This window comes from Gopherus flavomarginatus, chromosome 7, assembly GCF_025201925.1.
Source record: "Gopherus flavomarginatus isolate rGopFla2 chromosome 7, rGopFla2.mat.asm, whole genome shotgun sequence".
NCBI classification, from domain to species: Eukaryota; Metazoa; Chordata; order Testudines; family Testudinidae; genus Gopherus; species Gopherus flavomarginatus.
This window is the reverse complement of record NC_066623.1, coordinates 75,655,832-75,800,010: the sequence shown is the minus strand read 5'-3', so window position 1 is coordinate 75,800,010 and position 144,179 is coordinate 75,655,832.

The following is a 144,179-nucleotide window of genomic DNA, read 5'->3' as shown; positions in this document are numbered from 1 at the left end:
CTTATGTGAGGAGTCCCATTGAAATCTAAGACCCTTATTTTGTTAGCAAAAACACTTTACTAATATTATTGTTGACACCCTTCTCCCTGCCTCTTCTCACTCCCAAACACACAAAGCCTGTATTGTATATCCCAAAGTACTTTGCCAAGCAGCGCTAGCATGAATAATTGTATTCAACCAGCATGTGTACCATCCCTTGCAGAAAAGTGAATGTAATGGGCTACAAATAATGGTGAAAAGGAAAAGCAATTCAGAATAAGTTTGCAAGTAAATATTCACCCAGCTGTACTCTTACCTTAATAAACTTATTCTTTGTACTATCGTTTCTAATATGTAGAAATAGCCAACAGTTTTTCTTGAAAGTCAAGCTGAGGTCGACCAGCAAAAAATATTAAAAACCTTTGTCCTAAATGTCTGAAAATAAAGCAAGTCAATGAGAATTAGTCATAATCAGAAACAGCCATTCTAAAAATAGCATAAAGTTCTGAAGAAGAAAAAAGTTAGGAAAATAGTATATTGTGATCCTTTAATTAATATTGGGTTAAATCTGGGATGTAAGAAATGGCAATTTCCATTCATTATATCAAGCCTGGGTTTTAGGTCACAGATTGGTACAGTCCAGCAAAAAGACTTCAAAGGAAAAAATACAATGTCTAGGGTAAGTTTCCATTAAAAAAAAATATCAATGTTAGCTCTGAGATATCTACTGCCCTTCAGGACTGGAGAAGACATTCTTTGAGGTATGATTGTAAATTTTTCATCACCGTGTAAAGTACTTGACATATGTTATGTATATTCATATACTGTATAGTCCTTTATTATAGGTAAAGTTGGAAGAACCATTTATAGTTGAGGTTGCCTGACATGTTCTATAAGATCCTGTTTTCAGTTGCTTGTGATTTGTGAAACTTTAATTGTCTGGAAAGAATTTTTTTTTGGTTGGCATTTATCTCAGGCTAAACTATTTTGGAACGTTTCAGCAAACTGTCAAGATCCATTTCTCAGAACAAGATTTTGGAAAAAAAATATTTTATTTTGTCCATGTTAAAGCCTTATAACTATTTTGCTGAGAAGCTTTGGCCCTGAAAGTTGGCAAGATGGCCACCCTGTTGACAGAGTTGTGCTGTGCCTGTAAAAAAAAACAAAAAACAAAAAAAAACTATACAAACTTGGCCAAATTATAAATCTTTGAAAAATCTCAGTTCATACACATGCAGAAGAAACTTCATAGAGATTGGCAACTATACTCTCCAAAGATTTCATTTGCACTGAGCATGCTCCATCCCAGGGCTGCAAGGTCTAAGTAGACCTTTCCCTAAAATTGCTGCTCCCTGCCAATGTGGTGCCAGTCACCAGAATGGAGAGCAAAGGTGACTGTCTTTGCTGTGCTTTCAGCAATCCCTTTGAATGTGCCTAGGGAGAAAAGAGAAGAAAGCACCCTGACACAAATGAAGAGAGGACAAGAGCCCTATCTCCAGGAGGCAGAGGGGGTAGACTAAGACAAAAGATCCAGAGGCTGGTGGCTGAATGTGGGGCAGTAACTGGTGGGGCACTGGGAGCCAGTGGAAGGTGTGGGACTGAGATTGGACAAGGAACCAGAGTGAGATTGGGAGAAGACTGGGACCGGCTAGGCAAGGAGGCTGGAACTGGGAGCCAGTGGGGATGCAGGAGGTTGGAAGGGGGAGTGATTGGCTGGTCAACTGAATGTGGAAAATATGATGTGTGACTATGCATTTAAAGACTATATAATAATGCATATGGAGAAGCAGGCCAAGTTAAGGTTCCATAAGGAAGCTTAATTTTGGCATTCCATAACATCTGAGAACTGAACTTTACACAACCGTGATGTTCTTTCAACATACTTTTGTGTGTAATTCTATACAGCTACACAGACACATTCTTTCCCCTCTGATCTCTTTCTAAGATGATTTCTAAAGGTCAGATTTTCAAGTGCATGGCACACACATTTGGGACCAGATTTTCCAGAAAGCTCACCTCTCCTTTAGGCATCTAAATGAAGTGGCCAGATTTTCAGAAGGGCTCAGCACCCTGAAGCTCCCATGGTTTTCATGAAGAATTGGTTGTCCTAAATGGACAGTTCCATACTGGTGTCAAGCAGCTTCTGAATATGCTCACTAATCTACCAACCCCTGTTCTAATGCATTTTACTGGGCATTTGTAGCTGGGCTTCATGATCTGCTCAGGTTCAGTAACACAGATGATCCCAAAACACTTCCTATTCCTGCCTTGCTTTTTGCCAGTCTTGGAAAATAAAATGCAGCTAAAAGCAAGTGGGTTACCAATATTCTTGTGAAATAGTTATCTGTACAAGTATTTATGGCACACTTGCTTTCCACAACTATTCTTGTGAATAAAAACTATCATCCATATATCTTGCAAATATGGTGGGGAAAATGAGATCTATGAATACTAGTGAAATAAACTGATGCATTTTAGTCACAAGAATATCCACAATATTTTCCCCCTAGCTCTATCAGAGTCCATGATTCTTTAATGCTGACAGTTGTTGGATGGATACAGTTGTATGGTGTCTCAAAAGACCCTAAATTTTCCCATCACACTTCTTCACACAGGTTTCAGCCATTTCCTTCAGTTTCCCATCTCTAGGGATATTTCTAAACTCTACCCATAACCTTGAAAATGAAGCAGAAACTGCCCTCATTAAAAGAGCTTTTTACAGTGTGTTTTGATAATATTTCTGTTAGTCTAAAGAAAATTACATCAAATGATGAACTGATATGCAATTTGAATCCAAAATTGCACCTCTCTCCTCATTTGGCTTGGTACATAAACTAAACAAACACTGACAGTTTCTAGTAGGAGAGAAAATTCAAACATGTACTATTTGTTTATGCATGGAAAAGGCAACATGTAAAGTTTTTACCCTGTTCGTGCCCTTGTCGTCAAGGCATCACTATCTCACAATTAAGCATGCCATATATACAGCATATCCAACATGATCATCACCTTTCAGCTTAAGCCACTTTGCTGTTGCATTAAGAATGGAAATTACTCTCTGGGCTGATACACAGCCCTAGATCCTTCAAATTCCACTTGTCCTGCTAGACGAGAATAAAAATTCAATGTTTTTGATGGAATTTACCCCTCAGGGCAAGCAGCTCAGGGGCCCAGTTCATCAAGGTACTTAAGCATTTGTCTAACAATGAAGCCAATAGGAGCACTCTCATGTGTTTAAATATCCTGCTGAATTTGGGTCCTGAAGTGCTGCCACTTACTTAAAAGCCCTGGAACACAATTCAGAGCTACCATTTGTATTTGCTCTGGGCAAACACTTGTTTTCAAAAGATTATTTTTCCACTTTAAAAGGCCTCTGTGAGCACTGTCCCTATCAGACCGGGTTTAAAATGGGAGAACATTTTCAATGTTTCAAAAACAGCTGCAGACTTATAGATATACAGTCCCTCAGACAAGCCCATTTCAGCTTCACAGAGAAACAAACCATTTGTTTTAAAATGGGGTGATAAAGAGGAGAAAAAAGAAACTTCTGTTGATCCACAGCAATCACACACGGCCCTGATCCTGTAATTTATTGTTCCTGAGCAGAACCCCACTATTGTGAGCCTGCCCATGCACAGTGAATTGCAGAATTGAGGCCTTAGACTGTTCTGGCAGGGACCATCTTTTCATTAAGTGTATGCATCATGGCTTGCATAAAGGGTTCTGAACCCTGACGTTGAGCCAATTTTTGGAAAATACATTTCATCTTTAATGTTGTCCTATATGCTAAAGTGACACTAACTAAGAATGGGCTTGTTGTTTTGAATATATTTTGAAACCTAAGAAATGAAGAACTCAAGTGCCAGATTGTGCTCTATTATCAGCTTACAGCAAACAAAACCTGTTAAAAATAATTCAGAGGATTTTGTGCTACAAGGAATTTCAATAAAACAACCATCCAAATAACTATCCTGGAAGGAAATGGCAAAAAGAAAAAAAACCCAAGGAATAAATAATACACTTACATAAAAGAAGGCACAGAGTCAGATCCTTTAAGCCCAAACGTTTAATTGAATTACACGCTGGTCACAATAAAGATCAGAGCTCTCTCAGAGTGAAGTTCTAGCTGTCATGCACTTTAAATAAAGGCAGTGGGAAATGCCTGTCTCAGTGTATCCAGAGCTAGATGGCTTTCACAGAGCTTTGGGAAACTTTTCAACAGTGATTTTTATAATTGTTTTTCCATTAAAACTCAGTCTCTCATCACAGTTACTGTATCACTCCCTTCAGGTGTTTCTCTAGACACAATATGTGAGAGATGACTGCAGATCACAGGGAGTAGCTTTCTTAGCAAAAGTCATGCTCATTTCAAGACACACGAATGACGCTTTGGGGTACTGAATTTTCTAAGCAAATTTATTTTTTAAATTGTCCAATAATATATTTCTGCTAATAACATGCCCTCCTTTAAGTCTTTGACTGGCATCAAAAGAAAAAAATATGGGTTTTGCAGTATTTGTTCCTTTGCAAATTGAGGATCGTATACATTTTTTATATTTAAAGTACAAGATTTAGTTTTCCCTCACTGTAGCAAAGTAAAATAATCAGCTGGAATTAAACATTGATCCTTTATCATTCTGCACATGTGATACACTGTCAACTATCATGTTTATATAATAGGGTGAAGAACACCAAATGATTTTGAAATCAGTTTAAAAAAAAAATTTTCTGCAAATAAACTATATTTATTTAGTGAAAAAAGGAAGAAAAAAGAAAGAAATGGATTTTCACAATGAGGCAAATTAAACAAGCAGCACTTAGAAAAAATACAGAAATCCTACTAACAACTAAAGGTTGTGTGCTTACTTCTGGACCCTACATTTCTCTTTGAAAGGGTACCCCAGTGAGTTGCAATAGCTGAAAGGCAGCAGTAACCTTTGCAGGAAGCTTTATGTGCCTATTTATTCTGCTATTCAATAAAAAAAAACACCCATTAGTTACTAGCATTTGCCACTTCACATGGTGTGTGCGCTAGTGATGAGATACAGAAGAACCTGTAAAAGGAGCCTGTGCAGCTATGCTATATGTAGAATGTTTGATCTTACTGATATTTAATGTTGTTTTTGTGTGCTATTTTGCTATGGGCAAATTAATTGCTCCATAAATTATCCAACCCAAGTCAAAGGTGAGGGTGCATTACAGCAAGTTAGGAGGTGACTGTGCTAATCTCTACCCCCCCTGAGCAGCCCTTTCTCTCATGTCTAACCTCACTGAAGTCACTGGGAGTAGCCAAGTGAGTAAGGATTACTTCTGTGAATAGCAGCTTTCTTAATGCAGATCCTTCACCTTCTCCAGTTAAAGGGGCAACAAAGTAACATTTTTGAAGATCAGCATTAGGGTCTATATCTTGCAACCACTGAAGACAATGGCAAAACTCCCAGGGTGAAATCCTGGCTCTATTGAAGTCAATGGGAGTTTTCCATTGAACTTCAATAGAGCCAATGGAAGTTTTCCATTGAACTTCAATGGAGCCAGGATTTCACCCTCATTGTTTTTAATATGAAGGAGATAAGACCCCTGTCTTTTACTGTATGGCAGCCTTTTCGATTTCCCAACTGCTATCCCTCAACACAGACATGTTTCACTCAGGGAAATAGCTAATGCCAGAAGATTTAATACAATCCAAATTAGGGCCGTATCCAGCCAATCTTCATCCTGAGAAATATTTAATTCTAGAAGCTTTAATACATCATCTCTAACATGTTCTATCCAGAAAAAAAATCATGCAGTCCGACTATGTAGTCTGTTGAACAAATGGACCTATTCCTGGATAGTAGCAGTCTGTGTTGTAGGAGCAGGAAATTCTGGGCTCTATATCTGCTGTCACCATGAAGGCAGTGGTCATGTTGTTCAAAATAATGACACCCATGAAGTTCTGCATGGTTATGGATTCATTACAATATCACAAAAGACAAGAGAAGGACAAGAAGTTTTATCAATGCAAAGTTGCTCTTTACAATATATTCTGTCCAATATGTGTGTTGGTAAGACTCAACTTATTTGTGTGTGTGTGGGGGGGGGCGAGGGTACTGTTAAACACTTTTAAAGGTATTTAAGGTACATATTGTATTCATTACTGTACATATAGTAGAGGAGATATTTACAAAGGGCTATGAGATGGAGCAACTAATTTGGTGAGGTGCACTCCATAGGACTAGAAGTGTTCTTACAACATTCTATGCTGAGAAACATATTATGATTTCCAATTACAGTAGTTTCCAATCCAGACACGGTCTCACTTTGCCATTACGATTTCATTCAGAATTGTGGCCATTAAGCTAAAAATCAGTCTGAGTGCTGAGCTGTTGACATGCTAGATGTTAGGCGAGGGGTCTCTCTGCCCATAGTCACCCAAAGCAGTTTGAGTTCTCTGGAAAGGCCAAATACAGTAAAGGAAGTGTGATGTACATCAGAAATTCATACTAAGTGATTTACACTCCAGCAGTAAACCCTCTAAACTTGCTTGAAGTTGCTCACACACTATTGGAATATCATCTGCTGAGTTCACAATGAAGAGCAATTCAAAATTCCATTTCTGAACATCAGAATATTTACACTGCAGCAAAAGAAGCTGTAGAAACCCTAAGGGAATGACAGGAATTAGATAACGGCACCATAATCTCATTCTGAGCAGCTTTCCAAAGCCTGTGCAGTTTAGCTGAGTTGTACTTCTGATAAGGAGAGGGTCCATATGTAGATAATATAACTTCTGAATATGTAGCTTTCAAGAAAACTCTCTCTGAAATGTCATTTCTGGAATATATGTTATAACCTGAAGACTGTGTGTTTCAAAACAACTGTTCTGTGTGCTTTAAGAATAGCTCAGTTTAGAATAGATAGGCAGAAAGTCAAGTAAAAAATAACTTTGATAAATACTAAAGAAAACACACAGTTTATTGGAAGAGAGTGAGAAAAAAGGACAAATCCTGGAATGCCAGGTGATATTTTTAATCTCAGTTTTGACAAAGAAATTTAGTTCTTTGCTTTAAATGTGCTACAACATATGTGTTTTACTCATTAGCATAAGTGAAGGTTACATATGTAACTATTTGCCCACTGGGGGAATTCTGTATTATGGTAATACAAGAAAACCTTATTTTGTATAGCATTTTCCTAAAAGCATATTTCTTTTCCACTTTCCCTATTTAAGGGTCCAATAATGCTGCTGTTGAAATCCAGTGGACTTTTCCAATGACTTTAGTGAGATCAGGCCCTTAGATACTAAGCAAAAACAGAGGATGAAAGAAATAAAGTAGTATTAACTATGGATAAGACTTGTATAAGATTTTTCAAAGGGATGGTTAGTTGATGAGGCAGAAAAATACAAGGAGAATATAGGAAGAAAAAATTCTTCCAAAGGCAGGATACTGTGCAGACATGCAGAGGACGACACTACAGAGAGGAGGGCCCCAATTAGAAAGAAAACTACATCCTCTTAATTTACAGAGAAATCACACATTGAGAGCCTGATTCACCAAAGATAGACAGACAGACAGATCAATCTGGCCAGCTTTCATGCTATAAATGAACCCTGACCTAACAAATATGTTTACATGGGGTTAGAAGAATCTGCATAGCAAGGGTTGCCTTTTTAATTGCGCAAAACCAAACACCTTGCCCCTCCCCCTGCCTCGCTCTTTCCCCGAGGCACCACACTCACTCACTCCTGCCCCCTCCCTTCATCGCTCACTTTCCCCCAACCTCATTTATTTTCACTGGGCTGAGGCAGGGGGTTGGGGTGTGGGAGGAGATGAGGGCTCTGGCTGGGGGTGCAGGCTCTGGGGTGGGTCCTGAAATGAGGGGTTCGGGATGCGGGATAGGGCTCTGGACTGGGGCAAGGGGTTGGGGTGTGGGAGGATGTGATGGCTCCAGCTGGGGGTATGGGCTCTGTGGTGGGGCAGGGGATGAGGAATTTGAAATGCAGGAGAGGGCTTTGGGCAGGGGCTGAGGGGTTTGGAGTGCAGGAGAGGGTTCTGACCTGCGGCAGGGGGTTGGGGTGCAGGGTCTTGGAAGGAGTTAGGGTGTAGGAGGGTGTTCTGATATGGGGCAGAAGATTTGGGGCCTGGAAGGGGTTAGGGTGTAGGAGGGGGTTCTGACCTGAGGCAGGGGGTTCAGAGTGCGGGCTCCGGCCAGGTGGCGCTTATCCAGGGGAGGCTCTAGGCATTTTGCTGCCCCCCAAGCACGGCAGGCAGGCTGCCTTTCACGGCTTGCCTGCGGGAGGTCCCCGGTCCCCTGGATTCGGCGGCAGCCTGCTGGAGGTCCACCAAAGCCGTGGGACCAGCGGACCCTCCGCAGGCATGCCGCCGAAGGCAACCTGGCAGAGCGCCCCCCCGTGGCTTGCCGCCCAAGGCACGCGCTTGGTGTGCTGGTGCCTGGAGCCGCCCCTGCGCTTATCTCAGGTGGCTCCCAGTTGGCGGCGCAGCGGGGCTAGGGCAGGCTCCCTGCCTGCCCTGGCTCTGCACTGCTCCCAGAAGTGGCCACCATGCTAGGCGGAGGTGCTGCCAGGCCTCTCTGCGCAGTGCATGCATCTGCAGGCACCACCCCTGCAGCTCCCATTGGCCGGAGTTTCCGACCAGTGGGAGCTGTGGAGATTATGCTGAGGATGGGGGAAGTGCACAAAGCCCCTCTGATCAACCTTGTGCCTAGGGTCTGGATATGCCAGCCGTTTCCTGGGAGCCACACAGAGCCAGGGCAAGCAGGGAGTCTCCCTTAGCCCTGCTGCACCACTGACCAGACTTTTATTGGCCGATGCTGACTGGAGCCACCAGGGTCCCTTTGAAAACCGGATGCCTGGCAACCCTATGCATAGTTTGGACATTAGAAGCAATGTGGTATTACTGAACATAGTACCAAATGCTTAATATTTTTAGGTGACCATTTGTTTCCTATCCAAAGAAAAAAAGGAAATTTTATTAGCCTAAAACAAATAATGACAGAACAGCTTCAACTAAGTGCATATTGGTTCATAATGATTTCAGTTATTTAAATTTTTCTTTTCAGGACAGAGTCATTGTAAGCCTCGGACAATAAATAGAGCACATCTAAGTATAATTTTCTCTACATACCGTAACGGTAATTTGAGTTTTAGTACCCAGTATTTGATTATGTTCTATTACCCTCATTATTTCTCATTTTAAAATTTCTTTATTGAATTTTCTTCTGTTTACTAAAGGCTCCAAAGCCTGAAGAATTTCTCTTTCAGGGATGAAAAAGAAAGAAAATCTTACTAACTGAATGGGTTTTCCCCCCAGCTCTTGCTTTCATGAACTTTTAATCCTCATAAAACTATGTGTGTGTGTATGTTCCTTTAACATCGTAGCAGATTCAGTGCTTTACTTTATATTGTCTTAGGAAGATGCCACTTCCTTCTCAATTATATAGTCTCAGTACGAAACATTTGCTTTAACGATCCCTAAGAGCAAGATTTCTCATTTGGCTAATTTTTCTCTCTGAAATCACTTTCTTTTGTTAGCTGAGGCTTTTCTTTTAATATCTTGCAGTATATATCTCCATTTAGAGTTGAAAGGACTAGATGAGTCTCTTTACTTTTCATCTAGCCCATTCCCACAACAAGAAAAGCTTGCTAGTTCTTTCCTCTTTCCTTCCCCCCATCTCATCCCCATTCCTTTACCATTTCTCATTTCTTGTTCTTTGAAATACATGCGTTTAAGACTTTTTAAGAGTCCACTAGCAGTATGAAAATCAGGCTATAACTTAAATGTTAAGTAAGCATAATAAGACCACTCTGAGGTTTCTGATAAAAAGAAAAGACAAGAGAAACTTAATTTTAAATATTTGAGTCAGAAAAACTTACCAGTTACTTTAATACAGTACTAAAATGGATTCATTCAAAAACAAATTATTCAGTTCTTTAATTACTATGAAAATTTGGAAACAAGGACACTTTAAAAATGTTTAGATGAAATTGTACTGTGTGAAATAATAGAATAACCCCCTTGCCAAATCAAAGGACTTTTGAAATGAGTTTAAAGCACTATCTGCATCTTTAGGTATTTAAACCCCTTTAAAAATTGGCCACTGGCATTCAAGTCATTTTTGAAAATGGGACTTCTGAAAACACACCATTCAAGATCCATGAGTTGTAACATAACTATCACAACATGTGGTGTATCTCATCCATTGCAATAATCACCCCCAATAACAACTGCGTGAGTGAGAAACAAGACATTCACTATGCTCTCAAATGAACTCACATAGAAAACTGATAAAAGACAAAAACACCATATGATCCATGGGTGTATACATCTCACAAAACAATCAATCTGTATCTTTGTCCATCTTAGTCCTCATCCTCAAGGGAAACTTGCACATCACCTTCAAAAGACAAGCTTTTGTTAGGCCTTGGCTACACTGACACTTTACAGCACTGCAACTGAGGTGTGAAAAAACACCCCCCTGAGCGCTGCAAGATACAGCGCTGTAAAGTGTCAGTGTAATCAGGGCAGCAGCGCTGGGAGCACGGCTCCCAGCGCTCCACACTACACCCGTAAGGGATGTGGTTTACATGCAGCGCTGGGAGAGCTCTCTCCAAGCGCTGCCGCTCTGACTACACTCACACTTCAAAGCGCTGCCGCGGCAGCGCTCCCGCAGCACTGCTGGGGCAGCGCTTTGAAATTCCAAATGTAGCCATACCCTTAGACACTAAAAATCATGGACTTGATAAAGTCACTGGATTTACGGTTCATTAAAACAATCTATAACCCACTAGCCCTCCTCCTTTGTCCTATGACTCCCAAGATATTAATTGTCCACTTTGCCTTGAATGGTCTCTTACAGCATCTTAACACCTTATGCTAAACAATCTGTTCCACTTTGTATTTAACTGTGACACTCCTGAGTACCTTTCCCAGCCATGAAGAAGAGCTCTCTTTAAACTCGAAAACTTGTCTTTTTCAGCAACATAGCTGGTCCAATAAAAGATATTACCTCACCCACCTTGTCTCCCTTATACTGTCACATAATATACTGAGAGTAAGATATTCCATTTGAAGAGGGAATGCCAAGGTTATTTCTCTTGTAGTGTCAGAGACTGAAACAGAGGATTAAAGCCACAGATTACCTCATCATCTCAACGTACCTTAGCTAAAGTAATTTAGAAGGTGGATTTTTGAAGGCATTTGCTAAATATTTCATGTGTTTATTTTGATTTATATAAAATTAAAAGAACCTATCCCAAACACTAGACTCCATGTTAATTAAAAGAAAATCAGTCAATTCATGTCACAAAAGTAACTCCAGAAGATAACACAGTCCCCACAAAGCGCTCCTTGAATAAATCAATACTTGGAAAAAAATATTCCAACATATGCTCTCAAAACCTACCACTCCAATAAAAAGTTGTCCACCAACTCTCCCCAAAGACCCTGAACAAATGGGTAGGATTTGCAATGTACCCTGAAGGACAACAATTACAGGCATGCCCCATGGCAGCAAGATCAACCCTGGAGAGGTAGATGAGTCCCACCCCCCGAACATTGAAATCGATGGAGTTGCCCATGCAGATGACCTTGCTGGATTGGTTTCCTATACTGCAAAGCAGAGTAACAAATTGTGGACAAACACCTTCAGATGAGTTGACCCAGTTCCTCTGATTACTTCCCCAAAACTACCTTCATAACCTTAATCTTACCTGGATTGAGCCAAAGTCAGCTCACTTTCATCCCCATTCAAGAGATGATATAGAGTAGCTTGCTCTGCTGTCACTTACGCTGTACCTGTTCTTTACACAACTAGACATATCAATATGTCTTGTCAGTCACCTTTTGTGAACATTCCATTCCTTGAACTATAGTTTCAGCAAGGTCCACGAGACCAGAGATGTTTTCAAACATTTTTTGATGTGGCAATTTTTTTTTTACTCAATTCTCCCAGCTTTGCCTTTTAGCTATGCCATAGCTTGGAACATTAAGTTTTGTAAAAAAGCACAAAGTCCCAGGTTAGTTAATTACTCTTGGAAAGATTTTTTGTATGCATCGTCATATTTACACATCAAAAATACAATCTAATTTGCTAAAAGAACTCTCATAAATTGCATTTTGCAACATTGCAGCCAGCAGAATTAATTAACTCATTTTAAATTCCTCAGAGTCTTTTCTTTCACACCTTTTTGAAGAAAGTAATGCTTTTTAGTTTCTTGTCTTCCACAGGGATGAGGATAATGCCTCAGTGTCTAAGAATAATTTTATTAAATATAAATTAGCAATAGGTGTTGAACAATTAATTGAATATTTATGATGATGTAGAAAGAGCATTTTAGGGCATTTACATTGCAAATATTTGAAAAAATAAGTTAAAATATAAATGATGCCATCTAATTAGACAGGTTGTGTTAATTCAGCCAAGCAGTCTGGGAATCCTTTTTCAAGGTACCTTGATCAGGTTAATTGGGCACTGAAGAACTTGCCAGAACTTGTTGGTAAAAACAGGTTTTTTAACTTTAAAAAAAGGCTTCTCACTGTTACAGAGTTAAACAGCAATTATTACAATTTAAAAGATGCTGCTGGGGACCAAAAACTTTGAAAGCACTTTGCTTCACCAAACCACTAGTCTCTCTCATAAATATGAATGTGGTTTTTTGTCTGTTTGCTTGTTAATTAGTTAATGGATATCCTGTCTATTTTGTGTTTACGATAAGCATTTGAAATTCATATTCCAAACAACAGATATATTGTTACCAGTCTGGCTTTTGTTGTTATGCAATATTAAGGTGCACCAAAATGGGATATCTCAAGGCTTGTCTACATTAGAAATAGTAGAATTAATTTAACTAACTCAGTCCAGCTAAACTGATGCAAACTCTTAGTGCAGAGGTACCTACAGTGGTTTAAATCGTTGCTTAAATTATTTGAGCCTCCACGGGTATGTTACAGTATTAAGTGACATCCATTTAAGAGAAGGTTAAATGAGTTTAAATGAATCTACAGTGTGGGTTTGTACCAATTTAACAAGACTGATTTAATTAAATGGTGTAACTTTTTATTGTAGACCAGGCATCAGCGAGTAAAAGGCAGGAATGCACTACAATAAACGAAGCATAACCAGACATGGTACATAGCTCCCTAAACATAATTGGTTCCAAATGTCTCAACTGCATAATCACAGACAGTTATTTCTCAACTTGGACCTTGATCCTGAAATGTGCACCTCTCCACACTTTTGCTGCTTTTTACAGTACGTAAATTCCTTTATTGTGACTGGTTAGTATTGCTGGTCATAGTATTGGAATTTGCATAATCACTGTGTGGTTATTCCTCAGTAATCATATATTGTTAATATGCAAATCTCTCTACTGCTTGCAGCTCAACTCAGACTAGATCACGTATTTGAAATTTTCAACTAACACGGATGCTGCCTCAGTTCTTCACTAACAGCTGAAATAAAAACTTCAAAATGCATATATATAAAACGCTTGAACAGACACTGCAACTTCCTGTGTGTAAGAGCAATGCTTAGTACAATGTGTGCATTGCTGAAAGAGAAATCATATAATTAATCACGATAAAATGGAGTGGTGCGACTGTCAATGGGGAATTATAAAAATAATGTTTAATAGCCCTCATGACTAATTTTCCTTTTTTTCAGGCCCAATCGTTCTTTCATTTCAATCAATGAGACATTTGCCAAAACTTCACTGGGAGCCATTCCTTCACATTCCCACAGGCTATCAGAATGTTGTCCCACAGTAACTGACATATATTTGTGTATATATTGGGAGGATCCTGGCCTCTCCCTCTGGCTAGCTGCTCCTGTATTATAGGTGGAGCTGGTAGCACTGTCTACTTCTAATGTGCCTGACAATTCTCATTAAAACTTTGCCAAACTAATGGTTTGGGTGAAATTTTCAATGGTGGGTGTCTGCCTCAAACTGAGGGGCATTTTGGAAAATGTCAGGCAAAGCGGTTCAGACATTTTTGAGAGCAAGGAAAATATAGATGTTTTCAATGTTAAAAAAATGCTGGTGACCTATCTTTGGAAATCAACCCAATGCTCTGGAACAGCAACTTTAAATTTGGCAAGGGGGTAGCCTTTCTGTCTGGGATGTGCTTTTTGACATCTTCGTGAAAATTCACCCAAATTAGGCCAAATTATAGGGCTTTGAAAAATTGCAGTTCACACATGCTCAGTAGAGACTTGCTAGAGGTTAACAGCTAAAATCTCCAAAATATCTACCCTCACTGAGCTTGCTCCATGACCTCACAGCTCCTGCCTGTGACCCAGTTGCAAACGTACCATCCCCACAGAGCAACCGAGCATGCTCCAAGCCTTCACATCTCCTACTTGTGACTGAATAGCACATGTGCCATCCTCAGAGATGGATTAAGCATGTTCTCTCTAGTCCTGGGCTGCAGGGGCAAAGTCAGATTTTCACTGCAATGACTGCTCCCATGTACTCTGGGCTCAGCTGGTGGTGGGCACAGGTATTGGGCACATGTGCTCTCAATAACCCACTTGCTGGCACCCAGTCAGGGTAGAGAAGGAAGACATCTGATTCAAATGCAGAGGGGACAGAAGCTGGACCAAAAGCATGGTGGAGGAGGGCTAGCAGGGCTGGATTTCCAATTAGGCACAGTAGGCATGTGCCTATGGGCATCTTACTTCTCTAAAACTGTGTGCAACACAAAGGTCAGCTGTAGATAGCGGGGAGAGATGGGGAAGGCACTGAAGATGCTGTGCCTCTGCTTCAGTCAGTGCACAGGATGGACAGTGCTCACTAAATGAGCAACTAACCAACAGTTTTTTATCCTTGATTGTTGTGTGGCCCTGTGCTTTTCAAACCATGCTTTGGAGAAAGAATTATTAATTTCCTCACATAGTGCTCTTCACTAGAGTATTTGGATGTTTCACAAACATTAATGCATTAATATCGTCATGACACACTTGTGAGATAAATGTGTAATATCATGGCCATTTTACAGATGGAGAACTGAGGCTGAGAAAGATTAAGGTCAGAAGTGTCCACTAATTTTGAGTGCTCAATTTGAGATACGTAGGACCTGATTTTTCAGAGTACTTACCATTTCATAGGTTCAAAGCAGAGTGCCTACTGAGTTCATTTCCAGCGGTTGAGTGCTCTGCACTTGAAATCAAACCCTGGCTCTCCAGTTATGCATCCAGAAAGCGAGGAACACACAATTAGTGATCACTTGCAAAACATCTGGTTTAAGTGACTTGACTGGAATCACAGAGGCGACTGGGATAGAATCCAATTCTGAGGCCTGGTCTACACTACGCGTTTAAACTGATTTTAGCAGCATTAAATCGATTTAACGTGGCACCCATCCACACTATGAGGCCCTTTATATCGATATAAAGGGCTCTCTAAATCTGTTTCTGTACTCCTCTCCAATGAGAGGAGTAGCGCTAAAATTGGTATTACCAAAGCGGATTAGGGTTAGTGTGGCCGCAAATTGACTGTATTGGCCTCTGGGTGGTATCCCACAGTGCACCACTGTCACCACTCTGGACAGCAATCCGAACTCGGATGCACCGGCCAGGTAAACAAGAACAGCTCCGCGAACTTTTGAATTGCATTTCCTGTTTGCCCAGCGTAGAGCGCTGATCAGCATGGGTGGCGATGCAGTCCCAAATCCAAAAAGAGCTCCAGCATGGACTGTACGGGAGTTACTGGATCTGATCGCTGTATGGAGAGACAAATCTGTTCTATCAGAGCTCCGTTACAGAAGATGAAATGCCAAAGCATTTGAAAAAAATCTCCAGGCTACACAGTGCTGCGTGACAAGCATAACGGAAAGCCAAAGAATCAAATGGACGCTCATGGAGGGAGGGAGGGGGTACTGAGGACTCCAGCTATCCCACAGTCCACAGCAGTCTCTGAAAAGTATTTGCATTCTTGGCTGAGCTCCCAATGCCTGTAGGTTCAAACACATTGTCTGGCGTGGTTCAGGGTATAGCTCATCAGTTTACTCCCTCCCCCCTCCCACATGAAAGAAAAGGGAAAAAAATCATTTCTTGACTTTTATTAATGTTACCCTATGTGTACTGAATGCTGCTGGCAGACGCGATGCTGCAGCAGTAAAGAGCAGTATCTGCTCCTCTTCCCTCCCCGGTGGCAGACAGTACAATATGCTTGATTGCTGCAGTACCATCATCTGCCCGTGAGTGCTCCTGGCTGGCCTCAGGTGAGGCCGGCTGGGAGGGGCGCCTGGGTAAAAATAGGAATGACTCCCTGTCATTCCCAATAGATGGTACAGAACGGCTGGTAACCGTCCTCATCATAGCAACTGGGGGCTGAGCTTCAATCAGCCCCCTCCCTTTCATGTGTAAATAAAAGATTCTGTACTGCCTGGACTATCATAGCAGCAGGAGGCTGGGCTCCTCTCCCCTGCCACCGTTTAATGTCCTGCCTGGACTATCATAGCAACTGGAGGCTGCCTCCCCCTCATTTTATTCTCACTAACAAGTCACTGTTTCTTATTCCTGCATTCTTTATAACTTCATGACACAAATGGGGGGAACACTGCCACAGTAGCCCAGGAAGGTTGGGGAGGAGGGAAGAAACGGGTGGAGTTGTTGCAGGGGCACCCCCCGTGAATGCCATGCAGCTCATCATTTCTGCAGGATCTGACACGGAGCGGCTGTGCTCTCTGGTACACTGGTTCTCTAGTACACTTGCCCCATATTCTAGGCAGGACTGACTCTATTTGTAGATACCATAAAGGGAGGATTGACTCGGGAAGTCATTCTCATTTTTGCCTTTGCGCCCCCAGGCGACCTCAGCCAGGGGCACCCATGATAGCAGCAGACGGTACAGAACGACAGATAACCATCATCTCATTGCCAATTTACAATGGCAGCAGATGGTACAGAACGACTGATAACCATCTCTGCTATCATACAAAAGTAAATGAATGCTGCTATGTAGTGCTGCAGTATCGCCTCTGTCAGCGGCATCCAGTACACATATCGTGACAGTAAAAAAAAAGCTGAACGGGCTCCATGGTTGCCATGCTATGACGTCTGCCAGACCAATCCAGGGAAAAAGGGCGCGAAATGATTGTCTGCTGTTGCTTTCCCAGAGGAAGGAATGACTGACAACACTTACCCAGAACCACCGTGACAATGATTTTTGCCCCATCAGGCACTGGGATCTCAACCCAGAATTCCAAGGGGCGGGGGAGACTGCGGGAACTATGGGATAGCTACGGAATAGCTACCCACAGTGCAACGCTCCAGAAATCGATGCTAGCCTCAGACCATGGATGCACACCACCTAGATTAATGTGCTTAGTGTGGCCGCGTGCACTCGACTTTATACAATCTGTTTTACAAAACCGGTTTATGTAAAATCGGAATAATTCCGTAGTGTAGACATAACCTCAGATGCACCTGCCTTAACCACAAAACTATCTTTTCTCATCCTGCAATTCCCCCTGCCTCGTTCACTACATACTGTCCAAGGTCTTCAACAAATAAGGCAGGGGTCCCAGACAGATAGCAGATTTTTTCATTGCACAACTCTGATTCATCCCCAGAGGAAGTCCAGCCTCGGCACTAAAAGAGGTAGGGATCCTGTAGAAAAAAAGTCTATGATCATGAAACTAAAGACTGTATGATAATGCATGCACACAAGGAAGCAAAATTAAGATTGAACAGGAAATCTTAGTTCTGGCATTTCCTAACTTCTGAATGCTTGACTTTGCAACCTTTATAATGTAGTTTTAGTATAGATTTGTGTGTGTAAAAGGGCAGATTTAGTATTGTTGAACCTGGAGTTTGCTTTTTATATTTCATTTTTCAACTCTACGTTGGAAGAAGCTGAATAATTATATGCAAGGGAAAATAAGTTTATTTTAGCTGACTAGTGCCCCAAACTACCTATATTCTTTCTTTTGTTACTGGAAAGGAAAACATAACATTTGCCAAAACCTAAAGACAGTCACTTAAATCCATCTCTATAACTATACTTTTCTGAACAGAAAGTCAGACACACACTTATAAACTTTTTAAGGTAATTCAAATGTTTTATTCTTTTCACAGTGTTAGCCACAGTTAAATACTGCATTAAATAATTACATGGTTTAGGCAAAAAGGAATTTGACATAATCACCAATGAATATATTGATATTCTAATTTTACAATTTTGTTTAGGGTATATGTGGTATTACATTTGTAAATTAATTATGCAACGGTTCATCTGTTGAGTGTTAACCACCTTCACAAGCAATCAACAAAGAAAACAGAAAAAAAAATTCACATTATCCGAAAAATTCATTTCACCACACTATTTTTTGATCCATTTAATGTGTGTTGCACATTCATTAACTCTTCATTATATTTTCATGATTATAATGTGTGTGTAGCTGAAAACAAATCTGACTTCCTTCAGGCAAACATTTGCAATCTAAGAAAGTCAATTTCTATAAACACAATCAATCTTATGTATGAAATTTTAATAGCAAAAAAAAATTCTAGAGCAACATAAATTTTAGTCTGTTTCACTGCAAATAGCCACACCATGCTAATTCAGAACACAACATAATTAAAGGCTACTGATGGACAGCAGGATACCTAAAATTTCATTTTATATCATGTCACACCATGAATTATGGATAATTTGGGTTAAATTCTTCTCCAGTGCAACATCAGGGATGAATGTCTCTCTTTCAGCCTATGAAGATGTCAGAGTAGATTCTCTATGGGTGTAATTCAAGTGAATCCAACAGTTATGCCAGTAGTAAATTTTGACAAAATTTGTAGTTGTGGAATTTTCCCATATGATGTTGGAGTAAAATAATTGGACATGCTTGGTTTAAGTATCTTTATATTTCCAGAGATAGTCAATAGTTAGAAATCACTTTAGAAAGATTTTTTTTCAATGCATCTATGGATTTTTTTTTTTAAAAGAGGCGAAGCCAGCTTGCTCTGGACTACTGAGTGATTGTTTATACAGTAACATATTTTGCAGGTTGTTTCTTCCATTCAAAGCAGTATACTCCCATATTACAAAAATCCTCCTCTTACTCTGAAATTTGTCTCATAATATTGGCATGTGAATGCATCTGCAAATTAAGTTAAGGATATTTTTAATCTAGAGAGAGTAACCAGGATAGAGATTTTGTGTAGAGAAAGCACAGTAGCTCCAACACAAGTACAAAGCCTGTTCTTGGAGGCCATCATTATGGAGGTATGGAAGTTGTTCCAGAGATTGTAGCTAGTTTTCCATGATAAACTTGTCTGTTGGCCACTCTCTAACTCCCTCATAAAAGGAAATTTCCATCTGAAGCTTTTCATACATATTCTCAAGCCCCAGGGAGAAATTTGTGGAAATATGTGTACAAAGCTGGAGGTTTTTCAGACAAGGGGATTGTCGTAGTATAATTCCCAATTCTGGACCTTAGTGTCCAAAATATGGTTACTTGCATAAGTTTCCCTAAGCTTAATTACCAGCTTAGATCTGATATGCTGCCACCAATCAGGAATTTTCCAGGGCCTGATACCCTCTGGTCCCCCCAAAACCTTCCCTGGGGACCCCAAGACCCAGATTCCCTGAGTCTCACAACAAAGGGGAATAAACCATTCCCTTCCCCCTCTCTTCTTCCTCCCAGCTCCTTCCCGCCCTGGGAACACTAGGAGATCACCTGATTCAACTTCTTGAATCACCACACCGAGAGGAGTGTTACCTTCCCCCTCACCCAGAGGCAATACAAGCTGCGTGAATATAACACAAAGAGAAAATTTATCCTTCCCTTCTCCCCACCAATTCCCTTGAACCTTAACTAGGAGAAAAAAATTTAACAGGTCTTAAAAGCAAAACTTTTAATAAGAAAGAAAGAAAAAAGTAAAAGGTTTATCTCTGCACTCTAGATGGTAAACAGTTACAGGGTCTTTCAACTTATAAACAATAGAAAGAAACTTTCTCCAGCAGAAACACAACTTAAGCTACTTCCAGCAAGTACACATATTTAAATGAAAAAAAAAAACAAATTAAAAGACTATGACCGCCTTTTCTTACTCACAATTCTGAATAGATAAGAGACTGTAGCAGGGAGATTAGCAGAAACCTGGTTGCACCTCTAGCCCCATCCAGGACCCAGAGAGAACAAAGCCAAACCCCAAACCCACAAACAAAGGCTTCCCTCCCATGAGATTTGAAAGTATCTTGTCTTCTGATTGGTCCTCTGGTCAGGTGTTTGGGGTCCCTGTTTGTTAACCCTTTACAGGTAAGAGAGACATTAACCCTTAACTATCTGTTTATGACAAGGATAAACTGGAGTTTGAAACAGGAGACATTTTTGTCTTTGGAAGTCATAACATCTTTTGGGGGAACATATGAGTAAAGTTTTTACTTCAATGAGACAACTCACAGAGTAAGTTTACAGATACTTTTCTGGGGCGTGGGGCTGTGCAAAGACAGTCTTGAAAATGAAAATCTATTGGTGGGACAGAAGGGGCCATAGATATTTCAGAGATTAGCCTTTCTTTGAAAAATGAGTGGGATAAATTCTCATGCTACAAGGTAAAAACCAACCATTGAATGATGAGGGCAAACAATTTCCACCATGGGGTTTCTAGTACCTGCATCTGAAGCATCTGATACTAGCTATTGTCAGAGACATAAAACTGAAGTAACGGACCTCTGGTCTGACCTAACATACCAATTCTTATGGTCCCTTTTCCTTCTCAGGGAATGTGTTTATTATCCAGAAGGAGATTGCTAACAGCACCATATTCAGTAACCAATGCTTGCTATTCAAGGACCCTATTTAGGTCCACCTGAAATTGGCAAGGAACTCTTTATCTGTTCTCACATTTGCCAGCTCCGTGGCTCATGCTCTGGTGTCGCTTACTAGAAATGAAAATAAAAGGAAAATGCAGAGTTGTAACATGGACTATAAACGTCCCCACAATATAACAACTGTTAACAGAAACAGTGTGTAAATTGCCTCAGACAGCACTGATTATGCAATCTTACTGTATTTCAATAAGTTAAAATATCATTTTCTTAAAGTATTGAGTCAAAATTATGTTTTGCAGGTGATTGACAATTAATAGCCATTATCTACCCTGAACATTGTTTTACCTAAATATAAGGATTTTGAAAATAATTGGACAAAATGCAGATTCCACAATCCGTACTATTCACCTCATTAGTGTTTAATCCTTTCCCAATCCTCTGATTTAATTGCAAATATTTGGTTCAGTGAAGCTAATATCTTTTTCATCATTATTGTTGAATTAAAATCAACATGATGCTGCAAAAGATATAGATTACCAATAAAGGTTTATCCTTTTGTAATTACTCTAAAGCTCAGAGCAGGCAAACAAAAGTCATTATTATGCAGATTAAATAAGATAAAGGATTTTGTAAAGCAGAACTACATGATAAATCAATTCCGATGACTTATCTTTATAAATACATTACTGCAGTTCCCAATTTAAAAGTATATTTGGAGCAACATTTAGATTTTCCTGATGTTAATAATATTGCAATGGTGTAAATTTAACTGACTTTGAAAACCTTACAGTACAGTACATTTTTTCTATCTTCTCCAAAGCCAGTGTTTTCACAGTTTTCACAGACACTAAGCCAAAATTAAAATTTTAACTTCTGAACCCATGACACATTTTGATTGCTATTTATGACCTTAATAAAACCTGTAATAGTCTTAGACATACAATATTTAATACTTTCACTTTTTAATCTGATTTGTGCTAGTCTGAACAAGTAAAATCACAGAATTAACTCAACTGGTCAACTAATCCATTAGAAAAGCTACTATGATTAGGTGAACTACACTGGGAAGAAGAGATTGCTCTAGTAGTAAAATTAATCACCTACAGATAATAATCTTTTCAAAATGTTATAACTATTTAACTAGATAACTCCATTCTAATAAGATTTTAAATGAATACAAAGTAAAGAAGATTTTATTCAATGTTATGTCATGCTGTTATATCTATCCCATGCACTTCAGGCACGAAAGTGAAGACACATTAATACGTGGGATAGAATAACATTATTAATTTCCACATGATGCTTACAGGTTTTACAATATCACCTTATGGCCCCCAATTTCATCTGAAGCTAGAGATTTTTTTCTACAGTCAGCACCCTCTGTGATGTAGGTGATCAAAGCCAAAACATAACTTCTGACCAGAAATACTATTGAAACATGGTCCCAAAACCTCAGTGCTTTATCTTTAAAACTTGCAGGTTCCAAAACTCTACAGGCAGATGGTAATATGACCTTTGCTGATTTTTACCAATGTTTTGAAGGAAAAGTTCTTGATTTGTGTGTTTTGCAAGTTTGTTTCTGTCATTGCTTTCCTACTGCTTTTCCAAATATTGAGACAGCAGCCAACATTAAAGCAGTCAACATTAAAGCAACAGCAGTTTGCCCCACTAACTTAGTTTTAGATAAACTTGTCAAGTGCATATGGCCCACTAACACTTCTTTCATGCTAGTATTTCTGTGGCTGTGTTTACTTTACTCTGTGTTAAGACCTGGCTGCACAGTAATAATATGATGCAAGCAACTGCATCTTTATTCTCATGTGCAGCTCAACATCCAGAATACTCTTTCAACCTCTTGCCAACCCATAGCACAATAAAAGTCTGAGCTCTCAGAACTAACTGGAAATCTGGGTGTGTTCCCTGATTTATTTTAATCTTGCCTGAACATCCGTACTAAATTAAGGAATTTCAACTTAATCACTGGTAAAGTTAGCAAGTTCTACTAATATTTTCATAGCACAGAAGGAAGTGAAAAGTAATATCCAAAATAAAACACATTTTATCTAGAGATGAAGAAAATAATAATTCTATTTTTAGCATCAACATTATTATTGTACATTTTAACACTTAGAGAAAATGACATAGCAGAAAAAATGAAAAGAAACCACAGTGCTGTCTTCAGAATTATGTGTCAAGATATATACTCTTTAAGAGGATAGCTACCATCTTTTGGAACATATTAAGTTATGATCCAGCACAGTGGAAACATAGGCCTTAATTCTCTTGACGTGCTTGGACAGAATGGCAATGTGTGAGTGTAGGGAGCCAGTTACATCACCCATATTCAAGGTTATCCAGCCTCAGGGCAAGCTAGGACTACAGAGGCGGAACACTAATTTAGGCCACTGGCATCAGTCTCCTCAGAACCAAAGCCAGATGGAGATTGGTGCAACAGAGCTCCGTTTGTTATACAACTTTCCTCTCCCCATCCCACCCACATCCCCAAATGGGTGCTCTCCTTCCCTTTACCCTGAGGTTTGTGGGATCAGCTGGAACAGGAGGCAGTGGAACTGCTTCTCCCAGCTTCCACACAAGGCCAATTCCCTACCAGCAATCTCTGGCCCTTTTGTATAGCTTACTTAGTGAAAATTGGCCATAGCATACTGGAGAATCTGGCCCATTGTTTTCTGAGTCATGCAAGGTCTTCTAGAAGACTGTGCATACTGGCTTCATGGTAGGTATCCTCTCCCTGGTAAAGAGTGGCCTGCTGCATAAGTTCCAACATTAAGAAATTCCAAAACTATTCCTGACTCCAATAATATCCATGAAATTCCTGTGACCTGTGGAGCATCTAGGGGAAAAGATTGCATGGAAGTTTACTCTATACTGCCAGTTACCGAACCTTTGGGGCTTTGGACTTTGCTTTAACTTGGCCTGTAAACTATATCTTTGGGAGTGAAAATGGTGAGATATAACAGCTACTAATCACTGCTTCCCAGGTATCCACTCCCTTCAAATTTACCAGATCCCTGGTGCATGGTACAGGAGTAAGCTTATGGGTGTACACAGAGTCAACAGATTGCCTTTTGTGGGCTAGCAATCAGGAAAAAGGTTATCAATCAATTTAGAATAATATAGCAACTAAATAGTCACTTCAGGCCTTACAAGGTGAGAGGGGAGGGAAGTGGTATATTCCAGCAATCATCCTTATAACTATCAGGTGTGACTCATATCATGGCAGAAAGTGGTTTGCGAAGGAGGACTGGCAGCACAGAGCTTTTTGGCCTTTCTTTGGGACAGAGATAGGGTAATAAGCAGGAGAGAGTTTCCTCAGGCAAATATTTTGCCGATAACACTGAAAAGCTAGCTGCCTAGTTGGTAAAGCTAATTTTGAGGTTTGACTGTATTTTCATCATGATTATAATGATAATAGTATCACCTAGCTATTGTTAGGTTTAATAAATACATTCATAGGCATTTTAAAAACAAACTACAAACATATGTCCAGAACCAATTATTAAGAATGCACCTGGTCTCCTGTATGTTGTACCTGGAGCTTTTCCCCCGCTCCCAAACTTCAAGCTGGTCAGGAATTTTTCAAAACATTTTTTCCCCTGAAAATGCCTGTTCATCCAAATACAAATTTTTGCAGGAATGTATCAGTTTCACAGAACTTATCCTCAAGAAATTTTCTCAGGTCCAGAATAAATGGAGTGCAAGCTATGCAAGTGTCCAAAAGAACCTGCTGATTAGGACTCTCATCCCCAATCTGCCTAATTTAGGGCAGTGACTTGAAGCCAACTCTCCTACCTTGTATCCTAACCACCAGGCTATTAGTTATTCTGAGATGGGCCTTGCTCAGTCCACCAGTTGAAGCTTGTTCCACTTTGTATAAATACATAACTATTAGTCAGAGCAGACACTTGAATCTGGGTCTCCCATGTCCCAGGTGAGTGCCATAATCACTAGCCTACAAAGTCAGTCGCTCTTACGCCCAATGAGTATTTAATTATTTATAAAGCATGAAACAACTGCAACAAGAGAGACTGAAAAAAGCAACCAACTGACTTTATAGCCAAGTATTTAGGGCAAGAATTTGTGATGTGAGGCATATGGGTTCAAGTCAGGCAGAGGAAGGACATTTAAATCTGGCAAAAGCAGCAAAGAGTCCTGTGGCACCTTATAGACTAACAGATGTATTGGAGCATGAACGTTCGTGGGTGATTACCCACTTCATCAGATGCATGTAGTGGAAAAGTTTAAATCTAGGTCTCCCATATACCAGATGAGTGCGCTAAGCACTGGACCATTGGTTGTTCCAGGGTACTCCTCAAAAGTATTTGAGGGGTCTGTTTTGTCCCAAGGCAGAACAGAAATTTATTTTGAAATCTTAAAAATGTGTGTGATGGGAAATCCATTTTCTGTCCAGCTGTTTCCAGAATCCAGAATGAAAAAAGGTACTCCCCTCTCATTTGATGATTGATGTGTTCAGGGTGGTTTCCTGCTCCCTGTGCACACTTTATTCATGAAAGGAAAGGATTCCTTTGCTTCTTCCAGTCCTGTATATTTAAGCTACAGTGGACTAGGTTTCCAAAAGAGCTCAGGCTAAATGAAGTTGCCAGATTATTGGAAGTGTGCTGCACCCAGCATTTTCCATTGTTCATAGGGCAGTAAAGTAACACAGAGAATAAGAGAAACCACGTAACAAGAAACGAGAAAAGCATTTGTTTTGATTTTCATTGTCATTAGGAGCTGTTGGGTGTTCAGCACCCACCTCATTTAAGTGCCTAAATGAGAGTTCTTTTGAAATCCATCCTGTGATCTCCTTGCTACTTCTACCTGACTGGCCTCCAGAATAAAACTACTTGCAGCAGAAAGTCTTCCATTTTCAGACTTTCCCCTCCAACTAAAAGATATCTATTCAACAGGGGGAGAACCTGATCCATAAAAAATCTAGATTCCAGCCCTCAAAGTATTCTCTCCTCCCTTTCATCCCAGTGATACTATGTTTTTTTAACACTGAAGTCTGGACTATATTTTATGTAGAAAAGGTTCTATACTGGTTGGAGAAAGTTTCTAATATAGATTAATCAAACCATTAACGCTTCTTTTGAAACAGACTTTTGATTACTTTTTATGTGACAGCGGATGGCCAAGAATTTGTTTAATTAAAATAGGAAAGAGCCTTGAGTTTATGTTACAATATCTAATTATTGCTCATTAAAGTGACATCTTGATACCTTGCATCTGTTTGTTTGACAAGACAACATGAATTATGAAGCACTGGGCTTTTGGGCATGATGCAGACATCAATATTTGTAACTTTCAAATAAGTCTCAAGAGCTTTAATACTCTTCTGCTAAGGTCAAAGTAACTGGCACTGTTTTGTAAGTACAATGTAAATACATGGCTGTGTTTTCATTAGAAGTCCTTTAGTAAGTGTTATTTTCTAGAGGTGGTTAGAAAACCTATTTTTCCTGGTGAATAATTCCATAGGGAAAAAAACTGTTTTGAAATGTTTGATTGAAAATTTTCAGGTTTTTCTTAAAAAAAAATGAAAAAAATCATTTCATTTTATTTTGAAATGAATTTTAAAAATGAAAAAAAGTTTTGTTTCAAAGGATTGAAATGAATATTTTTATTTCATTTAGACTTGTGACAACATAGGATATGTTTATCACATTATTTCCATTTTTGTATCCCATCTTTCATTTTCTGTGCTGATTACCTGTGTAATCAATTCTGCATTGAAAAATAATGTCAATCTATTATGCTGCATTGCAGACAGGTTCCTGTCCAGGGAAAGTGCTTGACACCTAGCTGAATGACTATGACTGAGAAACCATCATCTTTGATAGTCTCTTGACCAATGGCCCAACCCCATGGATCAATGAACTCTCTTCACAGAAGTCTGATTGGAGGACAAGGCTGTAATTTTTCAGACTGAAGAATTTTTCAGACATGGCAAAAGGAGGCAGATTGTATTTTAAAAGATGTGCTTCTTTGTAGAGCCATGGACAGGTACCCACTGCCACATACAAGAAGAACTGGTTGAAGAACTAGCCTGAAATGCTGGCAAGACCTTTAGACACAGAGAAGAAGCCAAACAGACTAGAGAGAGGTGAACTTATGTGACACTTCACATAACAGGACACTCACATAACTTTCATTATTTGCAAAGATCTGTAACTCTCTTTTTAAGAGTAAAGTGTCTGTGGTTAAGAAATTCCTTTGCTAAACCTGTATTCATGGCCTGCTTGTCATGATGTTCCCGGGGAGATTTAAACTAGAAGGCCAGATTCACTACAGCCTAGGTGGAACTCTGAGGGAGGATATGTAAGCAACCAGGAGGCTTAGAAGGTTGGAGATACTGATTCCAGGGACCAGGGGCAGTAGGACAGTAGAGTCCCATGCCCGTAAGAAAGGCTGAGACAAGAGGTCTGATCCTAGGAGCATCCATTAGAGCATGCAGCTGGTTTAGAATCATGTAGGATACAGCAGTTGGGTCCACTCACAATAGACTGGGATCCACCCAGAAGAGGACTGGGCCAAGTTGTGACAGGACTTAATGTAATTTTGTTTCTGGAAACCAAATATTTTTGTTTTTCATCTTTGGCTTCATAATATTTGGGTCCCTCTCCCTCTTTTATTCTCCACTGGAAATAGAAGAGAAAAGTAAAATAAATGTGTCAAAGACAGAGGAACCCCTCTTTTCATGCATTTTTTCAAGAAACTTTTATTTTGTGAAGCACACAGCACATTTGTGGGCACTATAAAATAATACTACTAATCTCCACACTTATTTAGTTTGAAAGAAATTCACTACACTTTACTACTACACGTTATATTATTCTTAGTCATGTCTAAGCAATGAGATGTAGAACTCTGTAATAGCTAGTTATATCTTTCCTACAAATCTGGTGTTGTAGGGAAGCGACGACTCACGGGCATGGAGCCTCCTGCTGGTTGTCCAGGGAATTAGCTTTTCCAGCCTTGGAGCGCCCTCTGCTGGCCGATGTCCCACTTGCTGCTGGGCCTCATGTCCCTCCCAGACCCTGGTGCCCCTTTACCTTGGGTGCTGCCCCTTGCCAGTATCCCCACAGATCTGGGTCTCCCCTCCCCAGGGAACCCCCAACCCTCTATCCCCACCTTGCCTCAGTGGCTACTGCCAGTCACCATCTAGCCCATCTTCACTGGGGCAGACTGCAGTCTGTAAAGGCCACTCATCATTGGCAAGGGGGGTTTGGACCTGCTGCCTCTGCCTACCCTGGGCTGCGCCTCTGCAACCCCAGTACCCTTCTCAGCTTTTAACAAGGCCTGCAGCCCAGGGAGTTTCCAGGCTGGAACTCCCCAGCTCCTTTGGCCTTCCCCCAGCCCTGCTCCACTCTAGGTACCCTATTCTAAGCTCCCCAGCAGCCAGACCCATCTCCCTCCACAGCTAGAGAGAGACTTCCTGATCTCCTGGCTCACAGCCTCTTATAGGGGCCAGCTGGGCCTGACTGGGGCATGGCCCCAGTTGTTACTGCCTTCCCCAATCAGCCTAGGAATTGGTTCCCTGGGGCTGATTTAAGCCTTTCAGGGGTGAAGCAGGTGACCACCCCACTACAAGTGTCATGACTGGATCCATGACTAAAGAACCATGCTGCTGAAATGGGATTCAGGACTTCAGAGACTGGAACACCATACTGAGCACTGATCCTGAAGGCCTGACTACTTTGAATTCCAAATGGTACGCAGTATAAATGCAAGCACAGTCAAGCATGGCCTAGCTTTTTATCTTAATTTGAAAATTACCAAACATGGTATTTGCCCCCTGACATTTCATGCAATGAATAAAAAGACCTATATTCTGTTCCAAATGCAAATCAAATATGCAAAACAAAGCATGAATCTATTGTTTCTTCCTTGTAGGTTTTGCAGTCCTGAATGTCTCTAAAATCAAACACACTTCCTTTCTCCACATCCTACCCCATCCCTTTGGGGGAAAAAAAAACTCCTGGGGGGAATAGTGAGTTTTCATGCCACCCTTTGCTTCATCTGCCAGCCAGAAGTCTCCAGAGCCTCTAGAAGTTCCTTGACAGTGATAAATGATGGGGAAAATACCAATAAAAACACCAAACAAAACCCTGTGCAACCTTTTCCCTCCCCAACTAGCTCCACAACTGCCTCTTCCCAGCAAGTAGATGCTCTCCCTACCTTATACAGTGTTCTTGAATTACAGGCTAAATGCCCTACTACCCCCATGGGTTCCTACAAGGGATGGCTGAAAGAGCCTCTCTATACCATTCCCTTCTTAGCTGGAGGCTCCTCACTGCTTTGGGATAACAGGGCCCAGAAATGCCTCATTAAACATGGGGAAATAGTTTTACTTTGTGTAATGACCCATCCACTCCCAGTCTTTATTCAAGCCTAATTTAATGGTGTCCATTTTGCAAATTAATTCCAATTCAACAGTTTCTCGTTGGAGTCTGTTTTGGAAGTTTTTTTGTTGTAATGTTGTGACTTTTACATCTGTAATGGAGTGACCAGGGAGATTGAAGTGTTCTCAGACTGGTTTTTGAATGTTATAATTCTTGACATCTGATTTCTGTCCATTTATCCTTTTACATAGAGACTGTCCGCTTTGTACAATGTGCCAGTAGAGGATTAGGTACAGTAGGTGGGAGGCTTCCAACTGTGACCATACTTGGTATAACTATAAAAACAATTTTGGCTTCTAAAAAGAGAGGGATGTGTTGTTTTGGGGAGGAGAAAAGATAGCAGTCATAAACATGGATAGGGGAAGTAGAAGATGTGAACAGAAATATTCTTTACTGAAGGAGCTGTTTTTGTAATAGTTATCCTACATGATTTGTTCTCCGCATATTTAACTATTAAATAGAGGAATGGCTCTTTCCCTACTGCAGAGATAGCTGCCATGTTGTGTTTAGATGCAGCCTGCTATAAAAGGGAAACTGTTGACCTGATTCTTCACTGCCTTGTACTTTGTTCAGTCATTTATATCTGTGCAAAAGTGGGTGCAAAACACTACCAGATCAGGGCCCTGATGTTAATGGCACAGCGTGAGTGCTCAGTGTGGAGGAGCACCAGCTAGAGAGTCCAGTATAAACTTAAAACAAGAGGGAGAGCTTTAAAATAGATAATAGTGATACTAAGGCCATAAAAGGCCACTCTGGTCACCCAGACTGATCAACCTGTTTTTCAGTCTATTTTGCTGTTTGTTCTTACTGTAAAGAACTTAACGAGACCCAGACTAAAAACTTTTATTTCATTCGCTTCAGACTACAATCTACAGAGGTGGTGAATAATTTCTTTCCTTCATATATGTTTTACCTTGAGGTATTTAGTTTTATTTATTTATTAATTAATTTATTGGTAAAAGGTATCCTGTTCTCAATCTTCTTGTCTATAGAACTGTAGCTCCCTCAGTCTCATTTCATCCATGTTATCCTCTAATTCTGAATGAATTTTGTTAACATTCTTTGTATTTTCACAGGTTTTCCTATATCTTTCCTAAAGCATGAAGACTAGAACTGCACCCACTTTTAGAGGAAAAGTCATAACAAAAATATTTTGCAGACTGGAAGAATTTTCACCATAATTGTACATATATATAGTATACCCCCAAATGTATTTGCTCTTTCTGCAATACGCATCACACTGGAAGATGAAAGGAGTTCTTCCACTAATAACAAATTCTTACATTTACTATTTCCTAGGTAGTTGTCTCCCAATTTGTGTCTATGCTGTTCATTTGCATTCCTCAGGTATGTGACTTTACATTTAGGGTATGTCTGCACTACGGGATTATTCTGATTTTACATAAACCGGTTTTGTAAAACAGATTGTATAAAGTCGAGTGCACGCGACCACACTAAGCACATTAATTCGGCGGTGTGCGTCCATGTACCGAGGCTAGCGTTGATTTCCAGAGCATTGCACTGTGGGTAGCTATCCCGTAGCTATCCCATAGTTCTCGCAGTTTCCCCACCCACTGGGATTCTGGGTTGAGATCCAAATACAAAAACAGTGTTGCGAGTGATTCTGGGTAAATGTCATCACTCAATCCTTCCTCCATGAAAGCAACGGCAGACAATCATTTCGTGCCCTTTTTCCCTGGATTGCCCTGGCAGACGCCATAGCATGGCAACCATGGAGCCCATTTTGCCTTTTGTCACTGTCACCGTATGTGTACTGGATGCTGCTGACAGACGCAGTACTGCAGTGCTACACAGCAGCATTCATTTGCCTTTGCAAGGTAGCAGAGATGGTTACCATCCCTATTGCACTGTCTGCCATGCCATTGTAAATTGGTGATGAGATGACGGTTATCAGTCATTCTGTACTGTCTGCTGCTGTCATGGGTGCTCCTGGCTGGCCTCGCTGAGGTCGGCCAGGGGCGCATGGACAAAAATGGGAACGACTCCCCGGGTCATTCCCTTCTTTATGTTTTGTCTAAAAATAGAGTCAGTCCTGCCTAGAATATGGGGCAATCTACTAGAGAACCAGAGAGCACAGTCGCTCCATGTCAGAGCCCCGAGACATCCCCCAGAAATGAAGAGCTGCATGCCATTCTATGGGGTGCCCCTGCAACAACCCCACCCGTTGCTTCCCTCCTCCCCCAACCCTCCTGGGCTACCATGGCAGTGTCCCCCCATTTGTGTGATGAAGTAATAAAGAATGCAGGAATAAAAAAAACACTGACTTTTTAGTGAGATAAAATGAGGGGGAGGAAGCCTCCCGCTGCTATGATAGTCCAGGCAGTACAGAATATTTTCTTTACACATGAAAGGGGGGGGGCTGATAGAGCTCAGCCTCCAGTTGCTATGATGAAGATGGTTACCAGTCGTTCTGTACCATCTGCCAAGAATAACCGGGAATCATTCCCATTTTTACCCAGGCGCCTCCAACCGACCTCACCGAGGCCAGCCAGGAGCACTCACAGGTTGATGATGATGATGGATAGCAGTCATATCATACCGTCTGCCACTGGGAAGGAGATGCTGGTGTTCAGTGCTGCAGCACCCCGTCTACCAGTAGCATGCAGTAGACATAGGATGACATTGAAAAAAGGTGAGAAACATTTTTTTTTCCTTTTCTTTCGGGGGGCGGGGGAAGGGTGTAAATTGACGACATATACCCTGAAACACCTGGGAAAATGTTTTTGAGCCTTCAGGCATTGGGAGCTCAGCCAAGAATGCAAATGCTTTTCGGAAACTGCAGGGACTGTGGGATAGCTGGAGTCCTCAGTAGCCCCTCTCTCCCTCCATGAGTGTCCATTTGATTCTTTGGCTTTCCGTTACGCTTGTCACACAGCACTGTGCTGTGGCCTCTGTTTATCATAGCCTGGAGATTTTTTCATATGCTTTGTCATTTCGTCTTCTGTAATGGAGCTTTGATAGAACAGATTTGTCTCCCCATACAGCAATCAGATCCAGTATCTCCCGTATGGTCCATGCTGGAGCTCTTTTTGGATTTGGGACTGCATGGCCACCCGTGCTGATCAGAGCTCCATGCTGGGCAAACAGGAAATGAAATTCAAACGTTCGCACGGCTTTTCCTGTCTCCCTGGCCAGTGCATCCAAGTTCAGATTGCTTTCCAGAGCGGTCACAATGGTGCACTGTGGGATACTGCCCGGAGGCCAATACCGTTGATTTGCAGCCACACTAACCCTAATCCGACATGGCAATACCGATTTCAGTGCTACTTCTCTCATTGAGAAGTACAGAAATCGGTTTAAAGAGCCATTTATATCGATATAAAGGGCCTTGTTGTGTGGACGGGTGCAGGGTTAATTCAGTTTATTGTTGCTAAATTCAGTTTAAACACGTAGTGTAGACCAGGCCTTAGTCTGACGCCTTATGTCTGCTCTGGGATGCCATAATTTCTCTAAGTCATTTTGTAGTTTGAATCCATTGTTCTATGTCTTTGCCACCCAGCCCAGATTTGTTATTCAGAAATCTGAAAATAGTTGAATTTATGCCTTGATCTATATTTCCAGTAGAAACAGTAAGTACTACAGGACTTCATTCATTGGGTACAGTCATTAAGATCACTGTGATACCTCCCTTGAAATTGCTCACTATTAAATCCTATAATTAATACCATGTTTCCTATTAATCAGCTTCTAATCTCTAATGTAGTTGGTACTTATCCTGCTTCAAGCTAATGGATATTACATAAAAAAATACCTCACTCAAATCAATGTACACCATAACCAGTGTATTCTTCTTTCTACTAAACTGGTAATAACACTGAAATAGGCTATTAGATTTGTTTGGCCTCACCTATTTTTAATAAAACTTCCTTGACTGTCCCTTAATAAATTGGTTCCGACAAGGAGTTTGGTGAGGTAATCCTATCTTAAGTGTCAGAATTCCAAAACATTAAAGCAACTGTCATGAGTTCCACAAGGAATAAGGAGAGTCCAAAATAAACCTTAGTCTAAAATAACTAATGATAAAGTTTATTCACATTGTATGACTGGAAGCTGTAGTAATTCCAACTCAAAAGAGGAAAAGAGAAGTGAATTTTCACTTTTTAAGGACCAGCACAATAATCACTCCTACTAATGGAGGAAATTAGACATAGCCAGGAAATTTACATGTGCAGCTAGACTCATAGATGAATGTTTAAAGATAGTATGAAAAAGTTCTAAGATTACATGTTATCCATCTTCCTGGACTATGTCTTTAAATTATATGGGTAAAATGATAGAAATGAAAGGCTGGTTGCAGCAAATCATGACTGATGAGCAAAATGATTTTTACAGTTCATAAAGAGGACTCAAAGGAAGACTAGATGCTTTTTAATATACAGTACAAATAAATAGTCTAAAAGTAAGAAATACAGTAAATATGGATACAACAATCACTCAAAAGACATCTGGGTTTGAAACAAGACATCAAACTATATTTTTAGTTTAAATAAATCTTTGATTTTCACAAAACCTTAACAGAAAAATAAGTTATACTTTATATGGCAATTACATTCACAAAGAGTTCATAAATTATAATAAATAATGAATACACATAAGTATGTTAAAGGCACAAGTAGCACATACAGATGGTTAGAATAAAATCAGTAGAAGATGTATTAGACAATTATTAGCAACCTGTTTGCCTCATGGAATCTGTAACAGTTGGATAATCATTTACTGAAACATCTATTAATCATTTATAAATGTACACAATATAAAAGCATGACCAAAAAAGATAACATATAACTTCAACATTGGACTTAAATGCCTCTGGAGATTAGGATCCATAAAAGGTCAAGGCTAAATGTAGATTCTTAGTTTGTTTGTTATTTTTAAAGATGTTTGTAGACATTTTCATTACGAAGATAGTCTTTAAAATGTAAATGCATTACTGTCATAAACAGATAGCTAAGGGTTAATGTTCTTTTACCTGTAAAGGGTTAACACAGGGAACCAAACACCTGACCAGAGGACCAATCAGAAAACAAGACTTTTTCAAATCTGGGTGGAGGGAAGTTTTGGGTGTGAGTCCTTTGTTCTTGGTCTGTTCTTTTCTCGGCTCTGAGAGTGATCTTTCTATCTCCTGGCTTTCTAATCTTCTGTTTCCAAGTTGTAAGCACAAGGATAGTAAGACAATAGGTTTATATTGTTTTCTTTTGTATTTACATGTGTGTAGTTGCTGGAATGTGTTAAATTGTATTCTTTTGGAATAAGGCTGTTTATTCACTTTTTTTCTTAAGCAATTGACCCTGCATATTGTCACCGTTATACAGAGACTATTTTTAATGTCTTGTTCTTTCTTTTTTATATAAAGCTTTCTTTTTAAGACCGGTTGGAGTTTTCTTTAGTGGGGACTCCAGGGAATTGAGTCTGCAGCTCACCAGGGAATTGGTGGGAGGAAGAAGTCACGGGAAAAATCTCTTTGTGTTAGATTTACTAAGCCTGACTTTGCATATCCTCTGGGTGAGGGGGAAGAGAGATTAGATCTCTCGGTACTTGTGTTTCCAGGACTGGAAGCAGGGAATCTCCTAGGGTCGTCCAGGGAGGGGAGCCTGGGAGGAAGTAACAAGGAAACAAGGGGAGGGGGTTATTTCCCTTTGTTGTAAGACTCAAGGCATCTGAGTCTGGGGGTCCCCAGGGAAGTTTTTGGGGAGACCACAGTGAGCTAGGCACTGTATAATTCCTAGCTGGTGGCAGCGATACCAGGTCCAAGCTGGTAATTAAGCTTGGAGGTTTTCATGCTAACACCCATATTTTGGATGCTAAGGTCCAGATCTGGGAAGAAATGTTATGACATGGTGTGCAGCGTTGTGGGAAAGACAGAATCCAGAAGCCAGTAGGAAAATTATATTTTTCTTTTCTCTGCTAGGGGCTTTTAAGCAGAGAGGGTTTGATTTTAAAAGGAACCAGAGAGAAATTTTTTTTTCTGTTCTCTCCTGGCAGTAGCTTGCATATTAAGCAAGGAACTATCAAGCTGTGACAAAGGGTCTTTTGTTATACAATAGCACTCCGATTGAGAGTCAAGTACCCAGCACAATACACATGCAAATAAAGTGGTTTTTCTGGTTTACTTTACATTTAAAAGATTAGCTAGAGGAAGAAAAAAAAAAGGCACTGTTGCTAGGCAGACCCCAGGAGACAACAAAGCCAGCAGTTCAGACAATAAACACCGAAGAGCACCCCAACACAAGAAAACAGGAACCAGAATGTCATGAAAACCAGAAGCAGTACAGCTGGAAGCAATGGAAAAACAGATAGAACTACTAAGAACACAAATGGCCAGAGATGAGGCAACTCACAAACAAGAGATGGAAAGGCTGCAAAAACAAGAAGACCCCAAAAATGCAGCCCACCACAGAAAACTACAAGAAGAAGAGGCAGCCTACCGCCGAGAAATGGAAAAACAACAAAAAGAAAGTGAAGAGAGGGAAAAACAGAGAAAACATGAACTGGAGTTAGCGCAGGCTGGGCAGCATTCTCCAGCCAATCCTAACAACCCTTCGCCAATTATGGTTCCACATCCCAAGAAATTTCCCACCTACAAGGCAGGTGATGACACTGAGGCCTTCTTAGAAAATTTTGAAAGGGCCTGCCTTGGGTACAGCATCCCTGAAGACCAATACATGGTAGAATTGAGGCCACAGCTCAGTGGACCTTTAGCAGAGGTGGCGGCTGAAATGCCAAAGGATCGAATGAACGATTATAAACTGTTTCAAAACAAGGCCAGATTAAGAATGGGGATAACCCTGGATCATGCCCGTCGGCGTTTCAGAACCCAAAAGTGGAAACCAGATGTGTCATTTCCCAAACATGCCTACTACGTTGGAAAGAATTATGAGGCCTGGATATCAGGAACCAATGTTAAATCCATAGACGAACTGCACCTCCTCATACAAATGGAACAGTTCTTGGACGGTGTTCCTGAGAACATAACACGGTACATACAAGATGGAAAACCCAAAAATCTCACCGAGGCGGGGGAGATTGGAGCCAGATGGATGGAAGTGGCAGAAAGCAAAAAAGCTACTGTCAAGGGGAACGAATACCCCAGAGAGCACACCGACAATAAACCCTACAACTGAGGGCAACCCAAGACCCCTCCTACAACCCAAGTAAAGCCACAGACGCCCTATTCTTCCACCTCACCAGTCTCCAGTAACCCACCTCGACCCAGTGACCAGTCAGATGGAAGATGCTTTAAGTGTAATGAACTGGGACATATAAAGGCCAACTGCCCTAAGAACCCAAACCGAGTGCAAGTCGTTACACCACCATCACACCAAAAATCCCCAGGCCCAGATGCCTCTCAAATACCCTTGGAGCGAAGGGAAAATTTGAGAGTGGGCGAAAAGAAGGTTACCGCATGGAGAGACACGGGGGCTCAAGTGTCAGCTATCCACCAATCCTTCGTTGACCCCAAATTCATCAACCCAAAGGACCAAGTGACAATTTACCCCTTCATGTCACAAGCTGTAGACTTGCCTACAGCTAAACTGCCTGTCCAGTACAAAGGCTGGTCAGGAATGTGGACTTTTGCAGTCTATGACAATTATTCCATCCCCATGCTACTGGGGGAAGACTTGGCCAACCAGGTGAAGCGGGCCAAGAGGGTGGGAATGGTTACACGCAGCCAAACCAGGCAAGCTTCCAGACCCATTCCTGTTCCTGAGCCGTCCACAGACGCCCCGTCTGTGTTACCAGAGACCCAGACAGAGGTAGTGGACCTGGATTCCATGCCAACCACTGAAACAGCCACAGCACCTCCAGTCCCAGGCCCGGAACTGGAACAGCAACCAGCACCAGCAATTGCAGCCACAGCTTCAAACTCAACGCCAGAGGGCGCCAGCGAGCCAGAACTGGCAGAAGCAACAGACAGCCATACCCAAAAGGCTCAGCCAGAGCCTGAAATACCCTCAGGTGCACCAGCGGAGAGTGGTTCACCAGCAACGGAAACAACCCCATCACCTACATCGCTTCCAGAGGGACCAAGTCCAAGTCCACAGTCTGAGGAAGAACTGGTGACCCCAGCCTCAAGGGAACAGTTCCAGACTGAGCAGGAAGCAGATGACAGCCTTCAGAAAGCTTGGGCGGCGGCACGGAGCACCCTACCACCTCTCAGCTCTTCTCACCAATCCCGGTTTGTTATAGACCAAGGACTTTTATACAAGGAGATTCTTTCTGGTGGACACCGGGAAGAATGGCAGCTGCAAAAACAGTCGGTGGTTCCAACTGAGTACCAGGGGAAGCTCTTAAGCTTAGCCCATGATCATCCCAGTGGCCATGCTGGGGTGAACAGAACCAAAGACAGATTGGGGAAGTCCTTCCACTGGGAGGGGATGGGCAAGGACGTTGCCAAGTATGTCCGGTCTTGTGAGGTGTGCCAAAGAGTGGGAAAACCCCAAGACCAGGTCAAGGCCCCTCTCCAGCCACTCCTCATAATTGAGGTCCCATTTCAGCGAGTATCTGTGTATATTCTGGGTCCTTTCCCAAAAAAGACGCCCAGAGGAAAGCAGTACGTACTGACTTTCGTGGACTTTGCTACCCGATGGCCGGAAGCAGTAGCTCTAGGCAACACCAGGGCTAACGCTGTGTGTCAGGCCCTAACAGACATTTTTGCCAGGGTAGGTTGGCCCTCCGACATCCTTACAGATTCAGGATCTAATTTCCTGGCAGGGACCATGCAAAAACTGTGGGAAACTCATGGGGTGAACCACTTGGTTGCCACCCCGTACCACCATCAAACCAATGGCCTGCTGGAAAGGTTTAATGGAACTTTGGGGGCCATGATACGTAAATTTGTCAACGAACACTCCAATAATTGGGACCTAGTGTTGCAGCAGTTGCTGTTTGCCTACAGGGCTGTACCACATCCCAGTTTAGGGTTTTCACCCTTTGAACTTGTGTATGGTCACGAGGTTAAGGGGCCATTACAGTTGGTGAAGCAGCAATGGGAGGGGTTTATGCCTTCTCCAGAAACTAACATTCTGGACTTTGTAAGCAACCTACAAAGCACCCTCCGACACTCTTTAGCCCTTGCTAAAGAAAACCTAAAGGATGCTCAGGAAGAGCAAAAGGCCTGGTATGACAAACATACCAGAGAATGTTCCTTCAAGGTAGGAGACCAGGTTATGGTCTTGAAGGCGCAACAGGCCCATAAGATGGGAGCATCATGGGAAGGGCCATTCACGGTCCAAGAGCGCCTGGGAGCTGTTAACTACCTCATAGCATTTCCCAATTCCTCTCTAAAACCCAGAGTGTACCATGTTAATTCTCTCAAGCCTTTCTATTCCAGAGACTTACAGGTTTGTCAGTTTACAGTCCAGGGAGATGATGCTGAGTGGCCTGAAGGTGTCTACTACGAAGGGAAAAAAGACGGTGGCATGGAAGAGGTGAACCTCTCAACCACCCTGGAACGTCTGCAGTGGCGACAAATCAAGGAGCTGTGCACTAGCTTCGCCCCATTGTTCTCAGCCACCCCAGGACAGACTGAACAGGCATACCACTCCATTGACACAGGTAATGCTCACCCAATTAGAACCCCACCCTACCGGGTGTCTCCTCACGCCCAAGCTGCTATAGAATGGGAGATCCAGAACATGCTAAAGATGGGTATAATCCGCTCATCTACCAGTGCATGGGCATCTCCAGTGGTTCTGGTACCCAAACCAGATGGGGAAATACGCTTTTGCGTGGACTACCATAAGCTAAATGCGGTAACTCATCCGGACAACTATCCAATGCCACGCACCGATGAGCTATTGGAGAAGTTGGGACGTGCCCAGTTCATCTCTACAATAGACTTAACCAAGGGGTACTGGAAAGTACCGCTAGACGAACCTGCCAAGGAAAGGTCAGCATTCGTCACCCATGTGGGGGTGTATAAATTTAATGTCCTTCCTTTCAAGCTTCAAAATGCACCTGCCACCTTCCAGAGGCTGGTAAATGGTCTACTAGCAGGACTGGGCGAATATGCAGTTGCCTACCTTGATGATGTGGTCATTTTTTCTGACTCCTGGCCCGAACACCTAGAACACCTGGAAAAGGTCTTTGAGCGCATCAGGCAGGCCGGACTAACTGTTAAGACCAAAAAGTGTCAAATAGGCCAAAACAGAGTAACTTACCTGGGACACCAGGTGGGTCGAGGAACCATAAACCCCCTACAGGCCAAGGTGGATGCTATCCAAAAGTGGCCTGTGTCATAAACAGATAGCTAAGGGTTAATGTCTCTTTCACCTGAAGCACCTGACCAGAGGACCAATCAGGAAACTGGATTTTTTTAACTTTGGGTGGAGGGAATTGAGTGTCTAAGTCTTTTGTGAGTCTGCCTGCTTTCTCTGAGCTTTGGAGAAGTACTTTCTACTTTCTAGTCTTCTGTTTCTAAGTGTAAGGACAAAGAGATCAGATAGTAAGTTATATGGTTTCTTTTCTTTGGTATTTGCATGAATATAAGTGCTGAAGGGCTTTGATTTGTATTCTTTTTAAATAAGGCTGTTTATTTAATATTATTTTAAGCAATTGACCCTGTGTTGTATCATCTTAATACAGAGAGAACATTTGTATGTATTTTTCTTTCTTTTTATATAAAGCTTTCTTTTAAGACCTGTTGGAGTTTTTTTTTACTTTAGGGAAATTGAGTCTGTACTCACCAGGGAATTGGTGGGAGGAAGAAATCAGGGGAGATCTGTGTGTTGGATTGCTAGCCTGATTTTGCATTCCCTCTGGGGGAATAGGAAAGTACTTTTGTTTCCAGGACTGGGAACAGAGAGGGGGGAAGGGAAAAAGGATTATTTCCCTTTGTTGTGAGACTCAAGGGATTTGGGTCTTGGGGTCCCCAGGGAAGGTTTTTCAGGGGGACCAGAGTGCCCCAAAACACTCTAATTTTTTGGGTGGTGGCAGCAAGTACCAGGTCCAAGCTGGTAACTAAGCTTGGAGGTTTTCATGCTAACCCCCATATTTTGGACGCTAAGGTCCAAATCTGGGACTAAGGTTATAACATGGTGGCAGTGGGTGGGATATAGACAGAATCCAGAAGCCAGTAGGAATATTATATTTTTCTTTTCTCTGCTAAGGGCTTTTTAGCAGAGAGAAACAGTTGGTTTTAAAAGGGAACCAGCGAGAATTTTTTTTTTCTGCTCTCTCTGGCAGTTTGTGGCTTGCATGTTAAGCGAGAAGACTGTTGAGGGTCTTTTGTCATGCAATAGCCCTCCCATTAGAAGGCAAGTACCAGCACTTATATGCATGCAAATAAAGTGGTTTTTCTGGTTTCCCTTCATTGAACATTAGCTAGAGAGAGAAAAGGAAAAAAGCACTGTTGCTAGGCAGACTTCAGGAGGCAACAGAGAACCTGCAGTTCAGAAGATAAACACCGGAGGGCACCCCAACCCAAGAAAACAGGAACCATGACTTCTAAGGCAAAAATTGAGGCCGAAGAACAATTCAGAGAAGCTGAACACAGGCGACAACTGGAAATAAAACAAAAAGAGATGGAGATGAAAGAAAGAGAAGAACAGATCAAAGAGGCAGCCTACCAAAGAGAACAGGCAGCCTACCAAAGAGAACAGGCAGCCAAAGAGGCAGCCAAGGAGGCAGCACACAAAAGAAAACTAGAAGAAGAAGAGGTAGCCTACCGAAGGAAACAAGCAGAAGAAGAGTTGGCCCACAGAAGGAAGCAAGAAGAAGAGGAGGCGGCCCACCACCGAGAAATGGAAAAACAACAAAAAGAAATGGAAAAACAACAAAAAGAGAATGAAGAGAAGGAAAAACAGAGAAAACATGAACTGGAGCTGGCAAAAGCTGGGCTGCATGTGCCAGCCAACCCTAACAACCCGGCGCCAAATATTGCTCCACAGCACAGGAAATTTCCCACCTACAAGGCAGGTGATGACACTGAGGCCTTCTTGGAAAATTTTGAAAGAGCCTGTCTTGGGTACAACATCCCCGAAGACCAGTACATGGTAGAATTGAGGTCACAGCTCAGTGGACCTTTAGCAGAGGTGGCAGCTGAAATGCCTAAGCTGCAAATGAATGACTATAAACTTTTTCAAACCAAGGCCAGATACCGAATGGGGATAACCCCAGATCATGCCCGTCGGCGCTTCAGAACCCAAAAGTGGAAACCAGAGGTGTCATTTCCCAAACACGCCTACTACATTGCAAAAAACTATGAGGCCTGGATAACAGGAAACAACATTCAAACCTTGGAAGAACTGAACCTCCTCATACAAATGGAGCAGTTCTTGGATGGTGTTCCTGAAGACATCATACGGTACATACAAGATGGAAATCCCAAAGATATCGCTGAGGCGGGGGAGATTGGAGCCAAATGGATGGAACTGGCAAAAAGCAAGAAAGCTACTGTCAAGGGGAACGATTACCCCAGGGGGCACACAGACCATAAACCCTACAACCGAGGACAGCCAAAGACCCCACATACCACCCAAGTAAAGCCACACATACCCTACCCTTCAACCTCACCAGTCTCCAGTAACTCACCTCGGCTCACTGACCCATCAGATGGAAGATGCTTTAAGTGTAATGAACTGGGACATATCAAGGCCAACTGTCCCAAGAACACCATGCGAGTGGAATTCATTACACCACCATCACACCAAAGATCCCCAGGCCCGGATGCCTCTCAAATACCCTTGGAGCGAAGGGAAAATTTGAGAGTGGGCGGAAAGAAGGTTACTGCGTGGAGAGACACGGGGGCACAAGTGTCAGCTATCCACCAATCCTTCGTTGACCCCAAATTCATCAACCCAAAGGCCAAAGTTACAATTTACCCCTTCATGTCACAAGCTGTAGACTTGCCTACAGCTCAACTGCCTGTCCAGTACAAAGGCTGGTCAGAAAGTTTTCATGCTAACCCCCATATTTTGGACGCTAAGGTCCAAATCTGGGACTAAGGTTATAACAGCCTGTCCCAAAGTCAAAGAAACAAGTTCAATCCTTCTTAGGCTTGGCCGGGCACTACAGGCGATTTGTACCACACTACAGCCAAATCGCTGCCCCACTGACCGACCTGTCCAAAAAGACCCAGCCAAATGCAGTTAAGTGGACTGATGAGTGTCAAAAGGCCTTTACCCAACTTAAGGCGATGCTCATGTCTGACCCTGTGCTCAGGGCCCCGGACTTTGACAAGCCATTCCTAGTAACCACGGATGCATCTGAGCGTGGTATAGGAGCAGTTCTCATGCAGGAAGCAACGGATCACAACTTCCATCCTGTTGTGTTTCTCAGCAAGAAACTGTCTGAGGGGGAAACTCACTGGTCAGTCAGTGCAAAGGAATGCTATGCCATTGTGTATGCCCTGGAAAAGCTACGCCCATATGTTTGGGGACGGCGGTTCCAGCTACAAACTGACCATGCTGTGCTAAAGTGGCTTCATACTGCCAAGGGGAACAACAAGAAACTTCTTCGTTGGAGTTTAGCTCTCCAAGATTTTGATTTTGAAATTCAGCACATTTCAGGAGCTTCTAACAAAGTAGCTGATGCTCTCTCCCGTGAGAGTTTCCCAGAATCCAGTAGTTAAAAAGTGTTCTTAAAATGTAAAAGTCTGTTAGTTATATACTTAGTGGTATATGTAAAGGTGCATGTGTTGTATTAATCTGTTTATTTTAAAGTTCTAGGAGGAAATCGCCACCAGTGAGGTTCCCCACTGTCTGCAATTTGGGGGGCGTGTCATAAACAGATAGCTAAGGGTTAATGTTCTTTTACCTGTAAAGGGTTAACACAGGGAACCAAACACCTGACCAGAGGACCAATCAGAAAACAAGACTTTTTCAAATCTGGGTGGAGGGAAGTTTTGGGTGTGAGTCCTTTGTTCTTGGTCTGTTCTTTTCTCGGCTCTGAGAGTGATCTTTCTATCTCCTGGCTTTCTAATCTTCTGTTTCCAAGTTGTAAGTACAAGGATAGTAAGACAATAGGTTTATATTGTTTTCTTTGGTATTTACATGTGTGTAGTTGCTGGAATGTGTTAAAATGTATTCTTTTGGAATAAGGCTGTTTATTCACTTTTTTTCTTAAGCAATTGACCCTGTATAGTGTCACCGTTATACAGAGACTATTTTTAATGTCTTGTTCTTTCTTTTTTATATAAAGCTTTCTTTTTAAGACCTGTTGGAGATTTCTTTAGTGGGGACTCCAGGGAATTGAGTCTGCAGCTCACCAGGGAATTGGTGGGAGGAAGAAGTCAGGGGGAAAATCTCTTTGTGTTAGATTTACTAAGCCTGACTTTGCATACCCTCTGAGTGAGGGGGAGAGATTAGATCTCTCGGTACTTGTGTTTCCAGGACTGGAAGCAGGGAATCTCCTAGGGTCGTCCAGGGAGGGGAGCCTGGGAGGAATTAACAAGGAAACAAGGGGAGGGGGTTATTTCCCTTTGTTGTAAGACTTAAGGCATCTGAGACTGGGGGTCCCTCAGGGAAGGTTTTGGGGAGACCACAGTGAGCTAGGCACTGTATAATTCCTAGCTGGTGGCAGCGATACCAGGTCCAAGCTGGTAACTAAGCTTGGAGGTTTTCATGCTAACACCCATATTTTGGACGCTAAGGTTCAGATCTGGGAAGAAATGTTATGACAATCACTTCAGCTGAATGTTTGTCACAGTTATCTTTCTTGAAAAGAAGAACTAAAACCCACAGGTCTCCCCAAGCATAGCCAACCACTTTTAGAAACCCCTCAATACTTCTCCACCCCCACCAGAACATCTGGCTGAAAAATGGAGGATAACTCTTCACATTGTTATTATCCTAGCTTGCTGAGCAGAAGTTCTACTTTATTCATGAAATGGAACCTTTAGGTTCCATCAACATGATAGTATACAGTGTTCAGATATATAGCACTGTAGCAGTAGCACAATGAAATATTCCAGAGTGCCAGAATGAAAATGAAATGTCACTGAAAACAGTAACCTCCACATAGCACTGAGGGTGTCATTTGACTGTTTGTTGTAGAAAGACAGTAACATGGTATTGATTTCTGGGCTCTTTTAAACATTTATCAGATAAGGCAAAGTGAGATTTCATTCCTAAAAGAAAGTTGAATACAAATGCTTCTTAGGTTAGGCTGACAAATCAGTAGATCTGACACAAACACACTGGGAGAGTTATGTTGTTTTTCTTAAGTGAAAATAATACCTTTTCTTATTTTCTTTCTAGTCTGATTTTTTTAAAAAAAACTAGATATATCTTTAAAAGTTAATATGATAGAATCTAATAAAACACAGATCCAAGAAGTGAAGAAACCAAACCTAAGTTCCTGTCATTTGCTGTTCATGTTAAAGACTGTACAAAATTGCTTCCTTAGGATTTCTATTCATGTGACAAACAACTGTACTGTCACTTCTGGTGCCATAGTACATAATTCTGAATACATTCCAAAGCAGACAGTAGCTGATCATATATTCTGCAACAGCATCTGACATGGAAAGGAGACACAATAAGAAGATTCTTATTCTCAAGTCACCAACAGTCTCTGACAGAGTGTCTACCATATTCTGATTTATTTTCTAAAGCATCATGTGACTATAATCTAGCATTAAAAGAATATGTGACTGAGACTGGAGGGGCAGTTTCCCCTTTAAATTCAGATGTACCAAACATCAAATATAAGACGACATTAGAACATTGTGTCAAAACTTTTCACCAGATGAATGCTCCTATCTACTAAGGCTGAAACCAGCGCTAAGTGTGTGGCTGACATGTTGAGTGAGGACAATCAGGGAACAACAGATTGGGAATATAGTGTTTTAGCAGGTTTTTCATGATTAACAACTTTTCAATGGAACATCATTCATGAAGAGGTGAAAATATGTCAGTGTAAAATGTTAATGGAATAAAAATCATGGAGCTTCTCCTTCCCCCCCCAAGCATTTTAAAGCACTTCACAAATCCTAATTAAGCCTCATAAACCCCTATTGAGAAAATAATCAGCATTTCACCCTTTTAAAAATAGGGCAACAAGCACAGAGAGCTCAAGTGACTTGCTCAAGATTACATACTGAGTTTGGTATAGCCAGGAATAGAATCCAGACCTCCTGACTTTAAGTCTCTGGGTTTTATACCCATAGTAAGCAATGGTTCTTTTTAGATGGCACCACCTCCACGATAAGATTCCTTAAGTGTGCTCATAAAGGTCAAATAGTTCGCTACCTGTTTAGTGAGATTATGGAATCCAAACACACATTGTCAACACTTAACAAATACATTATTATTATGGGACAGATTGTGATGCCCCTATTCACACTGAGTGGTACTTTAATCTCCAAATCTCCTTAATCTGCACCATATCGCAATATTTAGCAAATCAGTCCCCAAGGATTCTAGTCCAACACTATGATCATGCTTGCCAAATGCTAAGAGGCTAGAAATGTGAACCTCTTTCAGTTATAGTGTTGATTGAAAGCTTACAAAAAGATTGGTAAAGTAACAGGCACTAAAAGACTGTCCTTCCACGAAGAACAATAAAGAACAATATGCATCGCTGGCCCAAAGCAGCTGCTTTTAGATTGAGATATGGGATAAATTCTCGGCTTGTGCAATACTACATCCACAGAGTGGAACAGCTATCTAATTGCTGCTGAATGACTGCCAAGAGTCATTTATTATCTCGGACAATGCTGGGACACCTAGTCTGAACAGTTACCTGTCTAAAGCAGGGAAACAAAACAACATATTTTGAAGGTTGCAATTCAGAGAAATATTAGAAATGCAGTGGGTGGCAGGAGCGGTGTGGAGGTGTGTGTGGTGAGCATGCACACAGTTGCCTGGTTATTTTTTAAGCCCTGGCTCCAAGAGACAAGTAATTAGGTCAGAAGGCAATGAAAAAACCATTTTTTCTAATCCCCTGAAGTTTTAAACACTTTAGACTGGCAGTACTGGAAGTGTACATTTGTACAGGGCAATATCTTGGGACAGACAAAAAGGAAGACTAGAAAGGATGGTGGTTTTAAACTTTCTATGCTGCATCCATTTTAACAGAACTATGGATTTATATTTGTAGAACCGTAACAATTTGCTCTGAATTATTGCAGTGAACAACATTGCATGAACAGTGCACCTGCCCCTACAAAGTGATGCAACAAGCAGAGCAGAGTGGTAAGAAACAATTCTTTAACACTGTGTCACCTGTATTAGTGCTCAGATTCTGCTGGTTATTTCCATGCCTCACCAAGGAGCCATCTCAGGCTTATAGTCCAAGTCTCTAATTGTGCATCCATATATTTCCCTTCTGAAACCCAAACTTGTTTCCCTTGTCCTATCATTACATTACACTATCTCTCCTCGCTTCCTGGAACATACCCTTGGTAAGAGCAAGCAGAGAGACCACCAATGGTGAGTGTGGTATTTGACAGGAGTACAGGATTGAGGTATCCGCTAAGAGTAGCCATAATGCAAAACCAGTCCTTAATTTACTAGTACACTGTGAGCCAGTGGACTAACTCACCAGCCTGTGCAGCTAAGACTCCAGGCTCATTTTCTTCAGGGTTTCAGGTTTTATTCCTTCAAAATAACACACGTTCAATATATCAGGCACGTCCGTTCCCTTTGACCCAGGGTCTTTTGCAGGAGCTATCTACTCTCTAGAGCAGTGGCTTTCAAACTTTTTAGGCTATGTACCACTTTCCAAATAATGCAATCTACCACATATCCCTCATCTGAGATAGACAGAGGTGATTCATGGGGTGGGGGGGGAAGCACACAGATTAGCCTCACCTCAGATTTCTGCCTTCCATTTAGCAACAGCTTCTAGAGGTTTTCAAACTGTGGGGTGTGCTCCCCCTAGGAGGGTGTGAAGGAACATTCTGGAGGAGTGAATGGCAACTCCAGGTGGCTCGGGCCAGCCCCATACCTTGGGTCTCGGGGAGGGAGTGCCACCTCCATCTCTTGAGTCACCTCAGTGGGCTACCCAGTCTGTCTGAGTTGCGGGTGGAGGCACAACCAAAAATTGTAACTCAAAGGAGGCTCAGCTCATTTGAGTTACAATTTTTGTTTCCTCCCCCTTCCTCCCCCAACCCAGACAGGTTGGGTGGCCTGAACGATCCGGCGTCACCACTCCCACCCTGAAAAGTTCCTCCATACTAAATAAAACCTCTGTACTAAATAAAATGTGTTGTTCACAGTTACAGGATTTTTCCTCACATACCCTTTGGGGTATGTGTACCCCAGTTTGAAAACCTATAGGTATTGCTCTATAGGGTTATGTTCCATTGGCTATCTCCCTGGAATGTCTCTCTGCACACTTCTTTTTGGTAGCCTACTTCCTACCAGATTACACTAAGCAGGCCATCTGCCTGAGTCATATATAAAGAGGCTATAAACTGGTAGTTAGGCTTCTGGCCTGGGATGCTAGAGATCCTTGGGCTTGCACACCTCATGTGAGTACCTAACCACTGGGCTATACAGTCGCACTCTTTCTGGCCCAATTAATGTTTAATTATTTGAACAAATAAGTAGAACAGCTCCAACAGCAGAGACTGAGAAATCTACCTCTTACTATCCAATAACCTGGTGACTAGGGCACTCACCTGGGATATAGGAAATGCAGGTTCCATCCCTGTTCTGCATCAGGCAGAGGAAGGACATGAAGCTTCCTGCATCACAGGTGAATGCCCTAACCATCAAGCTCTTCTAGGGTGTCTCTCTTTTTGTGAAAAATTTCAAAAGCTCTAAGTTTTGTCCTAGCGTGGAACAGGAGACATTTTGAAATTGAATGTTTGGAGGACAGGAAGACTGTTTCCTTTCTAGATCCAGTAGACAGTCCATACAATTTCTTCTACCAAAGAGTCATTTAACACCTGTTCCTACTGTAGAGTACATGCCTTCAGTTGCTATGCTTGCTTTCTTTTTCACTGTACCTGTGCCCTGGCCAGATTGGAGATAATAATGTAACAGACTATTTGCCAGCTAGTCTATTTACAAGTCTGTTTTAAAGTACTGTAACTTTGGCAGCCTCTTGCTCAGTAGATCTGCTCCCTGGGACAAATTAAAAGGCCCAGTTCCCAGCCCAAGTAAGAAGGCTGAGCATCTCCCCAGAAGGAGAAAGAGACCTTCTCCAAGAGCCTGTGGGGTGTTTGAGCTGAAATAGTGTCTATGAGCTACAATCAAGTAGCACATCACAGAACCAGTGCATCTCCATGTGGGGAAAAGGACACTGCAGAAATGCAAAAGGCATTTAAAGCTCCCTCAAGCAGTTAGCTGATGATTCTCACAGTATATGGGAATCCTTTACAATGTCTTTATGGCACTTGCTCCGCACACCCCAGTCTATGAAGGGTTTTGTGCCAGAGGCAGAAGGGAGCAGGAATTCAGCACATAGAGTCTAGCGGCAGCCAATCTTCTGCCAGTGAAGCAGTCCCTATGGAACTGTTCCAGCCAGCACAACTAAATTACACTCAGGGTTGTTTCACGTCACAGTGGCCTAAGAATCGGTGAAATGGTAAGGTGTCTAAAAGCCTTTTCTCCACCTGACCCCTCAGCTGTGCCAAGCATGTTCTCAGCCTTATGTATTGTATTACATAGCAATATCATTGAACACATCTCTCTCTTCAACACACTTGAGAAATGAATACAATAATGTCATCTTGCAAAAAATTCAGATCCACATCAGGATTTTGAGAACCCCCAAATTTTCCTGTACTCAGATCTAGTGCTTCATTTGGGCCCATCCCCATTTATAAGTGGTGTCAGCATCATGACTCAGGGTCAAAAATCAAGAAGATGCTTGAAGACCTACTGCTTTATCATCCAAAGAAAGAAACTATTTTTCACTAAATAGTTTACTAATTCCTGTGAAGATGCGCAGTTTGTAGAGTCCATTTTCTTTTTTAAAGTAGCAATTCATCTCCCCAAAACTTAAGAAGACAGAAGAAATATATGATTTGCCCCACAGCAGGTTTAATTCTGTATATTTAAGCATAGTTTGCTGATTCACAATACTAGTTGAGCTAGAACAAATATTGCATTTTAAAACTTTATGGAACTAATTTATAGTGTAGGGCAGGCACAGACGATCTCATGGCAGCAAAATTTTATGTTTCCATTTCAGCAATACTGCCTAACACAATAATATCAGGCCAGCAAATCTTAAATATAAGTTAAGCTAACATGATCCATTGCCTTATAAAGCAAGAGCACCCTGTGGAGTCATAATGAATATGCCAAGTGATTTTTCAAAATTTAATCATCCTAAATGTCAGATAAAGGTGCTTTTGCTGTCATTCTTTAAAGCCAAGGAAAATCCTGAGTGTGCCTGCAAGTTACACAGCAAGACTGTTCCCAGATAGCTATATTAAAATATCAGTCTGCTGTTTGCTAAATATAAAGAAGAAAATACTGAAATGTTTTATTGCAAAACAAACTATTGCATATTTTTTTCTATAAAGATCACCAATGCTCATATCAAGATAAATTTTGCTGCTACCTTTTAAGATCAACTTAACTTCTGATGCAGCTTCTACTATAAATATTGTGCAATGACAGCATTGGCATTACAAGTACATTTCTGTGCTTCAAATCAAACTTTTGTTCATTTTAACTGGCGATTTGGTCAAATAAATAGATGGGCAGATCTTGCATCCACCTGCACTCTCGAGTAACCTTACTCATGTGAGTAGTATCTATTCCATTAATAAGACTACTCACATAAGTCAGGCAGCTTAAGTGTGTAAGAGCTTGCAGGATCGAGCGCAAGGTGCCTGGGTAGGAAAACATGCCTTTAATTAGATTTAGGAAGGTGAAATGAATCATTTGGAAAAGCAAATTATCTGCAGACAATTTAAAATATTTGCCTCTTATAAATACCAGATTTGTTTTACTTATTTTAGACTGAGAGTGAATGTCATTATCCAAAACTGAAATAAATAAGTAAGTAAGTAACCACCAGCTCCATAACTACGGGATCTAAAGACGTGGCAAAAATCACAATGGATGAGAACAGGTTTTAAATACATCTGAGAAAATGGAAAGTACCAAGAAAGAAATGCTACTGACAGTAACGGGACTAGATGAAGAACTTGCTTGGAATGTGTGGCACTATGTATGTGAGCTATGGATAAATGGTTAAAATCTAAATCCTATTTAGGACCATTCTTTCATATGTACACAAGTATGTGGTTCTAGAGACACAAGGCTAGGAAGATAAATAGCAAACATGCTCCACTAATGTAACATATAAAACACTTTCACATTTCCTCTTCACATCCAACTATTCAACCAAAAATTTTGAATAGGACACATGTTTTAGGAAAAAGAAACCTGTAAGACCAAAGTTAGTTTGCATCATAACAAAAACATTGTGTAGCAAAATTACTATTAAAATTTGCAGTCTGACGTGGAAATATACCAGTTCAAAGAAGAAATGCTCATATTCAGACTATAAAACTATACATAAAAGACCCTTAAGGTTAGAATGGAAAACAAATTCATAGTTAAGATTGATGTATACTGTGTAGCACGTGTTATCTGACACTCAGGAACAGTGGGATGCAATAAAAAAAACAGTTATGGTGGCCTTCAACTGTGTCTATGGAATGGAGGGCCCTTGGAATGCTTAGCATCCAGCACTGTCAAAATGTGATTCTAAGAGGTACTGTGTCACCACAGGAAAAATGTACTCGTAGAAATTGTTATAACTAGCACATCAGCACTTCCTTGAAGAACATTTCTGTATTCTCGGAATAACAAGAAATCAAGGGCCCAATTCTAATCTCACTTACCAGCAGTAATTCCATTGAAATCGATGGTCCTATACCAGTGTAGAACTGGTATAAATTGAGAATCGGTCCCATCAAGTCTGAGCCAAAGCCCACTTAAGTCAGTGGAAAGACTCTCTCTGACTTCAATGGACACTGAATCAGGAAAGAAGATATCATTCGCCCTCTAAATCTTGTCACATCTGTTTAATTTTATCCTGTCCTTTGAAAACTCTGCAGCTCAGCCCACGCAAACAGAAGCAAAATAGGTTAATAACTCGGAGTACTACCTCAGTCTTCAGTGTCTCCTGACAATACACTTTCCCTCCAACATACACTATTTTCTATAAGCTTAGTGCAGTCCAACTTTCTGAGAATAACGTTTTTATAGCAAATGGCTGGCTAGTTAAATCTTGTATTAATTATTATTATTTTCCTTAAATGACATAAATGGTGCTCATGACAAGGTCTAAAGCAGGGTTATAAATGTAAGAAGAACAACATCTTCTGTCAATGAAACTCAAGCGCAAGACAAGAGGCCTCCAGTGAGCAACTAAAGGAACCACTGCCATAATTCACAATCACTATAGTGATGCCTTCAATAGCTACAATAAGACATAAAAAGCAGCTTTGGAAACTTTATGTTCTATACTGTAGACAATAATCTTTTACTTGTCATAAAAAGATTCCCAGCTGTCAAATGAACAGCAACAAGTGTGACCATTTATTCATATTTACTATTTCACATCACTTCAGCGAAGTAATGAGTGGAGTTTTTGAAGCACTCCAGCCAAGACAGTACTATGTCAACGGCCCTAGGTTTTCACTTAACCAACAGATGAGAGGAACAACTTTCCCCAGAGCAAAGAGAACATAGCCATTGAAAGGCACAGTATCTGCTACTGAATGTATTTTAGATACTTAATCTGTTTAATCAAATAGCTTGAATAATGTGGTAGGCACGTAACAGAGAGCATCCACAAATGGCTATCCTCTTTGTTAACTGCTGTGCTAGATGTACTCTTTAAGATGCTGATTCAATATTTCTTTGGTTGGAAAATTATATGTACCAAGATGGAAAGTGAAACTCTACAGAATTCCTTAGCACCTAAGCATGTTACTTGTCTTTAGAGGATACTCAACAGGCAAGGGAAATTATACTGAGCTCCTGCCAAAAGAACACACTGTCCCTATAGGACTTTCCTTGCCTTCTAAAAGCATTAATGTACCTGTGAGGCCAAATCTTGGTTCCTCATTCTTCCTCTTTTACACTACCCTAGCTGGCTTCACTGGAGTGGGGAGAGAGGAGGGGGTCTCCAAGTTGTTATGCTGGCACAGTGTCATCCTTCTACATCTCAGTCTTGGCATAGGGCACTTGTTGGCATAAAGAAGAGTGGCCAGAGCACAGCAATGCTCCAGTGATCCCAATTGGTGGAATAGTGCCCTGAAGGCCATTACCAGCCACAGTACCCTAGAGCAGCCCAAGGCAGCTGGATATTGTGCCAAAGGCCAAACTAGGCCTTGGGGAGCCACAGAATTTGAGTGGGGGCATACGATTAATTAGCTTTTGGTCACAAAGAGTGTCTCTACTTATGTCTGTGGGACAGTGTCTAGCACACAATGGCTGTTACCAGAATACAAATTAAAAAAATATTGAAAAAGTTTTCTACCTTCATGATTCTGAAGGATTTGATTAAAATGGGGAAGTTCCTGGCAAGGATAACTTGAATGCAGAATTGTTCAAGGTAAATCCTAAATTAGCAGCATCTATCCTGGCCCCTCTATTTACATCAGTCTGGAAAGGGAAAAAAGTGCCAGATGAGTGGACCAATGGGGTTATAGTGAAGATACCAAAGAAAGGAACTCTCATTGATTGTAATAACTGGCGTGGTATCACTTTTATCTGTGCCAAGCAAAGGATTGTGTAAAATCATAGCCCAGTGTATATCAGAGGCAGTTGATAGTGTTCTCAGAAAAGAGCAAGCTGGTTTTGGAAAGGACATGGATGCATGCACAGACCAGATCTTCACTCTATGAAACATAATAAAACAGTGCTTAGAATGGCAATGGAAACTCTACATAAATTTCATAGACTTTGAGAAGGCTTTAGATATCATTCACAGGACCAGCCTATGGTGCATTCTGCTGGCATATGGAATTCCCTTCCGTAGAATCAATGTCATCGAAAACTTCTATTTCATCTTTACATGCAGTGTTGATCACAGTGAGCTCAGGTTTGAAATCAAAACAGGAGTATGTCAGTGGTGTGTCATGTCTGCAATCCTCTTCAACATTTCCATTGACTGGGTAATGCAGCATACAACAGAAGACATACCAAGAGGCATTAAATGGACACTCTTCTCATCTCTTGAAGACCTGGACTTTTCAGATGATGTTGCTCTCCTATCACATACCCAACATCATATACCAGAAAAAACAACTCGACTCAATGCATTCAACAGCAAATTGGACTGAAAATCAGCCGCAATGACATTGATATCGTGATCTTTAATATTGCCTCACCATCACAGTACGGCTAGAAGATTATGTTCTTATCAATGTAGAAATATTCACATATTTGGGCAGCACAATCAGCCGGGATGGTGGAATAAGCCAGGACATCTGGAACAAACTCAGCAAAGCCAGGATCACCTTCAGGAGATTAAATACAGTCTGGAAATCATCAAAATAGAACACCAAAACCAAACTCAAGATTTATCAGAGCTGCGTACTTTCAATACTACTTTATAGTACAGAATGCTGGGGAATGAGAAAGTATGACATATCAAAACTGTCTTCATTCCATACAACCTGCCTCAGAAAAATCTTCTGTACTTTTTGGCCCTTGAACAATCTCAAACCAAAGTCTATTGACACTGCAGCCGAGAGGATCTGAGCACCATTATTGCCAGGAGGTGTTGGAGATGGATCGGTCATGTGCTTCAGATGGAAACTGATTCTATCACAAGTAGCAATAAGATGGACACCTGAAGGCAAGTGAAAATGAGGCTGCCCGTAAGCACCATGGCGAAGAGCTGTGGAAGTCAAGCTGAAAAACCTGGGGCACAGCTGGGGAACCACTGAAAGACTTGCCAGAAACAAACAGGAGTGGAGGAGCTTTGTCACTGCCCTAAACACCAGAGGCATAATAGGAACATGATGATGATCTTGAAGAACAGCTAATTCAGGAAAGTAATAAAGAACAACAGAAGGAAAAGGATTTTTTCTTATCAGTTTTCTTGTATAATCACTAGAATGTTCCAAAACATGCAGCAAACTCACTTTGGGTAATACCCACCTCTCACACATACACAGCTCCCTGTATACCACAATCTACATATACACTGTCACTACAGCAACATTTGGAAAATTATTTATGTTTCTTTGAAATCTTGCTAGTAAAAGTTGATGGCTTGCTGATGTTAACAATAGCAAATTAGAAATGGAGCTTGGGACTATTCTTTGCTGCATTTTGTTTAGCTAATATATAAAAGACTATTCCTGGTTCTAAATTTTGAAGATCAGCAAGGTTTTTCTGGTGATTCAGAGACTGGTTCATCTGAGTGGGAATATAAAAGTCCATAGAACAACTTCAAACAATCGACACTCAGAGGCTGTCAGTTGTAAGAATAAGCATTACATTCTGAAAAGGGAAAGAAAATGGTTTATGGCTGACTGATTTTTCTACTAAATCTGCAAATTACTTGTCACATTATCCTTTTTAGAATTATATCCTTAATTTTCATTACTGCAATTGCAATTCACGTGAGCATTCTTTAGGATTGGATCTAATGTGGATGTAGTTGTCCTTGTCAGTTTTGTTAATATTTCTTCTTGTAGCCATCAATTATATTTTCTTTCCACCTAAGTTCTTCCCACAATATCTCATGTAGATAGGAGAGACCAGAAACTTAAAATCAGTGTAATACATTTGTATTGCACAATCATGTATGAAAACATCTCAGTTCTTGTGACTTATTTAAATATTAAGTACCACAATTATAATTATAAAAGCAAGAGCAAAGAACGAATGGTGATACAGCAGGATGTTGGTACATTAGGATTGAGGCATTGGAGATTAAAAGAATGCAAGTTATATCAAAACAAATACTTCAACTATAAGCTCCTCTGGGGAGAGGCTGTCTTTTACTTTGTACAGTACATAGCATGATCTTATCCTGATCTATGGTTGGATCCCGCAATACAAATAAATAAATAGATAATACAATACAATTCAAAGAGTCAAAAGTACATGTAAGTGGGAGCAATATCATGTGGTCAGCAAGTGCTAAGGTGGATGCTCAATGCACAAAAGGCTGGAATGTACCTGAAGAGGTGAAAGAAGAATGTATCTGAGGAAATAGGAGGGTCAGGTGGGTCAGCCATTGTTTTGGGCATTACCGTATATCTGGGAAATGGGGGCACAGCGAGATGCTCATAAACCATTTTTTGAGACTGTGGCACGGAAAGTACTATTGCTGACAGCGACTCTTTTTCTTGAAGCAATTGGTTCACTGCTAGCCAATGGGAGAAGATCCATTACCAGCACTCATACCTCCTCTGCTTCCTGAGTTCAGAGATCTGCTGTAAAGGAAGTGAATTTACTGCAGTTCTGAGATGGCTTTTTAAAATTATTTAGTTGTGACACATTGTTTCCTACTGCAAGTATTGGAAAGGTTGTGTGCAGCCACCAACAGTTAGTTTCAGTGCATTTTTGTGCCCATTGTTTCCCTCTGTATGCTTTTTTGCACTAAAGGACCTTTCTTGTTCAATTCTTTAACAGAAATATTCCTACCAAAGGAGGATATAAAAAAGCAGATGATTTGATAGCACCCTCTGTTTCTTAGTTTGTTTTGGTTTTAAAGCATTTTATACTCAACATTTGCACAAATGATTATTTTTAATTATTATATTTATAACCCAAATAGGAGACTGCATCAGAGGAGAAGAGTTTGCAACATGCACTTTACTCATTTTAATTAAATGCTTTACTTTTAAAAATGTTTTAAATACAGCACACAGGTTAGACTAATACTAGCAGGACCAGTATTCGTTTAAAAATGGTTTCTTTTTACTTTCATTATATTGAAATAGTTGCTTATCTGTTCAGTACAGAGACATGCTTACCAAGGCAATTTCCTTTCATCATGTTATGTACCAAAATTCATCCATCCCTGATTGGAATACTAAGTTATTCAAAAGGGCTGAGCACCCCCAGCTCTCCTTAACTTCATTAGTTGTTTTGGATGTTCATTACCTCTGTCAACAAGATCACTTACTTAGGTACCTAACTACGGATTTAGGTGCCTAAACTTTAAGTAGCCAGGTTTTTAAGAAGACTGGCTAGAACAAATCCAACATTTCAGAACACAGAAACACAACCATTCACTGGATTCTTGCACATAATTCATTTATGTGTACAAACACCAATACAAATCACTTTTTCATAAATATAAAAAAAAGATTTGACATGATTGATGTCTTGTAGAATATAACTGGCTCATTAGCCTGAATTATAGCAGCCTAGTTACATTATAAAGAACAAATAAAAGAACAGATAAACTTTGGGCACACATTGTTTTAACAGATATTAAGCAGAATACTGCAATTATTAAGCAGAAGGCAATTATTCCTTTGGCAGAATTGACATATGCTGAATAGCACAATAAGGGCATTAAAACAGAAATAATAATGAAAAACATACAATCTGACGGAGAGACATAGAACACAGGAGCGGGTCAGAGGAATCTGTCTGAGAAATGAGCACCTAAAAATGATTAAATGGAAGAGAAAAATAATAGACACAGTATTACTAGTGAAATGGATGCACAATACAGACCAGCTCTGATAGACCATAGGTTGTTATTTTATCACTTATCATAGGACCATCCTGAAGAGATGGCTTTGCAGTTAAATTTGGACTGAAGACCACAGGCAATAAGAGATGAAATAGCCTTTTCATAATTAAGGTTGCAACAGAGTTTCCACTATAAGCTCAATTTTGGATCTTCTGCTAAAAATCCACAAATGTATATTTGGAATTGATTAAATAGGTCCAGAGTGGAGGTAGAATGTAGAAAAGATAACCAACTTAAACATGTCTGAACTACCACTTATGAAATGGAAGAATGCCAGCAGGCATGATTTTATATATAACAAAACAAAAGTAGGAAGCAACTAGTGTAATATCAACCCATGAAATATTTTCATTACAGTGGTTGACTGCAATAAAAAAAATATACGAGTCAGGCAAATGACTGGCTCATGTTACTAGATCAAATCATTTACAAAACAAGGTGGGGTAATTGTCAGCAAAGATGTTTTCATTAAAAAAATATGCAGAAATGTTGTTTTTCTCCCTTCAGTATTTCAATGTGAATGTAGCCAATTTTGTTCACTTTTGTCATAAAGCGCAGTGTGGGTTGTTGGAAATCATGCACGACAGAGCATTTCAGTAAGAAGCTCCGTGAAACAAAAATTCTGAAATTTGCCCATCTCTGCAGTCCCTCTCCTCAAAAAATATAGCTGATCCTAGCAAAACAGAAATCATGTAGTCACATGTAGCACCTCCTGGACAAGCTGAAAAGCAGTATGAAACTTTCTGGAAAAAGAGCTCCCATCTACTCCAAAAGATATGGCTACTTTTTGTAATGCACCTCCCCCAGCAGTCAAGCCGTAGTAGCAATGGCTGCCTTTTGCTCTTTTTCCCCTCCCCAACATGCCTTGGTAGTTGCCTCTTAGCTGTGCAGGGAAAGGAAGTTGGTACTGAGCAGGTGCCTGGCTGGCTTCACCAAAGGAACCTTTGGGCCTTCTCAGACTCCGCTTCATGAATCTTCTGGTCAGTTGTGCCCTAAATTGTAGCAGGAAGGCACAGACAATCCAAAGAAGGGAAAGCAAGGACTTGAAGAGGAGGAAAGAAAGGAGACGGGGGGTTGCGGGGGGTGGAAGAGAGTAGAAAGATCTGCAATAGGAGTTGAAGAAGGAAGACGTGCACTGACATTTATATCTTCTGATTCCCTCTGTGGGAATGGAAGACTCAAAATGCAGTTGCAACGACATCTTTACTTTTTGGACTTACAGGAAGCACTGAGTGTGCTTAACGCACACGTCTGCTACAGTGCCAAAGTCTGTCCTGGCTCCGTATGCAGAAACACAGATAATAAGTAGTGGGCAGCCAGAGGAGTGGCAGGTGTATACCCTGTGGGTTTGTACATAAAGCAGTAGTGGCTGCATGAAGTGGATCCAGGCCAGCTGTAGCAGTTTAGGTCTAGAAATTCTGTTTCTTATGCTTGTGTGCATTTATTTGGGCACAAAGCCGATTTTCTCAGGCTCTGACCTCTTCTCAAAGAATTGGCCCTAAGATTCCAAATGTAAGCAGGGTATGAATGAATAGTTAGCTGGGAGTGGGGGAGATTTCAGGAGCAAACTGTATTTACATGAACATACCTACTCTGGTTAGGTATCCAGCAGATAGAGCAGTGTTACTCAAAGTGATCAACTTTGGCTAGTGCTGGGTTATAAATCACTTTAGTACTGAATGCAGGGGTAGTGAAATGTTGTTAACAATATTGTTGTCTTTACTGTATGAATAAAGGTGAGAAGAACTGTGCTTAACTTGTCCCAAATGAGGGAGTCACTGTCAGCTGAAAGGTCCTTGTTAAGCCAGGGGCTTGAATGCCAAACTCCTGTGAAAGTAAGAGGGATGGGGACAGGTATCCCAGCCAGAAGGACTGGACTTCCCCTAAGTGTCCCAAGTCTGATTTAACCTGTTCCTTCCCATTGTTCAAACATAGAGCTAAATAGGCTCCATTAGGAGCCATTTGTTATTTTAAGTGCTCAAAACAAGTGACAATCACTTGTGGTGGGACAACATTTCTGCCCAGTCTAAGAGCTGAAAATCACTGAAAGCAGCGTGAAACCTCAAAAGACTGACCTGCAGAGGTCACAGCAGAGAGGAAGAAGGTGACCGACAAGTGGAATGAGCAGTTGGCAGGGTGGCCAGCGGAGAGGAACCGTGGATGATGGGGTGACCAGCAAAAAGGAACCATGGATGGTGGGGTGGCCAGCGGAGAGGAACCTCAGCTAGCAGAGTGGCCAGGTAGAGTAAGTGCTCAGATGATGGAGCAAGCAAGGTGCCTTCTTCCCCAGGTGGGAGGTGAACTCACAGAGATTGACTTCTGAACCTTGGGTCCTCACTCACCAGGTACAACCACTGTGAATGAGATATGGTGAGGAAGCAGAAAAAGAACATTTAGTTGTAGAACTCAAGGACATGAGGCAGAAAGCACTGCCTCATGCACTCTGGGGTGGCCATCCTACTCACAGTTTTATGGTTATGAATCCTACTTGTGGCATTTTCTCTAATTAATGTCTGGTGACTTTCCTTCTTTCATTAAAAGCTTCTTTTCTACACTCAGACTCTGTGTTTGCGAGTGGGGAAGTATTGCCTCTCAGAGGCACCCAGGGTGGTGTGTAATTTTCCCAGGTTACTGGATGGGGGCTTGAGCAGGGTCTGTGTTATATTGTTGAAAAGAAACCCTTAGATATTGAACCCGGCCCTGGTTGCTGCTGGCTGCATGTAGCAGAAGGGTTACACACGCAAAAAAAAACCCAACCCAAAACAAAAGCAGACAGCATTCAAATAATGGCAAAAGCAGCAGCAGCCAGCAAGCGATATGGAAACAACAATGGCAGCAAATTCAAAACAGCTACCATAGGTATTGCATGTTATCTATTTCTCCCTATAACATCTGAAGAGAGAACATTTGACCCTTAAGGCTTCTGAACAGAAATTTTCCAGCTGAGGCATCATCTCTTTCACCTATTAGTTTGTGACTTATGCAGCTGCATTGCAAGAATCACACAAATCACTCACATAAAGGTTAACGATATAGTTGCTACATATTTAGAGTGAGTGTATCAATGAACAGCTTTGCTGGTTCTGAGTCAACTTCAATCTCTCTCTCACTGCAGGTTCAATGAAGTTAAGCCAAACATGAGCAGCGATGCACCAGGTGCTGCTGTCGTTGCTTCAAAAGAAAGGGGTTTTTAATAGAGAAATTTAAGGCGGCTTAAATTCAGTAATGTTGGTTAAGTCCTATTTTTATTTATTTATTTACATACACACATACATACACACACAAACATATTGTTTATGTGTGTTATATATAGGGCTTAACCTAACGTTACTGATTTTAGGCTTATTATTGATATACATCAGTGAGAATAAAATAAATAAAAAAGTGACAAAAAATGTCCACAACAGAACCTGGGAACTGTGCACACAGCTTACCTGGTTTAGGGTTCTATTATAAACTTGGAGCTCAGCCCAAATTGATGAAAGTTCTCTAAGCCTTTCAGAGAAGCAGGGGGCCAACTCATGTCCAAACCATAAGGAATGGTAGTTTAGTAGCAATTTCTAGTAGTTTAGAGCAATTTCAACCTTGGGAGAAATTTCGTTTCAACTCAGATGAAATTCAACAGAGTTTCATTTTGAGATTTTCGGTTTGTTCAAATCCAAATCTCAAAATAAAAACGTAGGGGCTCCAGATCCATACAAATCACAACTGAATATTGTATTTGCAAAGACCCCTTTGGAGCAAAATCCATGGAATTTTGCACAGTTCTGCTCAACAGGTAAGCCACAGTTATTGCTGTGTAACAATACATCAATAATGAAACAATATTCCACCATACAGTGACACTGAGACAAAACCACAGACTTTCATCTACTTAAAAAACTAATCAGATGGCTCTGAGCCAGAGTAACAAGAGTCATAAGGGTAAGTTGAAAACTGCTGTACTAAAGCTTTTTAGTTGTTATACCTCGGGTTAAAGTAATGATTTAACTCTGATAAAGCAGCCACTGATTTGGATATGACCATCAGTTTATTTTATGACATTTTCATAGTCAAAGGTTTAAAATAGGTTTGTAATCAAGTCCAAAACCCAGCCCAGGGACTTCCAGGAGAGGGTTAATACTGTCTTTTTCTCCATAACGAAGACCACAGCTGCATTCATTCCCTAAATGACTGTCTAGGTGGTAGGGCTGGAGAAGGTGGGCTACTAGGATTGACATTGATGGCCTAAAGTAAAAATTCCATTATATACTATAGGAGTTATGGACTCTAGTGAGCTGGAGCTACAAGCAAGGAGGACAATGCAAATTGGTAAAGCTTTGGGAAATGAAACTCAAACTTTGACTACTCAAAGATGTTACTTTCTAGTTACATTCATTTAGAAGGAAGCTTTTTTTGGACCTCTTAATTTAAAATCCTGAATGGAAAAACCACCCGTTTTCCCATTGTAGAAATAAGAAAAATGAAAACTCCCTCTCAAGCACACCAAATGCAATAGTTAACTAATACGCTGGTATCAATTACTCCACTGCAAAATTAAAATTTAACATTTTTAGCTCATTCTTAATTTCACTGGAAATCAGATATGGAACGGAGAATGAAGAATATGGGTCAGAATTAGGAGGCAGGAAACCTTTTTCCCACACTGAATATATATTTGGCAAAAGATACGGATTCAGCAACACCACAACATTTTGTGAATTTGTGTTGATTTGACCAAATTATTTATTTTAAAAAAAATCTGCAAAAAACCATTTTGTTTTGACATTTTCAAAATGAAATTTTTTTTGTTTTGAATCTTGTCATTTCAAACTTTCCTTTGATTTTCTTAAAAATGATCAAAATCTAAATGAAAACTTTGATTTTTGTCAAAAACAATGTTTCAACCCACAACTTGTTTTCCTTTTTGTTTCACTGAAAATTTTGAAAATTTTAGTTTTTGGTCCAAACTAAAACAATTTTTTCTTCAACTTTTCAAATTTGCCAATGAACAAAAAAATGGGTTATTCACCCAACTCTAACTAGGATGATCCATGTGTTCCCTCCACCACAGCGGCATCATTAATTATCAGGAATATCCTTAATAAGATTGTTGAAAACTAACAGTTTGTAACGCAAGACTAACATGTTCGGAAACACTTACTATAACCTGTCTCAGTCATAAATGACTTGCAGTGAAAATCTCAATACTTGTGCACACTTCACACCAATCTGAAAGAAATATGTGATCTTTCTATATAAAAATATCTATCAGTATACTCTTTCTGGACAAAGTCTTATTGGCTGTTCAATTTCCTGAAAAATGTACTATTACTCTTACATATTGTATACAGCTTTTAATACCAAAATCAAATTATTTCCATGCATTAACCATAAAAGTATTATTTTTTTAGGAATAATAAATAATAAGTGAACAGACTAAATCTAACAAGCTATTTTAAGATTGTTAAAGGTCTGTTAAATACCCCTCCAGCTCTCTGACCTCCAAACATCTCCCACACCTTTCCTGATAATTGTCTGAGGTGGTGTTGCAGGTCTTGAAATTTCTTCTGGTCTCAGACATCAAATCTTTCAAGCTCTGAAGCTTTGCTATGGATAGAAATGTGTCGGGGGTAGATGGGGAGAAGCATATAGGATGCCACACATTTGTCAGCACCCCTAATTTGAGGAAATGTTGAAATTTGAAACAGAGCAGACAGAAACAGGCTGGAAAACAGGGTCAGATAAATAACCAAACGTTGAGGTTTTGCTGATCTCTAAAATGAACAGATTTGCTTAAACTAGGGATAAAAACTTAATTGCTAAAAGTCTCATTTTTCCGTAACTCATCAAAGGATCTATTCCTATAACAAGTCAATCAGCTTCTTTGATTGATGCAATTCAAAGCATAAACCCAGAGAGAATGAGCGCAAGTAGAATCACTCTATCAGGGCAAGGTGATAACATTTTCAACTACTTCATCAAGAAACTTCACATGTCCAAAGGCACTCCAGCTTATGAACCATTTAGGATTTGTAGCTACTTTAGCCTTCTGCGTGTTTTCACTTACAGCTTAATGAGAGCAATGAAGTCCATGATGCCAGGATCTAGATTCACCCAGAAGCAGCGCCAGGGTTTTTGGCGCCCTAGGCGGGGGTCCTTCCTCGCTCCCAGTAGCTGGCAGCAATTCTGTGGCGGGCGGGTCCTTTTGCAGCTCCCGGTCTTCAGGGCACTTTGGCGGCTGGTCCTGAAGCTAGTGAAGGACCCGCCACAGAATTGCCGCCAAAGACCCGGAGCTTGGAAGAACCCCCCTCCGCCGAATTGCCACCGAGGGTGGCAAAATGCTGCCCCCCCAAATCCTAGTGTCCTAGGCGACCACCTAGGTCACCTAAATGGAAGCGCCGGCCCTGGATTCACCTGGGAAAATTTCCTACAATATTTTGACAAGTGCTTTATATAACTAACATACTACCGTAGCATAAAGGAAGTTAAAAAGTCAGTACTATGGTCACCTCTGCAAGTGCAAGATAAAAAGTTTCTTAAACTAAGCAAAAAATCCTCCTTTGTCTTTTTTCCCCCTACAGACAGTGAAAGTACCCAGTCAAACAAATATCTTAATATAAAATATATTTTTCCCTAAGAAATAGTACAAAGTTCACTTCATGGAAAATTTACAAAAAAATACTATTTTATGTAGACTATATTCTATAAGCACTAGACATCTCTTTCTAGTATTATTCTGTTTATTCTGTATATCTTATTATAAAAACAAAAGAAAGTACATTTTTTCTTTATAGTTCATTGTGGATTCTTTCTATTTATTCTCCTACTGAATTTATAATCTGTAGTGCCCAACTCTAAAAATAATATTCCAGAAGTAGTCTCACCAAAGCCGTTTACAGACCATGCTTCTTCCTTGCCTAATGAGTTGAAGGTCAGCGAATTCAGTATAAAAGTCACATCGACCTTTTTCATTACCACATTGCACTGCGAACTCTTTCAGCATTACTGCTGTACAGGTTCATCTGTTCTATTGAATGTCTATTTCAGAATTTTTTCCCCACAGGATATTTTGTTTGCAATTCAAGTGTGATTTTATTATGGTTTGTGTACATCCCAGATCATCTCCTACATGATAAAAAACATTCTGTCTTGGGGAATTGGAAACTCCACAAGGTCTACCTTACTGAAGACTTGATCCAAAGCTACTGAAGTTAATGAGATTCTTTCCATTGTCTTTGGATCAAGCCCTGAATTTCCTTTTGTTCTCTGAGTGAGGTTTTGCCCAGCTCAGGATGGATAGTTTTGGGGTGTACTTACAGGGGGATAAAAGCCCTACAGTATGGCTGCAGCTGGCCCAGGTCAGCTGGGCTTGGACTCGGGGGCTAAAATTTTTTTGTAGACATTTGGGTTTATACTGGAGCCCAAGCTCTGGGACCATCCACCCTCAGAGTCCCAGAGCTCAGGCTCCTGTCCGAGCCCAAACATCTACACAGTAATTTCTCAGCCCTGCAGCTCCAGCCCCATAAGTCTGAGTCAACTGACCCTGGCCAGCTGTGGGGTTCTTATCCCTCTGTAGACATACCCTTTGGAGCCCAGGCTCTGCAAAATCCCCTGGGATGTAATAGAGACCTGGGCCATTTGTGTAGACCCTTAGCAGCAACACTCCCTCTAGGTTCCACTAAACCTTTATTGTGCTCCTCAGGGATGGAGGGGACAATTTGGGTCTATATTTCTACCCTCTCTAGGTGTAATTATTTCTTTTTGCTCATGTGTTCCTAACTCCTCCCAATTTATTATCTTAAATTCAATACCATGCTGTTTAATACAGCTGGTGGAAAATTTTCAAATTTTGTGTCATCAAAAAGTGACCTTTTTTAAAAATTTCAGACATTTTTGTATTTTCTGTAATTTGTCATTTGTCAAAAACCAGTTCTTTTTCAGAAAACAATTTACCAAAAATATCTATAAAAAAAGTCTTAAAAATGTATTTTCAATTTGTGATCAGTTCTGTTGTTTACTCCTTCTTCCAGACCATTAACAGAGATATTAGATAATATGGGCATAGATCAAAGAGCAGTCAAAGACTGGATAGGCATAGCCTCTCAGTTCTAGAGAAGGAGCCTTAAGCCCAGAGTTGCAAGATGTTCTGGCAGGACTGGGGAGAGAGAGAGAGCCCGCTGTATTGTGCTTGTCCACACTGCACTTTTTCTAAGGATAAGTAAAGGAACTCAGCCTCTTGGACTGTGTCCAACCGTTTTTGCTACTGTAAGCAGAATGAATTTTTTTTAGATGTTGGTTTACAGGCAGTGATTTTTCTGAGAAATCAAAATACATAAAATATCACTAATGAGCAGAATTTGTTCTAAATTAGATGCTTTTCGAAGTTTTCCATACTGAGTCACTGGATCTTTATGGTGAGATTGAAATGATTATTTTAGGGTCAATTCAAAATATAAATTGTGGATTTAAACCAAAATAGTCAAACACTGTGCATACTATCCCAAATACAATAGCAGATGTAGTGTCTTCACTATCTTCTTCAAATTGGATAGCAAATCATTAGCAAAGACATTTTAGAAGCCTACACCTATTATTATTAGCATGACCACATTCCTAATTGCCTACAGCCAGTGTTTAATTTTTCTTTCTTGACATCATAATTTATCAATTAGGAATTTGCAAAGTTGAAATCTACAAAAGCAACAGGCATTAATGGGTTCGAAGCCAAATTACTGAACACAGAGCAGAACCAACTCTGTCAACCTTTAGCACACATAATAAATCTTTTTAAAGACAAGCTGATTTCCTTCTCCATGGAAAATTGCCAAGGTGATTCCCCTGTATAATGAAAGTGATGGATCAGACACAAATAACTATTTACCTGTGTATGTCATGTTTCTTCTATCCAAAATTATTGAAAAGGCAGTACACAAGCAGATTTGCAACTATATTATGATTTGAAATTTAATAGATGTTTAACAGTCTGGATTTCACCCAAGAGAGTGTACCTTCATAACATTACTGCAATTCACCATCCAAGTATGTATTAATCTAGATAAGTGACATCTGTGTGGGATTGTGTTTCTAGGATCTTAAGAGTGCCTTAAATACTTTCAATCACTCCATCCTTTGCATTAAATTACATGCATTCAGAATATCTAATAATACTATTCAGTGCTTCTGCTGTTTCCTGGAAACAGACTCCAAAGAACTTTTTGAAAATATACTACAGGAGATGTGTTCATATGAAATTAGTGATACATAGAAAAGAGGCCTTTAACCATGTCTCTGTTGTGTCTTATGAATGATCAGCCAAAATGTGCTCAACTCAAAGGATACAGTACTCAAGCAAGTCAACTGTGTTTTAAACAAAATGAATCTTCAAAGAAAATGGCTAGCTTTACCAAAAAAGAATTAGTTGCATTTCAATGCAGTAAATCAATAATGTTTAATTCCCATCTTACCAAAAACTCAACAGTCACATTTCTATTACCGTCCTGATTTAGGAAATGTGCTTTAAATAATATTTCATCTAGAGATGACCAAGACCAGGAACATTTTGGGTTTGCAAAACCTTCTGTTTAGCAAAACCAAAACCAGTGGTTCAGATCTGGGTTGGGAAGAAGGGACTTCCAGAAATAATTTCAGGTTTCATAAAGTCATCATTTCAAGGCTGGAAGGAAACACTGTGATCATTAGCTAACTGCCTATATAACACAGGTCATACAACTTCCCCAAAATAATTCTCCCTAGAGCATATCTTTTATAAAAACATCCAATCTTGATTTAAAAATCCTTTAATGGTAGAAAATCCATTTGACCCATCTCTTCTTGGGTACACTGAACTGAGAGAGCCAATGAAAAATCATTTGACCTAAAGCAATAACATCTTGTACTGTGATTCTGTCAAATCTCAGAACCTAAGCAAGGTTTCACCTCATCACCACTTGAATGTGTGACTTCTAAGGCATACATACTGCCCTGGTGATTCAGACTGTGGTTCTCTTCACACTCAATCAATGCTAAATATGTGCCCCATTATGATGAAAAGCCCTTTGCAGCTGACTTGTTGATTTCTGAAGAGACATAAATCCAAATGTGCTGACCATTTGTGATAAATAATAAGCTATTTTTTTAAGAGTCAGAGTGTGAATGCTCACCACAGATTCTTGGCTGAGTTCCAATTTAGCCAATTCTACATAGCTATGTACCCTTTGAGTTTCAAATAGACAGCCTCCTTTAGTTCCTGTCAAACTGTTGTGTAGTATTGTACACTAATAAAGAGCCCACATCCAGGGCCGCTCTCTAAGTGTCAGAAAAGTATATACTGTAGGAAAATGATCAAACCTTATTCAAATTAATGAAGATTGTACATTTACATTACTCTAAAATCTACCCAAGGGATGTCTGTTATTCACATAGCTAGGAATTATTATTTAGCATTACATAGATTCATATGGAGCCCATCATAGTTGTATCTGCAAGTGGGAAGGATGTTATGGATCTAGTCATTAAGAAATTTAATATCCTTCTTGAATGTACACCAACATTCAGTAACATATTCATTTCCACAGCCACTCACTCTATGTTTAAGCAAATGATCTGGGCATAGTTTGCAGTAATATTATCTGGCCTGTTAAGCAGATGTAATATTAAGCACTGCATGAGGCTGCCAAATTGGCAATTTAGAGGAGTAAATCTCGTCATGGAAATTAATTCTCTGGAAGTCTATTAATTTGTGTTAAATGCCAGTGTGAATTTATTATGTCATAGTACAAAAATACAAATAATGCAGAATCGTCTGGGTACATGTAACACTTTCTTCACTGACATCCCTACCAACTCCCTCTGTGGAATAGATACATAAATGTACACAATTATTATATCATCCTTGTACCCTCTTGCTAGTTTTGCCATAGCAACTAAGCTAACTCTTCCTTACTTGGCATCATTAGCTTGATGATTTGGCTGTTGTGGAAAAAAACAAAAAAACAAGTATTTTAAAGAGTCTCTGATTCAGCTCCAAATGGAAATCTGCAGAGAATTCTTTTTTGGCCTGGGGTTAGGGTAAGCAACTCTGTCATTGATCTGCATATATCTCCTATTACTCATTACAATACAGGACTGGCCTCACTCCAAATGTTCTACACTTGAGACCCTTGGAGGGCTTTTTGCATTCCCACTAGCAGGCAAGAGATAAGGGAGAGAGTTTGCACTATCATCAGGATTAATCTCTTGAGCACACATTGGAGCAAATACTGCTCCGACACAATTTGTAGTAGAAACATTGTGGTTTCACTGAACAAGAGGGAGGCCAGATGCAGGGGATTGGGAATGGGATCTGTGCACAGCTAGTGGATCTGCTACTACACAGATTCTTTTTTCACCCTTCTAGGAAGTCATGCGCTTTGAACATGGCATCTATTACAGCCTCAGGACTGCAGGGTGGGTGGAGAATTTCTTCACAGCAAAGCAATGCACATTATCCTGACACTGGGGATGCCCACTGCTGCTCAGGATTTGGCCTTAGAGACATACAGTGAATCCAGTCTCTTAAATGGACACAGATTGAGCCCCATTTACCAGATTTACCAGATCTAGCTCGGAACAGGATACCAAGTCATCTGACCTTACTGAGGACTTGGAATCCTTTCCAAAAACAACAGGGACTTACTTGGCTTGTGAAATTCATTTAAGAATACTAAATAAATAAATTCTTTGTAAGTACCTGTTTTATTTTTATGTGGGTAGCAAATAAGGAACCTCAGCATGTAGAAGGCAATTTTGGAATGTCTCCTTGCTCTGAGAAAAAGTAGAAATAAGATTGTTATAAAAAAATATAAGAAATGGAAAGAGTTAATGAGGGCTAATAAATTGCCACACAACATTAATATTCTATGGGAATGTTTGCTCTAGATCATACCAGTCCAGTTGAAGCCAGATGAAGAAAAGAATCCATTCATGCCTTTCAACAAATGTTAATGAAAAACTATAGAGACAAGGTATGTGAGGTAATATCTTTTATTGGACCAACTTCTGCTGGTGAGAGAAACAAGCTTTTGAGTTACACAGGACTGAAGAAGAGCTCTGTGTAAGCTCAAAATTGTGTCTCTCTCACCAGTAGGGTGACCAGATGTCCTGATTTTATAGGGACAGTCCTGATTTTTGGGTCTTTTTCTTATATAAGCTACTATTACCCCCCACCCCTGTCCTGATTTTTCACACTTGCTGTCTAGTCACCCTACTCACCAGCTGAAGCTGGTCCAATAAAAGATATTCTCTCATCACCTTGTCTCTCTAATATCCTGGGACAGACACGGATACAACACTACTGCATACAATGAGAAACCATAGCCTGTATAGCGAGTTGAATAGTAAAACAGCAGAGTCACAAATACATTTGTAAATAAAAGTCATGATGCACAGGATCATATTAGTTATTTTCAACTATTTTAATGACCATTGGTACTCATGGACATTTCTGCAAAACCTAAGTTTTTTAGACTTTATCAGAACTATTTATGCACTCCAAAAACTGTACCAGAAGCTTGTTCTTCATTATTTTTCTATTTCAAAAAATATCAGTCAGGGAGAAGAAGCAATAGATTATTATTTAGGTGACCAGATACAAAACAGGAACAAAGAATAGTCAAAATAAACAATTTGCAAACAATCCAAAAGCTAAAAAATATTAGTTGAGAGTAATACTTGCAGGTAAGAGGAATTATTTGCTAACCAAAAATGGCTAAAATTGTAATAAATATTATTTGAAATGAATGGCTCAACCAGTTCTGTAAAAGTGACAAGATCACATCACTTTAAAGAACAATACACTTTAGCCTGAAGTGACTGTGGAATATACAGACACACTCTAAGTGCCTCATGGTAAAACAAGAGGTTAATTCAAAACAAATGCCAGAAGAACATCACTCTCAGTCTCTAAGAAAGCCCCTTCTAATGCACACAGATATCCATAGGACTGGGAGCCAAACCTCTTCTCTCACACTAACTAGGAATAGCCAACTGTGTTACCTGAGAGATGATCTTGAGGCAGCCCTCTCCTGGTTCTCAGAAGTTGTCAGGTGCGCAGCTTGTCTAGCTAGTCCTATTCCTTCAAAGACGACCCCATCTCAGGTCCAGTTCCGGACTCCTGTTGCTGCAGTTGACCTATGAGAACATTAAAGAACAATGAACTACACCAGTCTCCCTTGGATCAGTCTTCCTTATTGTTTTTCCACGTGGAAGACTCCAACCTCCAAAGGTACGGTGGCTAATATGAGCAACACCCCATTCTCCGTGTTTGGATAACCCAAATATTTAGCCTAGGTCAATACATATGAAAATGGTCTTTTTTTTTTTAAAGCAAACATTTTTAGTTCAAAACCAACACTGTTGCTACTGAAAAATAGCAGCCTATTGAGTGTCCTCCACATGCAAATTAGCTAACAGTTAATAGAAGAAAGCAGCAGCTTTTATAACTTAGTCCTGTTGCTAAATGGTATGACATCACATAGTAACATCTAAAACAAACAGTCTGCAGGTAAGAGATTATTGAAAATCCCCATTTTTTTTTTAGAAAGACACCTGGATCCAGAGGCGGCTCCAGGCACCAGCGCAGCAAGCGCGTGCCTGGGGCGGCAAGCTGCGGGGGGTGACCTGCCAGTTGCTGTGAGGGTGGCAGTCAGGCTGCCTTCTGCAGTGTTTCTGTGGGAGGTTTGCTGGTCCCGCAGTTTTGGCGGTAATTTGTTAGAGGCGTGAGACCAGTGCGAGACCAGCGGGCCTCCCACAGAACCGCCACTGAATTCGCGGAACCAGGGCAGACCTAAGGCAGAAACACCGCCAAAGGCCGCCTGACTGCCGTGCTTGGGGTGGCAAAAAACATAGAGCCGCCCCTGCCTGGATCATACTTGGTTGTGGCATTATTAAGGCAAGATTTCTCTGACCTCAATGGACAGATTCTCATCTCCTTCACAAAGCAGGCAGTCCTCACAGCAATTAGACGTAATCCTTTATTTAGTCTCAAGTGACAGAGAGAAGTTTAAAATATTTGCATTCATATAAGATTGCCTCAGCACCTCTGACACTTAGCCACAAAAAAAAAGAGTTTGGGTCACTCAAGCATAAAGAAGACTGACCCTAACCCTAACCATAACTAAAAAAAAAGTATATAATGACCCCTTTTAGAGGGAACTGTCATAGACACACACAAGGCCAAGCATTAAGCAAGCAATGAATCTGGACTATCACTGTCACATAGACCACTTAGTTCTACTGATTTTGAGAAGATTTGGAATGAAAACCTGGCTCCATCAAATTCACTGGCAAAATTTCCCATCAACTTCAGTGGAACCAGGATTTTACCTTTGGGTTTTAGGATCTCTTGTAGCATGAAGTAAGAGGCTTGAGGGTGAGAATCAGAAGATTTCCTGATAGGACTACCTGACAATTTGGTACATTCAGCTACAATAGCTAATGCTAAAGCTAAATTAAGTTAGCTATGAGTGAATGAGGGGTGCAAATTCATGGGGAAAACATATTAGGAAGTAAGATGGGGGTTAGAGTCCAAAGCGATTAACTATTCAGCAAGTTATTGTAATTAGAAGGCTGGCCTCTTGCATAAGTGAGCAAATAACATAGACACCAGAATTATTATGGTTAAAGCATCATAAGAGCAGATTGTTGATACTGTCATCCACATCTGAGCCCTATTGTTAGAAAAACTGGCCTACTTTAGAGATTCCCAGACTACCTTACAATTGTTTTAATGATAAAAAGAGAAGTTTCCAGGTAAACCCTGATTATTTGAATTATTGATTTTCTGGAATTCTGAGATATCTCCTGTATCTAAAATTCAGAGAGAAACTAATTGAATTTCTCTCTCAATTTTAGGGGTGGCAGCACCAGCAGAAGAAAAAGAAGGTAATGCTGCTTTTTCCTTCCCTTTAGCTCACTCTTCTGGGTCTATCAACTGATAGGTTTTGGTGATTCTGGCTGTCATTACCCCCATTCCCCAATACGATAAACTTGCATTAGATAGCACTCCCTAAAGAGCACCATTCCAGTACTTTCAACAACCTATGTTCACATGCAGCCATTTTAAACATCTAATATGACAGGAATTGTACGTGGATCAAAGCTATTTCCCCTGATAACAGTTATTCTTTGTGAACTCAGTACAGGAGGAGTCTGACGAGTTATAAAAGGATGATTAAAAAGAAACATCAGATTAATTAAATAGTGAAACTTTGTATTTTACTGAAAGAGGTTGTGAACTCTGATAACATCAATAACATTAAGTGCAGATTTAAAACTATTCAATAATAGTTATTCTGGGTTTAGAGAACAGTATTTGGGGAGAGAAGCTGCGTAACAAACAATAAGATTATACAATTTAAACAAATAGCTTTTCCATTTCTGCCATCACTGAAACAATGCCACCCAATACCAGTATTTAAGCTATAAAAGAGAAAAAAGAAAAAGCAGCATTGGTTGCACAAAAGCCCATAAACTGTGAGTTAACCCTCCATGAATACTCAAATATGGATCTTGGTCTAAGTTAGGGATCACCTCTCCTTTTCCATCACCATTTCATATTGGTTGGTCTTTCTCTTTCTGCCTCATCTGTGCATGGTAGTTTACAGTCAACTTCTATGGTTAGCTCCTGAAAGGCATGCGTCTTGTTCAAAAGAGAGAGTGAACATGATTCAAACAACGAATTTTGCCCCGCCACTCTGCAAAAAGTCAGACTCAACAGTCATACCTGCACTCAGAGCACAGAATGGTGCAAATCAGTTCACAGGGATGATATAGTGTGTGCATTCCCCTTGTATGCTGGGGAGCTCCGGTGGGAATTATTCATCCTGAGGTACAGTCTTACACTACCCCATGCTTTGTGCTGAGAAACTCCCTACCAGCTCCAATACAGGTAAGTGCCTACAAGGCACAATCTGTTTAGCAGCAACAGGCTCCAATGTAGTTAGCATTGCCTTACAGTGTTCCTGGATGGTTCATACACAAGTGATGTATTGTTATCTCTGAGGGCTATATAGAATGGGCAGGATAGCTCACACACAGCATTTACTGTTGGCTCACAGATTGCTGTAGTTTGGGCAGTCTTGGTAGTTATGCCTTCTGACAAGTTTGTGTTATCTTGGTACTTAAAGCAGAGGCACCACAGAGTCATAGATGTCTTATTCACTATACTTGAGAAAAATATTGATTTTTATTTTAATCCCTAATCATGCCCAGATACTACTACTATGATGGGCACCTTATAAATTATTAATAATTAATATTAAATAACAAAAATAATAAATTATCCCCTTCCAGTCCAGCTCCAATTGCCATCATATTCGCATGGTAACATTATACTTCATTACCTGATTTTCCAAAAACGTGGTTAAAATTAAATACTTTTTTTTTCCTTGATGGTTTTCAATAGAAGTAAGCTGGGATGCATTAATTTCCTTCCTTGCCCTTTCATATCAATGATCAATCAGTAACATCCATACTATCCTCCAGGGTAATAGGTAAATCTAGGATTAACTTTTTAAGATTGGTATCTATTCACACTATGCTGACCGGATAGAATCAATCTTCAAACCTGCTGCCACCACCTTGCAGTCTAGCTCTCCTTGATGCATGATTTTCTGCTAGAACACATATATCCTTTGTTAGTAAAGATAAAAGTCTACAAAGAACAATGTCCTTTATATCTGAATATTTGGAAAAGAATGACAAAACAAGATTAATAAAGCTAAATGTAGAGTGTTCCAGATCAACATATTTTACCTTTGAGTGTACCAGGTCTTGTAGTTAACACCGATATTGGAATTCCAGTGAAAATCTCAGGAATGGATCAACTCTGACTTTTCTATAAGCAAATCAGGATCCAACAAACCCATGTTCTTCTAATTACTACCACCTTAAGAATTTCCTCAGTCCCCTTTACTCTCACTGTGTGTGCCTAATATTGTCCAATTCCTTAATATTAGCTTTAAAATCTGGATGCTTTATACCTTCTCTATATAAATAAGGGCAAACTCAGCTGCCTGTTCTAACTGGCTGTTGAACACTCTTCTTTCAAGTCCTTACTCAATTCATGCTATTTTTATGTTGCTTTCAGCCTCAAATTGCACAGAAAGTGCTCTCACGTGCAGTTATGCCTAAACTTCCCTATATACAAAATTTTAAGCAGCGAAAACCTGCAACAGCGTGTGTGGAAGTTCTAACAAATCAGTTAGCTTTATATCACTAATATAGAAAATATTTAGCAACCATTCATCATTACAAAAGTTACATTTCCTCTATCTCAAAACAAAATGATTCTGCAGCACCATCTAGTGAGATGACATCACTATCTGCCATGTTATTTTCATTCTCCAGTTACCATTGATTACTATTTCTAGATGTGGCAAGACCTGGAGAAATGTTGAGATTTCAAGATTTTGATTTAGAATTTAAAAAAGAGCAGTTTAATGAGAAGTTGTGTTTGCCAGGGAGGCATAAAGGAAAGGCCTCAGATTACACCACACTTTAGGTCATCGTAGATTGTGCTGCCCTGAAGTAGCTCAAGGGTCTGGTATGGAGGTGGAATAAGGCTTTGGTTCTACTTCTTTCACCTAAGCATGGTTTGTTCCTGGGGGGCAACTTAAAGAAACAGTCTCAGTACTCCATTGAGTGAGAGGACCTCCAACTGTGACTTTTTCCTGCAAGATGCCCATCTTAGTACCAATGGTGATCTGAAGGCGATCTCTGGCACATATCCCATGATGTAGGAGAGGACAACCCTGGATCTTGAGGAGTTCCAAAGGTTCTTTGGTGACAACTGAGGAGTCAACCCCAAAGGGGCAAACAGTCAAACTCATCTGAAGCCCAGTATGGGGGCAGCATCAGTGCTGAAGAGGAATGGGGGATCAGCACTGGCAGTACAAATGGAAGAGATTCCCATCTTGTACCAGGAGAGACCCTGGTACTAAGGCTAAGGGCAGTACTGAGCTCGATGAAGGGTTCTGCCACCAAGACAATGACAGTGCCAAAGGACACACCAGTGTTAAACAGGCCGTTGGTGCTGTGTCCAGTGTCCTCTTCAACTCCACAGTGTGAGGTTTGGGTGTTGTGAACTGTGGTGCCGATAAGTCCAGTAGCTCTGCAACGCACCAGAAAGCACCAAGGGAATGATGGAGGATGAGATGGTAGAAGTTTGCGGCACCAGCAAACTCTTGAACCAGTGGAGAGTATGGGACTGAGAGGCAAGACAGGTCTGATGTCACCTGGTATACCATCAGCATGTGGACAGTCAGTGCTAGTGCCAACATCATTGCTATCAGACTCGACGTACACCCCAAGACCAGAACCAAAGTCGAAGGTACAGCCTCTTGCTGCTCCCAGCACAGTACCAGAGAGCATTTAAACAGATCTGCTCCACCCCATGTGCTCCTTCAGCCATAAGTCGCTCTCCACTGGAATCCTCTTTGTGAATGACTTGCAGATAGAGCACTGCTCTTTCTTCATTGAGGCACAAGCACCTCATGTGGGAATCACTGTTGGGGGTGTCCCCCCTCAATGATGGACAATGCTTGAACTCTGATGAGGGCATCACACAAGGCATCCAACTACTCTAATACTGAACTAACACTAAAAACTTTACCTAAGTTACCACTAACTACTATATACATGAAAATTTTCTCAGAAACTGAGATCAAAAGACCAAGAAACCACCCAGAGCTTCAACTCTAGACATTGGTGGTGAGAAGGAAATGAAGGGGTTGGGGCAGCACTGCCCTACTATGGCCAGGGGAGGGGCTAAATTGGCAGGGCACAAGCACCTCCCGCATGGGTACTGCTAGGCAAAGTTCTCTGGCTCCAGAATATTGGCCACACAGGCACCTGAGGAGAGTACATGGCTGGATCTACTCGAGGGAAACAAGAAGACTTTTTATAAATACATTAGAAGCAAGAGGAAGACCAAGGACAGGGTAGGCCCACTGCTCAGTGGGGAGGGAGAAATAGTAACAGGAAACTTGGAAATGACAGAGATGCTTAATGACTTCTTTGTTTTGGTCTTCACTGAGAAATCTGAAGGAATGTCTAACATAGTGAATGCTTATGGGAAGGGGGTAGGTTTAGAAGATAAAATAAAAAAAGAGCAAGTTAAAAATCACTTAGAAAAGTTAGATGCCTGCAAGTCACCAGGGCCTGATCAAATGCATCCTAGAATACTCAATGAGTTAATAGAGGAGGTATCTGAGCCTCTAGCCTTTGTCTTTGGAAAGTCATGGCAGACGGGAGAGATTCCAGAAGACTGGAAAAGGGGAAATATAATGCCCATCTATAAAAAGGGAAATAAAAACAACCCAGGAAACTACAGACCAGTTAGTTTAACTTCTGTGCCAGGAAAGATAATGGAACAAGTAATTAAGGAAATCATCTGCAAACACTTGGAAGGTGGTAAGGTGATAGGGAATAGCCAGCATGGATTTGTAAAGAACAAATCGTGTCAAACCAATCTAATCGCTTTCTTTGATAGGATAACAAGCCTTGTGGATAAGGGAGAAGCGGTGGATGTGGTATACCTAGACTTTAGTAAGGCATTTGATACGGTCTTGCATGATATCCCTATCGATAAACTAGGCAAATACAATTTAGATGGTGCTACTATAAGGTGGGTGCATAACTGGCAGGATAACAGTACTCAGAGAGCAGTTATTAATAGCTCCCAATCCTGCTGGAAAGATATAACAAGTGGGGTTCCGCAGGGGTCTGTTTTGGGACCGGCTCTGTTCAATATCTTCATCAATGACTTAGATGTTGGCATAGAAAGTACGCTTATTAAGTTTGAAGACGATACCAAAGTGAGAGGGACTGCAACTGCTTTGGAGGATAGAGTCAAAAATCAAAATGATCTGGACAAATTGGAGAAATGGTCTGAGGTAAACCGGATGAAGTTCAATAAAGACAAATGCAAAGTGCTCCACTTAGGAAGGAACAATCAGTTTCACACATACAGAATGGAAAGAGACCGTCTAGGAAGGAGTATGGTAGAAAGAGATCTAGGGATCACAGTGGACCACAAGCTAAATATGAGTCAACAGTGTGATACTGTTGCAAAACAAGCAAACGTGATTCTGGGATGCATTAACAGGTGTGTTGTAAACAAGACACGAGAAGTCATTCTTCCGCTCTACTCTGCACTGGTTAGGCCTCAACTGGAGTATTGTGTCCAGTTCTGGGCGCCGCATTTCAAGAAAGATGTGGAGAAATTGGAGAGGGTCCAGAGAAGAGCAACAAGAATGATTAAAGGTCTTGAGAACATGACCTATGAAGGAAGGCTGAAAGAATTGGGTTATTTAGTTAGGAAAAGAGAAGACTGAGAAGGGACATGATAGCAGTTTTCAGGTATTTAAAAGGGTGGCATCAGGATGAGGGAGAAAACTTGTTCACCTTAGCCTCTAAGGATAGAACAAGAAGCAATGGGCTTAAACTGCAGCAAGGGAGATTTAGGTTGGACATTACGAAAAAGTTCCTAACCGTCAGGATAGTTAAACACTGGAATAGATTGCCTAGGGAGGTGTGGAATCTCCATCTCTGGAGATATTTAAGAGTAGGTTAGATAAATGTCTATCAGGGATGGTCTAGACAGTATTTGGTCCAGCCATGAGGGCAGGGGATTGGACTCAATGACCTTTCAAGGTCCCTTCCAGTCCTAGAGTCTATGAATCTATGAAGAACAAAAATTCTTTTATAAATTTGTCTTTTGTCAAAACATGAACATTTTGTTTGTTTTGTTACTGAAAACTAAGAAACATTTGGGTTTTCTGTTTTCTGATGAAAACTGAAAAAATTATGAAGAAACATTGACAATGAAAAAAATGCTTTTGGCCAATTTTTTTTTGCTAGGGGCAGAAGAATGTCCTACCCAACTCAAGTAACAAGTTTAGTGAGGCTCTTTACCTACACCCATCTTGTCATCACAGATAGTTTGGACAAAGACTTTATTTTAACTGGAAATAAAATTATCACTCAGGCAAAACTCCCATTTTAATTCACAGCAGATTTACATGTATACAGATGGCAGAAACAAGCCCCAAAATATTCCATTAATTTAGAAGAGCAGAGGATTTTATTGAAGTAAAGCAGATACTGCACAACCAAGGAAAATAATGTGAAATATTTTACTATTCCTAATACACTGACAGTTAATCCAATAGAGATAACACAAGTATATTTTATACCCCAGTCTAAATAGAGTTAGTTTTGTGTTTATGTCCCAAAAAGAAAGAAATATAAGATTATAAAAAGAAAATTATAAAGACGTGTTAGTAGTTGACAGAAAATGTTTGCATATATTCTTTAAATTCTATATGTCAGCACACTGGTAGCAAGCTGTTATAGTTTGGAGGGTGGGGGGGGATCAACTTTTCATTCCTATGTAAACTAATTTTAGATAGATAACCATACATCATACTCCTCTGTCTCTGAAAGAAACCTGATTATCAAATCACCAGCTGAACCAAAGCTCATAATGGTTTGCTTTTCTTCAAATACTGCTAAAGATCTGAAAATGTATGGAAGCTACTTGACAAACTGGCTCCTTGTAATTCAGGTAGTGGGAAATGTAGTATTTGGAAGTGACCCTTTGATGATGCAGGTATTTTATTATCTGCTCTGACATAATCTGCTTCTAAAATGAAATTGGCATTTCTTTAATAGCTTTGTAATTTTTTTTCTAAAAGGGACATTGAATACTTGTGAAAGAGCTGGGCTAATAGCTGTTGATATTCCTTGAGCCATCCACAGTGCAATCTAGAACTGTGCAGGTTAGCTTCCCCGCACATTTCCAACATAACTTGTTCCTAGCCTGCCATACAACTATATTTCCAGCGTTCTGCTCTTTTTCTTTCTGTCTTTTTTTTTTGACTCATGAACAGAGTTTGATGAAATAATAGTAAAAGAAAAGATTTCAGTGAAAATTGCCTCTTTTTCTGAGTTCATCAGATGGCTACAAAAGGAAGCAATTTCAGCGAAGATTTTGAATGAAATTTTATTTCAAAACTGATAATAATTGAAATGTGACACCTGTTTGTCAAGTATCAGAGGGGCAGCCGTGTTAGTCTGGATCTGTAAAAGCAGCAAAGAATCCTGTGGCACCTTATAGACTAACAGACGTTTTGGAGCATGAGCTTTCGCGGGTGAATACCCACTTCGTCAGATGCATGTAGTGGAAATTTCCAGAGGCAGGTATATATATGCAAGCAAGCTAGAGATAACGAGGTTAGTTCAATCAGGGAGGATGAGGTCCTGTTCTAGCAGTTGAGGTGTGAAAACCAAGGGAAGAGAAACTGGTTTTGTAGTTGGCAAGCTACAAAACCAGTTTCTCTTCCCTTGGTTTTCACACCTCAACTGCTAGAACAGGGCCTCATCCTCCCTGATTGAACTAACCTCGTTATCTCTAGCTTGCTTGCATATATATACCTGCCCCTGGAAATTTCCACTACATGCATCTGACGAAGTGGGTATTCACCCGCGAAAGCTCATGCTCCAAAACGTCTGTTAGTCTATAAGGTGCCACAGGATTCTTTGCTGCTTTCACACCTGTTTGTGTTACTTTTCTTCAAATTTTAAGCTTGTTTGGGGGGTTATGATTAGACACAAAGATGTAACAATTTTCACCAGTTCTATCCTTGAATTCCAGATGATCTGAGTTGTGCCAGGTTATGTGCTGGTTGTTGTCTCTTTAAATGGTTGTTGAGCCAGAATGTTATACATGAACAACAGAAAGTGGAAAAATATGCAAGTATGCCAATTTTCATCCTCTTTCCATCACAGGAAAGGAATGACACAAAGCAAAACTACATGTTCAATGAGGACAAAAAAAATAAATAAAATAGATTCCTGAAAATTTGCCCTGGGGAAAAATGCCTTCTTGTCCGCCAACATTTGGTGAGAAATTTAACCTTTTGCATTCGAGCAATAATCACCATAATGTTAAAGATCTCTCTGATCCTCCACTAACTGTTCATATGTAAATGACTGCAAAAAAGTAAAGTGGATTCTCTAGGTACCTCCAGGGCATAGAATTCCAAACTCTGCCACTTGAGATGAAACTCCTTTGCGAAGCATACTTTGGTCTGACAAGTCAAATAATCTTCCTCTGCTAGTGACCTTTGACTGAGCTTCAGGAGAGGGCTAATTCAATCTTCTTTCTCCACAACACATCATAAAGAGAGCAATTAATCTAATTTGAATAGAGTTATTTCCTATGGAACATACTAACACAAATATTACTATGAGTTGCCATTTTTAGAAACACTTCTTTTGGGGTCTGATCTTAGTCCCATTGACTACAATGGGAGCAGCACCTAGACCTTCAATTGCAATATTTCCACATGTGCTGGAAAAACAATTTGTTAGCATCCCTGAAAATATCAGTGGCACCCACAAAGACTAGAATCTTCCGCATCTACCAGTAAACAAACAAACACAGTGTTAGAAAGCATTCTACAACTTGTGCATTAAAGGAAAAGGCTTACCACTGCAATGCTGATGTTTAGTATGTTACCTACATTTTTCTCCCCTTAACAAATGAGGATAGATATGATTCATAGTGTACTAGAAAAATCCATGCCCAAATATGCCTCAAAGATTGCCAAACAGAGTAGCAAGTGCTTGATCTACAAGCACACTCTGAGGGTATGCCTAAACTGGCAGAGTTACAGCTCTGGCAGTTACAGTACTGCTCAGAGAGCACTGAAGGGAAACCGCTGTTGTGTGTTCAGACTGTCAGCTGCCTGCGCAATAGCGTATTCACGCTTGTGGCGGTATTCGGAAAGGTGCACTCTAGGCAGCTATCCCACAGAGCATCTCTTCCTCTTCTGCCGCTAAGAGTTGTGGGAAGACAGAAGGGGGCGCATGGCATCCTGAGTCCTATCCCAATGTCCCATGATGCATTGCTCTGCATCCCAGAAACCCCTGTACTTCTGTCACATTTGGCACCATCATTCAATGATTTGTGTACTGTTCTCTCTGCCTCTTCGGTCTGCAGGAATGGATCCCAAACTGTTGACCAGTATGCTGCTCACTCTGACCAACACGTCATGAGTGGCAGTGGAGTTATTCCTTAAACTACAAAGGCAAGAGGAGTGTGACATTGATCTCACCACGCATACTAGCTATGACACAAGATTGCTTGTGCATTCACAGAGGTGCTGACCAGTGGAACACTGCTTTTGGGCTCAGGAAACAAGCACTGAGTGGTGGAATCACATCATCTTGCACTTCTGGGGTGATGTGCAGTGGCTGTAGAACTTTCAGATGAGGAAAGCTACATTCATGAGACTATGAGTCCGATGGCACTTTAAAAACTAAGAGATTTATGTGGGCATAAGCTTTCATGGGTACAAAACCCACTTCTTCAGATGCATGGAATGAAAATTACAGATACAGGCATAAGTATACATTGGCAAATGAAGAGAAGGGAGTTACCTTACAAGTGGAGAACCAATATTGAAGGCGAACTCCCCAGTAATTGATGAGGAGGTCTCAATACCAAGAGAGGGAAAATTGCTTTTTTAGTGAGCCAGCCACATCCAGTCCCTGTTCAAGCCCAAATTAATGGTGTTAAGAATTTTGCAACGGTGACTGCAGGGGAGGGCGGGCATGGAGCAGCTTGGTTTGCTGTACTAGTATCACCTGGAGCATGTCCACTTGGCGCCCCATAACGTTTAAGAGCTGCTCCATGGCTTCATTCTGGCATGCCGCATTCTCCTTTCAGTCCCTCTTCTTCCGGTCCTGCCAGTGCTTCAATTCCTGCTTTTCGGCTGCCAAAGAACCTGTGGCAGCAGATTGCCCAGTATCTCCATGAGAGTTTCCTGCAGATCACTGAGGCAGACTCCCGTGAAGTGAGAGAGTCCGTCAACAGCATGTTCTGCCACTCAGACTAGGCAGGTGGTGGTATGTGCATCATACAGAGACAAGCCAGCTTTCTGTAACCCTCCTGCCCCTAATAACTCACCTCAGTGATTCCCAAAATCAAATCCAAGGGCCTCCGCTCCTGTTTGCACTTTGCCAAGATCTGACAGCTGTGACTGGCTAGAGTCCTCCAGGATAAAAAAAGAGCTCCTGGCTGCATTTATCTCTGACCTCTAAGTCATCCTCTGCCTCTGGGTCCCCCTCGCCATCCACGTCCTCGTCCAAGATTTCCTCATACTGGCTCAGTCCACTCTCGACTGGCACATGAGCCACCGAAGTACCCACAGTGACTTTCACAGTGGAGGCGGGATCACCAACGAGTATCACCTCCAGCTCTTTGTAGAACTGGCAATCATGGGCACAGCACCGGCGCGGCAGTTTGCCTCCCACACTTGTGGTTGGTGTTCCACAGCTCCTTCACTTTGACCCTGCACTGCAGTGTGTCCTGGTCATGGCCGCTTTCTGTCATGCATGTGAAATGTGTCCATAGGTATCATAATTCCTATGTCTGGAGCGCAGCTGGGACTGGACAGCCTCCTCTCCCCAAATGCTGATGAGCTCCAACAGCTTGGCATTGCTCCAAGCTGGGGATCGCCTGGTGCATGGAGCAGGCATGGCCATCTGGAAAGATGCGCTGAGACCACTGCACGCATCACAGAGAAAACAGGAAGGAGACTTTCAAAATTCAAAAAGGAATTTATGGGGTGAGGATCACAGTTCATCATCAGAGGGCAGGGCAGTAGAGTTCAAACCGATGACCAGAGAGGCAAGAACGGGCATTGTGGGATACCTCACGGAGGCCAATTGCAGTATTGTACCTTCGGCACAGAAAACTGTACGCCTCTCATTGGGGTGTTGTTTTTTTTACAGCACTGCAACTGTGCAGTTTCTGCACACTAAGTGACTTGGCAGTGTGTACACCTCGGGAGTTACACTGCAGAAAGCTGCTTTACTGCATAGAAAATTGCCAGTGTAGACAGGTCCTGAGATAGCACAAGGGTCATTGCTATATACAAGTCAGTAAGAAAGGAGGTCCTGGCTACGTCTCAAGCTATATTGAGGACACTTAAAACTCTCAGACTTGAGTACATGAAGAAAAGCGCTTTCTGCTCCTTTCATTACAGTAAACAGGGGGTATTGCCCACTGTAGATAAAGTTTAGTTCCAGGTACCACCACCCTTCTTCAGTTTCTTCTAACTTTATCAGTCAAAATTCCCTTTCAGCTGAAACATTCCACTGTTGCCCTAAGCACAAAGGCAACATTTTTGTGGGGACACTTTGAGAAAATTGGTTCGGACATTTTTTAGCTAAATGCTTCTTGAAGTTGCATTTGGAAATGTGTTTGGATGGCTGCAAAAATGGTTAATGCTATTATAGATAGCTTCACTTATCTCATTGAGATTTAAAAATCTGGCTTAGCATCAAGAAAATCTTGATCAGTAGTTTTAATGAACACATGACAGCAGCTTTGCATGTGTATATTGGAATTTTTTTCTCAAATTTTTAGAATGTATTTTAAGGCTGCCTTTGTTGAGGATGGATGAGCTGAGAAGTCCCTTGTTAAGAAGGCCTCAAAACTCTGGTCCAAGAAACTTGCAATATGATCAGGTTGATGCATGCATGTTCTCTGAAGGCATGGGCAGGGTCATCCCTACCCATATGCAAAGTACGCAGCTGCATAGGGCACCAGGAAATCTGGGGCACCAATTTTCCTGGTGTCCTGCACAGCTGCATGCTGCTCCAGCCCCAGCTCCTCCTCTTCCCACCCCTGCTCCACCCCAGCCCTGCCCCCACTCCCCTGAGGAGTGCAGCAGGGCCAGGCCTGCACTCACCAGCGGCGGGAAGTGCAGCAACCCGGCCCCAGCCACACCACCGGTAAGTGCTGGGGGGTGGTTTCTACCTTCCCCCTAAGCCAAATATACCCCCCCATGGAGGCCTGGGGAAATCCCCTCCCCCCCCAACAGGCGGGCTGTATAGGGCCCCAGAATAGCTAGGGATGGCCCTGAGCATGGGTGGCAATATTTTATCACAAATAGTATCAGTCCAATCAGAAAAAGCTCAGTTGTGTGTGTGCAAAGAATAGTAAAAAAAACCAAACCAACCTTCACTACATCCAAGCAGCATAAATTTTTTTAATCTATAGATATAAGCAGTAAGATTCCTGAGTAAGGCTCACTGAGCAAACATAGTCAAATCTCTGCAGGCTCAACCCCATTTTATGGTGCTCCAAATCTTTACTCATGTTGAGTAGCTTCACTGACTTCAGTTAAATTGACTTCCACTAAATGATTAAAATCTGGGTAACTAACAGGTCTCAAATGTAATTGTAAACAGGGAAATATCATTGGGTGGGTGTGTTTCTAGTGTGGTCCGACAAGGATCAGTTCTTGGCCCTACACAATTTATCAGTAGTGATTTTGTTTTCATTCAACTCATTGATAAAAATGTTAAAGTTTGCAGATGATACAAAGTGATCTGAGTTGCTGGATGCAAGCATAGTATGTGTTTCAATGTGGCCAACTGTAAAGTCATGCATCTAAGAACACAGCATATAAGCCATAGTTACAGGATGGGAGACTATCCTGGTACACAAGAACTCTGATAAGGACTTGTGTGGCAAATCAGCTGAACTACCAGTGCAATACTGAGGCTAAAACGGTTAATGTGATCATTGAATGTATAAACAGGGGACTATTGAGTAACTGGAGCAACCACTACCGGAATACTGCGTGCAGGCCTGGCGTCCACCATTCAAAAATGGTATTGATACAACTGGAGAGGGTTCAGAGAAGAGCAACGGGAGCGATTAAATGATTGGAAAACATTTCTTATGGTGAGGAACTCAAGTAGTTCAATCTATTTAACTTATCAAAGAGAAAGCTAATCAGTGACTTGATCACATGGGCAACAGAAATTTTATAACAGAAGGCTCTTCAATGTGGCAGAGAAAGGAGTAAAATCCACTGATGAGAAGTTGAAATGAGACAAATCCAGACTAGAAATAAGACACCAGCTTTTTATACAGTGAGGGTGATTAAACAGTGGAACAATTTACTGAGGGATGTGGTGGATTCCCCTTCACTGGAAATCTTTAAATCAGGATTGGATGGTTTTCCCCCTAAACATTTGTAGTCCAAACAAGAATTAAATTGGGAAAGTCCCATGGTTATACAAGTCAGAATACATGATCACAATGGTCCCTTCTGGCCTTAAAATACAAAAATCTGACCTATTTTAAATAAAACATGATTTCTAGGATTGCCATCCAACACCTGCCTATCGGCATGACTGCCACTGCACTAAATTCACAATCTTGGTGACTATGTTTAAGGTTTTCAAAGCAGTCTAGAAATTTCAGTTCCATTAAAAAAGTTGTGCCAAAATCCTCTACATTGCTTTGACCATCTCCAACAATAGTTCTCTATTTATTCCCACAAAGGATACTAGCTGTTCATTTTATCTGCACTGCCGCACCAATGTTTATAAATGCCTGGTCTACGAATGGGACTGACACCACCAATTTATTTCACCAAATATCACTTAGATGGTAATAAATCAAACACTACCAATACTGAATCAGATTGAAATGTGTGACTTCGGTTCTTTAACCAGTGAACTAGATCTCCTCAGACTTTGTGACTCTTCTTCTTGCTTTTTTGTTTTACTCTTCAAATTCCATAAAACTCAGACTTGTAATTGCTTAAATCTCAGGCTTAGGAGGTATCCAGAATAGCACTGAAACAGTTTTTCAAGCACTAGATAAACTCCTTACTGTTCTGCACAACAATAGCCTTAGAGATATCATAAATGCAAAACTGATTCCCACTGAGCAGCTTATATGTAAAGAAACCATTCTGATAAATAAATATAAACATAACATATTTGTGTAGCATACTTTCCCCCCTGTAATTGTATTATGTAGTCTTTGCTACTTTTTATGACTTATCTTTAGGGCACACACATGTTAAAGATAATTAGTTTTTGCAAACATTCTCATATCTATTGTACTCAAATGTGTAGATCTTTTTTTCCATTCTCCTTTTTAAAACATCTAAATCTACTGGTCTGTATACTCCAGAGTGATATGGAGGCACCTCATGAGAAAATCTGACCAGTGTTATAAATCTGTGCTGCCTCCAGTCCATAAAAACTCCCAAGAATAAATCCATCTTAGACAGACCTTAGAGCAGTACCTTGAGATATTGCCTGTCCTTGAAGTCTTTCCTGTGTTCATTCGTAACAGTAATTTGTTGCCTTTTTTAAACATCATCTAATTATAGAGGATTAAATCCGGCCATGTGCCAAGCTAGCACATAGAGTAGAAGGGGGTTGGTGAGAGAGGGAAGGATGGAGAGGTGAGGGTGGGGAGCTGTAAATGCAGGATATGGAAAATTGCATAGGAATACAAGGCTTCTTTTTTGAGTTAGAGTAAAGTAGGTGTTAGAATCTTACATAAAAATGCAGACTAATCAGTGCTGATTTATTCTGGCAGATGGATTTTGTTAGTTCCAACCAGGATATAAAGAGAGTTAAGAGTCCCCCTGAGGCAGACAAAGGAGGTCCTATAGGAAGTCCTAGCAACAGGCAAACTTAGGGAGAAAGAATAAGTGAGGTTTTTGTTTTAATATTGTTCATTGAGTTACCAATAAGGCACTACTCTAAGAAGATGGCACCTTTGTGCTACCTACCACATGTATTATTCCAGCTTTCAGGAGGATCCTTTTCCATTTGTACAAGCACAAAGGCAGTTATCTCCATAGCATTCTATGTAATTTGAAAGATTCCTGGCTAATATGCTGACCCATACACCACATACCCAAATAGTGTGATCTTTGGAGTGGGAGTGAAACTTTATTGTTTGCTAGGTAGCATTGCTTCTTACAGAGGTGCATAGCACTGACTTTGAAAGCAATGTGCTTGTTCTCCAAGGAAGGACAAACTCCAGCCATCAAGCACCCTTTAGTAGAGGATGCCTCTATCAGTGTCCCTTCACTATAGTAACTGTGATAGGCTGTAGTCCTTAGGAACAAATACTGTCTGATAGAGAGGGAATTACCATCAGAAACCGTTCACAGGTCCAATTTTATCAGCCATTTAGCAGACTTTTCCAAAACATCAATCATAAAAACAGTACCTACTTTAAGAGGATGACTTTAGACACAGACTCGCATCTCAAATACGGGCTCCCAGGAGGTTGCCCTTAAAAATTCACACACAGCCAACAAGCCCAAACAAAACCCACATTTGCCTATACAATTATCTGATTTGCACAAAGAATTCGACAGTTTGGATGTAGAAATGCAAGTTTCTGTAAGTGCAATAGGTGCACTTGCTTTTTCCCGGATGCATCCGTTACATTTAACATTTGATTTATATATTCTGTGCAATTGAACTATTTCTTTTAATTCCAGGACATTCCATCTACTGGTGTCTTTAGTGATTACATTTCTTCTAAGGCAAAGAAAATTCACCATGGCAAAAATCAATCCCTTCATATTTCCTCCCCTTGCCATTGCCTTAGGCTAATCCACTGTCTCCCAGTCCCCACAGGTTCAAGGTCTGGATATAATTGCTCTCTTTCCTATTCTCCCCACATTGCTGCTGTCACTGAATAAAATAATAAATTATAACATGTTCTTTAGCACCCTCATGACCTGATTCACCTCCATAAACTGACTTTCTTCTCCCTTTATGAAATGAGAACTTAACTAGGGAAAAGTTGAGTCATAGGAAAGAACAATGCATTGCTGCTAACACAGTGGGATATGCTGTTTGTGATTACTTGGTTCTGCTACTTTAATTCTATTTTCCAAAAGTCAACACCCTCTGATAGCTGTTTGCTGGCCCACGTGAAATGTGTTGCTAGTCTCAGTTGAGTTCCTAGTGGACACATATCCACGTCACAAAACATCATTATGACTGGCATCCTTGTTAACAGTTTCAGCAGAGATGGAAAGGATAAAATGGGTCTGATGTTTCCTTTAGGTGAAGGTTGAAGAATATTGGCACAGCAGCGTGGGGACCATTGTACTGCAAATTTCCATGCCATACATGCTTTTTGAATAAACAGGGGGCTTCTGTCTCTATGGCAGTCTATCAGAGGACTTTTAGCAGCATTTACATTTACTTCAAATGATAAACCACAGCTCATTGTGTTGCCGTGTGCTATTCACATTTTACACACAAAAATTCAATTCCTGATCAGAACCCTCTCTTACAAATGAACTCATCTTAATGCAGGCTGCATTGCAGACCTACTTGGTAATATACAGTACTGGGGAAATAATTGCTGTTTAAATGACATTCTATTCCTGCAATTGAAATAAATGACAACAATAAAATGTCAATTAAACACTGATTACATGGAGATTATAAGAGGTGTTGTATAATTGACTTACGGAATGATCGGAAATTGAGAGTCATGGTGGCAACATGAAACAAGTTTTAAAAAAGAGCGATTTACCACCATAATATGTGTGATCTAAAACATTTCACAAGGAAAAAATAGGGGTGATTGGGAAAAGAACAGGTTAATCGTATAAAAATTCAGCCACTAAAAGTCAGCTAGAGAATCAGGTCTCTCCACAAGTATAAGTACCACTGGGTACATCCAAGCCTCCAAGTTGAGATGCTTCTCTTTTATCTTCATTAAACCTCTTTATTTGCAGTAACCACTCATGCTCAGAGGCCTAAACAGGAATTTGGTGGCAATGGGTGGCCTTACTCTCTGTTTCTTCATGGACTATTTTTTTAAAGTGGAATCAGAATTATCCAACCACTGATTGTGCTTTATTATTATTAATTTAAACATACTATTTATTTAATCTGTAAAACCTCCAAGAAGAAGCCAGGTCAGAGGAGAAAGTGAAACAGTCAGCAAGGAAAGGTATTAAACAATAGGAAGAGGTATAAGGAAAAATGGAGTAAGGTGGAGGCAGGGCCGGCTTTAGGAAGTGTGGGACCCAATTCAAACACTTTCAGCGGGGCCCTGGCAGGGATGACTTAAAAAAAAAATAGTAAAAAAAAGCCTTTCATTTCTTCCATGTATTATTTACTTTCCATAACTATATAAATAATAAAATTATATATTATGTACATTGCATCATATATGCTATTGATTGGTTATTAATGACTGCTGTTTCACATGTGTGGGTCCCCGTCACTCCCTGGGGGTGTGCACATGTGTGGGTCCCAGCTGCTTCCTGCCCCCCTCATTGAAGCAGGTGTGCAGGTTACTGCCCTGGGAACTGCAGAGCAGCAGTGGACATGGGGCTGGTTCGAGGCAGGGCAGGTGCTGACTGGAGGTAGGATCTGGCTGCAGGCAGGGCAAGGGGTGCAGCGCTGGTTGGAGACAGGGGAGTGTGGGGCAGGCTGGCTTCAAGCAGGGCCACAGAGGGGTGCAGCAGGGGTTGGCAGGCCTGGAGACAGAGGAGTGTGGGACTGGCTGGCTTCACGCAGGGGTGTGCTGCAGGGGTTGGCTGGAGACAGGGCAGGGTGGGCAGTGCAGGGCTGGTGCGGGCAGGGGTGTGGGGGGGGCTGGCTGGCTTTGGGTAGGGCTGCAGGGGGGTGTGGCAGGGGTTGGCTGGAGACAGGGCAGGGGGTTTGGCAGGGGCTGGCTGTGGGCAGGGGGTGCAGAACTGGCTGCAGGCGGGGGGGGCGGGGCTGGTGCAGGCAGGGCAGAGGGTGCAGCAGAGGCAGCTGGGGCCCCGGCCCTTTAAATAGTCCCCAAGCCCTTCGCTATCCCAGGGCTCTGGGGGCTATTTAAAGGGCCCGAGGCTCCCCTGCTTCTACCTCGCCCCGGACCTTTTAAATAGCCGCGGGAGCCCTGAGGAATGCATGAGGGCGGCAGGGCTCCAGCGGCTATTTAAAGGACCAGGGTGGCAGAGGCAGCTGGAGCCCTGACCCTTTAAATAGCCCCTGGAGCCCCCCACTACCCCAGGGCTCTGGGGGCTATTTAAAGGGCCCGGAGCTCCAGCCAGGGGCACGGGGCTTACTGCGCTCTGGCCGGAGCTCTAGCCAGGAGAGCAGGGCTGCAGGGCTTACCGCACTCTGGCCGGAGCTCTAGCCGGGAGAGCGGGGCTGTGGGGCTTGCCGTGCTCCCGCCAGCGCTTTGGTCAGGAGATCGGGGCCACGGAAGACGCCAGAGCAGACCGCAGCCCGAGTAAGTAAAAAAAATTAACAAGGTGCATAAGGGGCAGGGCCCTCTTAGGTGCGGGGCCCGATTCCTGGGAATTGGGCGAATCGGCCTACAGCTGGCCCTGGGTGGAGGTGTAATAGAGGATATGACAGAGAAAGGTTGTGTGAGAAAACAGATTTAGGGGTGGGACTCAGGTTAGAGACCCCCTCTTGGTTTTGGCTCCCTCACATGGGGCAATGGGGCTCGGGCAGGCTTACGCTTTGGTCCCTCCTCCTGGGGTCGTGTAGTAATTTTTGTTGTCAGAAGGGGCCATGGGGTCTCAGTGCAATGAAGTTTGAAAACATCTGTTCCAGACTGCTACTAGCTTAAAGACTGCCTTGCTTTCATTTGATTGGGCCATGTTGTTGGGTTCAAGGCAAATGTCTCACCTGATTCATCTAAAACCCAGGAAGACACTACTACAAGGTAGAGTGAGCGAAGGTTAGACACTTGGAAAAGAGAAGGGAAGGTCTAGAAGCCTTTGTCCTTCAGACTAACGTTAAACTATTAAATCAGTTCCAAGTTATAGATTTGATTGATTGGCTGAATTTTTTTAGTTGGAGTGTGTAAGCAAGTGAAGAGTCACCTACTTAGATTCCCTCTCAGGATTTATACGGATTGATTATGTGTCTGATTATATTATATTACTGCTATTTGTTTTGATTTTCTTTGTATTGTTTTATGCTAGTTTAGGTTTAATGATATATTTTCTTGATTTTATAGTTTTAATAAAATTTATAATAATTGATTCCAAGTAACACTTCTTTTAATTAGTAAGATAAGCAAGAACCATTGAGAATCTAAGTGAATCAGTTGGTTGATCTAGGAGCCTACTGGACTCCTATAGAAATTAAACCTTCGGTTTTCACAAGGTAATACACAGATGCAAGCTGTCATGCAGTGATCCCTAAGGAAGAGAGTTACAGTTTGGGTAGAAAAACCCAGCTGAAAGTTTTCCTTTCTTTTCGGGGAATGTCAGAGAAAGCAGGCCAGGCCAGGCCTTGTGTCTTCTCCAGTGGCTCAAAGAATAAAGAAAGAGAAAGTACCTCAGGGAGAAGGGGCTGTGAACAGATTAAGGCTGGGTGGAAGACTCTGTTTATTTCAAAATGTTATGTTAAGAAATCAAGACCACAAGGAGGATTGTTATTAGAGTTGTGAAAACCTTTTTGAGTTTATTGAGAAACCAGTAGGGGAAACTGAGACAGGGCACTGGAGAGCCACACCTGGCCACAAAAGGGCACATGGGAGCAGCCAACCCTGTTACAATTACTAGGATTCCCCTATAATGGGTATATCCTTTTGAAGCTGGTTAAACCAACTTTAAGACTGCTTTGCATCAGTGGATCTAGCCCTATATGACAAAGAACAAAAGTACTAGCATCCCAAAGTGTCTAAAACACATTTTTTCTGTATTTCTATATTAGACAAACAGTATAGAGCAATGATTCTCAAACTAGGGCCGCCTCTTGTTCAGAGAAAGCCACTGGCAGCCTGGACTGGTTTGTTTACCGGCTGCATCCACAGGGTTCGGCCGATCGTGGCTCCCACTGGCCATGGTTCACCACTCCAGGCCAATGGGGGCTGCAGGAAGCAGCGTGGGCCAATGTGCTGGCTGCCCTTCTTGCAGCCCCCATTGGCTTGGAGTGGCGAACTGTGATCAGTGGGAGCCTCAATCAGCCAAACCTGCAGACACAGCAGGTAAACAAACCAGCCCAGCCCGCCAGGGGCTTTTCCTGAACAAGCGGCGGCCCTAGTTTGAGAACCACTGGTATAGAGAACATGTGTTCTCCAAGTAGCATATAGCATTCATAAGCCAGAGAATATATTGTTGAGGTGAACTATTTTATGATCAACTTCTTTCTCTTTTGTTATAGGCAGTTGACTTTTTGGTACATAAAATTTGGTTCTACTGTACAATTAAAATATTCTTTGATAACTAAGCCATAGTCTGCCTTGGATGTATTCATGAAATTCCCAGGACCCGAAAGTTTCTCATGTGAACTATGTGCAGTATGGTCTTATGGTTAAAAACCAAACTCAGGGGATCTGAATTCTGTTTCTGCCTCTGCCACATGCTTCCTGTGTGACTTTGGGCAACTTATGGGTAATCACTCTGTGCTCCATTTCTCCATGTGTAAAATGAATATAATATGGTCCTGCCTCACAAGACTAGTTCACAGGAGTCTTGTGATAAAGTCATTAATTAAACAAGGTGTTAAGATGCTGCAGTAATGACTGCCATAAAAAGAATATAAACAAAAATTGAAGTCAGTGGGCATTTTGCCACTGAATTAAATGAATCAGGAGAGGGCCCTAAATGGCTTTAAAAATGTAAAGTATTCTCTTTCCTTTACTGAGGCTGAACTTTATGAATGCTGTAGTTAGCAGGATAACAGCAGATACATCCACTGTAAATTATTTTCTAAGTTAGGAATGTTAGTTTATAAGAATGAGGAACCACTTATTGTGAAACAGAAGGACAGAAATCCTTTTCATAGCGTAATTAAATTCTTATTGAAATTCACAGCCTATGCTGATGAAAGCGAGCATTGCTATGGGGGAAACCCTTCCAAATTAGATATTTTGTTGCAGAGGCTTCTCTCTCGCCCACCTCCCCTTGTCCTGGTGAAATATTGAAAATAAAATTAACTGAATACTGTAAATCTAGTGTCAGTCTGTGAGGGAAAAATAGGATGGTGTTGGGAATGCTCATCTGAAATTAACAAGTATAAAAAGGTCGAGCATATTAAAAATTGCTCTAAGCTCTTGTGACCATTAAAATTCAGGAGATGTTAAGTTGCAACTTTTCAGAATAGTCTTTCTACAAGTTTATTTATCCTTATTCCTAAAGATGAGGTTCTCTCATACAGACAGCATATGGGTAAACTCATAACCCTCAACCCCATTATGTCCATCATCTTTGTAGTTCATTATCATCTTATTGACTCAAGAGACACTGTAGTCCTTGGTATCCTGCTGTTAATTGATTTGTCTCATTAGACTGACCTAACACTTGGTAGAGCACTCCCACCCTTTCATGTACTTATACCTGCTCCTGTATTTTTTGCTTCATACATTTGATGAAGTGAGTTCTAGCCCATGAAAGCTTATGCCCAAATAAATCTGTTAGTCTCTAAGGTGCCACAAGGACGCCTCAGTTTTTTTGCTGATACAGACTAACATGGCTACCACTGAAACATGTACTGTCTTGCACATTTTTCATTCTAACACTTATTTAAAAGCTATTAATCTGATTATTAATTTACGTGGTGACTCCTAACTACGACAGAAAATTTTTTTTTTTAACAAAATCAGTCCCTTCAAGAAGAGCCTTAATAAGAAGGAAGTGATCCATCAGAGAGGAAGGATGATCTTGTGGTTACGACACTAGTCTGGGACTTCAGATCACTGGACTCAATTCCCAGCTCTGCAATAGACCTCTTGTGTGAGTTGGGGCAAACTATCTAATCTGTCTAGCTCCAGTTCTGGAAAGATCTAAAGCACATGTGCAAATTTAGGTATGTGTTTAAGTGCTATTCCTGAATAGGGACCTTTTCTTGAATCAGGGCTTCCATCCCTCAATTTTCCATCTATAAAATGAAAACAGTAATACATTCATTCTTCAACCCTTTGACTATTTTGTTAATTTAGGGCAGATTATCTCATTGAGTCAGTGAAACTATTCATGAAGCAAGCTACAGTCAAATGTGAATAAGGGTGGCACAATCTTACCCAGACATTGTAAGCATCTCATAGCAAGAAGTGTCTTTTACTAGATGCATATTCAGTGCCTATCGCAGTGGGGCTTTGCTCTCAGCTGGGCCTTGAGGCATTACAGGAGTGTCAACAATTGTGAATACTATTTTAAATACTTTTTTGAGAAGTACTGGACACAGCTTTTCAGATACAGACTCAAATAGTTAGTGTGAGCTGCTGTCAATAGTACAAAATACTTTTCATACCCTACTGTGCTATAAACTTCAGATACATGGCCCTGACCATAGCTTTGTCTGCTTCCCTTTTGAAGGTATCTTCATTCTGACCTTTATTCTCTTGTGGTCAAATTCTTAATCTTATGCAACCTGATATAGCAAAGGCTCAGTTCAGCACAGCTCTTAAGTATGTACTTACATCCATTCCTATTCAGCAAAGTACTTAAGTATGAGCTTAAATGCTATTGAAGTCTATGCAACTTAAGCATATGCTTAAATGCTTTGCTGAATTACGGCCTAACCAGAACAATGGGTGAGAAATCAACATGAGCGAAGGAGGAGCAGAATTCTTCAGCACAGAGAGAGGGTGTGGAGCACCTGCACAGACAGTTTGTGACCACTACAGCCTATACACCAGTTTGTGGTTAATTGAGCCATTTGATTCAATGGCAATGTCCCTACACTCCCGCACCTTATATGCTTAAATGGGATATGATCGCCTGTGGATCCCCTAGGTAGGCCCAGACACCAGCCCCTCCCCCATGTAGAGGACATATGGTGGCTTGCTGCATTTTGGGTCTTCCAAAGCTCCTTCACAGCCAGAAGGCTTTCCCTTTCTAATCTACCCATTTGTCTTCATTACTAGTACCACTAGTAGTCAGAACCTAAATAAAACAAAAACAAGTAGTTCTTGTTTGCAAGAATAAAAAGATCATCTTGCCATTAAAAATGAAAATAGGGGTTAAAAAGGACTGGTACCGGCAAAGGTTTACCATTGTTGTCTTAAGAGTGAATCATGTGGCAACTTGGAGGGAGTATCTTGGCTACCAAATGGCAAGAGTATTCTAGTAGCTACATAGACTGTGTCAACATAGGCTGATTGGACTCCAGTGGCTTCACAATGTATCTTCCTGGCATGGTGGCGGCCATCATGCTTACACAAATTGCACATTTTCATTTGAGAAAAAATGACACTTCATGTATGTCCAATACACATTTTTCCAGAAGTGGGACGAAAAGTTGCAAAGGTGATTACTAGGGATTGTGAGAAGGACAAAAAGAAAGAGGTAAACTCAAGGACAAAGAGAAAGAAACAGAGTGAATGATCTGTTTTGTAGAAATATCTTTGAACTGCATTTTAGAAAACAGAAAAACTAGATAGACAGAATTTGTTGTTTACAGATTGCTTTACAAATTCTAAATGGCAATGGGTAAATGAGCTATCAACTCATTTGACATTGCTGAGGTTAAACCAAATGCCATTTCTCAGAACATTGTAAACAATAGTGTCTCTTATGTTTTACTGTTGATCTTTAGCTTAATGTTGCTGTCTTAGAGAAAAATACTTTTAACCTGCAGTAAAGCAAGATGGGGGAAAGAGTAACTAAGGGAGGGGGGAAATGAATAAATTATTAATACACTGATTTCCATATTTTCCAGGTGGGATATAAAATGTAGATATTTGTTTTTTATTATCAATGCTTAATTTAAGCATTAACTATAATTTTAAGAGCTTAGAAAATCTAGGTTAATTGGAAACAAACACCCAGTGTGAAATGTCATTATTCACTTTTTTATGTTCAACTTCCTAAAAATTTTGTTAAAAATGTAATTTGTTCTACTATAATCCTACACATTTCCTAAATTATTTCCCTGTGGAGACTTGAAATTAAGATACCGATAGATTAGATTGAATAACTCCACAAGCTTCCAACTCCTGTCTTTTGGTATATATATATTTCTTATTGACATAGCTTCCTAATGTTTGTAATATTTATAGGAAGCTCCACAATAGCAACCTTTCCACATAAATATTTTGATCACTATGAAAAAAAAGAAGACAGTACTTGTTTTTCATGTTCATAATTATTATATCAGTTGACTTACTTTTCAAGTACCTACTTATCAAGGCCAGATTTTTAATTAAAGTGCTCATTAGGAGACAGCTGAAGAGCAAAAGCATGGATTTTATCCTTGCATATCATCATACAATTCCTTTAGCACATTACATCTCTGAGCCTTACCTGTATCTACAAGACTGCATGACAACAGTCTAAGACTGTCCAGCTACTAAAGTGGAGAGTAATTTTTTTAATGAACCATTTTTCCATCAGAAAATGCAGATTCGTTGAAACAAACAAAAAAAAAACCCCTGTTCATAAGAATGCACTGGGTTTGATGAAAAACATTTCTCAAACGAGTTTCTGTTCAAAACCAGTGAGTCAGATGCTGGAATACCCTGGTGGTGAGGGCACCCACCTGGTTTCAAGTCTCTGCTTTGCTTGATTTAGAGCCACCAACCCATCAGGTTATTGGCTATTCTGGAGTGGGCTATGGAAGACTGATCTTTTCCCCTGCATCTAATTTTAATCTGGAAGGTCTCTTATTTCATCCCAACACAAAACAGGAAAAATTTGTAAACTTTCAGAAATATTCATGGGATGGGAAAACCATTTATCACCCAGCTCTACCAGTTACTTTCAATCACAATCAGAGACTAAGATTTTCACAAGGGAGTGGTGATTTGTAAGTCTCTCAATTTTTGTTTCCCAGCTGGAGATGATACATGGCCTGATTTTCAGAAAGTGTTGAATGCCCATCTTCTGGAAATAAGGTCCCTTTATGGTGTCTCAGTTTAGGGGTTCATGATACTAACCCAGGGCAGGTGGCTAAGACTTATTACAAATATCCCCTATTCATCTCTAATTAAAGAAGAAAATAGGTAGCTAAATGAAAACCAACAGTCCAGGATTGGATCACATTTACACTGAAGTAAATGCAAAGTAACTTCTCTGATGTCTTTGTAACTTACCTCAGAATCTGGCGTGTTGTGATATACAAATAACCTTTTTTGCCAGTCTGCCTGAACGTAAGCATATCTACCAGAGTGTTGAATATAATTACTCACAACAGGGATCCTTTTATCAGATGATTTTACCTTTGCTTATTCAGTATACTGAGATGTATTTCTTTGTAACCTAAACCTTAAATATACAGATAATAGACATAAATGATATGTTCCTGCTTCCCCTCTGAAATTGGAGGCTAAAATCCCATTGGATTCAGATGAATCATAAGCAAAATGCATTACTTCTATTTCCAGCATGCATTAACTAACCTATTAATGAACCTTTCCTATGGCAGCATTCCTTGGCTATAATATTTAACTTTTGTTATTATTAAAAAGCACTTGATTGACTGTCCTGGAGACTGAAGTCCTCTGTTTATCTACACAGCAGCTATAGCACACGTGGGAGCACTGTTGGCCCACTATTCCCCATCAACCTTTAAACGAGGACTGAGTAACTAGTAGCCCAGAGGCCATATCCAATCTACCAGATAATTTTATCTGGCCCACCTCAGCCCACCTCAGGGCAAGCAGTCCAGCAACGGTGGGGCCAGGAAAGCAGGAGGCCATTATGGGAGGAGAGTCCCACCCATGCGCAAACACACATTTCACATAACATTGTGGTGACAGCCAATGGACTGGAGCAGGGAGCTAGGCAAAGCCTCATGGAACAGGAGCAGCCACTGTAGGGTAAGCATGGGACAGACCCACCCAACAACCTGCCCCCACATCAGAATCCTAGCCGAACAAAGGGTATTGGTGGATTTCATGGATCTCTACTTGCTTAAAGTTGCCCATTCCTGCCTTAAAGAATTCCCCTGGCTCCTATATGCTAGTAAATTCAGGGTGAGGTTACAGAATGACAGCCTTGGAATGTTTCCTAAGTCTTTTGATGACAGATGATTCTAGAACTGCTACAAAGATGACGACAAGAGTTTGAGTTTGTGAGAGAAAAAAACCTTCTAGAAGAGACAGAGATATATTTCATAAAAATGGAACAAAGCGAACAGAGGCCACATGAGCAGGGAACTCTGAACTGCAGAGTAAACCTAGAGTTTGTAAGTGAGACTTTTTACTAGAAAATCCTCTCTCATCCTGAATAACTTTCAAACTATTTTCCTTAAAACCACTGCAGTGAACAGGTGATGTCACAGCTGAAGATTATATTCAGGAAACTGCTGGTTTCTACATCTCTTAATTATGATCTATGTTTGACTGTTTGCTTTCCTCTGAGGAGGAATAAGGAAAAGGAAGTTTACCGGAGGTGGTGCTATAGGCAGCCATCAGGGAGAAAAGTATTTATTTTATCTTTTCTGATTTTTTAAAAGGGAAATTAAATTTACAACTGACACTTGTTAAATAGGTCCTGCCAGATGTCCCAGTAGCCAAGAACAGAACTATACACAAAAGGATGGAAGGGATAGAACTCACTATATGATTGAAGCAGTTTCCCTTGACGATATTGTGGATGTAGTTTTGGAGGGCAGAGAAAAAGGAAATCAGGGAACTAGATGAGACCATAATCACAGGAGCAGAAAGATGGTTATAATGCAGAGTTGAGGAGCCCAGTAGCAAGCTAAATCCTGCTTTTTTCAAGTCTTTGAAAGCTTTTATTTTTCCTTTAAGAAACATTTTAATTCTTCAGTATCATTTAAAGAACCTTCACTCTAAACAATGCTATGTTTTCTTTTGAGACATTTCTATATCTCCAGGGTGGGGAGAAGAAATTTTCTCCCTTCTATCCAAGTCCACAGGACTCCTCCACAAAACCTCTTTGCACCATCAGTATGTGTAGGGAGAAGGGGAGGGAACACGAATGAATGAAGAGCAGAGATAGCGAACAGTCACTGGACACAGCATGATTCCCTCATTTCCAGGCAGGAACCTGCAAAGGAATTATTGCAGGTCCATTTGTGTTAACTACTCTCCAGGTCTCATCCACTTTGCAGGATCTTCCTCCATTGCTAGTGGCAGAAAAAGCATGATGCCATCAGAGAATGTGGACCTGGGGAGATCTTCATAGTGGTCAGCCCTTATCAAAGACAGAAACTTATCCATAGGGATGGGGCCTGGTCTCCTCCTCTATCATATAGGGTTTCCAGATCTACCCCTGTATATCCACCAGGCTTTTCCAATGGAGGAAAGTAACCTGAGGAAACTAGTTTCATGGAGGGCTGGATTAAAGCATAGACACCATAGCTCTGTTCCTAGGGTCCCAGACCCTGATACCATGCAATCAGCATTTCAGCTTTCATTGTAACAAAAATAGCTTCTAGCCTTCATCAAAAACTTGAAAATGTGACCCAAGTGTAATCGATCCAGGGACTTCTGCCTCAGCCTGCAGATAGCCAGAGACAATAGTTCTGAGAAGTGGGAGATTCCCCACGCGCCAGTGTGTTGGGATTCCCTGAGTTCCTCTTCCAATTGATTTCCCAAAACTCAGTTCAATTCCAGAATTTGTCATTCAGGTACCTTCATTTGGCACTCAGCAACATGCTGAAAAGGCTCATATGTGGGGTGTGGATGCAGGGTACATCACAAATCCAAAATTACGCAGCAAAACTTTTCCTCATATACATCTTTCCTAACATCCACATTCCTAACTATTCACTGCATTACACGCTTCATGATTAGCTTGGTTACTTTTCAATCCCTATACAGCATGCTCTTCCATGTACTGTTAATATAAAATCTGATCTTTATATTCCAGGTTTATCTTGTCCATTGTCCCTAGTACCAGGGTGTTTCTGCTTATCCTAGTTGACTACTCCCTGCTGAGTTATGCCCTTATTTACAACTTTCCATTCACCTTCCCAATCACACCCACTGAGAAATGAGGTCTTACTTATGTCAAGATACTCGTGTCATGTTAGACCTACACAGTAGTGCCAATTTCCATAGGCTAATGGAGCCAGAGGGGGTAGCTATGGCCTAACCACTTTCAAGCAATGGTCCTGTATTAATTCAGTATGACTGCTGCCAAAGCAATCTGGAACATCACTCCGGACACATGGTCACAATGCTACTGACATCTGACCGAGTCACCTCTCTCCCTGATGGAGGGACAGCCAGGCCAAATTTCAGTGAGCGGTATAGCAACCTGATGCATAGGGTCATAATGCCACTGAAATTTGGTCCAGCTGCTCCTCTATCCAGAGAGAAGAGCAGCCTGGCCAAATGGCGTTGTGACCTGGTGCACGTGGAACCTGTTCCAGTATGGCAGCGCACAGGAGAGTATGCCAAGAGGTGGACTCCTGGTGGCACCAACTCAAGTACTACATGGGTAAGAGAGTGAGGAGACTTAGGGTTCCTGAGGGAAGTATGGTAATCGGGGACTAGAACAGATTCTCTGTTGGGGTGGGGGACAGGGACTGGAATTCCCCTCTTCACTCCCACACCAAATATCTGAACTGGCACCTAAAAGGAGTGAGACCTCCAAGGCCCCAAACCCACTGCAGAAGAGGATTAACTGTAGCAGGAGGAAAATGCAGTTTGCCCAGCCCACCCAGTTACCGAGGTAAGATACTCAAATACTTCAGTAGCTGGGGGTGTAAGTGTGAAGAGGGAGCTCCCACTGCCATGCATGGGGAAAAGACTGCCTCATGCTGTTGCCTCATGACTGCCACTTCAAGTGGGGCTACCATGTGAGCCTGAGACAGCCCCTGATGTGTTGATCCTAAGGCCCTAGACTGTGTGTTTATCTCTTACCCTCCTATAAGATTTTCCTTAGTAGGGGAGCATTTAATCTTATATTGTTTTATTATGGTAAGAGATATTTTAATGTATTGTTGCATAGTATATTTTATAATTGCTGTGCAATGAAATTTTATTTTGATGCAAAATGCTTAGGGAAACTGAAAATGTTTAACTGAGTGTGAAACCGATCATATGCACTAATGTGTTTTAGGGCAAGTTTAGTATGATGATTATTCTGATCTGAAATGAACTGAAGTAGAAAAGAGCAATGGAAGTCTCTCAAGATTAAGGTGACCAAATTGCAAGTTTGAAAAATCAGGACGGGATTGGGGGGTAATTGACACCTATATAAGAAAAAGCCCCAAGTATTGGGACTGTCCCTATAAAATTGAGACATCCAGTCACCCTACTCAAGATTCATCCAGAAACTCTTGCTGACCACTAAAAGTTAAAGATACACTTGCTTACATTGAATGGAACCATTTGTTAAAAGACTTTGTGGGGGCAAGCGGAAATATTTGACTAGATTATTAGTTAAGATTGTAGATGGGCAGAAACTGCATCAGATGCAAACCCCTCTGAACATGAACGTAGATATTGGGATTAATCTTTATAAATAGATAAACTGGAAACCCACATAATCTAAACACCCCCACACCTCAGATTCTGATCTGAATCTCGATCCAAACTCAGGGATGTTTCTAATTAAAACAGAATGTCCCTGTTTGTAATCTCATACTAGGGTGAAGAATAAATTCCATTGTAATTAATAATGTTACACCAATATAAACCTGAGTGAGTAAGCAGAGAATCAGGCTCTCTGTATGTACACAGCAGAGGAACAGGGAATCAGGAAACAAAATATGGTAAAAAAATCAGGATTCAGATCCTATTTCCATTAAAGTTAATCGAAAGACTCCAATTCATTTTAATGGGAATTGTATCATTGCCTACAAAGCATTATTTGGAGAGAGCTTTCTTTTAAGAGTCTTGTATCTTCTATGTATAGTTTTCTGTGAACCAAATTGTCCAGGCCTAACCATACATCTGAGGCTGGGTAAAAGTGATATCAGACCATATGAGTCATTGGGGCAGGCCTTTTAGAGCACATGGTAGATCACCTTGATAGTAAACAACTTGCTTTGCTACCTAAATTTAAACATTAAAAACTATCTAGCACCTAAAAAAGTTTCAGTCAATTAGATTATATGTCTTAACCATAACCAAGAGCGCTCACTTAAGCACCAATGGCCTATTCAACCACTAGTATGTTAAGACTGCCAAAAAGAATGCCTACTTCAGCAGTGTATTTTATGAGAACTACATTTGTTCTCTAGGAGCCATTAAAGGAGCCAGAACATGACAGAATGCTACTCTAGCAGCTATACATAAATGAAATGGCATCTTCCATGCAGCTGCATGGAGGTCACCAGTCTGTAGAGCAAAACAACATCCCCCACAAAGTTTGACCTCGCACGCACATTGTGTGTGAGGTCATGCTGGTGGGGGTGGGATACCAGTACTTCAACAAATCAGGGCTACATGACTGCTAGGAACTGAACTGACACAAAAGTTATCTTCCCAGCTCACAACCCAACCTTTATTTGCTTTCAAATGTTGTAGAGTTCCGTTAATATTCGCTCAGTCAATTCTCCAATTGGATACTGCTCACTATCAGATTCTTGCAAGAAGCTTTATACCTTCTTCTAGGTGCCAAGTTTCCACAACTCCGACTGACTTGCAAACTTTTCTCTCAGGTTATTTACAAAGCAGCTTTCTTCTGAGTCGAGGAAGACCATTTTAGGCTGGTATACCTGATTTCTTTTACAGTTTTGCTAAAATCCTTAATTCTTTTTACACACTATTTGTCATTCAAAAAGCAACATTAGCAAATCTGAGATTACAGATGAATTTAGCAGATTCACTGGAATCTGCTATGCTTAGCAGATAAAACAGTATATAACAGGTGACATTCAGTCACAACATCAGGCCAATTGAGATTCATTTACTTATACTAATATGTGTGTGTGTAGTACACAGTACTAACCATATTAATATAAGTAAATGAATCTCAATTGACCAGATGTTGTGACTGAATGTCATCTGAAAAACTCCAAAGTTGAACTGGTCACTTGTATATCTAATAGTCTAAAAATCAGGACAAGATACAGTTTAGCACAAAAATCCACGTCTTTCTGAAAATTTCAGTTCTGCTCTGAGGTGTCTCATATGTGGTACCACAGATTACCCTTTCATCCCTCTTATTCCATGCACACATGAAGCTAGTAGGAGAGTTACTGAGGGAACATATTGCTTTCAGTATGATGATGATATTTGGCATTACATCTTCATTTTGTCTAGCTTGAAGAATATGGTTTAGTATCTTCCCCCACTTTCTGTGCAAGATAGGAGTGTGCATGGGAATGAGTTGGTTGAAACTCTATCCAAATAAAAGACTGGTTATCATGTTGGACCGGGGGGCAACTACAGGATATGACTGAAATTATATTGGCACTCCTGACTGAGGGAGCAATGCAGTGACTGAGGGAGTAATTTATTACTAACACTGAAATTGTGGGCTGGTTAGATTCCCAGCTACTTTTAAGATTATCAAATAGCAATAATCATTAGGAACTACTTCCCCAAACCCCACCTGCCATCTGCATCTGGTCAGAAGGTTTTGGCCTCTTCACTTTACCTGGTCTACACCTGAAACTTCAGATGACCTAGATGTTTCATTCAGGGGTGTGAAAAATTTGCAACCTTTGCAATGTAGATAGGTCGACCTACCCCCCACTCTAGATGCAGCAAGGTCAATGGAAAAATCCTTCTGTTGACTTAGCTACCACCTCTTGGATAGATGATTTACTTACATCACTTGAAACACCCCTGCTGTTGATGTAGAAAGCGTGTAAGCTACAGCAGCACAACTGCAACACTGTAGCTGCTGTAGTGTAGACTTAACCAAACCTCAACAACATAATCCACACCTTTGTTACCCCTAGGCTATGTTTCTGCAATGTGCTCTCTTTCAGGCTACTTCTCTAACCTATTTGAAAGATGAAGCTAGTGGACCAGGTAGGGGTTTGCTTCTTAAGGGAATTGTCTGGCTATGCTGAAAGAATCATAGGAGATATTAGATATGGGTTTAATCAGACAACAATTTTATTATTAGACAGATGTTTCGGATTAACCCAGTGGACAAAATATGTGCAGTGCAGGTGCAAAATGTATGTCCCTCCAGCAGATTCCCTGCCAGGACCTTACCACTTCCACCCAATTCGGGGGGGGGGGGGAGAGGGGCGCTTTCACCAGCTCCCTGCCCACCCTTTCACCCAGGCCCCTCAAGCAATTTCCTTGCTGGGATCTTACCAGTCATGCCTCTTGTCCCCTTGTAGGAGGGTTAGGGGGGACTATAATGATGGGAGGGGGTTGCTCCCTGCTATACCAGTCATAGGAGTCTCCAACTGCCCCCGGCTTGCTCAGTTGCCAAGCATCTCTCCTTAATTCCTTTTCCAAGCCATTTTTTCATTCTTTTTGCCTTAATTTATGGAGTACTTGCCCTGAACATCTGCCACAAGGAGGCATCAGCCATTACCTTGGTTGCCTCCTCCTCACACCCAGCTGGGTTCCCAGACATCTCCAAATGGCCTTTTGCCTAGCAGCCATACTGGGGATAAAGGACCCATTGTCCCATGTGTGATCATTGAAGGGCACAAGGAGCTGCATTGTCCTTGACCCAGTACTGCAACAACCGTCCTCCATGGAGGGACGCTTAGGCAACCCATTCTCTGGATCCTAGAACTGAGAAGACTCCTTAAAAGAAAACAAAATAAACAACTTGTAAGCTGGAGCCAAAAATCTCCATTCCACCAACCACATTACATCACGAGGTTCCAGATAGCCCACAGCATGTGCTGGGGTTCACTGCTAGCCACTGTTGCAAGCTCACAAAATCTTTGAAAGTGGAAACAAGACAAGGTGTCTGCTATGCCATTATCCATGCCTGGCATGTGCATTAAAACTCTTCATTCCTAGGTGATGAGTCATCCACCAAGCTGACTGCTCTTTCACAGCAGCTTTATGTTTCCCCCCTGCCCCCAAGCCAGGAAACATTGCCTTCTTCTCCCAGCCAACCAGCCAAACTCCTTCCTGCTTAAGTGCAGGATGGTGAGTGTCTTTGCTGTTGATACATAACACTAATGCACAATAATCTGTATAGTCTGCCTATTGGCATCTGGGTGGAATTTAAGGTTTTGGTGTTGACCTATGAAGTCCTAAGTGGTCTGGAAACTAGCTATTTTAGAGACCACTTCTTTTCCCATGTGATATTGCCAGAGTTGCAATCAGTGGATGCTGAAGCTCCCTTGATTTATAAAGCAGGGAGCTCCTGGCAGAATGTTTTACACAGGGCTCTCTAACTGTGTTGATCTTCAGCATTCACTGCAAACCCGGTATTGTGTTTGTGAAAGACCAAAATGGATAGGGAATGAAGCTAATTTGAAGACCAGAGGGAGGAGGAATTTTGTTGTGTTTTCTTGCTGACTGTTTGTTTTATGTGGAGAGGGATTTTCTGCTCTCTTGTTTTAATTGCTATGGATTGTATTTTTAATGGATATCAGAGACCTGGATATTGAGATATATCTAAATCAGTACATACATTCACTTATGTATACAAAAATATCAATTTCTTTATTTTTGTGAAAAGCCACTTGCTGCCCAGCTTTCCTCAGAAAACTAATACTGAACTGACCAAAGTCCCATGCATACTGGAGTGCTGCCCCCTTCACGTTACCCAGAGAGAATACAAAGTAATGGATGGTAGTTATACACAGATGGCTGCATGAAATATTCTTGAACAAAGCTGAAGTATGTTTTAACAGAAATGTCTACAGCAAACCACTTACACCAACTTTCAGTATTTAAAAGTTTCAATGTTCCAATGCATCTTAAAGTATACACTTTTATAGAGATTAGTCCTATAGCTGAGCTGCAGAACCTTTCATTGTCATACAGAGGAACTAGGGCATAGCAGCTGTTAAGAGATTTGGATTTACCATACAAGCAAAGGATTCACTTTGCATAGAGACAAAGGACCTACATTGCGGATCTGTGTGCAGGGTCATAATTTTGACCCTTAATGGAGATAAATTTGCTGGAGAATGAGTTGCACAGCTATTTGAGCAGCACTGCTACTACCTCTTCATACCAGTAGATAGAATAGATGCTGGTTTCTGCCTAAACAAGATTGAGTTAAAACTATAACAAAATGGGGTGAAATCTTTCCCTGCGTTGGGAGGAGATCACATAGAACAGGCTCATACTTGTCAATCTAGTAAGGATGGAAGAGGGGAGTGGAGCCTAAAGAAGCATCGTCTCCCTGCCCTACAAAAAGCAGGGCACAACATGGGATTAGCGCTCTGAAGGTGTTGGGGAGAGGGAGATGAAACAGCCAGTTGGAATAAGGCTGCAAAGTCAGTGGGGCAGGGACTTAAGGGCTCCACCATCCCATGGCGAACTCATGGAATTCCTTTTAGAAAGTCCAGCAGGAGATCCTTTTGCTGGTTGTTGGGAGAATGGGAATGATAGAATCAGGGCTGGCTCTAGCAATTTCGCTGCCCCAAGAACAGCGGCACGCCACGAGGGGCGCTCTGCCGCTTGCCGGTCCTGCGGCTCCGGTGGACCTCCCGCAGGCTTCCCTGTGGGGGTCTGGTGGTCCCGCGGCTCTGGTGGACCTCCCACAGGCGTGCCTGCGGAGGCTCCACCAGAGCCGCGGGACCAGCAGACCCTCCGCAGGCAAGCCTACGGGAGGTCCACCGGAGCCGCCTGCCATCCTCCCGGCAACCGGCAGAGCGCTCCCCACGGCGTGCCGCCCCAAACATGCGTTTGGCGCGTTGTGGCCTGGAGCCGGCCCTGCATAGAATGCAGGCATATGAGTGTAGATAAGTGCCATCACGGTTCCTCAGGGAGTCTTTTTGCCAGGCAAGAGGGAACCTGGGAAGCAGTGCAGAGGGGCTGTCTCTGTGCATGCTGATATGACAGATTTCCTTGCAAAACTTGAGGACATGTGATTAGTGATCATGCCCTGCATCCTTATTGTATGACCAGCAACAGCTTCTCCAATGGTTCAGTTGCTGATGTTCTAACCAATACTGTCTCATTGTTTCCCTGTACTCCCCTATTGTTTTGTCTGTATCCACCTATTGTCAATTGTCCTGTACTTAAATAATAAGATCCTTTGGCCAAAAATGGTATTTTTGTTTTGTGTTTGTACAGCATCTAGCACAATGGGGTCCTGGTCCATGACTGGGGCTCTTTGACACTATGATAATACAAATAATAAAAGATAATATTGCTTTGAAGATATAGAAATATTTGATAATTTCCCCCTTCTGTGTGATTTAGTGTGGAAGAAGATGTAGTATTTTTGGCATTTGTTGTTAACATGATCTGGATGCTGAAATATCTTCATCAGATAGTGATTTACTTTCTAAGCAGTCCCTTGCAAGAACAGGAGAGATTTCTATGTTGTGATTTTCCAGCCCCCTGCTGCTGATGTTCACATCTGCCATGCAAACAGTAAGAAAACCTCTGCTGTTTTCTGATCATTTTGATTAGTGAATACTTGAAGAAATTTGAACAGCAGATTGAACAGTCATTGCTAAACTTGATAACAATGGACCTAAAGACATTTTTTGATATATCATATTGCATCCTATGAGATAACATGGTCACAAAACTATGCCAGATACATCATTTCCTAAACATTAGGACCTACTGCCCTTTGACATAGTTGACCCTTCCTCCTGTGTGTAAAAAAAAAGGCATGTGGTAATGTTTCGATTCTCTGGGGGCAGTCAATTATTGATCTATAGTTATAGGCACACAGTGTTTGTTTTGTCATTTTTGTAAACTTGTGCAGTATATACCATGTAGTAATTTGAATACATCAGCAAATATAAACATATTAATTTGAGTGCATCAGTAAATACAAATATATTTTCCTGGACTATGTTGTCCATCTACAGAAACCCAAAGAAGTGAAAGGAAAACAGAATAAAATTGCAAAAAAGGGGGAGCATTTGATGTGTTTCTTCAGCATGTTAGTAAAGCTTTTACTAAGGGTATGGCTACACTTACAGTTCTGCAGCGCTGGTAGTTACAGCTGTGTTCGTACAGCTGTGTAGGGCCAGCGCTGCAGTGTGGCCACACTGACAGCTACCAGCACTGCAGTGTGGCCACATATGCAGCTCTTGCAGCGCTGTTGGGAGTGGTGCATTGTGGGCAGCTATCCCACAGAGCACCTCGTCCCATTTTGGTGCTGTGGCTTGTGGGAAGGGGACGGAAGGGTGCGGGTCTTTCCGCTTCCTGTTCCAACGCCCCCTGGAACATTAAAAAAGGCATGGTAATATACTGCTGAGTTTTAACAGCAAAGGAGGAAGCCTGCACTTTAAAACTACACTTCAGAATCTACCGTTTGATTTTGAGATCCGTCAGTCAAGCTAAATACTGTAGAATGACAAGCAGTAAGTTTCTAGAGGTTGACCTTCCAAGGATGATCGCCACTTGTTACAGAACAGAAGGGAAACAACTAGAAAAAAGGAAATTAAAATGATCTCTCAAAATTCCAGATCAATGGCTGTTAAAGGCAGAGAGCCAGTTACATTTTGGGAGAGTAGCTCCTAAACACCAAATTGCTTACTAGCTTCAAATAGAAAAGAAACACACAAAAGAGAATATGAGGACTTAGAAGAAAAAATAACACTGAATTACAGTGTGTTGCTTTAATTAATGCATGCATGGAGGGGGAGTTTGTATAGTTAGGTAATTGTCTTAAATTGGTTTTCCATTCATATATGGCATTACTCACATTATGGCATTAACAGATTTACTGTGGTTACAGTACACATACATTTTAACTCTAGATTCAACTTAACTGCCTTCAATTCACAGCAGCATATTGAATTGTTATTCATTTGCCCTCTCTCTTGATGTATTATTAAAAGAAATAGAGCCACAAAGCAGTACTTTATTTTCAGCATCAGAGTGTGAGAATATCCCTCAAGAGGTTAAGCATAAAGCTCTATAGGGCTGGTTTTTGGGTCTGGAAAGCCCACACCCATGGGACAAATTCTGGTGGATACTGAAGGAAAAATTCAGCTTTCATTTTTAATGAATCAGTAATGCCAGATTCTCAGTCAGTATGCATCAGTGAAGCTCCATTAAAGCCAAAAGAGTTATTTTGATTTACATCAGTTGAGATTAGGACCTCATGTTTCTAGCCCATCTCTTTTAAAAAGATATGAATAGACTCCAGAAGGAATCATCATGATCATCTAATCTGAAGTCCTGCACATTGCAAGCCACAGAACTTCGCCCACCTACTCCTTTAATAGACCCCTAACCTCTGGCTGCTACTGAAGTTCTCAAATCATGATTTAAAGACTCCAGGTTATAGAGAATTCACCATTTACACTGGTTTAAACCTGAAAGTGACTTGTGCACCATACTGCAGAGGAAGACAATAAAACCCCAGGGTCTCTGCTAATCTGACCAATGAAAAACCAATTCCAAATATGGTAAGTAATTAGACCCTGAGCACGTGGGCAAGACCTAGCAGCTAGACAGCTGGACAAGAATTCTCTGAAGTAACTCCGAGCCTTCCCCATCTAGTGTCCCATTAACGACTGTTGAAGATATTTGCTGGTAGCAGCTGCAGACTGGCTACACTGTAGGCAGTCAAATCATACTAGGCCCTCCATTAACTTATCAAGCTCAGTCCTGAAGCCAGTTAGTTTTTTTGCCACTACTGCTCCCCGTGGAAGAGTATGCGAGAAATTCACTCTTCTGATCATTAGGAACCTTAGTCTAATTTCAAGCCTAAACTTGTTGATGGCCAGTTTATGTCCATTTTTCTTGCGTCCACATTGGCGCTTAACGTAAATAACTCCTCTCCCTCCCTGGTATTTATCCTTCTGATGTATTTATAGAGAGCAATCATATCTCCCCTCAGCCTTCTTTTGGTGAGTCTGAACAAGCCAAGCTCATTGAGTCTCCTCTCATAAGGTAGGTTTTCCACTCCATAGAGCTAAAAGGAACAAAAAGCTGGACTCGGTTTCTGCAGCAGGAAGACACGTGTTTGTAGGACTTAAAAATCTCTCCAGTGGGCAAACATTTACCTAAAATGGGTCAAATGACTTTGGGCTACACTCCAAAGAACTACCACAGAAACTGTCCCCAAAATTCTTAGGCCAGCACTGGGCTAGTAGCGTGATCATGATGGACAGGGACTGGTTACTTTCGGAGCGGGAGGAGAATAAAACTCTCTTTGCAGGTCCACTGAAAATGGTAAGACCAGCTCAGACACTGTTCTGTAAACTCAGAACTAAGAGTCAATGATCCTTGAGTCCTCCCTGTAGATATGGTTCATTATGGACATGGTCCTACAATCAAATCAAGCAAAACAACCATGAAAGTTTTGCTTGAGCAAGCACTGAAGGATCAGGCCCATAATGAAAGAATTTCTTTTACCTCAATTCAGATGATGGATGCAGATTATTACATGCTGTACTGCACATTCTGAGTATGAATGTTTTGGGATGTTACAGTTGACACTAAAACTAGACATATCACTAACCCCCCTTTTTTCTAATAAGTGACAAATTGAAATGTCCAAAGAAAAAAATCCCTATTTAGATCATTTTGAAAAAGCTAGATTTATTAGGATGTTCTATGAAATTATGATATGACTATTTATTATAACTAGGGGAGATTTACTTTAATTACTTGGGTGGAATGCCAGCATCTCCAGTCGTGATGAGACTGAATGTGCCACCACTGGCTATTATGTAGCCAGTGACTGTTTACTAATAGGAAAACTCAGTGCACAAACAGGAAGTATGTGCATTTGTTAAAATGCTTTATTTTGAGATGACTTGCTCCACTATGTAATCACTCCTCATCTGATCAGCAGCATTGATACATATACATTGTGGGGAATACTAAGAAAAAAGATCTCCATACGTTTAAAGGAAGAAAAGCAAAGAGAAGAAGTGCTCAGTAATCTACAGGAAAAAAATGTAAGATCTTATTCTCTTTTATTCTTAGAAATGAAAATCTGCAGTTGAAGAAGGCTCGGAGAAGGAAGTTGGGAGGAACCATAATTGTGCCAAAGAGGAAAAGGAACAGCAGATGGTACAAAATATACTATGAAGAGTAGCACTAAAAAAGCCTCCTGTCACCAATCAGAGAGAACCAATTCCTTTGTTTCTCAAAGGATGAACATAAGCAGGAATAGATGCTGCTGCTAAAATGCCTGAATAATAACTGTAATTGGCACTTCTATAGCAACTTCCATCAGAGAATCTCAAAACACTTTACAAGCACTCTTCATTTCCAGTATGATATAATCAGGCCAGGTGCTGAGTGTCTCCTGCAATGGAATTTGAAGGTGTTCAGCACAACGAAGGAAGCACTTAGCAAATTGCATAATCAAGTCCTTTGGACTTATAACACCACTGTGAGATAAAGAAACACATTTTAGAGCAATAAATGCAGATTAAAAGCCTAGGTGAACAGTTAGATGTAAGTAGAGTTGGGGGCATATGCTGAAAAAATACATATATATTATATTTTTCTTTGAATACTCTCATTTTACATTGCCACTGCTTCTTTATCTACACTAGATGAAGTCCATTGCCTTGAGTCTCATTTTAGGAGTACAAGGTATTGGCTGACTGGGACCTTTCACAGCTTGTCATGTGGTTTAATATGAGCTCACAGCTAGAACTGGTCAAAATTTTTCCATCAAGAAGATTTTTATGGAAAACAGCTAGGTTGAAAACTAAAACGTCAAAGGAAAATGTCCATTTTGACTTTATTTTTCATAGAAAAGAACAAAAACATTGCAGGTTTGGATTTTTGACAACACATCTAAAAAAAAAGAGAAATATTTAGATAAAATATTTTTGGAGGGGGGAAGGAGTTGAGAAAAATTCTCAAGCAGTTCTAGATGAGTCATCTGGATTTTCATGTATAAGCTAGACTCGTCTGGATTCAGTCTGAAGTTGTACATCAGCACTGTGGCTATTTTAATGAGCTCTAATTTCTGTTGTGAGGCTGGCAAATCACTTAAAACTGCACCCATCTGTGCTTCTGTATTTTCTTACATCAGTTCTCTGTACAGTAAATGCATAATTTGCTATAGGTCTCTGTGCTTTCTTTATGGATTACCTAAGTAATACTGCAAATACCGAGCTCCCTAAGGCAACTGATAAACCACTGCACGAACAGGACAATGGTTCATCTAGTTCACGTTCCTGTCTCTGTCAAAGTTCATGAAGGATGCCAAACTGTGGCTGACTCAGGCAGAGATGCACATACAAAAAGATAGAAGGTCACAAGAAGCAAGCTCTCCTTCCTCGAGACAGGCACAACCATAGTCTGCCCAAGCACTCTCTTACTAATGTCCCTATGGGACACAGTCAACCCGGGAAGGGTAGAAATGATTCCATGCTCTCTTAGCCTCCTCTGCACTGGCCAGAAGAGCAATTCAAGCCCACTGCTTCTTGTCCTTTCTTCAGAGGTTCCTCCTCCTTGTAATAACCTTTTATGTTCTCCAAAACTGTTATGTCCCCTCTCAGTCTTTTCTTCTCGAGACTAAACAAACCCAATTTTTTCAATCTTCTCTCAAAAGTCTTTCTAGACCTTTAATCCTTTTTGTGGCTCTTCTCTGGACTTTCTCCAATTTGTCCATATAATTCTTGAAAAGTGGCTCCCAGAACTAGACACAGTGCTCCAACTGAGGACTAATCAGCACCTAGAAGTCCTATGCAGTGAACTGTTGGTAAGGCATTTTGTTTCACAGATAAAGGGAGACAAAAATAATTATTAAAAAAAAATCTTATAAACATTCCTAGTTCTTCTGTAATGTAGCTGGCATATGCAGGAAATATGATGGTATGTATAGGCTACTCATGAGTAATGTAAGTATGCCAAACCCATGCTGATTAAAACCTTCATTGAATTCCATTTTACATAAATATAAAAGAATAAGATAGGCAGCAGCCAAGAGCCACAGAAAATCAACCATTGGTGGAAACAAAAATGCCATAGTCCTCAGGCGGTGGGGCGGAATAAGAATGATTACACCTCACTAATGGCAAGAGAGAGAGAGAGAGAAAGGATGTCATGTGGCATTAACATTTTAAGTGATGTGAGCATGTGTGCTCTTTCTTATTCCTCACCCCTGTTTGAGGGCTACATGTTTGTGTTTCCACTGATGGCTGGTGTCCTCTCCTGATCTTTGACTGCCACCTGTCATTTGCTTCTGTATTTAAAAGTGTTATATAATATAAACATATGATGAAGAGGAGGTGAATGCCTGTCTTGTCTCACCCTCATAGAAGTTATTTCTGGTTTGGGGCACACTGCTGTCTCTCTTCCTCCCAAAATCATGGCAAATGATTCATCAACAAGTTCTGACATTTTTCATTGCAATTCTGAATATGAAAATGTTAGTTTCACAACCAGAAAATGGAAAAGAATAAATGAAAAATGTTGCCCAGATATAGGATTTGATTCGGCTCTCACTCACAGGAAAATCGTGAGTAAATCCACTGCGATCAATAGTTACACTCTTGTAAAACTGGTGCAGTATATTAAATCAGGTCCATCCCTGAGACTCATTGCCTAGTAAAAGGGAGATGGGAGCAATGGTGGCCAGGCCAGCCCCAGGTCCTTTACCGCAGTGTAGACATACCCTAAGTGTCCCTACTCCTCCTTGCCCAGATTGCTCAATTATGAACAGAAAGGACAGATTACCTTTAGATCTGCTTGACATGTCTGCTAAAACAGCCATCAAGGGTTAGTGCCAAGTGGAACATGGACATTTTCTCACTATGGAGCAGACTGAAGCCATTAATATATTTTACATAGGCTGCTGAAAAGCCATCTTATACAAATGTCTTTTGTTCTCTGCTAGCCTGGGCAACATTCAGAGTAGTCACCTAGAGATCAAAGTTCTATCCCATTACCAATTCCAAGAACAAAAACGTCCCATTTGTGATGAGCTAATTTAATTTGTTGTCCATAAAGCTGAGGTGCATCATTTGCATTTAGCAACATTAATTCAAGACTTCTCAAAGTGAATTTGTAATACACTTGTTTGATATGTAAAATATTTGCCTATAGATGCACCTATGTTTGAGAAACAAAGAGAGAACACAAGAGCCTCTCAGAAGGGGGAAGGGGAAGATACAAAAATATTGTCTTCTGAGAAGGGAATAAAGAAATCAGGTTTATTTTCGCATCATAAGCATGACAGAAATTGCCAGTGCAAGGTGCGCCCTTGGCCTCGTGTTCAGGAGTGCTGCATATCTGCAGCACATATTTACTTCAGTGGGAGCTAAGGATAGTCAGCACTTCTAAACATCAGCCTAGGATCTGTGTCCATAGGGTATGTAATGCCATGACCACAGAGACCAATTCTCTTTCCACATACACTGATGTTATTCAGAGTTAACTCCATTGCTTTAAAATTGGTAAAATTGTAAATTGTAAAATTGGTGTGACAAGCAAACAAACCCAATGAATTATCTAGGAAGTTATATGCAATTGTACTTATAATTGTGAAGGTTTTTTTTTTTTTTTTAAGGAAATCCACCTGAAGGGACCGTTTAAAAAGGCATCTTGATTCAACATATATGGCATGTGCATTGTGACCGAATTTACCCCTGTATTCACACCCTACACACTATTGTAACGATATCTGAACAGAATATGCTTCTGTGGTCTCATTTGAAAATATATAGCTTGATGGTCAATATTAGCTTGGTGAAATGTATGTAGCAATACCATATGTAAAGTCATGAATTCCCCCTGTATGATGTTGGTAGCATATCTTCAAACCCACAGAGCCCTGGTTAGGAAGGAGTGGTTAAACAGGTCTATCTTTAACAAAGGATTGCATGTTTGCCTCAATTTACATATAAGTAGTAAACAGGGCCCTTGAGACATCAAGCTAGAGACAAGGCAAATCTGAATTTCAGCATATACTGGGAAGAGGAAAGAGTATGGGCTCACCTTCACTACTGTTTGAATAAACCTTGCTTTGAGGAGTAATCCTCAGAAGAATCTACTTCAAAGCGAGACTGGGTTATAAAAGTGAGGGGCAAAAACAGCCCAGGAGTTCTCTACCTCTTGTTCTTTCACGTAAGACAACAAAGGAGCCAGCCCTTTGGTCTTTGGGGGCAGAACCTGACTTGAGAATTTGGTCAATTATGTTGCTGGGGACATGTGGTAAGGATTTTACCTTGAACCAACTCTTGTAACCATGTCTGACTTTAATTCCTTTTGTACTCACTTAAAATCTTTTTGTAGTTACATAAACTTGTTTTAATCTTTAATCAAAACTAATCCAGTGTTGTATTTAAATTGAATTGTTTGGTCATTAAAATTAAAGTAGCAAATTCTTGTATATTGACACCTTACAGGGGTAATGAACCTCTAATATCGAAACTGTCCAGGAGAGGACTGGACAGTGCAGAGCACATATTTGGGGGGAAAATCTGGGACTGGGAGTTTGTTGGGGTCACCCTGCAAATAGGGAACAAGGTTGGTGGGAGCCAGAGTGTTGACTGGAGTGTTGCTGCCACAGACACTCAGGCTGTGAACTGCATACTGTTTGGTTGTTTCTGAGGGACTTAGGTTGGGAACTACAGCAGCAAATCATTGTGAAGCACCCAAGGTTGCAGGGCAGGTAGTGACACAACCCTTCACTAGTCTGGACTGCACTTCAGAATGTGATATGCACCTTTCATGAAATGTGTGCCTACACATGATGAGCATTTTAAATGGAGCAGAAATAATTCATAACTAGAGCTACCTGAAAAACAAAAAAAAATTGAACATAAAATAAACTTTATTTCATATCATTTCTATCAGCATGGTATCCAGTCACCAGGGTTTTCCTGATTTTGTGTTCAATACAGACTTGCAACTCTGATTTGTTCACTAAAATTTGTGAGCCTTTTGGTAAGCCAGGCCCAGCGCCTCACAAACTTGAGCCTATGAATGGTTCTGCAGCAAAATCAGAGGATTTTCAGTTTTGCATGGTTTTAACATGAAGCCAGGTAAAACGCAGCTGAAAACTGAGTTTTGCTTTACGGCTGTTTGTTCAAAGTGAAACAGAGAGGGGGAGGAGGAGGAGGAGGATGTGAACCGAGATGGGTTTAAATCAGAGACCATGTCTGCACAAACCCTTGAAGTGTTAACATTCCAAGTTTTCCACATCTCAATTAAGCTCCTTTTTTAAAAAGTTCTTTTTCCTTTTGTTCCAGCCATTGTAATTCAAGCCACAAACTTTAGTGAAACTTCAACTCAGTTTAAGTTAAAATAAAACAAATCCCCTCAGTTTTAACTTTCAAATTCCAGTGTCTGCATTCAGACCCCACCAGCAATAAGATCAGGAGCTTGCTTTCTCCTGGCAGACTTACACAGAAAAGGGGGGGAGGTGGCGAGGCATTTGGAATGTGGGAAGGGGCTGTGGGTTGAGGCAGGCGGTTGGGGTGTAGGAGGGGTTGAGGGCTCCAGGCGGGAGTGCAGGCTCTCGGGTGGGGCCAGGGATGAGGGGTTTGAAGTCCTGGATGGGGCTTCAGGTTGGAGGGGAGTGGGATCAGGGCTGGGGTAAGGGTTGAGGCGTGGGCCTACCTCAGGCAGCTCCTGGTCAGCAGCGCAGTGGAGCTAAAGCAGACTCCCTGCCCATCCTGGCACCACGCTGTGCCCCAGAAACAGCCAACAGGTCCAGCTCCTGGGCGGAGGGGAGGGGCAGGAGGCTCCATGTGCTGCTCTCGCCTGCAGGCACCACCCGCCCAGCTCCCATTGGCTGTGGTTGCTGGCCAATGGGAGTGTGGAGCCAGTGCTCAGGGCAGGGGCAGCACATAGAGCTCTGTAACCCCTCCCCTACACCTAGAAGCCGGACCTGCTGGCCACTTCCAGGATGCAACTTGGTGTGAGGACAGGTAGGAACTAGCCTGCCTTAGCCCCGCTGCCTGCCGACTGGACTTTTAGTCAGATGGATGCACAATAGGGGAGAAGAAAGATCACATGAGCAATCATAACAGTGACATTCCCTAACATTTTGTGTGTGCGTGTGCGCGCACACACTTAAAAACAGTCTTATACATTGGATATATCTTGCAAGGTTTCTGTTTTCAGAAGCCAAAGTCAGAAAAACAGACTTTGGCAAGAATTATTCCATGTTTGAAGTAATGGGCTCATTTTTAGTCAAGCTCACTTCTCAAGAATTCATGAAATGCTTATCAAAATTTGATTATGTGCTTCATGAATCTCTGAGTTTAATCCTTTCTTTAAAAAATGAGAGGCAATAAATATTGACTCTCTTTGATGAAGCTGGTGCAGTGTAAATGGAATATACGGATGTTATAGGATAGTGGCCTACAGGCAGTATGTGAATGCTGAACTGAAGGCTGAGCATTATCTTTCCAAACAGGACACATTTATCCTCTGACAGCCTGTTGTGTGAATTTAGGGGCTTGCAGTTGTGATGCTGTAGTGCTACAGTGAAGACACTACCTACACCAATGGGAGACCTTCTCCTATAAGTGTAGGTACTCCACCTCCCTGAGAGGTGGTAGCTATGTTGATGGGAGAACTAGGCCTCCAACAGAAAAAGAGCTAGATAATTTAATGGAGGACAGATCCATCCATAACTGTTGGCCAGAATGGGCAAGGATGGTGTCCCTAGCCTCTGTTTGCCAGAAGCTGGGAATTGACAACAGGAGATGGATCACTAGATGATTACCTGTTCTGTTCATTCCCTCTGGGGCACCTGCCACTGTCAGAAGACAAGATAGTGAGCTAGATTGACCTTTGGTCTGACCCAGTATGGCCACTCTTATGTTCTTATGACATAGCACTGTCTACTCTGGGAGTTAGGTCAGTATAATTGCATTGAACAGTGGTGTGGATTTTCCACACTCCAGAGCAACATAATTATACCAACATATGTTGCTAGTGTAGACAAAGCATATTTCTGGTAAGAGGTGCCACATTTGCTAGTCCCAAAGACTGAAATGCCAGAAAAGCTTATCCATGTTAAAGCAGGTGAATCAGTCTGGAGGAAATAAGTACAGAATATTTAAAGCCATGATTTGGCAAAGAAAAAGCCTCCAGAGATGAAAGGTGGGGCAGCCACAATGCCTAATTAATTCTTGGCTTCTCTGCTAAAGGGAATGGTGGAAGACCAGCTTTGAGAATACTATGTTGAAGGGACATTATCAGAATTTTTAAAATGTGGGGAAAACAGCTATTCTACTCTATTCAGGTTCACAGTAGTATCTGAGCACCTTCCAGGACTGCATTAAATGAAGTGACTAACATCTGTCATACATCCTTTCTACCACCCTTAACCCTCCCATCCCTTCAAAAAAATATTCTATTGATGGAGTTGGGCTGAATTCAGTGAGAGTTTTGCCCGAGTTAAGGGGTTAGGATTTGATTCACCAAGGGCTGACTCCCTTAAAATTCAGCCATAATCACCATGCTCTGTCATTACAATCAATATCAATAGAGTAACCTTTTAATAATTATCAAAATATTTGGTTCCGAGTGGTCACATAAAAGAGCTTCAAGGAGTTATCACCGTAAGGTTTGCTCTTCTGTTGCAAGAAAATATCAACTCCTATTTCCTGTTGTGGGGAAATTTAGCAATGCAATAAACTAACTTGTGTTTAGCATATCCTGTGACAACAGGCAGGGTCACATCCATATGTGCAGTGGTCACTTCCAAATTCACAGTATAACTTGCTCATGTGTAAGAATAAACATTGGAAATATTTCCAAGTTGCTCCTGAAAACAGACTGTCTACTAAACCAGGGTTCTCAGACTTCTGCACAGCATGGACCATATCTCAAAAGAGAGATTGTATCACACGCAACATCTCCTTCCATTCACAACTGCATGAAACACCTCCCCATCCCATTCACACCCGATAAAATCCCTGTGGCAACTAAAACAATTGCTTACATGGAAAAGCATTTCATGCATTTATCCTACAATGTAGTTTAGCAGCGAAAAATGAGGAGTCTGTCACCTTGTGATCTATCCACTCTCTATAGACCAGTGCCTCTCAGCCTCTCCAGACTACAGTATCCCTTTCAGGAGTCTGATGTGTTTTGCATACCCCCGAGTTACAACTCACTTAAAAACTACTTGCTTACACAATCAGACATAAAATTACAAAAGTATCACAGCACATTACAGAAAAATTGCTTACTTTCTCAATTTTATCATATAATTATACAATAAATCAATTGAAATATAAATATTGTACTTACATTTCAGTGTACCGTATCTAGAGCAGTATAAAAAATAATTGTTTGTATGAAATTTTAGTTTGTACTGACTTTACTAGTGCTTTTTATGTAGCCTGTTATAAAAGACTAGGCAAATACCTAGATGAGCTGATGTACACCCAGAAGGTACATGTACCCCTGATTGAAAACGACTGCTATAGACTACCAACAAGAGTTTCAAGGAAAGCCAATGGCCCACAAAACAACCAACAGAGAACATCTGTACTGAAGTATTCATTTAGGCTCTAAAGTCTAACACAATTACACTTAACAGAGCATTGTCTATGTTACTGATTGCTTTTTGAAGCATGTACTATGTACAGTAACTGAGGCCACATCAAGAATCTTGTGGAATTCTACAGCTGAATTTAATATGTAGGACAGAATGAATACTCCACACCATGTTGAACTTTGCTTTTCTTCTTCTTCAAATGAAGTCCACTGTTTATAAACAAGATCTAAATCCCTCCTGGGGTTAATCCAATAACCACAAAATACAAACCCAAAGGAAAGAGCACCTTCAAAGCCGATATTTGCTCAAAACCTGCAGCTGTTGCCATGGAAATCATATTCTTTTGATCCATAAATATAGATAAAATAGCAGGAACATCTGAACCAGGTCCGGTCAATGTGGAAGTGGAAAATAAACTGGACGTGACAATGGTGGAAGGAAAAGGATTCTGAAACTTCCCAATACATTCAATTTAACCCCATCACTTTGCTTTTCCCCTATTAAAGCCCACGTTTAATACAATTTACTTGCTGCTGTTCAGAACGGAATATACTAGAGTGAAGCAACCTAAACAACTCCACAGAGACCAGAAATCAAACAGTAAGTATGTTGTATATTCCACAAAATAATCCTACATTAAGAAAGTGTTCATATTTTACAATTAATTGAAAAATCATTAAGACTCCAATTCAGCAAGACACTTAAGAATTATGCCTAAATAAAAGTTTGCGAATAGTTCCTGTGAAGTCATTGGAAATGATGAAGTCAATGGGACTACTCAACTGCTAAGTACCTTACTGAATTGGGGCCTAAATAACAGTTATGGCTGTCTCTTAACTGTGCCTCTTTTGGATGTATGCATCACAGCACAGTCATTTATACATGTTTACATACTATTTCTATGATGTAGTAGAATTTTTTTTTTCTACAAGTTTAGAGTCTTCTAATATTTGTTCTCTTTTTCATCCTAAGGAAAGTCTAAGGATGGTGTCCAGAACATGCATGCAAACTGGGGAAATGTCTGGGAAGTAATCAAAATCCCAAGCGAATACTTGATTTACCAAGCATACACCAAGAATATATAGCTGACTTATACACTAGAAACTTGACTTGGTACCAACATGACTGGCATTCTATGAGCATTTAAAATAGGCAGATCAGATGTGAAAATGGCAACATCTTGAAGCATTCTTACAGAACTGGATCCCACAGACTTTCAAAGTTTACTTCTCAAATTATCCTATTTATGCCAAGTCACAAGAATGCCACCCGTGAATGCAAACTCATTTTAATATTAATCAAACTGCAGGACAAGGAATGTATTTTAGCAGAAGCAGAAATCTTGAAAAACATTTTTAGATGACTCAACATTTTCTTTTTCTTTGTTCAAGCCACAGTAGCCAAACACTAGGGGTATGTCTACACTGCAATGTAAGCCCAGGGTTAGTAGAACTCGAGTTAGCAGATACTGGGATTAATGCAGGGATTGAGCATCTACACTCATTTGTAATCCGAGGTTAGGAATTTTTGAGCCCTGGTCCTAACCTGGGGCTTCAGTGTCTACACTGCATTATACGGGCGGGACCCCAATCACCCATATCCCATATTTCCTAGTGCCCTTCCAAAATGTGGCCTCTCGAGCCATTTGTTCATGGTGAAGTGGGAAAACTTGACTGTCTACCTAACTTGACCATCCAGAGGATAGAAAGTCAGCCTATGGGACTGGAATTATTTTTGACAGACTTCCAGAACATGAGTCCAGTGGGCTGCTTCTACATTGCAGAGCAATAGAGCTTGAACCTTGTCCTTGCTTGACTCAGTCTCAGACCCTCCATCCCTGTGGACCCTGGGACCCTGGGTCAGTGTGATTTGAGTGTAGAGGGAAGGGGGGTTAGGCCTAGGCATGAGTTCAAGCCCTGCAATTATATTGCAGTGTATACATGCCCTAGAGCAGGGGTAGGCAACCTGTATGGCACGCGTGCTGAAGGCAGCACATGAGCTGATTTTCAGTGGCACTCATGCTGCCCGGGTCCTGGTCACCAGTCTGGGGGGCTCCACATTTTAATTTAATTTTAAATGAAGCTTCTTAAACATTGTAAAAACTTTATTTACTTTACATACAACAATAGTTTAGTTCTATATTATAGACTTATCGAAAGAGGCCTTCTAAAAATGTTAAAATGTATTACTGGCACGTGAAACCTTAAATTAGAGTGAATAAATGAAGACTCGGCACACTACTTCTAAAAGGTTGCTGACCCCTGCCCTAGAGTACCAATTCAAAAAGCTTTCAATAAGACAGACTTTATAGCAGCTGTCCATTTCCCCAACAAAGTTCCTAAGCCCTCGTCCAGACTAACCCGCGGCATCGGCGGGTTAAAATCGATTGCTCGGGGATCGATATATCGCGTCTAGTCTGGACGCGGTGTATCGATCCCCGAGCGCGCTTACATCGATTCCGGAACTCCATCAATCCGAACGGAGTTCCGGAATCGACGCGGAGAGCCGCGGACATCGATGCCGCGCCGTCCAGACTGGTGAGTACCTCGATTTTAGAAATTCGACTTCAGCTACGTTATTCACGTAGCTGAAGTTGCGTATCTAAAATCGATTTTAATTCCTAGTCTGGACGTGGCCTAATATTACATGGGATGCATCAGCGGCCACTCTCAGAATATAGGACATCCCCTCAGTTGCATGAAGTTCCAGAATGGCATGGGCCCACCCTCACCAATGTGACTCAAATGAAGTGTGTGTGCAAGGTTACACTGTCAGGAGCAGAGCAGCACCCTTCCTGCATCTATAGAGTTGCCAGGCATTCAGTTTTCGACCAGAATGCCCAGTCAAAAAGGGACCCTGGCGGCTGCAGTTAGCACTGGTGACTGGGCCATTAAAATTCCAATCAGCAACACAGCGAGGTTAAGGCAGGCTCCCTGCCTGCTCTGATTCCGTGTCACTCCCAGAAGTGGCTGCCATGTCCGGCTCCTAGGTGTAGGAGCAGCCGAGGGGCTCTCTGCGTTGCCCTCAACCTGAGTGCCAGCTCCACAGCTCCCTTTGGCCAGGAGCTATGGCCAATGGGTGCTGAAAGGGCAATGCTGCAGGCGTGGGCAGCACACAAAGCGTTCTAGCCTCTCCACCTAGGAGCCGGACATGGCGGCCACTTCTGGGAACCGCACAGAGCCAAGGAGGCAGGGAGCCTGATTTATCCCTGCTGTGCTGCCAACCGGGAGCTGCCTGAGGTAAGCAATGCCTGGCTGGAGCCCACACCCCAACCCGTTGCCCCAGCCCTGAGCCCACTCCCACACTGCAAACCCCTCGATCCCAGCCTTGAGACTCCTCCTGCACCCCAAACTCCTTCTTCCCAGTGCCACCCCAGAGTCTGCACCCCAGATGGAGCTCTCAACCTCTCCCGCACCCCAACCCCCTGCCCCAGCCCGGAACCCCTTCCCTTGCCCTGAACCCCTCATTTCTGGCCCCACCCCGGAGCCCACATCCCCAGCCAGCGCCCTCACCTCCTCCCATACCCTAACCCCTGCTCCAGCCCAATTAAAGTGAGTGAGGGTGGGGAAAAGCGAGCGATGGAGGGAAGAGAGATGGAGCGAGTGGGGGGATGGGGCCTCGGAGAAGGGGGCAGGGTAGGGGTATTCTGTTTTGTGCGATTAGAAACTTGGCAACCCTAATAATGATAGAGGACAAAACCACATCCAGTTCTATATTAGTATGGGCCAGGGACAAACCTTACAAAAATAGGACGTCCAGTTTAAAAACAAATTAATGGCCTGCCTAACATTACGTGATGACTGAGAGTACTTGGTCTGGGACAAGAATTCAGTCACTTAGCATACAATAAACTGAAACAGTCTTCAAGCAATTGACCCTGGGTGTAAACTCTCAGAGTCTAAAAGATTTACATAATTACCACAAGCATCCTCAAAGAAGAAATGTATAAGCCTGGTAAGAGATAAGTGCTTTCAGTAACTCAAGTTCTGATTTCGTTTTACCAACTTGTTAGCTGTGCTATTTTCAAACCTTTTAATGAATGTGATGAAGCTTTGAGCTAATCCAGCATAGTGATTTTACAGTAATGTTCCTTTCTTTATTATGAAAAACACTGTTTTTTGGGGGGAGGGCGGAAGGCTAGTTAATTCACAATAGTGCCTATAATTTCTCCTAAACCTGAGCCTAGCATGTTTAAACTTTCTAAACACTATCCCCTCCAGTAGAATACAGATGTGTTAAAGATTTAATACCATGATTTAATATTTAATAATCATATTACAATAGGGCATGGATGCCCCTATTAGGATCAACACTCCACTGCGCTAGGCACTATGATATCCTTACAAAGACATAGTCACTGTTGTGAAGCACTTAGAGTCAAGAGTGGCAGGGGAAAGAGGGATACAATCAAATGCACTCCACATTAATACACGCACATTTATTTTCTGACTTCTTTTCAAAACCAGATAGATAAACTAGCAAGTAACCTCCCCCTGCCTCTCAAGTCATCAAAAACTGACTAGTTTACTTATAGGCATCACAAAATCATTGGGTCTTGAGGAGCAATTTGAAAGAGACTGTTGGTGCTGTCATACAAACCAGTTAATGGAAAGGCCTCCATGGACTAGGTAGCAGAGAAAGAGGTATGAACATTTTGAGACGCTGACAAAGGCTGTCGTTGCTAGCATGATATGGTAACAGACTACGGCAGACAGCAGGGAGTCACAAGCTGAATTTTGTATCTATACCGAACAGCAGTACTGCTGATGGATGGCTGTACCTAGATATATAAATTTATTATTTTTATGACATATCTGAACTGTTGTACATTATACATTAAGTCATTTGTACTGGTAGTTTTGGAGCAAACATTTTCCAAAGGGTTGCTTAGTTAACATGCTTAGATGTTTATTATGCTAAAAGTGTATTGGAGGTCAGTCAGAGATTAAAGGGTCATCTTAGAAATGTTATGAGAGTATCACTGAAACAAATGGCCATGCATGCAAGACTGTAATGATGCAATCAGATGGGACCTATACAAGTTAGGGGCTAAGATGAAGCAGCTCCACAATAGCTGCAAGGTGACCTAAGAATTTTATGTGGTTTAGACAAAGATTGAGTTTTCCTATAAATACAAAGTATTTCTTGGAATGACAGAGCTTGTCTGGTATTTTGAATTCACATCTCTGATTGTTGCACAGACCTATATCACTGGCCTAACAAGCTTGTTTAAAGAAACACAGTTTTGGGCCTCCTCCTGCAAACATACACAATGGGGATTACTTGTGTGCAAGTGTTTACATGATTGGGGCCTTATACGCCATCTCATCCAGAGCCACTGTGGCTTCACTTCTGATGGGTTCAACAAGAAGAAGTGCAGAGCCCTGCAATTAGGAAGGAAGAATCCCATACACAGGCCGGGGACTGACTGGCAGGGGCAGTTCTAGCTTTTTTGCCATCCCAAGCACAGCAGGCAGGCTGCCTTTGGTGGTTTGCCTGTGGGAGATCCCCAGTCCCGCGGATTCGGCGGCATGCTTGCAGGAGGTCCGCCGGTCCCGTGGCTTCGATGTACCCGCCGCCGAATTGCTACTGAATCCGCGGGAACGACGGACCTCCCGCAGGCAAGCCGCCAAAGTCAGCCTGACTACTGCCCTCGCAGGGACCGGCAGGGCGCCCCCCACGGCTTGCCACCCCAGGCACGTGCTTAGAGCACTAGTGCCTGGAGCCACTGCTGCTGACTGGCTAAGCAGCAGTTCTGCAGAACAGGACCTAGGGATTACAGTGGACGAGAAGCTGGATATGAGTCAGCAGTGTGTCCTGATTGCCAAGAAGGCCAACAGCATATTGGGCTGTATTAGTAGGAGCACTGCCAGCAGATCGAGGGAAGTGATTATTCCCCTCTATTTGGCACTGGTGAGGCTACACCTGTGGTATTGCATCCAGTTTTGGTCCTCCCACTACAGGAGAGATGTAGACAAATTGGAGAAAGATCAGCAGAGGGCAACGAAAATTATTAGGGGGCTGGGCACATGACTTACGAGGAGAGGATGAGGGAACTGGGGTTATTTAGTCTGCAGAAAAGAACAGTGAGTGGGGATTTGATAGAAGTCTTCCAACTACCTGAAGACAGGTTCCAAAGAGGATGGAGCGAGGCTGTTCTCAGTGGTGGCAGATGACAGAACAAGAAGCAATCGTCTCAAGTTGCAGTGGGGGAGGTCTAGGTTGGATATTAGGAAATATTAGTTACTAGGAGGGTGGTGAAGCACTGGAATGAGTTACCTAGGGAAGTGGTGAAATCTCCATCCTTAGAGGTTTTTAAATCCTAGCTTGACAAAGCCCTGGCAGGGATGATTTCATTGGTGTTGGTCCTGCTTTGAGCAGGGGGTTGGACTAGATGACCTTCTGAGGTCTCTTCCAACCCTAATATTCTATGACTGCAATGTCAAAACTTATACTGACAGATTTTCAGAGCTTTAACTGTCTTTTATTTGACTGTAAAGTGCTATGAACAAATATGATGCTAGACAAATGATCAATAAACTGCTTGATACATCAATGAATGTTCATGCATGTAGGTTTTTCATATTCCTGACATTTGTTGTCAAAGAGAAAATATTAAAAATAAAATATTTTAAAAAGAATTGTGTCTTAGCGGCCCTTGATGCATATATTAGCTCCCTGCTACACATCCTTAGCAAGTGATTTTTTGTTTTTGTTTTTAATAAAGTGTTTGAATAAGCTATATTTTTGTGCAGCTGAGGAAATCCAGATTATTTCCAGTTTATTAGTATTGTGTGACTATTTTGTAAACAGACTTCTGCCTTTTCTCTCTAATGAAAATCAAGGCCAAATGGAGCCTAGAGTAAGCAGGCCACACTACTATGATGGTGTAAATTAAAGGTGATGTAAATTAAAATGCGTGCAGATGGCAAGATAGCATAAGGGCTTGTTTTACACAGACACTTTATTCATGGGAATCTGGGGTGTAAATCTATCCTGCATTAGCCTGGTGCACACTAAGTATCTGCCTGGACCCTGCTGCTTTGTATTAACAGCTCCCTAGTGAGCTCTGATCTACTGCACTTCAAAAGAGGAGTAGTTCCAAAGTGTACTAGGGAATTGTTAGCATGCAGGAGCAAGATCCACACAGATACTTAGTGTGCGGCAGGCTAATGCAGGGTAGATTTGCACCCAAGATTACCACAAATTAAATGTTCATGTAGACATGCCTTAACTTATACTTATTTGTAAGTTACATGCCAAAGGAATACACAAGATTCTCACAGGAAAATTAACTAGGAGGAAGTTGCAAAATAAAGCAGGGCCTCCCCTACCACTTTAGCTTATGCATACAGCATTTCCAACATTCCCATGGCCAAATTCAGTCCCAGGAACAAGGAGGAGAAATGCCCATTGACTCCAATGGAAGCTGCAAGTGCTTTTGCCAAGGTCTGACTTTGGTCCACAGAAAATACTAAATCAGAGTAAATTAGACTTTTGCACATCCCTGGGCCTGATTCTCCTTTCTTTTACACCTGTGTAAATTGGAGTGATGCCAACAACTGTTTCACGATGGTATGCTGTTGTCTCAAGTTCCTTGTCATTCCTTTCAATGATCCCCATTACATCTGTTCCCTTCTATTGTTGAAAACAGCACTGCCATCCTTGTCTCCCAGGCCTGCAAATGTGGGATCATCTTTGACTCCTTCCTCTCTTCTGCCCACATGCAGACAATCACTACTAAATCTTGCTGCTGCTTCCTTCATAACATCTAAAATCCAACACCTTCCTTTCCATTCCCATGGCCAAATCATCTGTTCACCCATAACAAGTACTGCAATATCCTCCTCTCAGGTTTTTTGACAGCAACCTACGCCTCTCCTCCAGCTAGTCCAAAGTGCTGCTGCCAAGAACATCTTTCTTGTCATTTGACTTCACCATGTAATCCCATCTGAAAGGCTAAACTGAATCTAACCTCAAACTCAATTTCTTTGATCCTGGTTTCAGAGCCCTTCATTACTCAGACCTGTTCTACGTCTCAGATCTCCTCTGCTTTTGCATTCTGCCACCTCTTCTGCTCTGCCAATAACATCATCATTTGTAACCCTCCCACACAAATGTGTCTGTGCTGGCCTCATGGAACGGTCTCCCGAAGCCTATTTGCCAAGCCTCCACTTGTTATGTTCACTGCACACACACCAGGGGATGGTTCAACCTCTTTCTTTATTCTGTGGAGTATACTAAGAACAATAATCAGTCAGGACAAAGTACATGTATCTTGAATCATACACAGAAAGAGGGGTTGTCATAACCTTAGTCCCAGATTTGGACCTTAGCGTCCAAAATATGGGGGTTAGCATGAAAACCTCCAAGCTTAGTTACCAACTTGGACCTGGTACTTGCTGCCACCACCCAAAAAATTAGAGTGTTTTGGGGCACTCTGGTCCCCCTGAAAAACCTTCCCTGGGGACCCCAAGACCCAAATCCCTTGAGTCTAACAACCAAGGGAAATAATCCTTTTTCCCTTCCCCCCTCCAGGTGCTCCTGGAGAGATACACAGACACAAGCTCTGTGAATCCAAACAGAGTGACTCCCCCTCTCCGTTCCCAATCCTGGAAACCAAAAGCACTTTCCTATTCCCCCAGAGGGAATGCAAAATCAGGCTAGCAAATCCAACACAGATCTCCCCGATTTCTTCCTCCCACCAATTCCCTGGTGAGTACAGACTCAATTTCCCTGAAGTAAAGAAAAACTCCAACAGGTCTTAAAAGAAAGCTTTATAAAAAAAAAGAAAGGAAAAATACATACAAATGGTCTCTCTGTATTAAGGTGATAAAATACAGGGTCGATTGCTTAAAAGAATATTGAATAAACAGCCTTATTCAAAAAGAATACAAATCAAAGCACTCCAGCACTTATATTCATGCAAATACCAAAGAAAAGAAACCATATAACTTACTATCTGATCTCTTTGTCCTTACACTTAGAAACAGAAGATTAGAAAGTAGAACTACTTCTCCAAAGCTCAGAGAAAAGCAGGCAGACAGAAAACAAAGACTCAGACACAAACTTCCCTCCACCCAGAGTTGAAAAAATCCGGTTTCCTGATTGGTCCTCTGGTCAGGTGCTTCAGGTGAAAGAGACATTAACCCTTAGCTATCTGTTTATGACAGGGGTTATATTTGGGTGTGACCTCAGGTGTTTGATCCCACTTCATTAAGGGCCTGATCCTGTTCCCACTGAAGTTAATGGAAATTTTTCCACTGATTTCAGTTGGACTAAAACTAGTCCCCAGGAGAGAAGGGTTGGCAGTGGTGCAGAGGCAGAAGAAGATAGCCTGGCTCTTAGTCAGGATCCCTTCCCATGACTGTTAAATGCATACCCTGCTGATTGCTGTTAGCTAGGCAAAGCCAAAACATACTGATTCCAACCTTTCCATTGCTGGCAGAAACAGCAGCAACATCTGCCATTGTACTTTGTTTTGCGAACAGTAGGCCAATGTCTTCCCAGTTCTGGGGTTTCTTTTATTTATGTATTCATGGCTTATAGTAACTTGGAATGTTTAAACTCACGTCAGGCCAAATTCTGCCTTGATTAGCACCCCTCAATACCTCAGTGATTTCAATGCTAAGTTTCCTCCTTGCAGCTGGGATTCTCATAATGGAATAATTATATCCTTTCCTCCATTAAGTAATCCTTGACCTACTTCTAGGACTGCGAAAGGAACAACATAAAAAAAATGCTAGCCCAGCCCCAGCACAGCAAAACTGTGAATAAGAGCACAGTGTAATCCCGCATCCCCACTGCAGAAGTACCCACAGAATAACTTGGGAAACAAGCCTCTATTCAGGAAAAATACATATAATACTAATGGGTTTGAAACCTAAAAAGATTCAATATACATTCTGACTAGAGTTCCTATCAGATGGAATGCTCCCTCTATTTGACAGTTACACTCACTCACCAGATTTAAAAAAGAAACCATCATATAAAATGACAGTTGGATACAATCATAAGGACCTAATAGCTATTTTTTCCTCCAATGTTTAAGTGCATCCAAACTAAATTGGCAATATATATATTTTTAGACAAAAACATTTTGAAACAGACTAACGCTGAAGAACTGAATGATAAATCTGACTACTGTGACACTGACACAAGAATAAATTATAAAGACAGCAAAAAAAAATTGAAATATATAAAACAATAATCAGTAGGGCCCTATATTACAATAAAATCATAACAAAAGGGAATCTATTTATAGTAAACACAGTTATAGTGAACCTTCAATGAAATAGAATGGAAGTCTGATGTTTCCTCATTGTTATTGTAATATGTACATCTTTTATAACAACCCTCCTCTTATATAGTGAAATTTCTCTGTAGGAAAAAAAATGACCATTGCCACTGGGCCTGATCCAATGCTCATAGCAGTCAACAGAACAACTTTGATGATGGGCTCCAGTGGAACAAAACTTAGAAGAGGTTTCCACTGTCTATGGGATACCAAGAAGTTTGCAATTATTAACTTTCCATAATTTAATCCTCAAATAGGCATTATTTGTTACTTTACGTACATGTCAGACTATTATTTCAGCCATTTGTGATAAACATATGAAAAGAGTCCCACTATTTGATTTTGATTCAAGTTAGGAATTTTTCGGCTTACTTACCGGTCCCAACAGAGGGGGAGTAGCTATATACAGTACTGGCACCTTCACAAATGAGCAAAAGTAATCTCAATAAACAAAGAAACATAAAACATAAAAGCAGGCATGATTTAATTAAAAGCTGCGATCCTTTTAGCAAATTGTATTGTTTTAAGTTCCTCGTGCTTCATCAACCATTTTCCTTTCTTTACGATGCCTAGTTACAAAATGTTTGCACATCACTTTGCATTATATTAGTTTAAAAAACTGAGAACCCTAAAAAATCTTAAGTAGGTCACTTATACCATTCCCCAAGTTCTATAGTTTATAAAATAAAAACTGTATCACACCAACTGTTATTAAAAAAGTTACAAGCGTATATGGATGTTTGAAAGGTTTGTTTACTTTTCATAACATTCTGGACGGGCAGTTAAAATAAGAGATTTAAATTTCTCAAGTAAATCTCTGTTTTGATTGAGCTTCATTAAATGATTTATCATATTAGTCATAAACATTCAGAGCATACACTACAATGGCTTCTTGGGAGCTATAGTGGGATATGCTGAGAATGCATATTAGGAATAATACAGGGAGGAAAAAAACATTATCTTACACGTTCTTAACCAGACAGAGGTGATTTTCTTTTCATGTCCCTCACTCTTTTTTAAATTGTTTCACAAAAACACAAAGCAACCATATCACAAAACACTATGTTAAAATAACAGGTAGTGTCTGATCTGACCTACAACATCCAACAGCAAAGAAGTTCAGTCTGTTGAAACAAAGACTTTCCTTACTCCCTGTCTGTTATTCCTTGGTACTGACAGAGCGTCCAGTCTTGGGATGATAATACCACAATAGACAACAGAATGAGTCAAGGAAAGAGCTTCCCTGCCTGAACTCTGTATTCCTTTGTGCTTTTTGGTCAGGTCTGGAATGGGTTCAGTGTTCTGGAAAACTCTACTTAAGTTCAGGAAACATTTTCCTTGAGTACTTTAAAATATATTCTGCCTGACCTGAGTAAGGGTGATACAAGTGGATTGGCCTGTATTCCGTGTGCCATTTTTCAATTAGAATTGCTCTCCCCTCATTTTCTGTCACAATCTATTTTATTTTCATGCTTATTTTTCCAGTATATTTTTTTTCCTGTTTTTAAAGTCTCTCCTAAATGGAATAAGAACCTTCTGCCTCAAATGTTATCAGGAGTTTGTCCGTTTAAAACAAAATAAACACAAAATCCTCTTCTTCCACAAATATTATAGCAAACTGGCAAGAGCTAAAAGTAACAGTAAATTCTAAGCAGCTAACTGAGAAAAGGAGTTCCAAGTGTTGATTCCTCAATTTGTTTTGCCCTCTTTGCACTCTGCTGGTGGCTCAGGGTGGATGGATTCTAGCAGCAAGGATTTCTTTTTTGCACAGGGAAGCCCCATGCTGGTATAAAACTTCTGTTCCAACCATGCCAACATCCAGCTTGGAGGAAGGAAGAGTAGTGGAGCAGAGCGTGGTGAAGCAGAGCTCTATCATTTCTCTCCTCTGCTGGCATATGTTAGAGCAGGCCCCCAGGAAAAGAGAACTGTAAGTGGAGAACTGAGTTTTGAATTCACCATAACCTAATTTCAAAGATTACACTCATTTTATCCACTAAGGAAACACAATCACACCACATTGCCTACAAGAAGAGTCCAGTCAAGACTCACCAACACAGCTTAAACTTCAAAGAATGAATACTTGCGAGGAATCTACAGAGCAAAAACTACTCTCAGAAATTATTCAATAACTTAACACACATTCATTTGAGAGAACATTAAGCTCTTCACAGAAAATTTATGAATGGGAAAAGAGGTGAAATTCATCATATAAGTTATTGAGCAAATAATTTTTAGCAGATAAGCCCTCATAAGTGTTATAGTTGGGATTCAAACCTCAACAAGTCACAACCTATTAATATAAATGGAACCACTTTCATGTCTTTTGAATGTCTGAAAGTGTAATCTTGTATATTCTTAGGGTACCTGAACCACTGAACTTTCACACTTTTAAGAATAAGACACTGTTAGACAGCAAAGAGGTGCAGAAGCACTGTCATTTATACACAGTGGGTGAAACCTACACCATCTACAAAGCCTGAGTTATTTGCAGTCTATAAGCATGGAGAGGTGAAATTTTGTCCCTTCTACCTGGGATTAATGCACAAAGCTACGCTTTCCCAGCGCAGAATCTCTATTTCATCACCTATAGGCTAGAAATGTCATTACAGTCCCTTCAAGCCAGGGCAGAGGGTGTTGTGTTCAGATAGACCACCCTCCTTGCCATGTTCCATCCTACTCTATAATGGGCTGGTTCAAGAATTGGTTCCTTAACTCCTGGGAGGCACTTGAGCAGCACTACTGCACAGAGGATGAACCCACAGTTCCCTTACACAACCACTACCAAACCCTCTGCATCACAGAAGAATTTCACAGATTTACAGTTAAAGATCCAGATCATAGCCCATTATTTTGGTAAATACTGATAATATCCATCCTTGAAATAACAGACTTGGATCAATTATGCTTCCTGTACTTGGAAGTATGGAGTGTTGTGAAGGCAGCATGAGTTCCAGGGGTGAGAAAATGCCACCTGGGGTTACCACCTGGCTGGTATTTGACTGGCCTGGCTGGTTTTATGGATTTTCCAGTTGCCAGAAAAATAATTTAATCTGCCAGGTTTTCTTATGTGGGTCTAAAGATTTGCATTATTATCACAGTTCATTGGGATATCTAATGTTAAAAGTTTCTGTATTCAGTGAGAGATGCTATGGTGTTCCCATTTCTGCAGTTAAAGCAAAAACAGATCAAAACTGTTGAATATACAGCAACTGTCTGCCTATCAATATGCAAGTGTACCACGCATGTATGAGAGAGAGGGTTTGAGTCACGCAAGAATGAGGAGACATGCTAGATTATCAATCTTATCTATGGGTGTTCGTTCTCTAGAAGCTGTAAGTTGCTGTTGAATGGGAGGTATTGATAATTTGCCTTATGGTTGGGATTTCAGTCAGCTTGCCTTGTGGTGAGAGTTACTGGTTTTTTGCATTTAAAAAGTGGTAACCCTATCTCCACTTCATCTAGCTAATTACAAATGTTGATAGTCTGAAAAGAAGTTCTGTGTAATGCTCCTTAAACAGAAGGGCAATGTGGCCATACGAGGGGTCCTTTGAAGAGAGTGCTGTGATGACTATAGCTATAAAAGTGTGATGTCTTATTTTCTCTACGTGCAGAGTTCAGCACATTGTGTACTCACTTCATGGAGACTTCACTTTTACTCTCTTACTCTGCTGTATTTTAGAAACATTGTGGTGTAAAGAAGAAATTGGAATGGAATCTCTAAGGCTCGAAGAAGATCATCTCTGTACCCCAGCATAAAAACAGGCAAACACATTTATTTCAAAGTTCATACAACAAAATCATCCCCAGAAGAAACCTGGTATGTCAGGATTCTGCCCTCACTGAATCTTAACAAAGGACTTTTAAACTCCATAAATCTGAGATTTATATTTTGTACTACAGATACACCCTTACATAGCAGCAATAACAAGCACTGCTGTTTATTCATGACAAGAAGAGACATAACAATTATGATCTAAAAATAATACTAGTTACTGCTGTAACTGAAGAAAAAATATTTGCACATATTATGTTGTATAGTGCAATTCAGTATAAACCAACTATGAAATTCCTAGTCATTATTTTGCTATGGTTTCTTTGGTACTAAAGTTGGCCAGCCCTGATGTAAACCAGAGATCGTATATTCATTCTGGGTTGAATAGTCCTCTAATTACTCTATTTGCGTTTTCTTGTAAATAAACCATGAAACCCTTGCTCAGTTGACTGGGGGATTAATCTCTCAATAATTTGGCCCAAATCTTTATTATCTTTAGTATTTGAAAAGAACACAGAAATTCTCCTGCGGGCCCTTAGCTTAGTTTATTTTATTTTTTTTCAAATACATGCAATGTTTGTGAAGTGTAGGAGATTGACATGTTGTGGAACAACTGCTCTAGTAGTACCTTACACTCCTTTGACTTTTTTTTCTTTACTTCAAACATTGTTCATTCAACTGAACATTCATTCTCCTGGACTTTTAGTTCCTGGTAAATTCAGAAGGAATTTTATTTGATGAAGCAATATGTCCTCAACAAACCCTCTGCAATTATGAAAACACACACAAATGTTTTGACTGATTAAATGAATATGGGACATTTCAGGTGTTCTGGTAATTCAGAAGTTCCTGGGATACTAGGCCATCATACAAAAATCCAGGACTGTCTTTCACAACTGAATCATTGCATTCATACAAGCATCCTAGAAGTGAAAGACTCCTTAGCCAATTAACAATTTCCTAAGGCCAAGGGAAACATGCAGTTGGAGACTTATTTTCAGAAATTGCTGTGTGCCCACCTTCTGAAAATCTTGCCCCTATTAAGGGGTCAATTAGGCACTCAGTAATCACTAGTCACTTTTCAAATTGTTTAAAGCCATCCAGTCACTGGTTTTTAACATTTCTACAGCTGTAGTGAAATACCCAAATTGTGTTCAAAGACAGATTAGTGCCTGGCTTAAAAGTAACTTATTTTGAATTTTCATGGCAGTAAATTATAACATGGGTGCAGAAGCAATCAAGTAATTTTTCAGAAATTAAAAATTTCATAAGGACAGTTAACATTCAATCAGAGAGAATCTGATGTGATGATCTGTATTTATCCTGGCTGGAAATGTAATTAGCTGAATCAAAACTAATAATCATAGCCATTCATAAATTGCATTTAGATATTTAAGCCAATTTTGTTTCATATCTTCCAAAGTTAATACTTTAATTCCCTCAAGTTCTTCATTTCACATGGTTCAGACACAGTCCCTATAGGTTACAAATTTTGCATAATAAAACCATTACAGCTAAAAAAAAACTTGGCCAAAGTAATGTGGCTTCAGTTAGTCACAAATGGTAAGTATAGTAAATCAATGTTTAAATTAGGCAGGTATTTTGCTGCAAGACATTATATTACCTGTCTTGTGAGAAGAGAACAAAGCAAACTAATTTGTCCCTTGCCACACTTTTCCCCATTTCTAAGGGCACTGTCTGCTTAGACATTATTGATCTTTATAACATGAACTTTTGTTCCAGAGCTGAGCATTTGTGAAAATCACTTAAGTGCCAAAACATGGACTTAGAAAGCTTAATTTTAAACTTTTGAAAATCTTGGCCCATAAATTTAAAAGGGACATTAAAGGAGAAAAAGTTACAGGTTTATCTGTTCTTTTCGAGAAAATTTTAAGACCTGATTCTGCAAATACTTGTGCCTGCACTCGCACGAAGGCAGTTCCAATGGATCAAGATGATCCCTCACTCTCACAGATCTTGGGAGACAGACCTGTCCTCGCTTACAGACAGCCTCCCCAACTTGAAGCAAATACTCACCAGCAACCACACACCATACAACATAAACACTAACCCAGGAACCTATCCTTGCAACAAACCCCACTGCCAACTCTGTCCACATATCTATTCAAGTGACACCATCATAGGAGCTAATCACATCAGCCATACCACTGGGGCTTGTTCATCTGCACCTCTATCAATGTGATATGCCATCATGTGCCAGCAATGCCCCTCTGCCATGTACATTGGCCAAACCGGACAGTCTCTATGCAAAAGAATAAACGGACACAAATCTGACATCAGGAATCATAACATTCAAAAAGCAGTCGGAGAACACTTCAACCTCTCTAACCACTCATTGACAGACATTAAGGTGGCAATTTTGCAACAGAAAAGCTTCAAAAACAGACTTCAATGAGAAGCTGCTGAACTTGAACTAATATGCAAACTAGATACCATTAACTTAGGTTTGAACAGAGAGTAGGAATGGCTCGATCATTACACTAATTGAATCTATTTCTCCATGTTAAAGTATCCTCAAACCCTCTCATCAACTGTCTGAAATGGGCCATCTTGATTATCACTTCTAAAGTTTTTCTCCCCTGCTGATAATAGCTTCTCTTAATTAATTAACCTCTTCCAATTGGTATGGGTACTTCCACCTTTTCATGTTCTCTGTATGTATAAATATCTTCTTACTGTATGTTCCATTCTATGCATCCAATGAAGTGGGCTGTAGCCCACGAAAGCTTATGCTCAAATAAATTTGTTAGTCTCTAAGGTGCCATAAGTACTCCCAGTTTTTTTGCTGATACAGACTAACATGGCTGCTACTCTGAAACCAGATATTAAAATGAATCTCCTCTGACTAGTTGAAAATATGTTGACTATTCCCTTCAGTTTTATAGCGAATACTAACTGGGAACTTTGAACAGAATGTTACTGTATAACGTTGATAGTTTTTCGTTTTGTGGGTTTGTTGATGATTTTGAATGAAAAAACCCTATCTTATGGAATTTTATAATATTTTTGATTCTTTCTTCCTTCAAATCTTGTCTTTCAAATTATGGCCCCAATTCTGCAAACATTTATATATGTTCTTAGCTCATTCATATGCATTTTTAGGTTTGGATTCTAAGGTAATTGGAATTTATGTATTTTTTTATTATTTTTGTGATGTCCCAGCTAATGGTGAATTGTGGGGAAAAAAGCACTATTAATTAACAGCCCATGGTGATATTTTCTGAATTTGACTGTGGATGTATGGATGGACCTAAATTTGTAAGACAACTATTTTAGTTATTTTTTTAAAACTTAAATACGCTTTTAAAAATGAAAAGCAGGCACTTACAGATATTCTGTCTTTTGCATAGCGGTTTAGCAGGTAAAAGTACAGATCCCTTCTGTGCAATTAAATTAGGATCACTAACCCATTGGGTTCAAAATACTTTTTTATTGAAAAAAAAATGTTGAGTCATTCCTACTTCCAGCCATGAACAAAAAAGAGCTTGTGCCTACTAGTGTGGCTGGGGATAAATTTGCATCCAAACAATTTAATGGACTGAACGCCAAATATTTACTAGTATATATGAGGGCAGGATAACATGAGAGACTGAAATAGACTTGGGAACAGAGATGACTTATATTTGAGAGAAAAATGAGAGAAGCGTAAATTCTTGCAAACTAAACATCTCAGAGCCAAAGCAAGGAATTTTCTCCATCCATCAGTTCAGTTTCCCAGCATCGGTGCAGGAATGCACTAACGATCAGATGAGCAGAAGACAGCCCATGGTATTTTAGCTTCTGTCAAACAAGTCCTAGAAAACCTAACAAGACATAAGGGATTCCAAACATCCACAGACCTGTTTCTCAATAGGAGAAGATTAATGACATGTAGTGAGAATGAAGACACTGTACTACCTGGCAATAGGAAAGAAAGCACTCATGAGTGACAGGATAGTAATTCATTGTAAAGAGGCAAGATATTTCAGGGATCTTTGAGAGAGGTTTCTCTTACCTTCTGAGATCAATGAAAGTAGCAATCATAGCTGCAGTTATGAAAATGAGGGATGTTAAAGTAAAATGGGTGCATGCACAAGTAAAGACAGTTGAAATATAAATACTAGGAAGTTACTTGGAAGCTGTGGTCTTCCTTCATAGGGCCAAATCCTTTTAACCCTTCTCCTCCGAGGAATCCCAGTGCAGGCTGGAACTTTGAGTTATACCAGTGGCTCCCAAACTTGTTCTGCCACTTGTACGGGGAAAGCCCCTGGTGGGCCAGGCCAGTTTGTGTACATGCCGCGTCTGTAGGTTCAGCCGATAGTGGCTCCCAGTGGCCATGGTTCGCTGCTCCAGGCCAATGGGAGCTGCTGGAAGCAGCGACCAGTACGTCCCTCGGCCCTCACCTCTTCCAGCAGCTCCCATTGGCCTGGAGCAGCGAACCGTGGCCACTGGGAGCCACGATTGGCCGAACCTGGGGATGCAGCAGGTACACAGACTGGCCCGGCCCACCAGTGGCTTTCCCTGCACAAGTAGCAGAACAAGTTTGGGAACCACTGAGTTACGCAATTTTACAAGTAAAAGAAATCCAACTAATCTTTACTTTCCAATAATCATGCTTTAAAATGAAAGGGAGTTAAAAATATACATCTATAAAAATAACCTAAAATATTATTTGATTATTGATTCTTATTCTTTTTAATATTTTATTGTGAATTTCTAAAAGATGGTGTAATGACTTTATAACACTGAGAACAGAGAATTTTTTATTTACTTCAGCCATCAGATAGATGGAAGTTGCTAGGCCACAATTATTTTACCCCAACAAACATAGCTAACAACCCAATTAGCCACTTGATCAGGATAAATAGGAGCTAACCCTGCAAACATATACTAAATAGGGTACACAAAGCACTGTGTTCAGCAGTAAATAATATCTATTAGCTTTCACATATTCTTTAAATAAAAATAGAGAAAAATAATCAGCAAATAGGACCCCAAATATTCAGAATATTTTAAAAGGGCCAGATTGTGAAGTCCCTAGTCAGTATTCAATCAGTCTTTACTAACTGACATTTCTGAGAGATCCTTTTAGGATTTGGTCAAAATACATCTTATTAAAAGTACACTTACTGCAATGACATTATCTAGCTAAAAATACTATTGCGATAAAAAACAAGTAACCAAAACACTCATTCCAAAACATCTCCTTGAGAAACAGATTTAGTTATTTCTCTAAAAATAAAACCTTTTAACCCACAGGTGGTGTTTTGGGTTGTTGTTTTTTTTACCTCTTGCCAGGAAAGTAAACAGCCAGACCCAAAATATACAGCAGCTTTACAAAGTCATAGAAACCTTTCCATCCTAACCTCTTATCAGAGACTCCTCAATATTCATTTTAGTTTAAATCACTTTAAGAGCCACTTAAACAGTTTAAGCTTGTCCAAGCTCTTTAACCTTGGTCAAAATAGCTTAAAAACAGTCAAGGTGAAACCCTTGTCAAGCAATATTGTTTTGCTAATGGCTAACTGTAGACTATGTTTGAATAGTTTTGCTAGAGACTAATTTTAGAGACTATGTGGCAAACTCCATGCCAGCTTGTGTTCAGTTACCATTCACCCCTAAGTTACTTGCAAAACAAATTTAGTTAAACCCATTTTGACTAAACCTTCACTTGTTTGCATTATTTTTATAATTAATATCAATCTCACTCTATTTCTCTACTTCCACCATCTGCAGAGATAAAATTTCTCAATACTTAAATGACTGGTTCATGGAGCAGCTGGTATGGGAACCCACAAGGGGATAGGTAACTCTAGATTTAATCCTGAGTGGAGCGCAGGTGCTGGTCCAAGAGGTAACTATAGCAGGACCGCTTGGAAATAGTGACCATAATACAATAGCATTCAACATCCCTGTGGGGGGAAGAACACCTCAACAGCCGAACACTGTGGCATTTAATTTCAAAAGAGGAAACTATACAAAAATGAGGGGGTTAGTTAAACAAAAGTTAAAAGGTATAGTGACTAAAGCGAAATCCCTGCAAGTTGCATGGGCCCTTTTTAAAGACACCATAATAGAGGCCCAACTTCAATGTATACCCCAAATTAAGAAACACAGTAAAAGAACTGAAAAAGAGTCACCATGGCTTAACAACCATGTAAAAAAAGCAGTGAGAGATAAAAAGACTTCCTTTAAAAAGTAGAAGTCAAATCCTAGTGACGCAAATGGAAAGGAGCTCAAACACTGCCAGCTTAAGTGCAAGAGTGTAATAAGAAAAGCCAAAGAGGAGTTTGAAGAACAGCTAGCCAAAAACTCCAAAGGTAATAACAAAATGTTTTTTAAGTACATCAGAAGCAGGAAGCCTGCTAAACAACCAGGGGGCCCCTTGAAGATAGAGATACAAAAGGAGCGCTTAAAGAGGATAAAGTCATTGCGGAGAAACAAAATGGATTGTTTCCTTCAGTCTTCATGGCTGAGGATGTTAGGGAGATTCCCAAACCTGAGCCAGCTTTTGTAGGTGACAAATCTGAGGAACTGTCACAGATTGAAGTGTCACTAGAGGAGGTTTTGGAATTAATTGATAAACTCAACATTAACAAGTCACCGGGACCAGATGGCATTCACCCAAGAGTTCTGAAAGAACTCAAATGTGAAGTTGCGGAACTATTAACTAAGGTTTGTGACCTGTCCTTTAAATCGGCTTTGGTACCCAATGACTGGAAGTTAGCTAATGTAACGCCAATATTTAAAAAGGGCTCTAGAGGTGATTTCGGCAATTACAGACTGGTAAGTCTAACGTTGGTACCGGGCAAATTAGTCGAAACAATAGTTAAGAATAAAATTGTCAGACACATAGAAAAACAAACTGTTGAGCAATAGTCAACATGGTTTCTGTAAAGGGAAATCGTGTCTTACTAATCTATTAGAGTTCTTTGAAGGGGTCAACAAACATGTGGACAAGGGGGATCCAGTGGACATAGTGTACTTAGATTTCCAGAAAGCCTTTGACAAGGTCCCTCACCAAAGGATCTTACGTTAATTAAGCTGTCATGGGATAACAGGGAAGGTCCTTTCATGGATTGAGAACTGGTTAAAAGACAGGGAACAAAGTGTAGGAATTAATGGTAAATTCTCAGAATGGAGAGGGGTAACTAGTGGTGTTCCCCAAGGGCAGTCCTAGGACCAATTCTATTCAATTTATTCATAAATGATCTGGAGAAAGGGGTAAACAGTGAGGTGGCAAAGTTTGGAGATGATACTAAACTACTCAAGATAGTTAAGACTAAAGCAGATTGTGAAGAACTTCAAAAAAAGATCTCACAAAACTAAGTGATTGGGCAACAAAATGGCAAATGAAATTTAATGTGGGTAAATGTAAAATAATGCACATTGGAAAAAATAACCCCAACTATATATACAATATGATGGGGGCTAATTTAGCTACAAGTCAGGAAAAAGATCTTGGCGTCATCGTGGATAGCTCTCCGAAGATGTCTACGCAGTGCACAGAGGCGGTCAAAAAAGCAAACAGGATGTTAGGAATCATTAAAAAGGGGATAGAGAATAAGACTGAGAATATATTATTGCCTTATATAAATCCACATCTTGAATACTGTGTACAGATGTGGTCTCCTCACTTCAAAAAAGATATTCTAGCACTAGAAAAGGTTCAGAAAAGGGCAACTAAAATGATTAGGGGTTTGGAGAGGGTCCCAAATGAGGAAAGATTAAAGAGGCTAGGTCTCTTCAGCTTGGAAAAGATGAGACTAAGGGGAGCTATGATAGAGGTATATAAAATCATGAGTGATGTTGAGAAAGTGGATAAGGAAAAGTTATTTACTTATTCCCATAATACAAGAACTAGGAGTCACCAAATGAAATTAATAGGTAGCAGGTTTAAAACAAATAAAAGGAAGTTCTTCTTCACACAGCGCACAGTCAACTTGTGGAACTCCTTACCTGAGGAGGTTGTGAAGGCTGGGACTATAACAATGTTTAAAAGGGAACTGGATAAATTAATTATTGCTAAGTCCATAAATGGCTATTAGCCAGGAAGGGTAAATAATGGTGTCCCTAGCCTTGGTTCATCAGAGGATGGAGATGGATGGCAAGAGAGAGATCACTTGATCATTGCCTGTTAGCTTCACTCCCTCTGGGGCACCTGGCATTGTTCACTGTTGGTAGACAGATACTGGGCTAGATGGACCATTGGTCTGACCCGGTACGGCCATTCTTATGTTCTTATATTCTTTATGGGTTTGCACTCCCTTTCTTTTTTAAGCTTGGGAAGTCTGTAATATAGGTGGTTACTTCCTGCACTTTTGGCTGCTGTGAGAGGGACTGTTATAGTGTGACAGGCTGCTTATTATTTTGATTCCATTTTTCGGGGGTCACACCCTTCATGAAGAATTAGTGCCCCATTGTGCCATCGAATGGAGGATTAATGTGTAGGGAAACTTCCAACACCATTTACCCCTGTACACAGTGTACTTAATCCAGCGCGTGAACTCTGCATGCAAAAAACAATGTCCTTGGGAGCATGTAATCATGTTTCCTTCCAGTGGTAGCCCCAGCTTGCTGTTTATTCCAGCTTGCCAACCCAGCCAGGTTCTGGGGTCTGGCTGAACAATACTTGATGTGGAACACAAGATCCTGTATGAGAAAGGGGATTTAAAGCCCTTGAGCCTAGTCTCTAGGGCAAGTTACAGCTGAAAACTATTCCACATTACCTGGCTACCCAAGGAAGCATATGGACACTACTTTTTACCAAGGACACCTGCAGCACTAGGGACTGGGGTGGTGTAGCATATCAACTGCTAAGGCAGCTCTACACCACCCAGAATCCCCTTACAAAAATGGAATGCTCAACTGGCTGTCTAGCTACCTCATACCATTGCAAAGGCACAAAGCCCCCATTCCATAGCATGTCTGAGAATCTGGCCCTGTGTGTTTTCCCATAAGTTATGGATTTTCAGACGCATATACGGAGGAAATTCTAATCTCTTTTTAACTGCCACCTCTTGGGAAGTGCAGCCAGTCAAAGCTCTGGACATATTCTCTCTCAAGTACAGCAAGATGCTAGAAAGAGATGAGCAGAGTCACTCACACCTAATCAATATGCCTTCTCTTCCAATTCCTTCCCTGGCAGAACGGACTAAGACAGGAGCGTCAAAGTGCCAGCCATGGGAGAGAGGGGTAGGGCCATTTAAAAGCCTTTGTTTTTGTCAGAGCACTTGAAACTGCATCAACTCGTTCACTTTAAGTGAGGAGCAAATTTTCATAGTGATCTTGGAGTTAAACATTTACCAGAGGCAGGGATTTGGAGCAATCAAATTTTTGAATTGCTCCTCTCTGGCTCTGCTCCAGCATCGGGCATAAAACCTACTGGTCCGTGCTCCAGCTCCAGGCTTCGCTCCAAAGCCCTGACCACAGGGTCAGCAACCTTTGGCACACGGCTCACCAAGGTAAGCCCCCTGGTGGGCCAGGGTTTGTTTACCTGTCGTGTCCGCAAGTTCGGCCGATCTCAGCTCCCACTGGCCGCGGTTAGCTGCTCCAGGCCAATGGGGGTGATGGGAAGTCTCAGCCAGCACATCCCTTCGCCCGCGCCGCTTCCCGCAGCCCCCATTGGGTAAACAAACCAGCCCAGCCCGCCAGGGGGCTTACCCTGGCGAGCCATGTGCCAAAGGTTACTGATCCCTGATTTACCACACAGTGTATTCTAAACGATACATAACGAGTCCCATTATCAATCAATGTGATTAACATAGGTACTTCATATGTACCACATTCAAAATCAGATCAGCACATCAGTCTGATTACCTATAATGACAGTTGTGCACATCCAGAAACAGCACCTCCAATACTTTACTTTGAATATGTTATCCTATTGCACACCTTTACACAGCAATTTGTTATTATTATAAAGGTATGCACTCTGGATGAAGACGTATATTAGGGAACAATTTCTCGCATGTAATTAACTCAGAATTGTAGAGGCAATAAATGTTGTGACTTAATTAAATTTGTAAGGAATGTGTAAGTATTTAATTAGCATTTGACAAGAGTGCTTTAGAAAGGAAGTTATAACCTTCCAAAATATCAATTAGTAATTTTTAAGCAATAAATTGTTATTTTATGATCTTACTATACTGCCTTTGCTAAATGCCATTTAGAAGATTGCCATCTTTACAGCCAAGTCTTCAGACTGCAAAGCATTAGATTTTCCATTGTGAAGTTGTACAACATTACCCATGAATATCGGGGGCTGGGTGTTTGTTTGTTTACAAAAGACAGGCTAAAAGTTTGGAAGGTTCATTTGGATGATCGTTGAAAGGTCACATGATTCCCTAAACCCATAAACTTACAAGTGTTCCCTGCCTCTCAGCATCCTAACATCCTTTTTCTCCCTTTTCCATTCAGGTCTTGTAACACCACCTCTTCCACCCAGCAATATTACCTCCCCTCCCCCTGCTCTGACCGAATCCTCCTTCCTTCTAAACCAGTGATTCTCAACCTGTGGCCCAATCAGCACACAACTGCAGCCCATATAACATCCTCAGGGCCATACAGGTAGTGGTTCATGGGAACTGGTTGTTAAATTTAAAAGCTCTTGTGGGACAACTGGTTCGAAAAGGGCTTCTAAATTTAACAAAAGATCCAGCAGCTCCCTGCTCTTCCCCTGGCCCCAGCTCACCTCACTCCGCCTCTGCCTCCTCCCATGAACGCTCCTCCGGCTTCTCCTCCCCCTCCCCAGCTTCCCGCAAATCAGCTGTTCAAGCGGGAGGCCTGAGGGAGGGCTGAGAAGAAAGCAGCGGCTTCCCGCAGGTGAGCTGGGGCAGGGGTGCAGAGACCTGAGGAGGGCTCCAGGCACTGCATGGCTCTGGCCTGGCCCCCAACCCCGACTCTGTCCCCGGGCAGTGCAGCTCTGGCCTGGGCCTGACCCTGACCCCGGCCTTCGCATGTCCGGTCCAGCCCCAACCCCGGCTGGCCGGTCCGCGCAGCTCCAGCCCGGCCCCAACCTCAGCCCCAACCTCGGCCAGCCAGGCGGCACAGCTCTGGCCCAGCTCCGATCCTGGCAAACTGGGCACCTCAGCCCGGCCCCCATCTCCAGGCAAAG